Genomic DNA, 125,087 nt, shown 5'->3' with positions numbered 1-125,087 from the left:
ATTCATGCGGCCCCCCCCCCCCCGGTTGTACTTTATAAGTAAAATGCCACTCAATATCGCTGCCATCTTTAGGTGGGGAAATCCAGCTACCCACCGTTGCACCTTTTACTTTATCCAGTCGTTCTTTGTGTGACAGGGGAATTTCATGATATGACTGCGCGTCAGTGATATAATCAGACTTTTTTGGTTCTGGTGGTATCGGTGGTGTCGGTGGTGGATTTTCAGGCCATCCTAATACTGTTCTGATTGAACTGTTATAAATGTCTACGGCATAACCCGGTGAAGCGACTTCGATGATCGTTGACAACGTTGGCTCGTGGGCGGTTATTTATATTTTTGCTTCTTTTCCGGTGATACGCTTCATTTGACGCTGTATTTCTTTGTTGATTTCTTCTATCTGATAAGACCCTGTTGGTAAATGAATGACGTTCCAATCTGGAGTACCATCAGTGCTATTCTGATACGAAAATACAAATGAATTATTTGGCAACTGTCTGTGAAATGATGTCGACCTGATGTTGGGCCAACTGTTATATACTCGTAATTGTGCCAAAGCGATTTCTTTTGCTGGAATTGCAGTTGAAAAATTAATATTAAACTCTGGTTGCGTTGAAGATATTGTTATCATTGATGTTTTTACCGGAGCTGTGTTTGCGGCTATGTCGAGTAAAGCTCGATGCTGAAGTGGTTCTGTCATTATTTATCAGTGATGTTTTTAAATCCTCATATATCTTGGTGAGCTCGGTGAACTCCGCCGTGGATATATTGCTGTCAGCGACGGATTCCGATAACGCGTTAGAAAGTTTTGAATAACCCCGCTGAGTAAGTTCTAATTTAGTTGTGTATTCACGGAGTTTGTTACTTGCGCAAGATGATATTTTTTTCGCGATGATACTAGCGACTTGTCGCTGAGACAGCAATGGTAACAGCGACTGCTGCTGTAACCGGAGTCAACGCTGATAATACTACTCCGGTTGATGCAACAACCGCAGAAACAGAATACACTAACACATCTAACACCGTTACTCGACGTTTATATTTTTTTACACTCGTTGATGATATTTTTTAACTCTGACTGGTATTCACGTACTTGATCGTATCTGTATTGTTGAGTGTTTAATGACTCTGTCATTTTATTATTTTACGCGGTAACCAATTGAGGCGTTTCAGCTACAAATTCCAAACACCACCAGTAAGATGTTGCGGTTAATTTCTTGTCTGCGGCTTCCAGTATAAATGTTTCTTCGGTTTCCTTGTTTAATATGATAGTCACAACCTCCGAATACTTATCGGTGGAATGTCTCCAGGGATATGTTGTGAAGATTTCAAATTTTGCAGCACTAAACACAGACAGTCTATACACGCCAGTGGCTGTTGCTGTATATTTGATAGTATTATTTTGTCGGGACCATGTTGCGAATCCCGATGATACCGTGTATACGATGTTGGTGATATGCCCCGGGGTAACTCCAGTGGGGACTTTAATCAAACTGGTTTTGTTAACGATCTCAGGAATTCCCGATACGATATCTTGCTGTGTTTGTTTGATTGTGTCAATGCTATTTTGCATCAACGCGATTTGATCTGAAAAACTTCTTTCTGTTTTGACTACACCTAACAGGGTATTAATCTTATTGATATCGTTGGCGTTATTAGTAAGATTTGGTATGATTTCAGAAAGTTTCATGTCGATGACTGGAGGAGTCCCAAAGAACTTATCCACGGCCTCATCAGTTTTTGCGAAGTTTCTTCGAAGTCTTGTAAACGCGCCCACGTGAACATCATCCTCTGCCCGCAACGTGGTTAGTTTACTGTCAACGGCGCTAGTGCTTGTGTGGACACTCGTGTCTACATATTGTTTGTTTGCGGCATCTTCCGGGGATGTTGGAATCGCTAACGCGGTTATTTTGTTGTTGCCGAGATTGAGTTCACCTGTCATTGTATCACCGGTCTTCGCTACACGTTCCCCTGCGACTTTTCGTGTGTCATCTCGAAGCATCGCAATTGATATCGACGAATCTCTGATTCTGCCGCTGTCAGTGAATACAACGATGTTGTCCGTGGTAGCTCCAATAACCCTGCGAATTATGTCATTCCACTTAATGTTACTGGTTTTTAGCTTGCCATGTCGATCTTGAAAAATTACAACCTCATCTGGGTCTATCCCGGTCAGACTTAAAAGATTATCAATTTCATCTTTGGTCGCATACTTCGATAAATCGATATCTTTTTTTTTCTTCCTTTGTTCTGCTTGATCTTCCGTAAATATCAACCATTATTAGTTATGGGGTTGTTTAAATTTGGAAATCACATCTGTGATTTCAACGTGTATTCATGCACGACTTTGTGAGGAGAACTCGCTGATTTCGAGATTGCATCAAGAACATTTAATACTTCACGGCCACATATCGGAGGATCGGTCAGTGTTTGTGTTGGTAACGTTGAATACCAAACTTTCGCCCCTGTCAGGGGGATGTTTTTTGTATATCGAAGAAATTCAACTGCTGGTGCTAACCCGTACAAATCAAAATAGATAATTCCACGTGGATCGATCGCGTAAGCAACCCATTGAGTTCCTGGACCGTTGCTGTTATCAAGATTAATAATTCCGGTTTCTGGATTATTTGGTCGTGCTGGTAATTGATCTCGCATAAAGACTCCTCTGAAGTTCTTTATACGCAATTGTTTAACAGCATCAAGCAAATCAAAATTTGACATCCTAGGAGTCTTAGCCCGGATCCGCGGGTTCCCTTTTTTTTTGTATCCTTTTCCTGTGGCTTTCTTTAGTGCCATTCCAGCAGCGGTTCCAACAGCTCCTAACGCTGCAGCTTTTGCTACTGCGGGAGCAGCAGCAGCTATCAGTGCTGGTATCGCGGCGAGAAGAGGAAATATACCTCCTGTTTTAATCATATCTTTGACCGCGGCTGGAGAGAAATCAAGTTGAGTTCCAGTCGTTGCTTGCTTTGCTTTATTGAAATGTTTTAGTTGGGTTTTAGTTAATGACAGTTTGTTTGGACCGCCCATTAGCTGATCGTGTTTTAGTGTTATTGCTGTCCCACATGTGCTCGCGTTTTTCGATTGTAATTTCTTCACCTGACCAGGAGTCAGAGTGACATTAACATGACTGTATGACATTTATTTAATACGAGATTGATCTAATTGTTACACATTGCTAGCAGCGATGTTACATATTTTTGAAAATTACATATTTTCCACCGGGGCATCGATGACTCTCATTCGTCCACCAACACCTTCAAGTAGCATTGCTTTATCGGAGAGTATGACAGCGATCGCTCTAAAACCAGCAGGAACTACAGGTGGACCTGCAACACCAGCGGGAAACTCACCCACGGTAGCCTTGAAGTGTATATCAACGACAGATTGTCTGGTTAAATCAAGATGTTCCAGCGAAAAGTAATAAATCGGATACAGCGTTGTGAAATCCAACTGTGATATCTGCAACCCGGTATCAATATTTTGATCACGTCCCATAAATGTCATCAGACGATGATACGCACGTGCGACTTGATTGTTTTCAAAACTTATCAATATGTCTTCAGATGGTTCTTGATGCCCGTTTATTCGCAGCGAAACTTCAGAGACATTAAGTTTGTCAAATATCATATGACTTCGTAATTGTGAATTTACTCTCGTATTAGCCTGGAGTGCAACGAAAATATGTCGTGGTGCTGACACTCTTTGCTATGATGCTATGTGCCACATGAATTGCCCGGCACCGGCGCCCTGAATGGAATCTGTAGATGTTGTTAACCATGATATCAGTGATTTACCACCTGTGCCCATGAAAGAGAGTAGCCGTTGCTCTTCAGTGATCGATGGGGACATTACTGGCATCCACAACGCAAGCTTGAATAATATTACTTTACCGGCAGCAACGCCGTCTTCTCGCCAGATAGCGTCGTTATCATCACCTTTTCGGTGAAGTACAAGTGTATGCTTGGCTCCAAAAATAACCTTTCTGACACTTCTGCAAAATCCAATTATGTGATACAGTGGAATTGCACATGAAAATTTTCTACGATTACCCGATAACATTAATTTACGTGTAGCAAAACCAAGATTGTAATTAGGGTTGGGAAATGCTAAATCTTCTGCTGTATTAATAGCAACAGGAGGAGCAGCACAGTCTGTTGGTTGTCTCACAATGCTAGATCTACCATCCGGATGATCAGCATTATCCTTAGCAAACATCATAGTCGGACCAGCTGATCTAGTGTAATCATCTGAGTATCATGCTAACCCGATAATTGTTGTAGCAACGTCAACATTATCCTGAATTATCTCAATTTCCTTTCCATCGATGTTGTATGAAGCACTTCTGAATAGTGCCATGACGCCATTATTAACAAAACCAACTCGGACATTAGCTCCGTATTCTGTATTAGCGACAACATCTATTACAAGTTCCCCCGTGACTTCAAGGAATGCTTCAGCGGGTAAGAAATATCTACTTGTATCATGAACTCGTAATTCAATTCGTCCGCGTTGATTGGGTGTTGTTGCTTCATAAGAATAATACTGATAATCGCGCACAGACTCATCTTTGAATACTGGTGCATCCATATCGAACGCTGGATCTGATACACGTTTGAACATTTTATATAAATTATCGTAGTCTAAAACGAAGACCACTTCCTGATATCAGACTCGTATTTATTTGCTCGGGTATTCCCTGGTTTACCAAGTCTGCTAGTTTTTGATTTGCGGCTTGATTTATTACTTTACTGACATCCGCGGGCATATCTGCGGTGGCTGGTAATTTTACTGGCGGAAGTGGACCTTTTTTGGTTTTGCGTATTAATCGTGCTAGTCTATCCTTGACTGATTGAAATGCTTTTCCGGCGAGGTCACCAGCGGTTCCAACAGCTTTATCTTTAATAACATCAATAGCTTTCATCGACAATTGTTTTGCGATCAGTATTGCTTTAGGTGCCATCCTCGCAAACAAACCTCGAACAACATCGCCAAGTCCATTTCCATAAGTCATCCTGTATACGGGTACTCGTGAATTTACAACCCTGACCATGACTGGTCTACGATGAGAATTGTGTACAATCATTTTATTTAATTGTTATTTCTCTAATCAATGTCCGTGAGTTCATCAATAAGTTCCCGATAGATGCTAGTATCCATAATGCCGCCGCGAAATAATCGCTGACAAATATCAGCCGCTTCATTAATGATTTCCGGAGAGTTATTTCCAGCTCGTTTTCCTCCGATGAGAACTTCTAACCGTGACACATCATTGATGATACTATCAGGACAAATATTTAAACCCTTTCCAGTTTTTGGTTGTTGTCCTGCAATTCTTGGGGTTAAAATATCTTGCGGTAAACTTTCAGGAGATGTTGTTAAACCAATTATCGGCGACCTAGTTGGCTCGGATTTTTGACGACTTGTACTTTGTTCAGATGCAACCTCATATTCATCTAACGGGACTTGATCAGTATCTATTATCCTCCACCGTTGTTGTTGTAAAGGTGTAGAAGGTTTCTGCTGGGAGGATTCTAGTTGTTTTGCATATTCGTTATAAACTCTTTTTACTTCTTCAAGGAGACCTCTGTATTCTAAATCATCGTCTCTAGCTCGTTTTTTGTTTTTATATATACGATATATCCATTTAATAAAATTATCATCATTTACGTTTTCAAAACCGGGTTTTAAGATACTAGATTTATTAAACATACCAATTAATATTTTTCTGGGCAATTCTTCTCTTGTAGTATTTTTAATATCTTCAGCAAAACCCTCCCTAAATTTTGCAATCAGTCCAATATTTCCCTTTATTGGTTTGGACGCGAGTTCAGTACGAATTTGCCCAATACCTTCAAGTATTTCTTCGCCGACAGGTGGAGGTTGAGCCGCAGCTATATCAGTTGGAAGATCTTGTAAAATCTTTTTTGTTTGTTTGGTTCTTCTAGCAATCTTTTCAGTTTGTGCTACGGTTTGTTTTAGCACTGGAAGAATACTCTTTTCATCCCCCAATAAAGCTCTTTCTGTGATCTCCGCAGCTTTGTCAGTAGCTGTTGTAACGGGTTTAAATAATTCTTCTGCACCTGTTGCAAATTCAACTTGTGCTTGCTGCCGTGCTTGTAATTTTTGTCTTACACTATCTCGTACAGGAAGAAATTTTTTTATTGCTTCTAGTCGCTCTCGAGCTAGTCTAGCGGAATGTGCTTCTCCAATGTTGGCCATTATTGTTAACTTAAATTTTTAATTCACAACAGCAGAGAGAGGGAGCGGGGACATGGACATAAATAAATTCAGAAATTTCTTTAGTCGTGCTCAGGCAAAACCACACGGATTTGTGACGATAAATTTACATGATCCTCGGACACGGTATCGAGTTGGGTTAGATACAATTTTTAGTTAGAAATCCTGAAGGATTAAAAATATTTACATTAAAAATGCTTGCATTTTGAGCAGCAGAGAGACTAGGCCACCAAGTGTTTCGTCTAAACCCCCGCCCAGAGTCAAGAAGTATTTTTATAGTTAGTTATTTTTCATGAAATAACTCTTCTAGTCAGCAGAGAAGGCTTATTTATCATAGTTTTCTGAATAGAGGGTTTATTTTGTGAAATAAAACCCTCTATCAAGAGTGTTCTCGATAGAGGGTTCTGTTGGACGGAATAGTTGGTGGGCTCAGTCTCTCTGCTGCTCATGTCGCTGATTTGTTGTGGAAAATTGAACAAGATGTGAGAATTGTTTTTACTGGGGACAGTTGTACTGATAAGACAGCTAAGTGGAGCAGAGGTAAGAAAAGAAATGTTGAACCGATACCCCTTGCAAATATTAATTATTTTAAAAAAATTTGACAGCCCCATTAAAGATGACAGAATTAGTGCATGTTGCCCGAAACACGCCATTTTATTTGACAAAGGCAGAGCTTAAAACCGCTGTTGTCAGTTCACCATTTAAAGCTTTACTTCACGTTAAAGGAACAACGATGAACAAAAGTTTCACAAGTGAACCTTCGAATTGTGCAGGTGATACATCACTTCATGATCATATAAGTCATGAAAGCTTATCTTCTTGTGGGAAATGTTGAACATTTTTTCAAACGTATGTATGCCTGGATGCACATCATATTAATAAACTGTAAAATGAAACTGTCAGTCAGTGTAAATGAATGTCCTTTGTGGAGAGACTCTCCAAAATTGAGAATTACAGCTAGCAGTGCACACAACCTACCCATTAAAGAGACAAATGATTGCATCAATTTTAAAAGGGGTCATTTACATTCCAAATGTATTGGCAGCAAATTTATAAATCATGGGCAGGACAGCGAGGTTAAAGCAAAAGAATTTTAAATATAAATGGATATACTGTAAGTGACTGTTGATTGTACACGTCAGTGGAGGAGAAATGGTTTTGTGCAAGTCCTGATAAGATCTTAAATTGAGATAATCTTCTCGAACTTAAAAGTCCATTTCCTAATCCTAAATAGACCGTGGTAATACAGCTCTTTGCTAGTTTCAAATATGAGGTAAAGAGTGAAAATGAAAATATAATAAAAGTTAAAGGAGGCAGAGGATTTTATTTACAAGTTCTATTAACTGTTTCGCACAGGATTGAGAAAGTGAAAACCTTTTACCTGGCATAATACAGATGATCACAAGTTTGTAGATGTTCAGTACGACCATCACTTTGTGAAAATTCAGGTAATGTGTCTTCGTGATTTTTATTACAGGAAAATGCTAAACTAAACACGCACATTCATTGTGGATTATTTTGTAAGTTTCATACAAGGATTATTTCTATATATTTATTTTTCTTGAGTTGTTTGTACATCCATTGACTGCACATTAAGTTTCAATACCTGTTTTATACTTTGCTTTTATATCAATCATAAAAACATCAAGAAAGACAAAAATGTAAACACAAAGCAGCAGAAACTGCGACAGACAAATTCGCACTAGTGTAATGGCTGTTTACCACGTGACAGAAAATGGTAGCACCCATGAAAATTGGCTCATTGTAAGATAAACCTGTCTATAGCATCAGTACAATTTAGGCAACCTTAAGTTTCATAGATGTTAAAAACGTTAAAATTAAAATAAAAAATCGTAAAAAAACGCATTTTGTTTCTCAATAAATAAAAAACGAAAAAAAAAACGTTCCAGTAGTTTTTAGGCAACACAAAAATCAATATTTTGCTTATTTACACGCTACATACCAGTTTTAAAGTTTCAGTGAAACAAACATGAAAAAATGTCAAAAGTTTTAAACCGTAGTCCAGATAACATTGAAATTTTTTTTCACTCCATGTCGTTATCACCATCTGACTGATCTGACCACTCTATGGTTTCCTCCATATAATAACCTGTATGGCTGATGATTAAAACAAATGGAAGTACCAAATATAAAAAACGTCAAAAAACGCGTTTTTCGAGGTAAAATAAAAAACGAAAAATACGTTTTTATCATCTATGACCTTAACCACATGGCCAATGTAGTATGAGGTAAAAGTGATGGTTTCCATATGCATGTAGCCTCCAGGCAGCATTGAGTGTATTAATGGGAGATAGTTGTGAGAAGTCTCCATATTCTGCAACGGCTAGAAGCAAGCCTAACCTCTACAAATAGGAATAAATGATTAAAATAGTAAAGTAGTCTCTGCATACAGGAGTAAACGATTCTGAAACGCTCTGAAGAAAACAATACTTTGTAACTTAAAAATAACTTGATAAACGTTCACATGAATTCATAAAGCCAAAGCAGAAAAATTAAGAAATAGTATGTCCATTGAGAGTAAAAGGGGTCTGCTAGGACTGCTTCTCGAGGACTTAGATGGAGATTGCACAAATTATTACTTGATAGCTGGCATAGTTGTTGTTATAGTATGTGGGGGATTGTTATGGTTGGGGTGGGGTGCTCCCAATATTTTGTTATAACTATTGTAGAAGTCCCGATTTTGGTTGTAAGTTAAATTAATGAAAGACATGTAAAACTCCGAGCATTGCCAACAGTTAAATGGTTAAATATATAAAAGGTTGAAATTCAATGAATAACAATTTAATAACAATTCAATGATCAAATGCTTAAAAATTCAAGTTATATTCCTTCTGCTCAACCCTTTAATAGCCTATTGCATCACTTGATTAGCAATGTGAGCTCGATTTCCACCTGTCCTTGTATTCTACTCATCGGTGGTATTCTTCTCTCTCCTATTTCTCCCAATTTCATCTCCTCTTACTCCCCGACTTTCTCCAAATTCCTTCTCCTCCTCCTCAACTTATCTATACTCCTTCTCATCCTCGACTTCTCTATACTCCTTCTCTTTCTCCACTTTCTACTCCAAACTCCTTTTCCTCCTCCACCTTAATGGATTCGATATTTACTTATTCATTATAATTTTGTATACCTCCTTTGAATGTTGTTTACTTAAATTCACAGATATCTAACCTCCATGTTGATTTTCAAGAAAAGAATGTTCTGCAAGAGCCATTAGAAATTTCGAATCCTTGATTAGGTATCATTGTTAGAAATTCAAGAGTCTAGTTTAGGATCAATTATTGATATAGCTGTATTGGTTTGGATTTTGCCATTTCATTAGATTCAGTTAAATTGATGATCAGTCCATGTTAGCACTGTTGATATTCATTTCTGTCTGCTCATTCTTCTTTAGGACTATTGCAAATATTTTAGAATGAAAGACAGAAGAATGAGTTGTAAAATATTTTGATGTTTACTGGAAAAATAATATGACAGCTGTTAGCTTGTATGTTATGATTATGTCAGTTCTTTTTCTTTCATCTTACTTGTGACTGGGGTACCTTTTTATTGCTTATAAATTTATTTTATTTGAAAATATTAGTTATTTTGTATAGTGGTCATATTTAATAATGTCATTTTTTTTGCTTATATTGTTTTCATACTTAATCAAAATAAAAGTCAATATGTCTTTTGTGATTTTAAGTATATCGCCCAGGTGAAAGTTTACTTTTTATTTATAGCAAGTTTCTATCTGACCGGAGACAGTAAATATTTTATTTACAGTAAGTTTCTGTGTGATAGTAGACATATTATTTAGTCAGTAAATAAAAGATGAGTGCAGACATTTTATTGGTCTGCAGGTAACAGTACACAGTAGACATTTTATTTACAGTAAGTTTCTAGGTGATAGTAGACATGTTATTTAGTCAGTTAAATGGTGAGAGCAGACATTTGATTGGTATGTAGGTAGCAGTAGACATTTTATTTACAGTTAGATTATAGATCTTAAATTTAAATATCTTTTTACCTACTTCTTTGTTTTGTTGATTTATGTATTGTCCAATTTATAAAATTAGTGTGTGTCATCTGTTTTGAACTCCTCAATGATATACTTATGTACCAAATAGCTACTCCCACATTTTACTTTGGACTGCATTTTGATGTGTGACAAATCTATCATTTAATAAATATCACTTCATCTTCCGTTGTATCTTTCTCATCTTCAGGGTTATCTTGTTTATCATCAGGATTATCATTCTGTTGATAAGAACCACCATGCCACAATTTTTACTTTTATTTTAATTCCCATGCCCCTCTTCTCTTCCTCGCAAACTATCCCACAATGTTAAATTCCCATTTGCCCCCCACAATTATTCCATAATGTTAAATTCTCATTTTTTTGCCCAGAATGACCCACAGTGTTAAATTTCCCTTGTACCCATATTGGCTCACAATGTTAAACTTATAGATGTTGTGAACATTAACTCTGCATTGTGGACAAAATGCCTAACTCCATGTTAATCACTGAACCTTTATTTTTTTTAAATAAAAAAAAATGAAATTCCCCTTGTGGACGAAGGGTCATAGGGTAGTTTCAAAATGGCATCATAATATTTGTCTGGTGTCCATAGGGTAATTTGTTGCCATATTGTCCCTTGATACTACTGACATTAATTAACATTGCTAGCTTCAATATATTCATGATTTCTCTCAAGTTTCCCTAATAGATTATTTTGTGTAAGACACTCTCAACGTTTGGTAAATTATATTCCTGTTCTGCACTCTTTGTCACTTAGATGATTGCAGACTAAAAAGAATCATACGAAAGTAAAGTTAAAAATGATAGTACATGTATTATTTGGATTTTCCTAGGAACAACAGAGCAGTGGTTACTTAAGTCAGATGTTTGTTGCTATATTGTTAGCGAAGATTGGAATGTGACAAAGCAATTGAAGAGAAACTGTGTGGATCTTTACATATATTTGGTAGAGGCCCACTAGCAACCTTCCATAAACGTTTCCCTTGAAATATAGACTAAGTTTGAAGATTTTTCGTATTGTTACACTTATGCACATGTAATACAGCTTTTAAATCAATGCTTCTTTTTGTAGTATCTAAATTTGACTTGAGTACATGCATTTTACTATACGTTATTTGAGTTCTGAAAGATATATAAATGTTCAGCTTTTGCATTCAGATTAACAATAGAGCTGTAACAAAGATATATTAATATTCAGCTTTTGTGAAATCAGGTTAATAAAGGTAACTTTATTAAATTCATTTCTGTCATATATTTGATATTATTGATGGCTTCTTTATACTATCTTTTTTTTGTATTCCACGATCCATATATTCCAAGTACAAGAATAGAGCCTTTATCCTTTGTATGCGAGCACAGCAAAATGTTCCCTACTGAACAGTGCTCAACAGGAGTGGTATGCCTGTCCTGTTTTCATCATATAGTTACAATGATAAATATATTTTCATCGACATATTTATTATTTGCATCTTACTGTGTCTCAAACCCTACATAATATTATTGCTTGTTTGTCTCAGATAACGATATATGTACCATGGCAAATTACGTTTATTTCAGACGTTCTCTAATTGTCCAGAAGGTCTGATCTGAATGCGTACATGCGAGACAGCATATTGAGTTATACTCGATCTAGAGTGCAGATTGACCAAGTTTTCGCAAAGTCGATCTGATCAGAAAGAATTTCTATTAAAACAATACTGATCATGAAACAAATAAGAAAACATTTATGTATGCCTACGACTTTTATATCTTTCAAAATTACTATGTAAAATAATGTCCAGTAGATTATTTGTGTAAATCTACTATATTTTAATATACGGAAATATTCTGAAATCGTGTCAGTTAAAAAGCTGTATAGTACGGCTAATTAATTATCACATCTTTGTCATTTTAAGATTTAATCTGTTTATAGTAATTCTTTTGATTGTTTATATTGACTATTAGCATTGTGTGATGTTGCTGTTTGGTTTAATGCCATTTTTAAGCACATGATAGGCTATACATGGTAGCCAGTACATTTGATGGAGGAAGAAACCAGAGAAATGCTGTTGAAAAACCACCGACACTAGGGAAACTACTGACAAGCATTCTCACGTATCCATGCTGGCAGAGCCTGAGGTTCAAACCCATGCAGACTGAGGTGAGATGTTGGTGTATCTGTACAGCCAAATGCATTAGACCATTCGGAAATCTGGGGCCCAAATATTATATTAAATGAATATTTAGCTTATGGTGTCCCAGTATATACGGTATATACAGTACCAGTTTTAAGAATTCCGGTCAAGTCTTGATATTTCTTGCTGGAACCTGCTGGTCATTCTATACTCAAGGTGTGTGCTTAAATATTCAAAGGTTATTAATGCAGTTACTGCCACAATTCTACTATGTTACAGCCAGTAAGCATGCAGACGTGGATGGCCAAGAATATACAAGTGCATAAAACATTCAAGCTTAACATTTTGACAGAATGCAAATTTATATATACTTGCTTGTAAGTTGAGACCAACTGCAAATTGCAGAGACACATATCTGGGTCTATGCAGATTGTTATTAGTAATCAGAATAACAAACAACACACATCCTGTATCACTTCTGCATTGTGCAATGGCAGATCAGATTCTATGTCCTCTCCATTTGGACTTGGCTTGTGAGCAAATACATGCAGTATTTGTTACACATATTGTTCCTATGCAAGGTATATACATGAAACAAAAATTCACAAACTAATTTCCACATTAATTTTTATCTAATGTTGCATGTCTATTGTCTGCATCTAAATTAGCCATTATTCTTTGTCTAACATACAAATTAGATCTTCAATCTAAAAAAAACTTTCCTTGCTATAAAAAACCGAAACAAATACATTCACAAAAGTAAGCAGTTCATCAGCAAACATAAAATAAATATGCTGTAATACACAACACAGTTGCATTCATTGATGCTACAAATTCCACACAAATGAATTAACCCATCAGAAAATGACAAATACAGATCTGCAGTGACAGCCCTGTGTTCCTGAGGGAGAGAACAGGAAAGATAATGATGACATAGCAATTTTCCTCATTTTCTCAATTTTGTTTAAATGTTATTTAATTTAATTAGACCACAATTTTAAAATCATCATTTTATGGTTGTTTTTCTTTTCTATATCCATTTTGATATTTTTTTCATAAGTCAAACATAATGTCCACAAAAAAAATATATTTTGTCTAATTCATACATAACATCCTCATCCAATTTTTTTAATGTTCCGAGCTGATGACTTTTTAATATTTCATATTGCCAGAAATATATTTTGTGAGAGATAAACTGCAGACTCCACAATGTTAAGACTGTGTTTAAACATGAAATGTAAGTATTATTTCAATAAAAAATCAAGTCTTTTGTTTGAGTAACATCCAAAAAAGAACAAGTCTTGACCTAATTTTTTTAATCTTGATATGTATTACTGACTTGTTTTGTTCCTAATAGCTTAGACACAATTTTAAAAATAAGCTTCTTTTTCAAATGGAGAGTGAATCATGGCTGGCATTATAAATCTAAAAATAGTTCAACACTGAAAAGGGTGTAAATCCAAATGAAAATATTTTAAGACTGCATTGTGCAAATTTCCAGTGTGTACTGGAATGCTAATGTCTTCATTTCAGTTTTAGGTAGGGTAAAGGAATCGTTCATAAAACCATACGCTGATGAGCTTCAAATATCTTTTCCTGTTTTGTTGGGGGAAAAAAAAGAAGAGGTATAAAAACCTGAACTTTTTCATTACTTATTTGACAAAATATATGGTTGCTTTAAAAAATATGAGTAGATTTATGTGACTGTTGAACATCTTAAAGATAAAAAGTAGACAATTTTCATAAAAACTGAGGTCAGTTTTGTCTTTGAATACATGTCATTTTGAAATAATTTGGTGAGGTGTTCATCAGAAATTACCACTTGTGTGTCCCTGTTTAGCACTTGAATAATGGAATGTTCCATATGTGGTAGCTGAATAATGGAATGTTCCATGTATGGCAGCTGAATAATGGAATCTTCTGTCTACAACACTTGAATAATGGAATGTTCCTAGAAAACTGCGTAACATGCATCATGCTATTTTCAATTTCACAACTGCTGAAATTCTCTGAATTGTTTCCTGTACTGATTTTAAACAATGAATTACTGAAAACATGACTATTGTACTTGAAAAAAGTGGTAATCAAAAATATGTTCCTGACAAATTCCCCTACTTAGATATTTTCTAAAAACATAACTCGCAAAAGATGAGAGTGTATCTCAAAAAATTCCTAAAAGAGAAGCTTCCATATTTCAAATCAATAACACACAACCATGAAGTTACCTTTTGTCAAAATCATACTCTAAAATCTACTTCATTGCTTATTTCAAGCTATGAACATAACTTTAGACAAGTTCAAGGTACTTAATAAGGTGAAATTTATATCAATAATTTTGACACACAGCAAAATAAAATAGTCAGATCTAACTTTTCTTTGTTAGTTATGCTCATGACAATTTTCATGATGCTTTGCAGATGTCTTCTAGCCTGAATTTTCCTTCTGCCCTGTCATGCTATTGATATCATCTGTGACTTCTGTTTTAGTGATCCTGTAAGAGACAGATACAGAAACAGATCAGTTAACTTCCTCCTTGCAGAACCTATGTGATGTGTCTATTGAAATTGAGTAATGTCAACAGAGTGGCCACTTAAGTTCATGCAAACTGAAAGACAAAAAGATGGAAAGACAAATCAATAGTAGATATTATAAATGCTGCATTTTTGCTGTTGTTGTTGTTGTTTTTGTAGGGTTTTACGCCATTTTTCAGCACATGATAGGCTACACATGGCGGCCAGTATTAATGGTGGAGGAAGAACCCAGGAAAACCCCGGAAAGGACCACCTACCCACGAGAAGCTGCATTTTTGTTGGAACATTTGCCATTAGTGAGACAAAATAGAGTACAACCTGTCTTGATGACTGCCACTTGTGCCAAAAATGTATGGCCTCACAAGACAGGTGGTCTCTCATAACACGTTACAGTACTATATAATCAATAAATCTGTACATTGAGAATAATATGATCTCTCAAGACAGGTGTTCTCACATAGCAGTGGTCTTTCAAGACAGGTTTTGCTGAACATAATTCCACTTCAATGATGATTAGTTAATCTGATGGTGACATGGTAATACAAATATTTCCTTCAGTATCATGGTAAATACTGCCACTGAAAGGATGGCCATAGGATGAGATTGTTTACCTCCTCATCTTACAGTTCTATAAATATGTTGTGGGCAAAAAGGAGAATTACATGTGTGCATTTATGGAAGATAAATAACTTACACTTCATCCCTTTTGATATCATCACTCTCCTGCGGCACCTGAAGATAGAGGTTATATAGGGCAGGACGGAACCCGTATCCCGTCAGAACAAAACACACTACTGTCGCGATCTCTTTAAGGAGGTCAGTTAACCACTCATAACAGAATGGTGCTCCCCACTGTAAAGAAAAATATCGGTATGTATTCAAAAGAAACAAAATATCAAAATAAGATGACAGATTTTGATTAAGGGATCTCAGTTCCTAATGCAGTCAGTAATATTTTGAGCATTCTTAAAACTCCAATCCTTGTATGAATGTACTGTATATACTTGCTTGTAAGATTGAGTCAAACTGCAAGCTGCACAGACCCAGATCTAGGTCTATGCAGTTAATATAGGAGCAAAAGTGTGTGTGTGTGTGTGTGTGTGTGTGCGATTTAGATTTTTAATGTAGCTTTAAAAAAAAGCTGTTTGTAGTGTTGCAGTTTATAGTGATGTCACTGATTGCACTGGGGCATCATACCGCAGACATGCAGCCTAATGTCCCATCCAGTCACATTATCCTAAAAACTTCACAAATCATTGTATCACATTACTACAGCAAGGTTCATAAACCCAGTTAGTATTTTGCAAATTTATATACATAATTCATTATAACATAACAATTTATAACATCACCATCTTGATCCATCAGTAAGCAACTACTTACAGAATAGAAAATCACCCCCACCCCCAACCCTTCTTAAAGTAATGTATTGATACAAATGAATACAAAATGAAAACGACTCAGGAGATATTAACTAGAAAAGAGTGTAATGGACAGATGGACAAACTCAGTTTGTCATAAAACTATAATAGTATCAATTTATCAATCTGTCATAAAACTATAATAGTATCAATTTATCATAAAACTATAATAGTATCAATCTATCATAAAACTATAATAGTATCAATCTATCATAAAACTATAATAGTATCAATCTACCAATCTGTCATAAAGCTACAAAAGTATCAATCTATCAATCTGTCATAAAACTATAATAGTATCAATCTATCAATCTGTCATAAAACTACAATAGTATCAATCTATCAATGTCATAAAACTATAATAGTATCAATCTATCATAAAACTATAACAGTACCAATCCCTCATTATGTCATAAAACTTTAACAGTACCAATCTATCAATCTGTCATATAACTATAACAGTACCAATCTATCAAGGGGCCCCGAGTGGCCGAGTGGTCTAAAGCGCTCTCCGTTACGGATCACTGCCATCTCACCTCTATCTGCGTAGGTTCGAGTCTCGGATTCGGCCAATGTGGGTATGTGAGAAAGCTTGCCAGTAGCTTTTCATGGGTCGGTGGTTCTTTCCGGGGATTACCCGGGTTCCTCCTCCACCATTAATACTGGCCACCACATGTAGCCTATCGTGTGCTGAAAAATGGCATTAAACCCAACAACAAACAAACAAACAAACAAACACCAATCTATCAATCTGTCATAAAACTATAACAGTACCAATCTATCAATCTGTCATAAAACTGTAACAGTACCAATCCCTCAGTATGTCATAAAATTATAACAGTACAAATCTATCAATCTGTCATAAAACTGTAACAGTACCTATCTATCAGTCTGTCATAAAACTATAACAGTACCAAACTGTCATAAAACTATAACAGTACCAATCTATCAATCTGTCATAATCTATAACAGTACCAATCCCTCATTATGTCATAAAACTTTAACAGTACCAATCTATCAATCTGTCATAAAACTATAACAGTACCAATCTATCAATCTGTCATAAAACTTTAACAGTACCAATCCCTCAGTATGTCATAAAACTGTAACAGTACCAATCCCTCAGTATGTCATAAAACTATAACAGTACCAATCTATCAATCTGTCATAAAACTACAACAGTACCAATCTATCAATCTGTCATAAAACTTTAACAGTACCAATCTATCAATCTGTCATAAAATTTAAGCAGTACCAATCTATCATAAAACTTTAACAGTACCAATCTATCAATCTGTCATAAAATTATAACAGTACCATGATGCTATTACACGCAAAGGCAAAATGTATAGGCATTTGTATTTATATCCAAGTCAATTCATCAATGTTTCAAAGTTTTATCGAATAAAATCAGTAATTTGTATCATGCAATAACTACAAATCTTATATAATACTTTATGAATTGCTAGCAAAGGATAGACTTCACTTAACAAGTTTCATTAATTTCATTTGAAGCAATTTTCTAAGATCCTTTGTCTACATTATTGATGCTGGGCTAGTGTACATGTCATGCTGATAGGAAAGTGTTCTTTGCACAATGTCCTACACAGAATTCAAAAGATGATAATGGTAGCCCCCACCCCTTCCACTTCTCAACCTACATGATATAATTATTCCGAGTCTTTGACTTAAAACCATCATAAGTTAGGACAAATTAAATTACTGAGAATAATCACGACTTTGACAATTCAAGTGATACCATTTACTAAAGATCTGACAGTCTCATTCAATCAGACCTCTTGCACACATCCATGAAACCCCTTCAAAAATGGTTCTCATAATAAAAAAAAGTTTTCAGGTTCAGGGTATCCATTTCAAGATTAAAAACAAATAACTACAATTAAAAATGTTAAGTAAACATTACACTCCCATCAGTATGTCTACAGCAGTGTCAATCTTCATGCATCTTTTGCCTTAACGAAATATTGGTAGATAATAATATCTGATGATGGAGGATCAGCAAGATAACAATAGCTGATGATGGAGGATCAGCAAGATAACAATAGCTGATGATGGAGGATCAGCAAGATAACAATAGCTGATGATACAGGATAAGCAAGATAACAATAGCTGATGATAGAGGATCAGCAAAATAACAATAGCTGATGATGGAGGATCAGCAAGATAACAATAGCTGATGATGGAGGATCAGCAAGGTAACAATATGTCCATATCAAATTTGAGTGTGTGTGTGTATGATCTGGATTTTTAACGTAGCTTTAACATTTTTTCAGTCATCTTGCTATAATGTCTGCAGTGTGGCAGTTTATAGTGATGCTGAGCACTGGGGCATCATGCCGCAGACATGTAGCATGATGTCTCACCCAGTCACATTATCCAGACACCAAGCCGACCAGTCCTAACACTAACCTCTTAATGCTGAGCACCAAGCGAGGCAGCTGTTAGTACCATTTTTGTAAGTCTTTTGGTATGACTCGGCCGTGGATCAAACCCACGATCCCCATAGCCGAGGCGGACGTTCTAACCACAAGGCCATCAAATTTGAGATTGTGAGGAATATCTTTTTAGTGTTGCTCGTTCAAAGTTTAACCAAGCGCTTTCTGTCACTAACAATGATCAATTATAGATTTGATCAGATTCTTGTATGGTGGAAACTTCATGAAGCCTTTCAAGAGTCAGAATCAACAAGACTAAAAATGAAATGGATGAATATAGCTCCAGTGTGATTGCTTTTCATGGTCAATTGTCAAGACTAACAGCATACTGCTCCATATAATTTGCATAACACACTTTTCAGAATTTTCTTTATAAAACAGCAGAAAATTTACATTAACATCTGAAACATTATCAGATAAGTTATGACTGTGATATCCTTTTAAAAGAATTTGTCATTACAGTGTGACCGCGCTATAGCACACTCCATCATAACAGGAATTCAAATATAAACAGTTGTAGTGTGGCCCCCAAAATTTCATATACATGCATTTTTCTCATACCCCCCAAAAATCATTTCTTTCTTAAAAGTAAAAAAAAAAACAAAAAAAAGTGCATTATCATGAGGAAGAGATCATGTATGAAAAATACAAGCTGATCGTGTGGCCTCCTGAAATTTTATGTATTTTTCTCGTACACAAAAAATAACATGTAAAAAGTTTATTCTGGATCACAGAGCTTAGCTGAAAATTGTGATTTTTTCTCTTGTTGGTGGCAAAAAATACCCTTTGGCAAAAAAAATTTATTGGCGAGATAGCTGACTGTTTAAACTTGTGTATATAACCATTGGTTTGGAGTTGAAAAATTCAGAGGCCCTATGAAAGGAAGCCACAAACCTGATATAACATGCACTGAAATTTATCTATTGTTACATAAACAAATTCTTTGTCCATACTGACTAACCATCTTAACAGTGCATTGTTATATCATAATCCGTTTATGTTGACATCTGGCATGAGTAATGTATATTGTAAGATATCTGCTTTTTTTTTACATTTCTGGCAGCAGAGATCAACCAGACGAGGCATTATCTCATAATCTATCTTTTGTCTGATTTTTGGCCACTCACTAGTAATTAATATATTTATATAGACTGACATTTGTATGTGTATGGCAAGTAAAATTCCTCTTCTTTTCAGTCAGAATTTAAATCCTTTTCTGTAGTAATCCCTGTCATCAGACCAGAACACCTGCGTCTATCATCCATTGACCCTTTTTTAAATTTCTGATGCATGCAATTGGAAGGCAGCATCACTTTGCTACCACAAATGTATAAAAAACACATCAACAATCTTACTTGTTGCACTATTCAATTGGCAGGGAGGAACAGTATCTGCAACTGATTAAACGACAGCCAATTCCTTTTTTAAAAATGTACCTAGATAAAATCGTTTGCTGAAATTTCAATGAAAACAGATTTTCTTTGAAGCACCAATTGTTAAAAAAAAAACTTAGTAAGCAAATGGATAAAAATCAGACTCAATCATACAATTATTTGATGTTGCCACAAAAATAAGAAACAGGCATTTGTGTGGTTCTCCAAAGCTGTCCTTTAGCGGTGACTTCAATAACACATACACCCGTTATCAAAGAAAGCTGACATGATCTCCAATAAAAACAAAGAACCTTTCTTCCAAGGATTCAGTACCAAACATAAACAAAAGTAATGGAATCTGATGGATTGTTTAATTTCCAACATGACTGGAACATGTTCACTGTGCCATGAAAGTTTCCTTTTAGCAGTAAAAAAAGTTTATGCTTACAAACGCTACCAACGGCTGCTTTAAACGCAAACTAACTTTAATTCACTTGGGACATACTGAAAAGTAAACGTGCTACATCATTCATTATGTGATTGTGCTATCTTTTCCCCAGCGAATTCAGACCTTTATGACCTGTGACAAAATTATTTAGTATTTTAATTCTGTGTGCATGCATATTTTCGAAGGAATTACTTGTATTGTGGATTCAATATATGTGATGAGATTCGTGGGTGAGTACAGGGTGTTGATACTCTGTTCATGCTATACATTAGACATGTATATATAAACAGTACACACGTATATTTACCAATGTGTTGTTCTCTGAATAAAGTAAATTTTATATATGCCTTCTGTTTTCACTATGGATGTATTTCTCTCTTAATATGCATCAATTTAAGATGGTAACTGTGCCAATGAAGCACCTATTTATTACCTACCCCCCTCCCGCAAATGTTTTGGGGTACATGCATCATTTTCTTCAGCTAACTGACCTAGTTGCTTATAATACGGTTTGGTCTATAACATAGTTGGGTTCTATGGCTCCCAACTACCGTGTTATAGCGGGGATCACACAGTATTTGTTTCCTTGTAATGCCAGTGGAACAACATCCAGTGGGGAAAACTACTATCAGGTCAAATCATTTACCAAACTTTGAATTGTCTCCCTTGATCTACTGACCTGAAAAGCCAGTGGATCCATACCTTACATGTTAGTAAGACAGTAAAGTTTGTAACCAGTAGAAGCAAACCATACTGTATTTGTGAATGGACACAATGACATGCAAGCCAAGGTTTGTTCTGTTCATCAGTATAAAAAAAATGCTTACCTTCAGGAGGATAACTATGATCCTTGTAAACTATACATAACAAAGTATCTGAAAAATAAAATATTTATTAACTTTTTTGGCATTTAATGTATATATAAAAAGGTAAAATATCATACTATATTAAGCGTATAATTAATCTGATACAACCCTTTCCCCACAAAATACCTCTTAAGCTAGGCAGAAGTTTATCAAGAGTTTGCCAATGTCCTGACCATATTTTTGTAATCTGTGAAGTAGTCATAATGATAAAAATTCAACACTTTTGTAATGCCTCCAAGAGTGCCTCTGTGACTATTGCCAGCATAGCTTATCCACTTCAGCAAAAATCTGCTCAGTTCTGCTAATGGAACATTACAATACGTAGTTAAAAATTTGCTTATTTATCAAGACTACATGATTTTTCACAGAGAATCTCATGACACCCAATGCTGGATTTTCCATGTTCATAGTGCATTAAGACTCAGACCTCATGGGCTTCAAATTATTAACAGTAATGGTCATGATCATCAATATGGTCATCTAGAGACATTAATTTAGTGCAGTGTAAAGCACTTCAGTGATAAAATAATGGTTGGGTAAAACTCGGGCATGCTACATCATTGCAAAAATGAGGCTGTCCATATTTTAATGGAATTTTTCATAGTAAAAATGGTGAAAATGTAGAAGTTGTCTCAAAATCATAAGTTTTGATAGTTTATGGCATCATTAGATGATAGTCAGGACCAACATGTAGTTGATCACATGACTCCAGTCCAGAAGTCATTCCTCTGAAAAAGGCTTTGTGATAATGTCAAAAGCTAAGGAGTCCTCACCTATTATGCTACAAAAAGGTATCTATTCCTAGCTTCACTGACTGCAAATGGCTGTAGCAGGTAACAATATTCATTCTAGGATGTAAAATGAAGGTCACAGAGACCTACATTTTATATCATAGTTCAGTATTCCTCAGGATACATGCACATATCAAGTTCATACAAGAACAAGCAACAATTTTCAATAACTCATCTAAACGTAAAAGAAGGGGGAAACCTTTGGGCGATTTATTGCTAGAATCAATAATTACTTACAACGTTGGATTGAATGTTATAAGCTGAACAAAACTTTTGAGGGTTTAGTGGATTTCTTGCTCAGAGATCAGTTATTAAGTACAGTAGGGTGGGATTTGAACCAATTTCTTAAGGAAAAAGCATTCACAGATGTTCAAGACATGGCTAAGCAAGCAGATAATTTTGCTAAAGCACACAGTTAAATTCAAAATGCGGTTCTGAAAGATAAGTCTGGGAATCAGTCTAGGGATTTGATGCCCAGAGAGCCAGCGAAACCAACTGAGATAGGTAAATATGGTAGAGAAACAAGACATCAGTGTGTACAATGCTATGCATGTAACGAATGGGGCCATGTAAAAGCAAATTGTCCTAAAAGAAAAGGTCCCATACATAAGGCAGCTGTATCAATACATAACAAGAATGGTTATGATAGATCTAATCATGAAAATATTCATTTATTCGGTACGTGTATGTTCCCGGAAGCACGGGTACCAACAGCGAATTGTACTGTTAACAATCAGAGGGTCACATTTTTACATGATACTGGTTGCATAGGTGTGGTTATCAAAGGTAGTCTTGTGAAGAATAACAAAATGCTGGTGATAGAGACTGCCTGCATACTACTCGATCAGACGATCGATCACGTACCTGTTGCAAGAGTCAGGATTGAACCTACTTTCTTGACCAGAACAGTTGATGTGTTCTGTATGGATAATCCTATTTATGACTTGACAATCGGCAATGTTGAAAGTTCTCATCTTCCAACTACGGAATATTTAAAAACACCCCTAGCTCTAGCCATTGAGAGCCAAGCTGAAACCCACTGGGAGCAATGAGCATTTTGGAAGTTAATTGTCCCTGAATCAAAGGAATCTCGCATGACAAATTCCTCCGGACGCAAGAGCGCAACACATCCATGAGATCGTTTAATGAGAAAATCATGTCTAACTACAATAAAGGAGGGGTAGTTCAAAATTTGTCAAAAGAAGTGGGTTATTTCAAAGGGAGCTTACCACACAAGCGAGAAAGAAATACTGGCAATTAGTAGTACCTCAAAAATGACAGTCTCGTGTATTGAGGGTAGCCCATGAATCTAGCATAGCAGGTCATCTGGGTATGGAAAAGACTACCAGCAGAGTACTGGTCAAGTTCTACTGGCCTGGTGTAAATAGTGATGTTAATAGGTTTTGTCAGTCTTGTGATGTATGAATAAATTCCTAGGAGCTTTTTGATCTGTTTACATTGACTTTGGGTAACTCTGCACTTACATTCACCTAATCTATCCCTTCTCTTTCACTATGCAAAAGATATTCCAGTGGAGTATCTATCTCAGGTTCTCCCATCACTGTGTTATCTTCGATAACCGCTGAACACACTACATTCAGTACCCCTTTTTCAAACGCGTCCTCACTTTTGAAAGGTGGGTCGATCAAGGGCATTTGGCTAGCGGAACACATGAAACTCTCCCCTTAGACACAGTTTTCTGACTGATGTTTTCATTGACAGACCAGGATGTACAACCTTAGTAGAGCTATAAAAAAACTGTACTTCTGATCCAATTAGGATTAAGGGTTACCCAGTTCCATTTAATGCGTGAGAAACAGAGGATGAAGAGATTAGAAAAATGCCAGACTTGGGGGTGGTTGAACTGTCTAACTCACCATATTAATCTCCCATTGTCCTTGTCAGAAAAAAGATGGCACTAATTGCTTCTGTATACACTTTCGTCAATTAAACTAGGTGACGGTGTTTGATTCCGAACCAATGCCGGACATGGAGAATCTTCTTGCAAAATTATCAGCTCACCAATATATTTAGAAATTTGATTTGTCAAAAGGGCATTGGCAGGTACCAACTGTTGAAGAGTCCTGCCAATTGACGGCATTTGCTACACAAAAGGGGCCGTACAATGCCATTCAGATTGGTAGGAGCCAGTACCACATGTTGTCACTTGATGCGCAGATTACTAAAGGGCTTGGTATGCATTGATGGCTTTGTGGACGACATTTTTGTGTACACGGATACTTGGGAGGAACATCTATCTGCTTTGTCTGAACTTTTCAGAAGACTGTGAAGCCATCCTCACGATGCGACCTACCATATGCAGTATTGGCTATGCTGATTTAGAGTGCCTGGGTCATATGGTCTGCTCAGTCAGGCATTTAAAACCTCACTCCAAGCATGTAGAAGTGGCCATGAAATCACCTCAACCAAAAAACAAATTGAAGGTTTGATCTTTTCTATGTTTGGTAGGTTTCTACAGGAAATTTATTCCTAATTTTGCTGCCATTGCTAGCCCATTATCAGATCTAACAATGAAGGGGCAACCAAATAAAGTGGTATGGGGACCATCTCAGGAGAAAGCATTCAATGCATTGAAGGAAACATTTACTAGTGCACCTATTTTAAAGCTACCTGATATCAGAAAACCTTTTATCATAAGAACTGATGCTTCCGATACTGGGTTGGGAGCAGTTTTGTTGCAGGAGCAAGACTTGATAAAAATACCTGTAGCCTATGCCAGTAGGAAGTTACTGCCTAGTAAACAAAAATACTCAGTGACTGAGAAAGAATGCTTAGCTGTAGTATGGGGGATTGGTAAGTTTCATGATTATCTTTTTGGGAGAGATTTTGTTCTCGAAACAGACCATCAACCATTGTGGTATTTAAACAAAGATAAGGTTGCTAATGCTCGGTTGATGCATTGGGCACTAACACTTCAACCCTATCGTTTTTGAGTTGAGGCAATCTGAGGAGTCGAAATCCTAAGTCCAGATTATTTGAGTAGGATGGAAATAGAAAATCCGGATTACTGTATAACCAGTTTAGATATTATAAAGCAACATCAGTAGTTATTTTCTTTTATTCTGTGAAAGCTAAAAAAAATTTGTACATTTTTTTCTTGGCAAGAGGTATTGTCACAGAATAAGGCAAGAAATAAATTGGTTTCGCCTTAGAATGATTTGATCATTTTTCATCATACATGTGTACAATGTTACCTAGGGTGGATCATGTTTTTTTTTTAGTTAAGTGACTGAACTAGCATGTATCTCATCATAGATCACTTGCGGCGAGAGACACAAAAGTACGGTATGCACGGGTATTTTACCCTTACTAATACTCATTCTCCTGTAGATTTAAGGCAAGTTTCTTTTCAAATTGACACATTGTTCTTTTGGGATCATGTCAAGATATGTACATTCTCCATTTTGTTCTACAGCCATAGGGGTAAGTGTTACATTTTTATTTTATTTGATATGTGAAGCATATTCAGTTTTAATGTCATAGCGTGAATTTTTGCCTTTACCACTAAGTGGATTTGAAATGTTGTGAACTTTTGAACTGTTACAAGTTGCTATTAAGAGTTTAATTTAGTAGCATGTGTTTTAATTCCGTACCTGTTATTATGACAAGTTTGGTTTTGTTTTAACTGTCTGTGTGTGTGTGTGGGTGTATCAGGCTGTCTGTCTAACTGTCTGTATGTCTGTATGGGGATGGAAGCAGGTGTGACCATCAAGGCCATCCAAGGACGGAAGTGCTGATTTGTAAAATTGTGCGCATGGTGGATCCATGAAGGGGGTGTGTGGCCAATACAAGTGTGGGCCAACCCAAGAATTCAGGAGAACTGTGTGGTTTGACAATGGACATATGAACCAGGTCAGAATGTTTCATTTGCAAGTTTATACAAGTATTTATATAAGTCATACATGGTTATTAATCATACGGACTGTACAAATGACTATGAGTCAGGAGTCATGTTTGGTACAATTGTTATGTTGATTACATTTGATCATGTTTGTTTCAATTGTTTATGTTGTTTCAATTGAGTACATGAAACGTATGGTGTGTTTCAATTAAGTACAATTGAGTTACCTTCATTACATGAGATCATGTGAATCTTACTTTCTTTAAATGAGACTATATGAATCTTACTTTCTTTAAATGAGACATAATATGAATCTTAATTTCTTTAAATGAGATTATATGAATCTTTCTTTCTTTAAATGAGACTATATGAATCTTGTCTTCATTACATGAGAATATATGAATCACATTTTTGTTTTCCCATTTGTGAATGTTTGTGTGAAGTAATTGAATGAGTCGTGTGTTTAGAGCTTGAAAGAATCACACTGTATTTCTAGAGGATATACATATTTGTATTAATTCATTTCATAAACTTCCATCTTTCGTCACATTGTGTTGCATTGTCATTTAATCCAAGCATCCATTGACATGAAAATTTAAATTAACCAAATCATGAATATCAACCCAACTGTAGAACAAGGATATAACAAATTTACTGTTGACTTACATGTTAAGTTCACGAGTGTTCATTGGTGGTGCATGGAGAAATAAGAAGACTCGTTACCAGGATTGTGAGATGCCTATCTAATCCTCGTCCCTAGATTGGCAAGCAAAACTATACATCTTATTCCTACAGAGACGGAATGATAACATAGTTAAAGGGGATAGTATTGATTTAATTCCTGTCCCCAGAAAATTGCTCAACACCCAATCCACAAAACCCCTTACATTTTAGCAAAAAGAGACACAAACAAAAGAAATAATGAAAGTGATGGGTAGAAAATTACTCAAAAAACACAAAAAGGATATGTTTTGCCAAAAAACAGTTCAAGACACCAATGAAGGCCAAGTTTGTTTTGCATCCTGTCATATGTGTACTCAATAGTTTAAGGAAAAAGAGAAAAATATTCTGTATGTTGAATATAACTAAGGAATCTGACTGGGATCATGTTCTTTTTATTCTGAACGTTCAATTACTAAATGGAGGAGAGAACATTTTGCTTGGACTGGGGACTATGTGTCCCAGAAAAAGGAACCAATGCAACAGCAGGGCTCAAAATTAACTCTAACCTACTATCCCATGGTTAATTAATGATTTTGCTGCTGGATCACAAAAAGCCATGGCAACACTTGTCCACTGAAGCAGTGAAAATTACTGCTGATCACTATCATGACAGTTAAAAACTGGTCACGAGTCAGCATTTCCTTAATTGTTAATTGATCTGTTTATTGTGTTAACTGAGTGCCTACTGACATCCTGCACTTTTTGAGATACAACAAATGCTCTCAGCACAAATGGGCAAGTGTTAAATCACTCATTATTGTCAAAACAGTTTATGTGCATGTGGAAATAGCCTGGTGTACTGCCCATAAGCACTTATTTCATTATAGACGATAACAAAGTTCAATGGGTATCATGCTAAAAGATACCAACAGGTACCCGGATACTCCAGTATCCACCCATTAATAATAACCCGGGTAATAAAATGAAGAACTGGGAACCTGTTTAAAAAAAAAAGTATTTCAAGTTCCGATTGAGACACAGAATAAAGATTACAGTTCGAGGCCCATGTCATTACTCATCATCACAGGTGCTCATAAGGTTGCTTACAATTTATTTGTCATATAATACGAGGGAGGACAGGTCTCTCCTTTCTTACACAACCTATTTAAGAATCAATGCTGATACTGAAAGCTAGACAACCCTAACTTCATGCCTGTCCATGGTCTGTACGCCATTTTTCTTGCAACTTAAACATGCTTGTTTTGAGATCCTGATGACCTTAACTAGGTCAATACCTTTCGTTGACAGCGACAATAAGTACTAATTAAAAATTACTCGATGAAATAAAATTTAAATATGTACTACAATTTGAATAAAAGAAGTCAATATAGATGCCGAGTTTAACTAATGCCTTTTCTGTCTCAAGTCTGTGGCCGTGGAGTGAGTATTAGCTGTTCAGGTCAGGGCTGATGTTCACATGTTTATTTACTGGATTCTTTTTTTTTATTAGCAGCAAACAGAATCAGATATTTTTTTTATGGCAAAGGCAACACAAAAACTTGGTTACTGCAACATGCACTTCTTATTCCATGTTAGAAAAATATGAACGAAATGGACAAATATAAAGAATGAAATTTTTCACTGAAATATTTAAATATAAGGGAAATCTTTATTATTTAATAACAATGAAAAGAAACTAATAAAAATTAACCACATGTGTAAATATGGTAATTTTTGCATTAATTTTACATGAAACAGTTCCAAGAGAACAGACGGGATTCAGGAATGTGAAGCCACTTGTCATAGATTCATTCTATTTTGATACTACATACGTAGCGGACCAGTCTAAATTGAAAATAAATGGAGCCAGATATCACTAAAAAAAACAGTCTGTATCAATGTGACTATTGGATGTTATATGACTAAAAATGTTAGAGGAGAGGGATTTTGTTAAACTTAAAAACATGGTGCACCTGACCATCATTAAGGAACAAACCATGAGAGGTCGAGGATAATACAACAGTCATCATTTGTGGACTTTACGACTATTTGCCAAAGTTACTGTAGACATGTAGACTAGTTAAATTGAGTGTTATGCATAAATAATTTATCAATTTCTCCTGTGTCAATACTTTTGTACTAACTACTTATCTACGTGGACAGCCGATTTGTGACAAAAATTTTAACTGCAGATCTTGGCAAGTAGGAAAAATAAATGTACCTTAAATAAAAAAAATGTGTAAGTTTCTCATACAGTTTTCTGTAATTATGGCATGTAATATATAGACTGCTCTTTTTAATACCTCTCTTAGGGGTTGGCATATGTGAACCTACAACAAAGCAGTTCAGGTTCACAATTAATACAATTTGCCTTTGAAAGTGGCGCTATTTTTTACTGACTAGCAAAAGTTGCTGTGACAAATATTTTTAGAGCAAATTTTTTATTTTTCATTGATATGAGTAACTCGGGCCACTTAATACCTGTTTTCACTATCTGTGGCAGTCAGTGGATCATGTTAGTAGATGATAAGTCATTACTTGAACATGATTGCAGCTAAATGCAAGCTGTCAGTCGGTTATGAGAATCAAATAATTGTGATTTAGTAGGAAATAAGGAATGACTGGGGGATATACTCTATTGTTGAACAGGTCATCAAAATATTGTGTCATTTGCACATGTTGTTAATTTATGTTTATTGCAAACTGTGAGTGTGAGACAATTGGGAGTGCTCAATGTTTTAGGTATTATTTACTTGGATAAATTGTGGTCTGAACTTAACTGAATAACAGAGGATGCCACTACAAGGATGCCAGTCATCGACAGTGAAGGGCCTAAGTCACTTATATCAATGAAAAATTAAAAATGTACTTTATAAAGCAAGTCTGTATCAAGCACAAAGAATATGGCTAATCTAGCTCTGAAAAGTAAAGATTTATATCCAGCTGCATCTGAGGCAGACTGTGAGAGGTGGTTCAGTCACCAGAGTCTAATCAAATAAACTTAAGAAATTCTATAAGTATATCTACTCTGAAAAAGTTAATGAGAATTTCTATTGATGTGCCCATTGTTGAGATTACTGATTTCCGGAAGGCATTTAAGAAATGGTCTTGGGAAAAAAATGAGACAGATATTGATGAAGTGTCAGTGACATTGTTCATAAAGACAAAGCAGTATTTTGTATCATCAGTTATAAAGAAACATTCTTTTTCATATTTGCTTTTCATATGCCATACACTGAACTTCACGTATATATGACGGTATTTTTATATTTAATAATAATTATTCTTGTGCTTTGAAATGTAATAAAAACATGTAAAAACTGTTTTATTGTCATGTTTATATAGATTAAAAATTGGGCTAATATAATAATGCACATATCTTTAAGTCCCTGCATCATGGCATAAAATGGCTCATTTAGCTGAAAAGTAGCTCCAAATTGATAAATTTGGCAAATTTCATGGTGCAAAGAAAAATATTTCCAGATGTATACATATACTTACCATAAGGCAAAACTGTCTAAATATCTTTGTTGTGCTGGAATCCTGTTTACAGACTCGTACTGACCTGGGTGAATATATATATATATATATATATATATATATATATATATATATATATATATATATATATATATATATATATACACATAATAATACATAATAGTTATGTATATTTAATTTGTTTGTTTGTTAGTTAAAAAAAAATTTTATTCCATGTTATTGTAATGCAACATTTTTTGCTGGACTTGACCTTGTCCTAAATGAGTTCATTTCTGCTTGACCTGACTGACTTCTTTAAAAAAAAAATTAAAATTTCATTTCTGTAAGCAACTAACAACAGCTTCATTATTCTCTATGTGTATGAGCTTATTATTCAGGAAAACAAGAAGGACTAAATATGCTGATGAGGGTTAGGCTTTTATAGATTCCTAAGTGAATTTTGTAGGCTATTGTGTTGCAAATAAACAAGGCTCATTAGATCATTCTAGAAGGTTATTTTCCATTAGGTAATGGTTGTTTAAAGAAGATGCTAATTGTGAACTGTGGTCAAGCAGAGAACTATAATATCTTGTGACTGGAAGGATTTTACTAGTTGTGCTTTAACATCTAGCACTCTAAGTTGTGTTATGTTGTGACCAGTTTGGGTTGAATTTTATTTTCTTCAAATTATTGAATTCAAGTGATTATTTTCTCTGGAAATATAAAAGAGCTCGGACAAAATTATTGGATAAAGGCATTCACTGGAATTTAAACTGAATTCAAACCTGGAATAACATTTCTGTGATTCAACAAGAGACTGTTGACACATCAGCACTTTGCAGGCCATAACAGACACATCATCAACTTCCGTTTTAAACCTATTCAGGACTTGAACTGAGTTTTATTCAGGACTTTTATTACTAGGACTTACTTCTTTAATTCTTGGATTATTTTTGGGTTTAATTCACAATACTGTAAGTTCCTTTTTCTCATTTTTCACTTTGTATTCATAAATTATTTGTTAAGTTTTACAAAGCTTGTTGACTTCACTCTTTTCTGTTACTTATTGAAGAACATAGACTCGTAACATTATATATATATGTATATATATATATATATATATATATATATATATATATATATATATATATATATATATAAAGTGAACAACTGTTAAAACATTTCATTAAATAAAATGGAAACAATGTGGTTCATTCATAAATTCTAGTAATGGTTACTTTTATAATTCTGATTAGTACAAAACTGTTTTGGTGGAATGAAAACAAACCATGTAAGGGACCTGGGTTAAATAAATCTGGAACTTTGACTAATTTTGTCAAAATTAAAGTGTGTATAAACTCTGCCTTCTTTAATATGGTGCTTGGTCCACACACTGATGAAAAATATAGCAAGAAGGAATTGAATAATTTTTAATGGGACAATATATTTTAACTAAAGAATGCAGCACCCTTGTTTCAGAGATAACAAACTGAATTTCCAATAATTATTCCCATGAAATGGAAAACTCACCACACTAGAGGACAGAGAATGGCTGTCCAACAAAAGAAGTCCACCAAGAGAGCAATCAAACTCCACATTTCATAATACGATTGTCCTTCTTCACTGTCCTCCACTAAAACCAAGGCTAAGGAATCCAGCACCTGGTCAGAAAAGAATTGAAAAACATTTTTTTTTTCTCTTAATTCACATCTGTATTTTGGACCACTGAAATTTTCTTAGCTGATGTTACCTTTTTAAATGACTTAATTCAGACTAACTCAAGATGTGGTGTCTAATAATCATACGGCAGCTTCCAGAATTTGGAGGAGTACAGTTAAGCTCCATGTAATTTACCATTTATCTCAAACACTGCAAGTACACTTTCAGCAACACTAAACAAAGATGGACGTGAGGTGAGAGTCAAGATTAAATCTAAAGGAGTAATTCAACCAGAAGATAAACTATCAACACATTTCATTAATGAAAAGCAAATTTTAACCCTCACTCTTGTATCATCTTTGCAATAAATTTTGTCTTTTACTTGGATTAAGTTTAAACATGCTGTGGGGAAAAGAGACCCATTAAATAATTAAAGACAAAATGTGAAAAAATACTATGCTTTTGGTATCTTTTCATTCAAGATCATTATTTTTTAGAACAATCTGAAAATCCCAATCTGTGATTTAGAAAATAGTGAGAAAAAGAACTGAAATATGCCATCCAGTATTATAATAGGAATATGACAATGCATTTACGCTCAATCATCCTGTGAGTAGCCAAATTATTTTTAAAAAAGCTTCTGTACTTACGAACACCAATAAAAAGCAAATATCCATAAAAATCCATGCAAGTTGCATCCATTAAAATTAACTTCAAGTTTTCACCAATATAATTATTAACATAAACCCCATTAAACTGAAAATTACAAGGATTCAAGGTCAACAACCACCTGCATGTTTCCTGTTGACACTTTGTTCTGTTCCATTGTTCTGTGCTTCAGTAATCACTTACATCAACATGAGCAAAGTAACAAAAATCCAAAAATATCCAGGTGAAATCTCCATTCAAGCTCTGAGTTTTTTCTCAATACATGGTCTATTTTTGACATACCTGATGAATACAAGATGTATGCAACATGAATACCTTCACAGTAAGTGGGTCCATGTAACAGTGGGAGACAAAGAACATCAACCACCCATATTTTGACAAAAGGAGGTAGAGCCTGAAATTTTCCCTGACAAATAACGCTGCATAGGCATTATCTAATTTAACCCAACTGTGGTGTGGTCTATTCCCAATCTTTATCACTTGTCTCCATGAGAAAGTACTCTCTCTATCTTTACTGCCATCCTGACACCAACCAACACCCAAGATCATGTCTATTGTCAAAGACAAACATAATTTTTACCACCCAACACCCAAGATCATGTCTATTATCAAAGACAAACATAATTTTTACCACCCAACACCAAAGATCACGTCTATTGTTAAAGACAAACATAATTTTTACCACCCAACACCCAAGATCATGTCTATTGTCAAAGACAAACAATTTTTACCACCCAACACCCAAGATCATGTCTATTGTCAAAGACAAACAATTTTTACCACCCAACATCCAAGATCATGTCTATTGTCAAAGACAAACAATTTTTACCACTCAACACCCAAGATCATGTCTATTGTCAAAGACAAACATAATTTGTACCACCCAACACCCAAGATCATGTCTATTGTCAAAGACAAACATAATCTGTACCACCCAACACCCAAGATCATGTATATTGTCAAAGACAAACATAATTTTTACCACCCAACACCCAAGATCATGTATATTGTCAAAGACAAACATAATTTTTACCTATCTTTTGTTGACTGAAGGCATTGAATGCACTAAGAGTATCAATACAGTAACATATTCACAGTTAATTATGCCATAACATATTCACAGTTAATTATGCCATAACATATTCACAGTTAATTATGCCATAACATATTCACAGTTAATTATGCCATAACATATTCACAGTTAATTATGCCATGTTTCTAAGATAGAAAAGCTTTGCAAACTGTAGAACCTCAACCAATCATTTCAGCAAGGAATTTTGTTTGATATAAGCTATAAAATATGTGAGAGCATCAATATTCAAAGTTTGCCAAAATATTGCTCACTTCCATACAAAAAATGTGTGAAGATGTGTATGACAGGCATATATTGCAAAGATATTTTACATTGGGTATTTAAATTTATTGCCTGCATCTACCATTGAAATCCACAAAATTTGCTACCATACAAATTAAAAAAAAGTTATACTATTGGAATTTCTCACTAAATTTGGTACCCCACAAAATTTGGTACCTCACAAAATAAAGTCAGTTAAACTATTACAATTTCTCACAAAATGTGGTGCCCCACAAATCAAAGTAAGTTATATTAATAAATTTTCTCACAAAATTAGAATAAAGTGTAAAAGCATCTAAGGTAATGAACAACTGATGAAGCATAAGCCTGTGATAAAGCATTTGCTTGCAAGCTATGGTATCCTGGGTATGTTGAAATTTGCTTTCAGTTGTATTATGCAGTAATCAACATCTTTGATAATTTCCTTGTTACTCTCAACTCTGACATCGCAAGGTCCAATTGTGCCTCCAAGAATTCCTACAGGTTGCTTGACTTTGCTTTTTCGCACACACACAAACACACAAAGTAGGTCTCCTGTAACTTATAATAAGATCTTGCCTGATGACCCCCATCCAACACTGTTACATACATCTTTGGCAAATCTCTTTTCAAGAAAGATTTATTCCATAACTAGCCCAACTTCACCATTTGTCAAGGACTTTTCCAGGCAAGATTCTCCATGCCCAAGTAGCACTAATTGGCAAAGTCCAAACACCTGCTTGCACCATGACAAATGAAAATCCACCAACTGTCAGCCATTACAATGCATTCCTCAACATGTATATATGTTTCTCATGAAAGGAAGGAGAAACTGTGTACATAAAGTATTTGCATTAAAAATATTTCTCAGGTCTCTTAATCCATTTCTTTTCACACCCACGCATCCTCCAACAGTGAGTGGAAATTCAGCAAAACTAAATGTTTTCAATCTTTTTACAGATGAAGACAAATTGCAAAACCCAAATAATTATATAAAAAAGCAAATAAGAGTGGACTATGAATGGATAATTTTCCATTAAACTACTTACTCTGAGAATTCTAATCAGGTGTCCTCATCATCATCATCATCATCATCAGGCGTCCACACAGAGTTAATTCCCTTGGTACAGCTGCTCAGAAGAACTGTGACCTTTGAACTTAATCTCAGACCTAAATGGCATAGTTTTTCTGCATGAAACTGAGTTTCAACAAGACATACCATATGACATACTTTCTTGAGACCTTTGCTAATAATGATGAAGATACTGTGGGATAATGTATCCACACCTCTAGTATTAAAAATTTATTCCATGGCCAATCATGTGAAGCTATTTTACACGTACAAGAAGTAATATGAACCACTTACTTGTATAGGTATGACAATGGCAAACAATATCTTCTCCTTGCAGGATAGAACATGCTTAATGAACCCAATGCCAATGCCTAACAGTAGTATGGTGATGAAAAACAGGGTTCTTTGAAACCTGGAAGGCAAACACATGCAAACAATCAACAAAATTTGATAATTAATGGGCATCATATGTATAAATTTGAAACTTCATGGCAGAAAGCTCTCAGCTAAATTTGGTTGAAACTTGTGCAGTTATGTTTGAAAATATGAGAATGGCAAATGTTGATGGTCACCATACAACACAGGCTGAACACAGGACCATGACGTTATAAACCTGACCTGGCCTTATGGACTGTGATGCATCATACAGAAAATTCTATGAATAGGCAGACTATAAAAAAGAAATGGCACATTTTTTATTGCAAAAAAATACCAAAAATACAGCATTCCTGAGTTTGTCTCTGATAAGGAATAAAGTAGATATTCACCCCCTAATAATCATCAGTCACTATATACAGTATGTTGTTGTTGTTGTTGTTGTAGGGTTTAATGCCATTTTTCAGCACACGATAGGCTATACATGGCGGCCAGTATTAATGGTGGAGGAAGAACCCAGGAAAGCCCCCAGAAAGAACCAACAACCATCTATATGCAGTGTGTGTAGGTCTACTTGACCATGAAGTAGTGGTCACTGGTTGCATTGAACAGGTGGCCTTTACAAGCTGATGGTCACAATATGCAGGTGGCTGCCACACAGGTTTAAATGTATTTAAAGGCTTTGACAAAAAACATTAACATAATTGGTGATGATGACAATAATGGTCATCGGAAAAGTGCCTACTGAGGAGAGGATACACTGTCTGTGCCAGGACTGGTCTCAGGTTTAGAACCTACTATTAAACCTGAGTTAATAGGGGAAAATTTTAGAACAGAGAACTGGAAGATGCCTTCTCAGTGTTATTTTCTAGACAAAATTGGTTAAAATTAGGAAAACATCAGTAAACTAAGAACAAAAGCACTTACAAGGTTGCAATGTAGTACAGGACTGTCCAAGCTTCCTTATGTAGGCCTTCCTTTCCAATATAATACATGTTCACCTGTTGAAAAAATTATAGCAAGATTATTGGAAAAAGAAATTTTATTCATATACAAATAATCTGAAAAATAAGCAAAATCCACAACCTCCTTTGCTTGATGAAGAGAACTGCCTAAATTGTTTTGCAAACTTTTTCTCCAAAAATACTTACCTAATTATATTATCATTAGGAAATAAACTCCACTACCTCTTGAATCCAGCCCTCCTAGAAAGTCAAAGGGAATATACTCTTCCAAGAATTAACTCCGCTTTCCAATACTAGTTGCTACCATTATCCTAAATGTTTGCCAATTTACACTTGAGTGAAACATCAATGATGATGGTCACACTGCAGGGTGGTGTGAAAGGACTTAACAGAAATGTAATTGGGTAAGTATTTTTGGAGAAACATATTTTCTCTGCTTAATCATTTCCCAATCACATTAACTTTAGAATTGGTAACATGAGAAGGAAGTGCATTAACATCCAACCACTACCATGGATATCCTTCAAACGAAATTTGGCTAGAGTCCCTACACGAAGGATAAACCACTCTCCTAACATCACCAGTGGTAGAATGTGTGTTTGTTTTTAGACTTTTAATATAGCTATAACAATCTTAGTCACATGGCTACAATGTCTGCAGTGTGACACTTTATAGTGATATCTAGCATTGGGGCATCAAGCCGCAAACATCGAACATCGTGTCCCCCCTGGTCACTTTATCCTGACATCAGTCTTAACCTCTTAATGCTGAGCGCCATGCAAGGCAGCAGCTAGTACCATTTTTATAAGTCTTTGGTGTGATGTGGCTGGGGTTCAAACCATCTGAGGCAGAGGCTCTAAACACTTAGGCCACTGGAGTGGTCTCGATGGTGGCATAACATGTTATGTCAATACAATGAAAAACAAATTACAGTTTCTTAACAAGAAAAGATTCAGGTGAATCCAGAAAAGCACTAAACCCATACCTGTGAGGAGGCAATACCTGTGAGGAGGCCATTTGCACATGGGTCTGCTGCTCATCTTAGCTGCTGCAACTGGACCCACTGAATTAAATTCTTATCTTTGTGATGCTAAATCTGACAGAAACTCAAAAAGGTTGACTGCCACGTAGCTGACGGCTTCAATATTGTCTCATATCAAACTTCAGTATATTTGTGTTTTAACATGAGGCTTCAATATTGTCTCATATCAAATTTCAGTATATTTGTGTTTTAACAGGAGACTCACAGGAGACTCACACAGTCTACTCCAAACTGATAGAGAGCTGATGACCACCTTCTGCTTGCCCACAAAGTTCTGGCTATGAAACCTGGTTCTTTCATTAGGGCCAAGAAACAATCTGATCTGCCAATAATTTGGGTCCATCAAAAGGGTAAGCAACCATGCTGAACACAAAGATATCAAAAAGCATGTTCTGCAAAATAGTAGCTTCAGTAGTGTTCTGGTAAAGGCTCAAACTAATGTCTGAGCTAAAAATAATGTCAAATTCCACTTTGGGAAACCTTGTGTGTGATCTGGGCCTAATCAAGACAAAAGTTGGCTATCAAGTCTGAAACTCTTTGTAGGGGCCTATATCTCCTCCACCATGATACCTGAATGTGTCATAAATGATGAACCTGTAGTTCTTGAAAGTAAGAGTAACTAACCTTTTCTCCTAAAACAAAACACAAAGAAAGTTAGCCAGATCAAGGCATTCAAGGAGAATGTTGTTGCATCAGCACCAATCCATGAAAACAAGTCTCCCTTATAAGACTTTAATGCAGGACCCTTCTAGCTCAAAAGATTCTCTCCACAACTGACTGTCCAAATTTCATTCAATACAGGTCCCTCCTAGCAGGAGCAAGGCATGGATGAAACACTGACTGGGTTTGTTTAAGCAGCCAAGGTCTCAGTGGGATTTTTCTGAGGACATATATCCCTGGGCCTTAGTGGGATTTTCCTGAGGACATATATCCCTAGGCCTTAGTGGGATTTTCCTGAGGACATATATCCCTAGGCTTTAGTGGGATTTTCCTGAGAACATATATTGCTAGGCCTTAGTGGGATTTTCCTGAGTACATATATCCCTAGGCTTTAGTGGGATTTTCCTGAGGACATATATCCCTAGGTCAAACAGACTGCTCACCCAGGACTTGTCCCATCTAAGAGAGATGATATGAACCACTCTGCAGGTCTGGTCCATTATTATTTGAATTATTAGTGGGATCAGAAGAGTGGGGGAGAAAAGGCATAGACCCAAATCCATCTGAACTGACTCCCGGAGTGTCCCAGAGTGTCTATGACCCAAGTCTTTGGATACTGGACTGAAAAGGTGGACAGTGTGTGGTTCCTCATCACTGCAAAAAGATCACTGGATGCTCCTAAAGTGTGCAGATCCAGTGAAAGATAAACAGATAAAGAGACCATGTGGAAAGAAGAGTCTGGCCCCTTTACAACAATGAATCAACAAGACCACATAGTCTGCAAGGAATACACATGGGCCATACACTCATGCTAGGAGAACTAGCACAGAAATTCCCACATAAGGAGACATAGGTTTGGTGACTTTGTCTCCTCCCAAAGGACTGATATTCATTGTAGCCTTCTCTCAACTCTATCCATCACCGACTATGGTGAAGCAGTCCTAACGCTAACCTCTTATTGCTGAACACCAAGCAAAACAACTGCTTGTACCATTTTTACAAGTCTCTGGTATAAATTGGCTGGGGTTCAAACCCGCGACCTCCCACCTCCAATGCGGATGCTCTAACCACTATGCCACCAGAGTGGTGGTTCTGAGTTTAATGGTGGCTTTCAGCATCATAAAAAACCTTGAATAAAACCCCAGTTTGTTTGGTTTATGAATTCTCTTTACTGTCTGCATGCAGAGTAAAGAATTCGGCTCCTTATGTAAAATGTCTACTTTCCCAGGATTTGCTAGAATCTCAGTTATGGATCCTGAACATAACAGGGAAGGGATTCAATCAACAAAAACTGAAGCTCTCCAAAACAACTTGGGATTACCCACTTTTTATGCAGGAAATTTTGATCCAATATTGCCAAAAATGTAGACCTCTGGCACTTAAACTGGGAGGTGGTCAGCATATCAAGTCATCAGCAAGTGTTGGAAGGGCTGGGGAAGGATAACTTGATTTTCTTTCCACTTTATTATATTGCCTCAAAGATTGAGGAGTCTGATGCCCTCTGAGATTGTGTTGCAGTCAAGACTGCTGCTACTGATTTGGATTAAGCCATCTAGGATCAGTTCTCCATTATGGTATTGAAACTGAAATGTGGAAAATGCAGAAGGGATATGGAGAGTTTAAGGGGAAGTTCTTGTGTTGCTTGCTTCCACACATTCTCTCTACAGCAGTGATGAACCAAAAAGCAGTGATTGGAGGGTCAACTTGATAAAGGAGTCCCGTTGCAACAACAAAAAAGTTTGCAAAATGCTATAAGGCAGTTGGGCAATGATGAGCTGCTGTAATAATCAGCATGGTGATGCAGTCTGTCGACTCCCAAGCATGCTCATTTCCCAATTATTCTGTTAGGTGAAAAATTGCTAATAATGTAAATCAAGCAGCTATGACCTGGCTACCATATTCCACACCAACTTGAAATTACATGTTTACCACTGATATGTTTACCACTGACATGGGGCCCCCGAGTGGCCAAGTGGTCTCCATTACGGATCATTGCCATCTCACCTCTGTCTGTGCTGGTTCAAGTCTCGGATTCAGCCAATGTGGGTATGTGAGAAAGCTTGCCAGTAGCTTCTCATGGGTCCGTAGTTCTTTCTGGGGTTTTCCTGGGTTCTTCCTCCACCATTAATACTGGCCACCATGTATAGTTTATCGTGTGCTGAAAAATGGCGTTAAACCCCACAACAACAACAACCACTGACATGTTTAGAGAGACTGGTTGATAACTACCATGAGACACTGTAATCTGTTACAGCAACTACACCATGCCCAGTTGCATAACATGTACTATATTCAATAATTATTTTATGGATAGTACAATTCTAAGACTTTCACTTGCTGCTTGATTACAGTCTCTTACAAGACATCTGTATCCAACATGAAATTATTAATAAACAAAACGCTTGATTACAGTCAGTCTCTTACAAGACTAAATTATTAATAAACAAAATAATCAACAGTATTAGACGTCTATTATAGGCCTTGGGACTGTTTCTTTTGTACAGCAAATTTTTTAAACAATCCAATTATTTTGCCTTGTAGGACTCTTAATCATGAATTTTGAAGTCCTTTCAGTATTGTCTTGAAGTACTACAAAGTTATTATTAGTGTCACAATAAATAAGAGGTTGATTCAATAAGTGAGCATGATGTATTGTATGCTTGAAGTAAAAAATGTCTTATCACTTGAGCATGATGTATTGTATGCTTGAAGTAAAAAATGTCTTATCACTTGAGCATGATGTGTTGTATGCTTGAAGTAAAAAATGTCTTATCACTTGAGCATGATGTGTTGTATTCTTGAAGTAAAAAATGTCTTATCACTTGAGCATGATGTGTTGTATTCTTGAAGTAAAAAATGTCTTATCACTTGAGCATGATGTATTGTATTCTTGAAGTAAAAAATGTCTTATCACTTGAGCATGATGTATTGTATTCTTGAAGTAAAAAATGTCTTATCACTTGAGCAAAATGTGTTGTATTCTTGAAGTAAAAAATGTCTTATCACTTGAGCAAAATGTGTTGTATTCTTGAAGGAAAAAATGTCTTATCACTTGAGCAAAATGTGTTGTATTCTTGAAGGAAAAAATGTCTTATCACTTGAGCAAAATGTGTTGTATTCTTGAAGGAAAAAATGTCTTATCACTTGAGCATGATGTGTTGTATTCTTGAAGTAAAAAATGTCTTATCACTTGAGCATGATGTGTTGTATTCTTGAAGGAAAAAATGTCTTATCACTTGAGCAAAATGTGTTGTATTCTTGAAGGAAAAAATGTCTTATCACTTGAGCAAAATGTGTTGTATTCTTGAAGGAAAAAATGTCTTATCACTTGAGCATGATGTGTTGTATTCTTGAAGTAAAAAATGTCTTATCACTTGAGCAAAATGTGTTGTATTCTTGAAGGAAAAAATGTCTTATCACTTGAGCAAAATGTGTTGTATTCTTGAAGTAAAAAATGTCTTATCACTTGAGCAAAATGTGTTGTATCCTTGAAGTAAAAAATGTCTTATCACTTGAGCAAAATGTGTTGTATTCTTGAAGGAAAATGTGTCTCATCACTGTGTCTTTCATTACATGAATTTAGTGTCTCATCACTGTGTCTTTCATTACATGAATTTAGTGTCTCATCACTGTGTCTTTCACTGCATGAATTTATTGTCTCATCACTGTGTCTTTCATTACATGAATTTAGTGTCTCATCACTGTGTCTTTCATTACATGAATTTAGTGTCTCATCACTGTGTCTTTCAGTACATGAATTTAGTGTCTCATCACTGTCTTTCATTACATGAATTTAGTGTCTCATCACTGTGTCTTTCATTACATGAATTTAGTGTCTTAACACTGCATCTTTCTGTACATGAATAATGTGTCTTATAAGTGTGTCTTGCTGTATATGAACACAATGTCTTGTCACTTCATCTTCTCGTATATGAATAATGACATTAAAAGTTTCAATTGTGAATGTTCATTTCAATTGTGTCAATAGTCAATCACTGAACTGATTGTCGCTTATTTCTGAATGCTATCAGGTTTTTATAAAGCTGATTGTTAACCTAATTGTTACTGAACCATCAACAATACCACCATCAAGTCCCCTTTGTCTTTGATTCATTATCAATTTTTGTATTAAAAGAAGAAACCTAGTGATTAAATGCCAATCAACAGTTTCATTTCCAACAAAAGTGTTTAATGAAGATCTTAAAATAACATTGTGATCTTTTCTTTTTCACAGAGCATTTTGCTTATACAGATTTATGCTGACTTTTCCATAGTATTATAATACTGTAGCTATTTGTCATTGTTGTTCTTTTCCTTATAATATTTACAATCCACTCTTCCAACAGAAATGAGCATTACTGCAAGTTGCATCGGACTTTTCACAGAATGCCTTGCTTACCATGATCTTGATCCCCTATCTAATATTATGCACTATACACTGATAGAAATTGTTGAATAGGGCAAGTTTAAATATCTAAAGCAAACTCATGTAAAAATTACTTTTTCTAGTAACCTTTTTTTATCTATATATTTATCAGTGCATCCTACATTGCCCCCAAAAAGTGGATGATTTACATCGAGTACTTACCCCAACAATAGATTTTTAAGCATATTGTGGCTTTGTTCAAATTCTAAAATAAATTGTGTTTCTCCTAGAATACTAATCCAATCACATTAATGTTAGGGATTTAAGCTTGCTACCTCCCAAATCCAGCCCTACTAAAAGGTTGAAAATTAATTTTTTCTGTCCATCTCAGATAGATAATTGGCAATACATCCTGCCTATTACTTCCCCAGCCCATCACCAGGTGTCACTAGCATTTAAGCTGAGCAATATACCAATGAGTATGTTCACATGGCAGGGTTGTTGGGAGGATTTTCAAGTAATGTGATCGGGTAAGTAATATCGAAGAAACATAATTGACTTTAAAATGTGCTTCCTCCTTGAAATATATTCAACAATTACATTAACATTAGGAGAATAGGTAATAGGAGGAGGCAATCCCACCTATACAATGTGTATCCTTCTAGGGAAAAATGACTGGATTCCCTGTGTGAATGATAACCTGATCTCCTACTTAAAGCAATATAGAATACGGTTATGTTTGCTTAAGAAGATGATTACTGAAATCTTCTCACTGTCAAAATTTAATGGATCTGGTGGTCATCTGAACTGGTGGTCATCTGGTGGATCTGATGGTCATCTGGAATGCAGCTATGGGACCCACCAGGTTCAAGTTTTTTCTCTGCAATTAGCTAAATCCCGCTGATAAAAACTCAAGAAGGTTGATGCTATCACCAGCTATGATCTCTCAGGTTGAAATGTTGCATTCAAACACAAGGATCAGAGATCACTCTAATTTCATCAGGTGAAATTCTCATTAGGTAACTCTGATCTTTTGAAATGTCAGAAAATCCTAATCGTATAACCCACTGAAGCCATGAATATGATGTTTGGCAGGTGATTTTGTACTTTCTAGCCTTCTTTGTACTTGCCATGACTTGTCTTTGTGCGCTTCATGTGGTATTGGAATAATAATAATAATAATAATGATAATAATAATAATAATAATTAATAATAATAATAATAATTAATAATAATAATAATAATAATTAGGAACTTTGTATAGCGCATAATCTTTAGAAGCTCTAAGCGCTTTACAACATTAGACAACACCTATAAGATAAAAAACATATAATGATACGATTACAAAAACATACACCATGAAATGAGAAAACATAAAAAAACAGGCTGAGAATATTTAAGGTAGGAAACATTATTAGGTCTTTAAGTTTGTTCTTGCAGTCGAAATAAGTGAGTTTTGAGAGCACTCTTGAATGGGATCACTGTGTCTTTGTGTATTTGAGGGCACAAACAGGATCTTGCAGGGCCACTGTTCTTGATTTATCTATAAATGATGGGGCGCTTATGATCACTCTGAGTTTCCAATTATACTGGTTCTTGGTTACCAAGCCTGGTTGTGTCACAACGAACACCGAAACATCTGATCTCAAAGGAAGACAGCTTGGTTAGACGAAAAAGTCATGCAAAGTCATTCATCCTGCATGCCATGATTAAAGCTATCAGGAAACAGGTTAGTATGGTAACAGCTTCAGTAAGGTCCAGACCTATGACTCCAATTTTTCTGAATAAAACCATGATAAGATCCAGGACAGATTATAGTTTTGAAACAGGTGAAGAACTTTGGCCAGTTCAAATCAAATTCAGCTAGCGGTTCTGATAGACAGGTGAGGGTCTTTGGCCATAGCCCATCTCAACTGATTGACAGTGCATCCACAGCTCAAGCTTTTGAGTCCACAGCCCATGAAACAATGGTGGCCTATTTGTGGTTTCACCTTTTTGCAAAAGGTCAATCATGGGACACCCACAAAGGTCAATCATGGGACACCCCCAAAGTGTACAAATATGATTCAGTATGGACAATCTGACCCTTTCTGGGAAGAATGTCAGCCAGGACACTGGGTCTGCCAGGAATGTTTCGATTTATATTTTGATCTTAAGTTGGCAACACTGATATAGACACTACCAAACCAGCATGCATAGGTCAGACAATTTGGTACCTTCCTGTTTGCAGAGTCAAGTTGCCACTATGGAGTTGCCTGACATAATCATGACTGACTTCTCACATAGTCAGTCAATCCAGAACTGAAAGGCATTTATGATAACTTTTATATTGAGGTTGATGTGAAGATTCAGTTCCCCCAATCCCTATTTGCTGTTGACCATATTCAAAGTCCAGTCACAAGTGGGCTCCCCAGCAGTATAATTCGAAGTCCAGCCACAAGTGGGCTCCCCAGCAGTATATACTGACATCCGTACCTACTTTCTCTTTCAATTGGGGATTCTCCAGAGGAATTCCTGTCTTGAGCCAGGTGTGGTTGTACCACTGATATAGGAATGATCATACCTCATTTCTAACAATGACTCTTTTTTAGAATCGACTGGAAAAGAGCGCCATTGAGGTAGCAAAGTCATTTGTAACTGGCGTATTTAAAGGCAGCCCATTGGGATCCAATCTGCTGCTACATTGAATAACTCAAAGAATTGCGAAAACTCTAAATGAAATCCCTATTCTGCTGGAAATGACTGTGCAAGTTCAACAATACTTATGACAAAGACAAGAAGGAGATGTACAAGACTGAAATGGGTTATAAACTCCATACCCTGAAGATCAATACATTGTGATGGGTGAAGGTAGAATTTTACCCTATTCACAAGAAACCTTAGATGATTCAAAAGGGGCATGTGATCACATCTGACCCTGAGAACAGAATGTTGTTTTTGGAGAAGATTGCCAAGATATACCACCATTCCCATAGAGAGAGTCAAACAGAACAGGGTGATGATGCAATCCATAATTCGGTATACACCTAGAAGTTAATATTTAAACTGAAAATTGGTAAACTATGTCACAGTAAGCAAACTGAAGAAACATTCATCATGCCAGGTGAATAGGGACATGAAAGTAACAAGCTGTAAGAAACATTCATGATGCCAGGTGAATAGGGACATGAAAGTAACAAGCTGTAAGAAACATTCATGATGCCAGGTGAATAGGGACATGAAAGTAACAAGCTGTCAGAAACATTCATGATGCCAGGTGAATAGGGACATGAAAGTAGCCAGCTGTCAGAAACATTCATGATGCCTGGTGAATAGGGACATGAAAGCAGCCAGCTGTCAGAAACATTCATGATGCCAGGTGAATAGGGACATGAAAGTAGCCACCTGTCAGATCAATATTCATGATGCCAGGTGAATAGGGACATGAAAGTAGCCAGCTGTCAGAAACATTCATGATGCCAGGTGAATAGGGACATGAAAGTAGCCAGCTGTCAGAAACATTCATGATGCCAGGTGAATAGGGACATGAAAGTAGCCAGCTGTCAGAAACATTCATGATGCCAGGTGAACAGGGACATGAAAGTAACCACCTGTCAGATCAACATTCATGGTGCCAGGTGAATAGGGACATGAAAGTAGCCACCTGTCAAATCAAGATTGATGGCATACACATCCATTTGGATGGAGATTTATAGATCTTGCTGTCTCTCAGTGGAAGAATGAATTCAGTGAGGGAACTTAAATCAGCCTCAACTTGCTTTTGGAATCATAGATTGTGGTATTCATAAATCTCCACCACCTGTTTGTTGATGAGTATCTGTATCTCCTTCTAAAGAATTTCATCCTTCTCCAAACTGGATGGCATATCCTTTAGAAAGGTAGTGGATGACGATGAGGGGGGGTGGGGTGGATAAACAAAATCAGAAGCCCCACCAAAATGACTTGGATCACCAATTCATAATGAGGCAATAGTTTGAACCAATGTGATCAGAATTTGCAGGAGTCTGGTGCCCTCTGGTGGACTGTCTGCAGGATGGGCGGTTTTGAGTGGGAAACAGGAGGCTTGGGGCTGGCATAAGGCTGAGATCTGAATGGTACTCTGGACACAAAAGATCCTGTTACCTGACTTGTCCATCTTCCGTCTTCTCTAGTAAGATGCTTGTGTGGTGATTCTGCTGCATGCTTGGTGCTAGCCTGGCTTCAATCTTATGGACAATATTCTAAAATATATATCTGAATGAATGACTAAAACCTTGGGGTTAGTGATACCCTTATCAATGTCCACACCAGGCAGACATGGTAATGGTGATGAGGCTGGAAATAACATGCAAGTTGGCATTGCTTACCTTTTGGATACAGTAAATCAATTAACAGGTGCAAGTTAACTGGCTTTGTTACACATAAGTTGCATTTTGGAAGGATTGGGATGACAGGTGTTTATTATCTGGGCATATAAGTACAAAATATGGAAGTCTCTAGGTTATCCAGGGGTAGAAGTCTTATAATGTATAATATACCACCACATTTGTTAACAGAATCCCTGACTGTAACTCTTTCTTTTTCCTAATATGTAAATAAAACTTTTGGTACTGAGGGAGGAGATAGGAAATGCCATTCTGTGTATCAAGTCATCTTGTGCCATTGCTATTAGAGTTTAAACTGTTCAAAAGGAATAGAAAAAACAAAACAGCACATATTTTTTTGAGAAAATATAAACACAGAAAAGTTCTATAAATACTTTGTCGTTTATATGGTTATTGGACAAAAACTTTAACACAATCCATCTGCTGAACTGTCTAGCCAGGTACCAGTTTTCTTTTTAGTTTTCTTGTTCACTTGAACTTCTCTCAAAAAAAAATAATCTTGAGATTACCATGAAGGTTCAGGGTGCAAAGTAGGAATTATCTTTGGTCTTTATCATATGCAGCTGGAACAAGTTAAACATGAAATCAGTCATTTTTCTCTCGGTTGAGCAAAAATATTATTCTAAAAACTGAAATTCTTTTACTTCTTGACCACCCAAATTTAATTATTCTAAATAAGATCAAAGTCAAGGATGGTTAGAAAGCAAGTAAATAATGCAAATTTTGATAAACCAAAAATATTAATTCCTCTCACGTCTATAAAGGACCATAAAAACAGCCATCAAAAGAATGGGTTATGCCCCTTACTAACTGTAGCAATTCCAAATATAAAATTAACATAATTTTGCAGTTTGAAGCTGAAGAGACCTTGATATTTATCAATCAAAGACTCAACAGAGTTGTCCTTGCTGGTGTGTAATGCAATGAGGTTGATAAAAATGGGGTGTGGCAAACTTGTGACATGTAGACTTATTACGCAGAATAAATTTAAATTTTAGCTCCAGTGACCTTGATCCAAGAATCAATAGGGAGGTGTTTGGACTTATCAAGAGGAAACAAAGCAAAGCTACCAATTTGGCTATGGTGACCTTCACCTTTCACCTCTATGCCCCAGTATCAGCAGAAAGCTGAAAATTAAACCCAGGAAACTTGACATATCATGTAACAAGGTAAATCTCATTTACAGTTCCAGTTACCTTGACCTTGGACTCAGCAGTCCCAAAATCATCAGGCTTCTGCCTCTATCATAGGCAAGGTATATATGAGTTTGTGGAAAAATAAGGACCAATGTGAACTAAAGTTGTTATCGAAACCACCTTGATGGTACAGGTAGAGCGACACAGACATCACTATATCCCCCTCCCACACTAAAAATTAGCGAACCATATTGTTTTTACTGTTAGCATTAGGGGCATAAAAAATTACTTAAGACATGCAGCACTTGAAAATTTCCACCTGCCCCCTGGACCAAAACCAGTTAAAATCAAAAAAAGTTGACATATCTGAAAAGTTTTGGGTCATATGGACCACCAAATTCTTTACTTTGCAACCATCATGTTTATTATTTCTTGAGAAATTGAACTGGTCTTCATTTGTTTCATCCAACATATTCAGAGCACCTGAAATGCTGTTACTGAAGAATAAACATACAAAGATATCGAATTGATTATGAACAACTACTCATAGGTTACTTTATTTACTGACAAGTCATTGTTGGTTTAGACCCTTATTTACTTATGATCAATTAAGCATTCATGTGATCCTAAAGAAAAGATTTTTCAAGAAGTGGTGATTTTTTGGCGCAATTTCATATGTGTTTCAAATGTAAACCCAACAGTTAAATTTACATAATTTTGTGAATTGATTAATTTTGGCATTATGAAATCATGGAAACAAATTTTTGCAGTAAAATATTTTCTTCAGTAATACTTAGGAGCAGATGCACCACCTCACTCAAACAAGCCTAAAGAGGCAATGAATATTCTGGTGGCTTTTGTAAGTAACAGATGTCTTCCTAATGTGTGAAGAAGGAGTAATATATCTGATGAAGAAGAAGGAAAATCTAGGGTCAACAAGTCAGGCCAAATTCTTTGGGATGTTACTGGTCTTGCCGCCAGTAAGTTTTTCAGTTAGTTTTGAACACCAAAACCATGTGATTTTACCGGTCAATACTGAATGAAAATTTGTTTCTATTTGCAGGCCATAAATGTATAGGAGTGGCTATAAAATATGATTTTAGATCCACAGTATTATTATTCATTAAGGTAACGAATTTCTTATTAGCTTACACGTATACATCTGATAAAGTCAAAGGTCATTTTCTGTAACAAAGACTTTAGAAAATTGATAGCAAAGTTCACTATAGTCTGAGTCTGTATACATATAAATGATGCATTTAGTTATAAAGAAATGGTACACAGACCAAATAATGTTACATATAACTCACAGCATGGAAAAAGCAAGCCAGGGCTGTAAATACCACCACTAATAACATCAGGTAGTGAATCTTCAACACATCTTTCCTGTGAAAATAATAAATAATTGTGATCCTTGCTTCATTCACTGCTGAAATTTACAACCGATGAAATTATTTTCTCAATTTATGAACCATTATGGTGTTAAGTAAACTAAAAGAACAATAAATATAGCTATCCCTACTTAAGAGTATAGGAAAGATCTACAAGATTTACTCATTCCACTAAAAATGGACAAACTTTCCAGTTGTTGCTGAGATTTTTTTGTCCCATGCCCAGATAAGCCAATGCTGTTAAGGTGACATATACAGTGTGACCCCGCTATAAGGTGCTCCGTTATAACACGAATTCGGATATAATGCGGTCATGGCATGGCTCCCAAAATTTCATAGACATGTATTTTTCTTGTGCAGAAAAAAAATTCTTAAAAAGTACGAAGAAAAAAGACGTAAAAAGTTGCTTCTCATTTTGGGGAAGAGATCGCGTATGAATAATACAAGACGATCTTGCCTTGGCTCCTGAAATTTTTTATGTATTTTTCTTGTACACGAAAAAGATTTTTTTTTCTTCTTAAAAGTAAGAAGAAAAAATGCATAAAAAGTTTATTCTGGGATCGCGTAGGTCTTCACCAATGTCGCAAACTTGGATTGTTTTTCCTTATTGGCTGCAAAACATACCATGTGGCTTTTATTTTTGTTGGCGACATTGTTGGCTGTTTAAACCTTTATATACAACCATTGGTTTGGAAATTCAGAGGCCCCATGAAAGGAAGCCGCATACTGGATATAAAATGCACTGAAATTTATCAATTGTTACATAAACATATTCTTTGTCTATTCTGACAAACCATCTAAACAGTGCACTGTTATATCATAATCCACTTATCCTGACATCTAGCATGAGTTCTGTATGTTGTGAAATATCTGATTTTTTGTTGTTGACATTTCTGGTAATGGAGATCAACCGGACGAGGCATTGTCTCGTAATCTATCTTTCATCAGATTTTTGGCCGCTTGCTAGTAATTAATATATTTACAAAGACTGACATTTGTATGTGGATGGTAAGTAAAATTCTTCTTCATTTCACTCAGAATTAAATTCTTCAGAACGCTCACGTTTTCTGTAATAATCCCTGTCATCACAACACCTGCGTCTCTATCGTCCATTGACCCTTTGTTAATTTTCAGATGGATGCGTGGAAGGCAGCATCACGCTGCTACCACAAAGGAAAAAAAAATACATCTTACTTATTGGTTTATTCAGTAGGCATGGATGGACAGTAACTAGAATAGTCTAAATGATGGCCAATTCCTTTTTACAAATGTACCCAGATAAAATAGTTTGCTGAAATTTCAAAGGAAACAGATTACCTTTGAAGCACTGACTGTTATGAAAACGTGCTCAGCAAATGGACAAAATACCAGTCTCAATTATTTGATGTTGCCACCACAATAAGAAATGGGGCATTTGTTTGGTTCTCCAAAGCTGTCCTTTAGCGGTGACTTCAACGACGCATGCACCCTTCATCAAAGAAAGCCGTCTACAATCTTTCAATAACAGCCAAGAACTTTTCTTCAAAGGAAGTCAGTACCAAACTTAAATAAAAGTGATGGAATCTGATGGATTTTTGCATTTTCCAACGTGACTGGAACATGTTAACTGTGCTGTGAAAGTTTCCTTTTTGTAGGGAAAAAGTTTATGCCAACGGCGGCTTAAAATGCAAACTAACTTTTACCGACTTGGAACGTACTTTAAAGTAAATGTGCTTCATCATTTGTTATGTGATTGTGCTATGTTTTTCCACTAAATTCAGACCAATATGACCTGTTACAAAATTAATGAGTATTTTAAAGCTGTGTGTGCATATTTTCGATGGAATCACTTGTATTGTGGATTCAATGTATATGATGAGGTTCGCAGGTGAGTACACGGTCTTGATACTATTCATGCTATACATTAGACATTTATAAATAAACGGGATTCAAGTATATGTACCAATTCATGGTTCTCTAAATAAAGTAAACTATTATATTATGTCTTCTCTGTTTTCACTACAGGTGTATTTCTCATTTAATATGCATCAATTCAAGATGGTAAATGTGCCGACGAAGCACATATTTTACCGCCCGCATTTATTATCCCCCCCCCCAATTTTTTTTTTTTTGGGGGGGTTACATTTTCTTCAGCTAACTGACTTGGTTGCATATAACATGGTTCAGCATATAACGCAGTCTGGTTTTATGGCTCCCAAATACCGTGTTATAGCAAGTCACACTGTACCATTTAATAATAATTTATAAATGTGATTTTGCCACAATTTAAAGAAGACCATATAAATGACTTATATCTAAAAAATGTACCATTAAGTGTGGAAATCATATAGCATAATGCCTTTAGCAAAAATTAAACACAATTTCTAAAAAATGCTACATCATACCTGCTCTGCCATGACATAATCCAAAAACCTTGCATCATGATTAAAGCATAGAAAAGTAGGTCACGGTGACCTTAACAAGGTCAGTAAGGTGATTAATTTTCCCAAAATGAATGCACATCAAATTTCAGGACTATACTGGTGGATAAGATTCTCCATAATAAATATAACCATCATGTTTCATGGCTATATACAAGGGTATCAGAATAAATAAGCAAAATGCCAAAGCTTAATTACTGAAACATGAAAACTAAGTAAATATGACCTACTTATGGCCCAGTAAGTAGTAACCTACAAAATGAATATTTTGGTCAAGTGTTATGATAGTTTTGTACAGACAACAGCATCAGAGAAACATTGCAAAAAAGCTTTAATTTAAATACGGAGTGACAAAAATAAGTCACTGTGACATACTTTTGCTCATGGTGAGTAGTACCCTCCGATATGAATACACCTATAAAACTTCATGACTGTATACACAATGGTGTCAAAGAAACTGAGCTAAATGCAAAAATGTTACAGTGATGAATGCAACATCAACAGTAATGAATACAACATCAACAGTGATGAATACAACAATATCAACAGTGATGAATACAACATCAACATCAACAGTGATTAATACAACATCATCATCAACAATGATGAATGCAACATCAACAGTGATGAATAGAACATCATCATCAACAGTGATGAATACAAGAATCAACATCAACAGTGATGAATACAACATCAACATCAACAGTCATGAATACAACATCAACAAATGTCAATGAAAAAGAGGTCTGTATGTCTTGCCTATGCAATGCTGGTGACAGAAAAAACTAGAAAGTGTTCATGTAACACATATGCCCCACCACAAAACCTGAAATTACTGACCACAAATTTAACTAAGATGGACAGGAAAAAAATAAACAAGGGTACCATCATATGCCACCTTTGTGGTTTGGGCATAAAAAACACTGTCAAACAACACAATCTTGCATTAAAATGGATGGGGGTAATGAAAAACAAGGGTACCATAATATGCCACCACAAAACCTGAAATTACTGACCACAAATTTAACTAAGATGGACAGGAAAAAAATAAACAAGGGTACCATCATATGCCACCTTTGTGGTTTGGGCATAGAAAACACTGTCAAACAACACTATCTTGCATTAAAATGGATGGGGGTAATGAAAAACAAGGGTACCATGAACATAACAGTATACATCCACCCCATATTTAATAATTCAGTATAAAAGAAATACTAGGATTTGGTCAAATTATACAATGTTGAACTAAACTTACTTCAGAGATACCATTATTTTTTTATTCAGAATTATGAACATAAGCTTGGACCTTTACAACCGAATGCGAATCACAAACTCTGTTCACAGAACTTGCTCTAGAACAAAATCTGCTAAAAGTTGCAATAACCTTGATCTTTAACTTTTGATCCCAACATCATAAGGTAACTTCCATACCCTAAGTGCAAGACATCCACAATCATTGGTGAAGGTACATGAGTTGAAAACTGAAATATTTGTGAAGAAGCCATTTTTTATTCTTCAGCCACAGGTATCCTAACATTTGACCTTTGGAATTTGAAATCAACTGGTTTTATTTTACTTCAAATGCATGCAGCCATAAGTTTAGTCCTGAATTGTGATGCAAAACTAAATTTACTGTAAAGAAAGGAAACTTGTAGTAAATTATGTTCCTCCAAGAATACTTACCCAATCATATCAACATTAGGTAACACCCTCTCAAAACCTACCCTTACAGAATACTTCCCTTGCCTCACTAGGAGGCCACCCAAAGAATTGTTCCCAGGATTTTATCATGAAGGGACATTCCCCTCCTTGTCACAAGAATAAGGGGCAAGTAGAACAAAAATGAGGGGAGAAGGAAATGGCCAATATTTACATAACACTTAAATATCCATCTCTCTCTTTCTTTCTGATTCAAGAAATGAAAAGTGCACTTAATTTTTAAATTGTCTGTATCTTAATTTGGTCTCTTCGTCTGCCTTTTCAACATTTATTTTCAAAATACCTCTGAAATGAGGGGTTGGCGAGCATGCCGACTGTTTTTGTCCATCCATCATGTACAGTGAACTCATATTGAACGCCATTTTGGTTGACAATCAATGGTATATCCATTAACAATTTCCCAGCTCCTATAATCTGATATACTTTCTAACTTAAAAAATAAATTGCTTTCATTACAATAATAGGCCAGAATTTGTCATACTAAATCATCATCTAAAGATGAACAATGCTGTAAACTGACCATTTTGGGTCTTCTAGATAGCCCATATTATAAACGAGTATTTGTAAAACTTCCTTGATGCAAAGTTCAAACTTCAATACAAATCTTTTTATAAGGGCCCAATGTACCAAACACATTTAGTTAAAAGCCATTCATGTCAAGCCAAACAAATCAGATGCAGATGTGTAAATTATGAAAATTAAACGTTGCTGCAACAAGCACTACAGTATTTCTACCATTTTTACAAGACTTTAAGGGTTAATGTTAGAATAAAGTTGTATACTGCACAGAGTACATTGTCATATGCATAACTTGAAATTAATTTGCTGGAGTTCTAAGTCGATCACCACTTTCCAAGTGCGTGAATTCATACAAATTTTGTGTGGATCACATGATCGCGCACCTTGGAAGAATTTCTGCACCCATATCCCAGATGTTTACTAATTCAAGCTTTATTTGAAAGACTATTAACATTGCCTCCATAATGGAGTGGAATGTTTCAAACAGAAAACATTTTCAGTGGTTTAGTAAGACGAATAAACCATTTTCCTTCTTTCAGTCAGTGACCTTGACCTTCGACCTTTTCACCCAAGAATCAACTGTTCCTTACCACAAGTGCAAGATACCCACAAAGAATGATACAAATTTATTATGCAAAACTAACATTATTATGCAGAAAGTAAATACTTGTCTGATTACATTAACATTAGAAATAAACTCAACATGTCAAATTTGGCCCTCCTCAGGACAGATGAAAAATACTGTCTTTCCCATCACATAACATTTAGATACACCTCCCCCACCACCCCGCCAACTTATGAGATAGCTGCATTCCCATAAGTGGTCACATATCTTGAAATTGCATAACTGGAAATTGTTTGTTTTACAGCCTTTCACTTTCAATAAAAAACATCTTATTCATTAACTCTAATACCATTCTTTTCGGCCATTTAATAATCCTAATTTTTGTTTTAGACACATAATTCTATTATTTTTTAGTCTTCACTACAAAGTTTTTATATTACGTTCATGCAATATTTGCTTAAATCGAAACTGCATATATTGGGAAGTCCCTGTAAAGACAAAGCAGGAAACTTCTAAATTACCTCCCCTTTCCCACCTATATACCAGATGTTTACCAGTTTAAGCTTCAGCAATACAACAACAAGGATGATCACATGCTAGGGAGGTGGGGGAGAGCTTAACTGCAATGTGTTCAGGTAAGTTTTCTCAGAAAAACATGTTTTACTAAAACATTAACTTTCTCTGTTGAATATATTTCCCAATCACATTACCAATACGAGAATAGGTAATAGATAGAGAAACATTAGGAAAAATGTAATATGAGAATAGGTAACAGGTGAAGAAACATCATGAGAATAGGTGATAGATAGCAAAACATTAGGAGAAATGTAATAGGAGAATAGGTAATCTTTATGTCCTTGAAAGTAATGGGTGCTAACCTTTCCTCTTCTGGGGGCCCCGAGTGGCCGAGTGGTCTAAAGCGCTCTCTGCTATGGATCACTGCCATCTCACCTCTGTCTGCATGGGTTCGAGTCTCGGATTCATCCAATGTGGGTATGTGAGAAAGCTTGCCAGTAGCTTTTCGTGGGTCGGTGGTTCTTTCCGGGGTTTTCCCGGGTTCTTCCTCCACCATTAATACTGGCTGCCATTTATAGCCTATCATGTGCTGAAAAATGGCGTTAAACCCTACAACAACAACAACAACCTTTCCTCCTCCAAAAACCAGACATAATAGTTTGCAAGCTAAAATATCGGAGCAATCAAAGAGATGAACTTTTTGGCTCTGTACCAGCCCCTGATGACAACTCACTTTCTTTTGTAAGCCTTTAAAGTGGAGGGACTTCTAGCTCATGTGATTCTCTCAGTGACTGAAGGTAAATTTTTCACAAGGCTCCCTAACAAGAGCAAGGCATGAGGGAGAAGCCTGTCCAGCAGGGATGAAACACACTGATTGGGGTTGTTTAAAAAGGCTGGGCCTCACTGGTATTTTTCAGGGGACATCTATCACTAGGTCAAGTAGATCATTCACCCAGGACCTGTCCCATCTGAGGTGGAGGTCTGATTCCATATTTAATTAGTTTGGGGATCAAAATGATTGGAGGTAAGTTGCAACCCAAGACTGCAAGAGTACCAATGGTGTCTGCCTCTGTGTCTGAGATTGGAGAGATGAAGGCTGGCAATTTGTGGATCTGCCTCATCACAAAGAGATCCCTGGAAACCCCCAAAGTGTTAAAAAAAGTAATGAAAGAATAAAGGATGAAGGGACACCTTAGCATGAAGAGTCTGTCCCCTTCCTGACACTGAACTGGCCAAAACATTGACTCTGCCAGGAATGTCTTGGCAAATGTCTTGGCAAAGAAAGTTTCAGAGGTGGGGCGATTTGCTCACACACAAGTACCTCACCCACACCCACCCCAATTTGAGGTGGTAGGTGACATCCACAGAATTGTAAGAAATTACTTGGCCACATAGCTGATCATTCCAAAAGTAAAAGGCTTTCATTATAGTCTTTGTATCTTCATCTCTAGACTTCTGCTGTCACTGACATTCCTGAAACATTGAAACAAGTGCATCACCCAAATGAATGAGCTGGCATCTGTACAAAAAGTATGTGATGGTCAGATTGCAACTGATCCCTTCTGATGGAAAGCCAGACTGACTAAGATGTTTCCATCCCTTCCAATGGAAAGCTGTACTGACTGTGATGTTTCCATCACCTTTCTGATGGAAAAACATACTAACTGTGATGTTTTAATCCCTTCTGATGGAAAGCCATACTGACAATGACGTTTCCATCCCTTCTGATGGAAAGTCATACTGACAATGACATTTCCATCCCTTCTGATGGAAAGCCATACTGACAATGATGTTTCCATTCCTTCTGATGGAAAGCCATACTGACAATGATGTTTCCATCTTGAACTCTGGTGCAGTTATGTATTTGTAGAGTCCGCTAAGATCTATCACTGTTCTGAGTTTGCCATTTGCTTTTGGCACCATAAAAAGAATGAAAAAAATACTGGCGAGTTTTTGATTTTCAAACTATCTCTACCACATGTTCAGAAAGTAAAAAACTTATCCCCTTCAGTAATATTTCTGCCTTCCCAAGATCAGCCACAATCTCCATCCTGAAGAGTTACAAGAGAGGGAGGGATGAGTGGAGAAACAATACCCAAAGCCCCTCCAAAACAACTTGGATTGTGTTCATTTGCAGAAAAAAAGGTTGATCCAAGACATAAAAATGTAGAAATCATGTGTCAGCAGGTAGATTTTCAGAAGGCAGGTCAGGGTTATAAGTTCCTGGCAATTTTGTTAGGAGGCTTGGTGAAGGAGAAACAATGGTTTCCCGTCCCTTTATTATTTTGCATCCAAGACTTTTAAGTCTGTTGTCATCTGAAATTGGGCTGCCATTGAGTACTATTTGGCCATCTCTCCAACTGCCTACAATTTGATCTCTATTGTGGCAGATATTGAAGTGGGTGAAAAGCCAAAAGAGGGGCTAATTAGGGATCGAGGAGCAGTTATTGCACTGCCTGCTGCTGCACATCCTCTATTCAGCAGTTAGTGAAAAAGGCAATGAGAGTTGGGCTAAATAATGATATGGCTTCAGTGATGATGAGCAGAGAAAGGCGTCTCAAATCAAAGTTATAAGAAACTTCATGGAAACTTCTCAGTGAGGCAGTGAATAAGAAAATATCAAGTACTGGCATTGTCGACTTCGACAAAATGTATTTGACATGTTCAGAAGTGTGATCTGAGACTGATAACAGCAAAGGCCAACATAAAGTTCAACTAAAAATTTCATAAAATAAATTTAGATCTTATTGATCTTTAGTTCAGTTGCAAAAACTGCACTTCCAAATTCCATGAGGTCAAAGGCTTATTACTGGATCTCTCAAATCAATGGAACCTTTGAGTTTTTTAATTTCATGTGGCAGCAGCAATCATCCCTCCCATTATAAGCAATACTCAGATCTACGCATGATGTCAGAACTGAAAAAAATCAGATATTGTAGCATGACACCCTGGGATCGCCTAAATTTAGATCTGGCATTCCCATATTCTAATCGAATTGCCACCGGGCCTGTCACAAAAAGTAATCATAAGCCAGTCAACAAAATGTGGAAGTTTCATTTTGATATTTTTGAAAGACATAAGTACATTATCATTCTATACCCTGCTGGGGCTCCTTTTGCAGGTCCCTTGACCTTATGAAGATCATCTGCCTAATTGTAACAAAAGCAAGAAAGCATATCACCAATGAATGGAAAACAGTATTGTTTCTGTTCTCCATATTTCAGTGGTTATTTATACTTAACACACACTTGTCCTGTAGTGAAAAATAATGAGCTATCTATTGCTCATGCTGATTTGGTAATGCATCACTAGTTGAATACTGTATTTACCTCATATATTGGGACACAATAAAATAACTTATTTTTCCTTTTCCCAGAACATATGGTGAAATGTTTTCACACCTATGTCATATATCCCAAGACTTAAGAAACAAAATAAATTTTTGTTGAATTTGTGCCCCCCAGCATGTTACAATAAAATAGATCAACAAAACGCTCATATGATAATAAAATGAAAGAAACTAACCTTCTATTGTTATCATTTATTCGTCTTTTTTTCATCATGAGCATAAAAGAAAAAAATATATATCCACGAACTCCGTATATGTATCATACAGTAAACATCCATACTATAGCCTGTATAGCTTATGTCAGACACAAATCATGTTTGGTTTTACTCAAAGGTTTGAATATGTTATCCGACTGAAAACTGGATCCAACAAAATTGCAAAAATGAGCGTGAAATAATTAACCAAATGCTTGAAGGCATCTCCATTCACATATGATAAAATCATTATTTGAAAATACATTCACTAGAGTGCAAATGACAATCTTTTTGCTAGCATGGGTTACAAGTAGTATTATTAATCAAGTTATTGCTGTGTATACTATTTACCCACAAACATCAATGCCCATTTGTATTAATTATGAATACACATACCAAGCAAACAGAACCCCATGTGGTGAATAAACACAACTGGCAGCAAGCATTAAGCTAAGTGTTGGAACTTACTGACAGGATATCAAAGACAAATTTTACTTTTATTACAAAGCAAGATGACCACGGAAGTTAACCATGGATACTTTTAAGCCAATCTTTTTAAAGGATAACAATACAAAGGTTATTTTATTACAAAGCAAGCCAACCTCAGAAGCCACAGAAATTCATTAACAACCCCATAGTAATTCATTAACATCACCACAGTAATTCATTAACATCCCCACAGTAATTCATTAACAACCCCACAGTAATTCATTAACAACCCCATAGTAATTCATTAACATCCATACAATAATTTATTAATATCACCACAGTAATTCATTAACATCACCACAGTAATTCATTAACATCCCCACAATAATTCATTAACATCCACACAATAATTCATTAACATACCCACAATAATGTATTAACATACCCACAGTAATTCATTAACATCCACACAATAATTCATTAACATACCCTCAATAATTCAGTAACATACCCACAATAATTTATTAACATCACCACAGTAATTCATTAACATCCACACAATAATTCATTACCATCACCACAGTAATTCATTAACATCATTACAATAATTCATTAACATATGCACAGTAATTCATTAACATCCCCACAATAATTCATAAATATCACCTGAGGAATTCATTAACATAAACACAGTAATTCATTAACATCACCACGATAATTCATTAACATCACCACAGTAATTCCTTAACATATGCACAGTAATTCATTAACATACCCACAGTAATTCATTAACATCCACAAAATAATTTTATTAACATTACCACAGTAATTCATTAACATCACCACAGTAATTCATTACTATCCCCATGATAATTCATTAACATCCCCACAGTAATTCTTTAACATCACCACAGTAATTCATTAATATCCCAACGATAATTCATTAACATCCACACAATAATTCATTAATATCCCCACGATAATTCATTAACATCACCACAGTAATTAACATATGCACAGTAATTCATTAACATACCCACAGTAATTCATGAACATCCACAAAATAATTTATTAACATCACCACAGTAATTCTTTAACATCACCACAGTAATTCATTACTATCGACACAATAATTCATTATCATCCCCACAGTAATTCATTAAATTATGCACAGTAATTCGTTAACATCACCACAGTAATTCATTACTATCCCCACAATAATTCATTAACATTCCCACAGTAATTCATTAAGATCCCCACATTCATTCATTAACATCCCCACATTCATTCATTAACATCCACACAATAATTAATTAACATCACCACAATAATTCATTAACATCACCACAGTAATTAACATACACACAGTAATTCATTAACATACCCACAGTAATTCATTAACATCCCCAAAATAATTTATTAACATCACCTCAGTAATTCATTAACATCACTACAGTAATTCACCACAGTAATTCATTAACATCCACACAATAATTCATTAACATCACCACATAAATTCATTAACAACCCCATAGTAATTCATTAACATCCCCACATTCATTCATTAACATCCCCACAATAATTCATTAACATCCCCACAGTAATTCATTAAGATCCCCACATTCATTCATTAACATCCCCACATTCATTAACATCCACACAATAATTAATTAACATCACCACAATAATTCATTAACATCACCACAGTAATTAACATACACACAGTAATTCATTAACATACCCACAGTAATTCATTAACATCCCCAAAATAATTTATTAACATCACCTCAGTAATTCATTAACATCACCACAGTAATCCACTATCCCCATGCTAATTCATCAACATCCCCACAGTAATTCACCACAGTAATTCATTAACATCCACACAATAATTCATTAACATCACCACAGAAATTCATTAACATCCCCATAGTAATTCATTAACATCCCCAAAATAATTTATTAACATCACCACAGTAATTCATTAACATCACCACAGTAATTCATTAACATCACCACAGTAATTCATTACTATCCCCACAATAATTCATTAACATCACCACAGTATTTCTGGAATAACAAATTGCATGTGACTGCCTATGGAGGAATAAATATATGGTACAAGGTGTGTAAAAAATACCCAGACTCTCCTAGTCTTTGACCAGTAAAGCAAATCAGTGTTGTATCATGTCACTTCAGTACTTACTTGTATATGTGAAGCACAGCTGCCCATAGTAATGCAGCTGCCAAATAAACAGCTGCTGAGACAAAGAAAAGCAAAGGGATGGGTATCTCTCCTGCAGAAAGGAAATTTCCAACATTGTGCTCAACAAGATTCACCTGGAACAAAGCACAGAGAAGTGAAACTATATCAGTTAGGTTGATCCTTGATCCATTACAAATTACCTGTATTTAATGACTCAGAACGATGAATAACATTCTTGGAGCATTTTCATACCATCAATAATTACTCAACAGCTTGATAAAATGTGATAAGACAGTTGGTCTAAACTGTAGGGTATTCCTGTAATAGGAGATTAAGGGTGGGTTGATGATTATATCAAATATGTAACAGTTGGTCTAAACTGAATGGTATTCCTGTAATAGGAGATTAAGGGTGGGTTGATGATTATATCAAATATGTAATAGTTGGTCTAAACTGAATGGTATTCCTGTAATAGGAGATTAAGGGTGGGTTGATGATTATATCAAATATGTAATAGTTGGTCTAAACTGAATGGTATTCCTGTAATAGGAGATTAAGTGTGGGTTGATGATTATATCAAATATGTAACAGTTGGTCTAAACTGTAGGGTATTCCTGTAATAGGAGATTAAGGGTGGGTTGATGTTTATATCAAATATGTAATAGTTGGTCTAAACTGAATGGTATTCCTGTAATAGGAGATTAAGGGTGGGTTGATGATTATATCAAATATGTAACAGTTGGTCTAAACTGTAGGGTATTCCTGTAATAGGGGATTAAGGGTGGGTTGATGATTATATCAAATATGTAACAGTTGGTCTAAACTGAACGGTATTCCTGTAATAGGAGATTATGGGTGGGTTGATGATTATATCAAATATGTAATAGTTAGAAATACATGAAAATTAAACAGCTGAGGTCATCCTTCCACAGGTGCAAAGACACATAGTGACCATCCATGCATGAAGTTATCTTGTAATTGTAAAACAAGTATAATCCATAAACAATAATTTATCAACATCAAGATCGAAATGCTAACGGGGGAAAATATTAGAGACTGCACTTCAAGGACTTAAAGGTCCTTATGGAATTATTTGCCAAGTTTTATATAAATTTTATTTGAAATTACCAAAACTGTAAGATCATATTTACTACATGATGTTAAATACTGATTTACTTGATAAATCCATAGAAATAGAGTGGTAAAAACACTTTGAAATACATTTAGAATGATGTTCTGCCTGATATGATCTTCTGTTACTTGTTATGTCATATTAAAAAATATTATATGTTTATATTAACCAAAATAAAATGTTAGTCATGTGATAAAAATGAATTTCCTCCTTGATTTTTGAAGCCCACCAATTATCAACACTACAAATGAAATGAAAGTCATGTTAAATATACCCTGAATAAAATACACAAATGAAGAATACATACTGTTAGGTCAATACTTGATGACTCCACTGTTCCATTCAGCCCATGACAATTTAGAAAATAAAGCTTGTACACACCTTCTTCTGCATCCCTCATCATATGAACCAGAAACTGAAATAAATATTTGTAAAAAATTTCAACTCTGTTATCTAGAGTGCAATGACTGTCACTCTTTTCGATGACTTGGGCATTTGACCTTAGACCATGTGACTGTCACTCTTTTAGATGACTTGAGCATTTGACCTTAGACCATGTGACTGTCACTCTTTTAGATGACTTGAGCATTTGACCTTAGACCATGTGACTGTCACTCTTTTCGATGACTTGGGCATTTGACCTTAGACCATGTGACTGTCACTCTTTTAGCTGATTTAGGCATTTGACCTTAGACCATGTGACTGTCACTCTTTTAGCTGATTTGGGCATTTGACCTTAGACCATGTACTCTTTTAGATGACCTGGGCATTTGACCTTAGACCATGTGACTGTCACTCTTTTCGATGACTTGGGCATTTGACCTTAGACCATGTGACTGTCACTCATTTAGATGATTTGAGCATTTGACCTTAGACCATGTGACTGTCACTCATTTAGATGATTTGAGCATTTGACCTTAGACCATGTGACTGTCACTCTTTTCGATGACTTGGGCATTTGGCCTTAGACCATGTGACTGTCACTCTTTTAGATGACTTGGGCATTTGACCTTAGACCATGTGCCACTCCCAATCTTCCTATAAATCTGATACCCCACAAGAAATAACTGGAGCAACTGATGTGCAATCATTTATTTCCTATCTGCCCTTTAACTATGCCGTGCCTTTTTTAACATACAAAACATGTCAAAAAAATTTGAAACCATATCTCTGCTTTATAATTAAGTTCCAGAAAAGTCTTAATGGACAGAGAAAGTATGAAAATATGATTCTGTCACAGAATAAAAATCATTGCAGAAATGACAAATTTTCCTTCGCAAGATAAAGATTTTAATACATGTGATGATGTAAGACACTAATTACTGCTGTAAACCTGTGATATCTTAATAAAATTTTGCATCTAATAATAAAAGTAATATAACAACAAATAAATAAGTGGTAAGGTTAAAAATATCATAAGAATTCAACAGAATACAATATCCTGTCACGACATAACCCAAAACCTTTGCGAAGTCATTAGAACTTATAATTAGATAAGGCTACTATGATCTACTTTTGTGTTGGCAGGAAGTATGATATTAATACAGTGCAACCTCGCAAAATGTGCCCTGCTATAATGCGAATTCTGATATAACGCGCTTGTGGCGTGGTTCCTGAAATTTTGTATATTCATTCGCACATGAAAAAATATTTTTTGTTCAAAGTACATGAAATAGTGAATAAAAAATTTTGTATCATTATGGGGAAGAGATCACATATGAATTTTAATTTAATATGATCGCGGCGTGGTTCCTGAAATTTTAAATACATGTATGTGTATATTTCTCGTACCGGGAAAAATTATATTGTTTAAGTATGAGAAATAGTGTGTAAAATGTTTATTATCATTTTAGGGAAGAGTTCGCATGTGAATTTTAAAATAATACGATCGTGGCATAGCTTCTAAAATTGAACAATATCACTAGGTTCTTGAAGTGTTATGCCAAAATTATCGGACATGTTACCAGTAAATAATGTCCGCTTTATTAGCTGGAAATTGAAATGATATGAAGTTGTATATGCATTCAGCTTTTAAATTTTGTTTTTTATAAAAGTGACTCGTGACCACTGCAGGCTTACTGCACTTAGTTCTTGGGTTTTACATTTGTATGGGGTTTACTTATGAACTCGGTATTGATTTCCTATTTTTTTATAAAAATATTTTACCATTATGGTAACGCAAGTTCACAAATGCAATTTGTTCTCTGCACTTTGAACCAAAAAAAATTTATTATCATTTTGGGGAAGAGATCGTGTATGAATTCGAGTATAATACGATATATAAATATGATCGTGGCGTTTTTCCTGAAATTTTAAAGACATGTACATGTATTTTTCTCATACCCATAAAAATACTTTTTATAAGTATGAGAAATAGTGTGTAAAATGATTATTATCATTTTAGGGAAGAGTTCGAGTATGAATTCGAATATAATATGATCGTGGCTTGGCTTTTGAAATTTAACAATTTCACCAGATTCTTGAAGTGTTATGCCAAAATAAACATTATCGGAAATGTTACCTATTACTGATCCATGAGTAAAGCCAGTAAGTCGGCTTAGTGATTGTCTTCAATTAATTCTGTATACCATCACTGCTCAAACAATAGCTGACATGTGTTTCTTTAACTGCATACACTAACAAGCAGCAGACAATGCGGTGGTTGATAAAAGATTCTCACAATTTAATAAACATAAAAAAAATGAAAGCCACCAACATGTTTGCTGGGCTTGGCGGTGTTATTAGACGCAATCAGTTGACCAGTAAATAATGTCTGCTTTAATAGCTGGAAATTGAAAGGGTATGAAATTGTACATGCATTCATCTTTACATTTTTTTTAAAAAGTGACTCATGACAATTGCAGGCCTACTGCACTTAGTTCTCGGGTATTATATGGGTATGGTGTTTGTTTATGAACTTGTTATTAATATCCTATATTTTAAACAAAAATAATTTACCATTATGGAAAAGCAAGTTCACAAATGCAAATCATTCTTTGCACTTTGCACCATGATTAGTATAGTAGTTTTCACACGTTTCTTTTGATATTCACAAAATCTGAAGTAAAAGTTATATGCATGCTGAAAGCATGTGTTGATTGGTAATTATTTTTGTTGTAGTCGTTCAACCGAATAGGCACACAAGCATTAATTATTGGAAATTTTCAATGGACAAGTGAACATGGAAACACATATGAGAAAATTTTAGCAGTATGAAATTTGTACAGACACCGTTCATAGACCTTGGAACATAATGAACCGTACACATGCTTTGTCTTTCTTAACCTAATTTTGCTGTTAATTTTTCCCACTGAATTCAGACACATAATGATGTGTGACAAAATTATTTAATAGTTTAAATATGTATGCAATTTTTGCGATGGAATTACATATTTTGTTGATTAATTTAAGCCCAGATGGTACGATATCAGACGGCAAGTAAACGGTGTTGATACTCTGTTCATGCTATATATTAAATGTTGAATTCAGATGCAATGATCAGGGAAAAAATACTTAATACTGTAAAGCTGTGTGCAATTTTTCAATGGAATTACATGCATTATATATGAACTGAATGCCACGACGGCACGATAGTAAACGGTGTTGATACCCTATTCATCATATCCATTAGACATACATGAATACACGTATATTTGCCAATGAGCTGTTCTCTCAAAAAAGTAAAATACTCTAAAACCCCACATTAGCGCGACCCTGATATGAACACAATCCAATTTTGTGGACCCCAATTATCGCGTTATAGCGGGGTTCCACTGTACACTCGTAAATCTTTATTATTGTATGTACAAAAGTGTAACAGAAAAGTGTAAATGCAAACACTTAACCACTAAAATGTGAAAAGTAGATCATTGCTTGTGACGATCAGACCCCTCACAAGCTAATTGGCCACCAGCGGCAACAACGCTGTCAGAAAAGTGATGCCTATTGTCTTGCCTACTTCTCATGGCCATTCTCACTGGTCTGTAAAAAAGATAATATACTTGGAATTTGATCCCATCATTCAAGAATTGTAATGTATGGGATGGTTCAAAAGCTCTAGATTTACTAAAATTTATGTATATACATCGAATACAATATACAGTATTCTTGGCAGTGGAGAAATTTAGCAATCTGGTGGTCTCAAAATGACTTCATGAAAATAAATCCTGCCAAAATGTGTCACCTTAAATATTCTGACCTAACAAAAACTGCAATCACTGTATTATAACTTGTTAAATTTAAAATATGCCTTTCAGGATGAAATCAAAAGATTTTAAATCCATAAAAAATGACATTATTTGGTGGACACTCTAGTCTCATATTAATCTTACTTCTCCTTAACTAAAAAATGATCTAAGATGGAATGAGATAATAATCATCAAAGCTGAACAATTTATTTTAAATCAACCCAGTTAGCCAAGAACTATTTTAGTGTATTATATTTCTCCAAGAACATCTACATGATCACATCAAGAAAATAAACCTCACAACCTCCTAAATCCAACCCTCCCAAAATAGACTCAAAAAAGGGAGTAACTCTTTCAATTTACCTCCAATACTCTCACTAGATGGCCAACTATCTACCAGATGTTTATCAGTTTAAGCTTGAGCAAATCCAACAATAGGATGCTTTTAATGAGGGGAAGGGTGGGAGGATTTTTAAAAAAATGTCTTTGGCATGACTCCATTGGGGTTAAAACCCGTGACCTTTTGCATCCATGACTGACACGTCTCTAACCACTTAGACCACTAGAGCAGTCGCAATATCTTTTCTCCAAAAATGTCTGAAAATGTCAAAATTCATGGAATGATACCCTCTGAAATTGATAGGACCCAACATCAGGAAAAAGAAAAGAGTTAACCAACTGAGGAAGTGAAACTATAGTTGTAACATCATTGTCCTGACACAAGGCAATGAAAATATGCAACTTCTACAGGTATGCATTTAAAGTGGAGTACCTTCTATCTGTCAAGATTTTCAAAATGACTTCAGTGTTGAACCTTTTTTCATGCAAGACTACCCTAAGGAATTTGTTTGGACATTCATGGAATACCAATCTCGGCTGCTTTAGCAAAGTGGGTGTCACCATAATCTTCCTGTTAATGTCTGTCATGAGATCGAGTAGTCCATTGACCCAGGATTTGTCCCATCAAAGAGAAGCATCAAAGCTAGTCTGCCAGTCTGGCCCCTCATCTTCTGAACTAACTTTGGGATCAGAACTACTGGAGAGAAGGCCTGCATCCCCTCCCATCCGATCAATGAGACACTGACATAGCAGGCCTATGGATCTGGAAATAGAGGGATGAGGGTGGATAGTTGGCAGTTCCACCTTGCTGCAAATAGGTCTATTATCAGGTAGTTCCATACCCAATAAAAGACAGACAGATGGAAGGGACACTATGTCTGAAGCCTCTCCTTGGTAAGTTATTGTTGTTGTTGTGGGGTTCAACGCCATTTTTCAGGACACAATAGGCTATGCATGGTGGCCAGCATTAATGGTGGAGGAAGAACCCGGGAAAACCCTGGGAAAAACCACCAACCCATGAGAAGCTACTGTCAAGTTTTCTCACATACCCACATTGGCTGAGTCCTAGACTCAAACCCACACAGACAGAGGTGAGATGGCAGTGATCCATAACGGAGAACATTTTAGACCACCCGGCCACTCAAGGCCCTTGGTAAGTGAAGCCCACCCAAAATGTGCTGATCCTGAAAAGAGAACATGGTATCCAGTGGAGGAACGTGCATACCATTACCACAATAGAGTTCTGGTTATGTCATCCCATCTCGTTTGAAGCAATTCATCATCTAGTTGTCTCACATAGTTTGACATGCATCTGATCTCGCGAAGCACCACAACTGTTGAGAACAGATTTAATTTCTAAGAGACTGATATAAGGTGGTCTTGTACCATCCACAGACCACTGATGAGAAGCAAAGCAGCAAGTGGACCCCTTATCCTGGCAAACTGGTATCTGTGCAGATTGTGACTTTTGGTTTGGGGCTTCCAGGAGTATTCCCACTGCTAACCAGTCCTTAGGCTGCCATGCAAGCAGAAATTGACTGATTTCAAATGAGATATAATCTTATGATCAAAACCTCTGAGGAAAGGGCACCTCTATGCCAGGACAGCTACCTGCATATAGCGCTATGCCGCTACTTCGTGTATCCTCCAATCAGCTGATTTTAGTTATAACACGCTGTTGTATTGGAGTTTAGCTATTTTGAGATATCCCCTTGTACATCAAAATGCTCATTACCCATTCATGTATTTTGTACAACCAGATATTCAAATTAAATTACCTGCATAAAAGTTTGAAGATGAGAATAATATATTCAGGTAGGTTTGTTATGACTGATTATATTGTCTAATATTATGATTTTAAGAATTAAAACACGGAATTGTATGTATTACTGTCGTTAGGTCATGTTCCGTCAGCATGGTCGATTTGGACTGGCCGATCAAATGTAATACTCAACAATCCTTGCTTTGTTTACCAGAATGCTTACACAAGCCAAACTTGTATATAAGCAGCATCGTTGTTCCAAGTTGGAGACAGAGTGGTAGGAAGATAAAGGGGCAAATGGAAAACGAATAGAGGTAATGACTGGTCAAAATTAAGCCCTAGAATAAAGATTTGAGAATTTTTTTGACTAAATCAGGAAAAATGAGAGGCAATTTTTGAAAAAGAAGAATTCATGTATGAAATTTTGAAGAATAATTTGGAACTTAGACTTTAAACTACAAATTTTCTACACATGAATTTCAGAACCTAAATTTTTATTCCGGAATTAAAAACTTATTTCAAACAACATTAATTGCCCACATTATATTTTTAACAATCTGGCCTCGTTTTAGTAAATTATGAACTTGTTTAGATAATCGAGATATATCAACTATGGTTCTATCTACTGGTATATTTCGTACATAAAATTTGAATCTGTAAACTGGTAAAAGGGTGTAGTTTTTTATACAGATGAGAAATTATTGATTAAATCTGTCCTGAATTTTTTAATCATTCTTTACTGTTGTTTTATCTCTATTGCTAGAGTCAGTCGAACCCTCGTAGCTTCAAGGTCTGAAAAAGAATGCTAAAATCCTGAGTAATTTTCCAGACTCTTGAGGTTACAATACATAGATGGCTAAGACAAAGCAAGTCTGCTACTGCATTGAAAAGGCAGAAGAGCTTAAGAAACTCTTACCAAAATAGCAGTTCGGGCAAAAATTTACTAAAACACAATGGCAATTCAATTGATGTGCATGGGTGGAAGTCAAATAAAGATTGATACTAGTAAGAAATCCAATACTGAGATGAACAAAATGCTGCAAAAGGAAAAGATCCAACTTGTCCCCGTTTCCAGTCCACGGTGGTTCATATTCTGAACTAGAATGAAACGTACACTTACCAAACATTTCTGCAAACTGTCATGTGCGAGATCATGTAGTCAAATGTTCAAGCCAAAAGGAAGGATTCAGAATCGGTACAGTGACCTATAGTAGCTGAAAAGAAACTTTCCAGACACTAGATGTATGGGAATATGGAAGCATGCTTCAGTCATATTGAGACTGTCACGCTGATAGTCATACCAACTTTGCTGTTTCCACTCTGAAATTTAAAGCAGCAACAAAATGATGTGCTCACTCATGTCTATAACAGACTTCAATTTCCCACATGCTTTTGGGACCAGAAAGAGTCTGGAGTAAGAGTCCAGGAAGTCTGATTTCTTAACATGAAAACAAATGCTCAATCTTCTTTGTAAAATGTCGTTAAAGGGGTTGATTATGAGATCCATAGCGCTTGTTATCTATATTTATTTTATGTACCGACTTTTGTCCATGATTGAGGATAGAGTTTTTTTAAGTACCTGGTTTTTGTCTCGTGAGCAGGCTGTAAATGAGTTGTTAATCTGGGTCTGAGTTCAAAACCCAGACTTGATTATTACCTCAGAAGATTCCTGAAACAAATTTGTTTACAGTTTGGGATATTTTTCCATTAGGATGACTGATTTTTTTAGAAAAGGTTATTATTACACAGATAAATGAGATTATTCATTCTCATCTTAACATCAACCTTTGTAGAATGAACTTCAGGTGTGTTCAGTTATAATTTTAGAATTATTTATTTAAATTATATATTGGAATTACAAAGTTCTCATTGACATTTTGGACTAAAACACTATTTTGGGATTATTGTAAATTTATTCAGGACATTCTGGATTATATCACTGTGATACATCAATACTGCTGGTACATCAAACTATTCAAGGCTGTTAGTACATCATCACATCCAAGACTATTGCAATCCATTCAGAACTCTCTATACATTTGGGACTGTGATAGAACTGTTAGGAATGTTTGACATTTAATTCACAATAATGTAAGTTCCTCTTAAAGTTTAACTTAAAAAATTAGAGAATTATATCATTTGGTGAATTTTATGAAACTTGTTGGGTTTTTATTTCTGTTACTTAGTGTATGACCACATAATCATAACACCCCTCTCAAAAGACTTGGATCAACCAATCATTGTGTGGGAAGGGGTTAATCCAAGTCTACCTGAAACAGAAGTTTGGAACCCACTGGAATGTCACCAGTGGAATGCAGGGACATGGAATCATTATAGAGTAAAGGAAGGTTTCAGAGCAAATAAACTAATAGTTCTCCCAGCCCCCACCTGCCAGCACAGATGAGGTACCAGTAGCTGCCCACAATTTTATAAAGGCAGTGAAATTAAGCTGTAACCCTTACTGGTACACAGTCCATTTGCAAGGTAAGATCTTTTCCCCCATGTTCTCTGGTTTGTCTGTAGAAAGGCAGGCTGACAACCTTGAAGCAAACTCACCAGGACCCAGCATTCTGAATGCTGCATGTTCAATTAGTCAGTGCATTGGAGACTCCAACAATAAGTAAGCGGGGTCCAAAATAGCAGCTTCCATGGGGTCTAAAGTAACTTTACCAATCAGCTCTCTGGCACAGGGGAGGGGGTGGTCTTCACAGGGGCTGGGGCTGCCATCATGGGATTCCACATGACTCTTCTTATCAATGCCACATTTATGTGAAGGCTAAGAATGTGTAAGTCTAAAGACTAGATCCCTTCTCCCTGCTCTTGAGCTGTTTTCTGAAAATGTTATACCACACCCTTTGGGACACGTACTGAAGGCACTGCATGGAGTGGAAGAAAAACACTCATGGGTGTTGTCACTGACTGCATTTGGATGCCAAATTCACTTAAAAAGAGAGAGAGAGAGAGAGAGAGCAAAGATGCAATAAATAAATACAAGCTAGATGAAACTCACAAGAAACATCCAGGAGATGAATGAATTAATTACACTGTCTAATACTTTATATCAGAAGTACTCAGGCAAACATGGCTGACATGTGCAACTTATTGTCAAAAAGCCAACTTATGCCAAATATCAAGAATTCTGAAGAAAAAACAAATTATGTTAGCACTAAGTGTAATAAAACTAACACTGAGTAAAACACAAATGTTGGATGGCCAGAAAAAGTTAACAAATTTCGACAGATTTAGGAAGTCACATCGAAAAGTGTTACCAATTTTAAGCGAAACCTTAAACTGGTAAACAGGTGGCCACCTAGCAGGGAAAGAGGAGGTAATTTTTAAGTGTTCCTTCCCTTTGTCTTAGCCTGGTAACCTGGCCTCTCATGAAACTATGCACATGAGGCCAGGCATGCACCAATGAAAGACTGATACCAATGGAGAAATTCAAGTTGGATGAAATAAATCAAAAATGCATTGGCAATAAAGAAATAGTAAATAATTATTTCCAGATGGGTTGCCACCAGCTTTATTGTGGCATTTGTCACAACTATGTCAATTTCGAAATCTCTCACTGTACCTATTCCCCCCATCTACTGATTGCTGAAAATGACAGTACTGCATAGCAACATTTTAAACAATTTAACACTCAGTACTTTTTTAATTAACATAGTTGTGACTAAAACAATCTGATGGCAACACAGCTGGAAATAAATGATTTCATGCATTTCTTTATTGCCAACACATTTTGTATTACTTCTGCGATCTTGAATTTCTACATCAGTACTGGCCATTCAAATGCCTAGCCTCGTGTATGAAACATTATGGGAGACTAGAGAACCAGTCTACCTTGTGTCTCTACAATATCAAGACAAAAGGACTCAGTTTTCATCTTTTAGGAAGAATGGTCGCAGGTGGTAGCAAGGTGTTCAATTGAGAAATGATAGCAATGGCTTTGTGCTGGATTAAAGATTCACTTAATTTTGTTTATGTAAATGCCCACTTTGACTTGCCTAAAATTTTTATCTCTTATATGTTTCAGATTCCTATATCATTATTATCTGTCCAACCCTGAATTTAGAGAAAAAAATGTTTTAAGTAAACAGGTAAATAGTTTAAATGGCTCATCTGGTAAATAGTGTAAATGATACAGTTAACTGATCATTCACCACCATTTTGAAAATTCTAAGAAATCAGTACTGTTAACAGTTTAGTCTTACATGAGCACTATAGAAGCCATTGTTATTCTGCAGAGGTAGGGTAGTCAAGACATCCTCTGTTTCAGTGTTCTTTGGTACCTGTGATTTACCACTACCAGATAGATTTGTGATTATGAGGTTCTTTACAGCCTTCTCTCTTCTTTCAATACGAATCCTGAAATTTGTGAAAATAATTTTGCATTTTCTATTTAACATTAACTCTCCCTTACATAGCAGCATGAGTCAAGCTTCAAATTTTGCCTGACAAGAAAAAAAATTACAACTTGCTCAGAATTGTACATGAATATGAATGAAAAGTACTTCTACCTGATATAGATAATTAAAAGTTATCCACATTGTTTATGAAATAGTAACTTGAAAACTACAGTGGAGCCATTGGCACTACAGTGTTTTTCATTTAACTACATAAAATTAGCAAACAGTAAGGAAGATGTGTCTGACACTGTAATCGTTTCTTTGCTATTGGTATACAGCAACAAATGGACACTGTACCAAGAATAAGCAAGGTCACACCAAAGCAGCCATCTTGGCTGATTTGATGGTATGACTCAAACTTGCCCCCTTCTGATTTCGAGTTTGGTACGCTGGACAAACTACTGTAAAGAATATGCATAACAATCCATCATGAAGAGCTGTATCATTAAACAATGTGGAAACTAGTATTAATTAAATTAACAATTATTCAGGCATAACCCTTTACCTCATAGAGCATAGTGACAAAGTGCAGCACGCTATAAACAGAACACCTGTTACCTAGCAGACCGCATCTGCATAGGCATGCCTGTGAATTGTTAAGCAATGTAGTGGTGTTAACGTTTAACAGCAGTTTTAACCATTTTACGTTTTAGGTAGACATCTATTATATATGGAAAAATTGAAGAGTAAAGTCCGATTGTTATAGCTGTGTACATATTTTTCACGGAAGAATATTCTATGTGCTTCAAAATCATGAGAGAACTCATTCACCGTCATGTCCGTGAGGCCGCGTGACCGACCGTAGCTGCCATTTCCCATACTCGAAATTTACATGTTTTTCGTCTGCGTCTACATCACTAAGTCATCTGAATTTGATAATCAATAAAAACTAATTGCTGCTTACATAAATATCAGAGCCTTTACCTTAGTTACTGAATCTTTCGTGGTTGTGATTCTACTCGTGAAAACTTCATAAGTACTGAATGAAATCCTGCCTGTGAACTGTTAAGCAATTTTGTGTATGTTACGTTTAACAACAATTTTAACCATTTTACATTTTTGGTACACATATATTATATGTGGACAAATTTAAGAGTAATGTCTGATTGTTATAGCTGTGTAATTATTTTCCACAGAAGAATTTTTTTATGTGCTTCAAAATCTTGAGAGAACTCGTTCACCGTCATGTCCGTGAGGCCGCGTGACCAACCGTAGCTGCCATTTCCGATACTCAAAATTTACAAGGTTTTCGTGTGCGTCTATATCACTAAGTCATCTGAATTTGATAATTTATAAAAACTAATTGCTGCCTACATTAATATCAGAGCCTTTACCTAATTTATTGAATCTTTCGTGGTTGTTATTCTAATCGTGAAAACTTCGTACGTACTGAATGAAATCCGCGGCTGCCTTTTTGGAGAGTGGATATTACAACCCAGTTACTTTAAATAGCAGATATCGACCAGTGCATGAATAGTGACCACGTGATCTGACGTAATTGTCATTCGCAGAAATGAATGTAGTATGTAATAGGGGGGTTTTCCCCGAAGGTGGCGCTACGAAAACTAGCTCAAAATGGCTGATGTTTACAGCAGGCGTCAAAAGGCGCTTCTATGCAAATCTTGCAGAGGCGTCAAAAGGCGCTTCCATGCGAATGGAGTAGAGGCGTCCAAAGATGCTTGTATGAGGTAAAGGGTTAACTGAGCTTATAATGTTTACTACATGTATCTTTGTTAATAAATATTTATTTCTTGAAAATTCAGTGAATTTATTTATTTGCGTGTATCAATTTGTGTGTCTTTGCAAACAAATTTTGTCTGTACTTAAATTCATGGATTGAGGATCGCCCCTCCCCCCCCCCCGGGATCCTGTTGCCTCACAGATGATAACTGTTTGTTGGGTTTTAATTTAATTACCTATAGCCACCACAAAATTTACAAACATTGGTACTCAACAAAACTCTCTAACAGCAAATTTGCAATATGCCTGATAAGGTGTTCAATTTAGAAAATAGCATTAAAAGAACAAATTTTGCCTTTAAAAAATACCATTTGCAGCACAGGGCATCCTAATGTAATAGTTTTGTTGAAGACCACCCCTCTTATTTTAAATCCAAGTGAAAATGACTTTCAATGTACTGATCACCAGATCAATCATTTTTATGATATATGCACATATTTATAAATGACAGTGAGCTCTTTGCTGGTTTGATGGGAGCGTACCAAAAACCATAAACTGTGCCAAAAATATCATACCAGAACTTGCCTAAAGAGTTGACTTCAATGACTTTTTAAAAGTATTTCATAAATAAATTATTGTTGATGATATGAGGAGAAAGATCAAGCATGAAATCCCATTGGATAGCAGGATTTGTGTAAAATCATGTCCAATACTTTAGTTACTACTGGCTCTAACTGTCAGAAGGCAGTAAAGGTATGCCCTGATAATGATTGGTTGAACAAATGATTGTTCAGAAAAAGATATTTTACAAAAAAATGGTTATTTTTACAAAATATGTAACCCCATCAGAATAAATTGGGGGCATCGTTACAGACAGAAAGGTGGAGGGAGTTACATGCCCCTGACCCTGAAGACTCAATCCCCTAATGTACATTAAGCAGCTTCATATCTCATGAGACAAATGGGGTAGAGTTTGCAAATAGATATGCCAGGACATGGATTGAACAGAAAATTACCTAACATAAACATGCATACAAATCAAGCAGACGTCAAGTAACTGTGTCAATGTGAAGCTGCTGAAAAGACCTGGGTTCGAGTCTTGGATGTGGGCATGTTGTTTTGCTGCATAAGGTCCCACCAAATTAAGATGAGTCTTTTGAGATGAAAGGTCTCTGAGGTAAAAGCTTGGTAAAGTCATCTCTACCCTCCATCTCACCACTTGGATGTCAGTTGGGGAACAGTTTACAATCAACAGAGCTTATTAACCTTTCATTCATTCAAAGGTAAAAATAAATGAGATATCTTTCTTTCCACTTCAAAGCCATTATGAGGTTTTGTAGATGCCCTTGAGGCTACAAGTCCAACACAGAAAGAGGTTTGGCAACAAATGAGAGCTTGGTCTAAGCAATTAATGCAGGTACTGTCATAATTGGAATTCACTGGAACTGCAGATAGTTCAGACCAGGGTATCTCAATGATCTCAATCTACTGTATGACTTGGAAGCAGGTTGTATACTAGAAGTGAGTCAAGAAGGTTCTCGACATCTGTTCAAAAGGTAAATTATTCAACCATGTCAGAACCCAGAGACAAAGGGCTAAAGCCTTCAGTCAGGACAAATCAAAGTTCACAATAAGGTTGGAGGTCTTTGTTTTGGACCAATACCTTCCCTTTCATGACAACAAAATGTTTCTGAGATTGTGGAATGGTAGCTTTTTTTAGGAATTGATGGTAACTTCTCCTCTCCAAACACCCAAAGAGAAAATCAGCGATTTGTGGTACATGTACTGAGGTTTCAAATCAGTAATAGAGTGACATCTTTCCACTTGAACTACTGATAGAAAACTATCTTCTCCCTTCATAAGCTTTCAAAGAGGTAGGCCTTCTTGCCTGAGTGATACTGTTCACTTGCTCTGAAAAATGTTTTCTCCAGAGAGCTTGCCAATGATATGAGCCTAGCAGGCAGGTTCAACAATTCATCATTTGGATCAAACACCTGCATTTCCAGTTGCATGCGCAAACAAGGACAGACCATACTTTTCATGGGAATTTCCACTGCTAAATTCAATAGATCATCTAGCCATGACTTTGTCCACCTGAAGGAAGCCATCAGGACCAGACAGCACTCTAAATTCCTTATTTTCTGCGAGATTTTATGGATGATAGCGGTTGAAGGGATCCAGACTGTTCAAGTTTATAGAAAGGTGCTGTCAAGTTTTTTTAAATCTGTAACAAGACATATTGTTGCAAATAGATCCAAAAGTGGTTAACAGCAGGTGCATCTTGACCATTAAGTCTGAATTAGCCATTGGACTTTTGTATCAAAAACAGACTCAAATAAAACACCAGTAAGTTTACATTTTGAATAGCCTCTACTACCCTTTTTGTGAGGGGGCCTCTGAACAGGGGACTTAACTCTGCTGGAAATGTCTGGTATCTATCCACAGTGATTTCCGGAGGCCAGTACTGTTTAGAGGCCATTTGTTCTATCATGTCAGTACCTGAAATGCAGGAAGTCTGAGTCAGAGCTGGTGGTGGGAATGGCAATGTATCTCTTTCAAGAAGTAAACAAAAAACTGCAACCAGTAAAAAAAAACACAGGTGTATTGTGTGGCTCTGTTGAAGCTTGCTACCTGTAACCAATAAATATCTAATGCCCAAATATGGTAGTGGTTATCCCGAAACAGAATATGTTGGTCCAGACAAGGCACCAAACAAAGATGATTCTGACCCAAAATGTATGAGAAGACTTGTTCCTGTTATGCAGGCTGGGATACAAAAAGAGTCTGCATCTTAACTGCTGTATTTCCTTCATTCTCTCATGTGCCCGATTAATTTGTTTGATTTTGACAATTGTTCACATAATTTCTGACTATCATGTGCATGTTATAATTACATTATCTGAACTGCACCCTATACAACAGAGACAGGTAAGATGGTTATCATCTGCCAGCCTAGAATATTTTAACCTATGCACTAATTCTGCCAATGGTGTTGACACCTGTAATAACAGAGAGAAAACCAATTGTATTACAGGTGAAACCTATCAAACATCATGTGACCTTACTATGAAGAGAATTATAAAGACAAACACAAATGTCTAAAATAATGAGACAAACAACCTTCCAACACTAGACAATTACTTGACAGAATCTATATATCCGGTCAATACTGAGATGAAAGAAAATACTGCAGACCTTAAAGCTCTCAGTGAAAAGATACAGGTGGACTTTGGTCTTGTGAGGTCTCCAACATGCTGCCTAGCACAAGTCGTAGTAGTGACTGAATAATGGGTGAGATTTGGCACAACTTCCTCTGTTCAGTGGGGGGAATATCACTCATGCTCGACTTCCTCGTAGGTGGGAATATGACTTTTAGCATTTGTGTTTAATTATAACAATTGGTGGGGGGGTGAGGCTGGACTTACAAGCTTATGAGATAGCAGATGTACTATCAATGTATTAGGATGCTATGATCAGAAAACATATCCAAATAGGAAAGGTGTTTACAGGGTGTTGTTCATTATTGTTATTCAAACACTTTTTATTGGCCTAAAGCCTAATAAAATAAATAAGTATGTTACAATTTGCAGAACCATGCCAAGAACTGGTTACTGATGTCAACTTGTATGACACCAGTAGAACTTGATTTATTAGGCAGAAAACATACTGGATAGATGCCAAATTACCATAAATTCCTATCTTGACTTTTACAGGTATAAAAAAAAGAAAACTATAAAACATGAAGCTGCCAAAGCGAGCATATGTCAAGGTGGGCTTGACAACTGGTACATTACAAAACAATAAACAGGACTGCTGGTCATCTTACAAATTTTCTTGGAAGTCAAATCGGAAGGTAACCACGGAAAACACATTGTATATGCCATCAAAAACGCAGGTCTCAGCAGAAGTCTCCTACAAATAACAAGAATACTGTTAACAGTAAATGAAATGCATTCCCCATGATGAGTACTGTGAACAGCACATTATATACCTTCCCCATGATGAGTACTGTGAACAGCACATTAGATACCTTCCCCATGATGAGTACTGTGAACAGCACATTATATACCTTCCCCATGATGAGTACTGTGAACAGCACATTAGATACCTTCCCCATGATGAGTACTGTGAACAGCACATTATATGCCTGCCCCACCCAGTCACGTTATCCTGATACCAGGCCGACCAGTCCTAACACTAACCTCTTAATGTTGAGTGCCAAGCAAGGCAGCTGTTAGTACCATTTTTGTAAGTCTTTGGTATGACTTGGCTGGGATCGAACCCACAATCTTCCGCATCTGAGGCAGACATTCTAACCAGTAGGCCACTGGAGCGGTCCCCATGAAAAATAGTGAACAACACATTGTATGCCTTCCCCATGAAAAGTAATGTACAACACATCATATGCCTGCCCCATGATGAGTACTGCCCCTGGCTGAGTCATGCCAAAGACTTAAAAAACTGGTATTAACAGCTGACTCGCTAGGTGTTCAGCATATATGGTTAGTGTTAGGACTGGTCGGCCTGGTGTCTGGGTAATGTGACTGGGTGGGACATGATACTACATGTCTGCGGCATGATTCCCCCAGTGACAGACATCACTATTGCTACCACACTGCAGACATCATAGCAATATGATTGAAAAATTGTTAAAGCTATGTTAAAAATCCGAAACACACACACACTCTCTCTCTCTCTCTCTCTCTCTCTCTCTCTATATATATATATATATATATATATATATATATATATATAGAACATTATACTGTGTACTGTACACAAAATATATGTGAATTTATAACACAACAGTAAAGTACAAGGCGTATCACATACTTACCACATGTTTAATTGTTCTCTATGTAGTTATCTGAAATTTTTGCCCAGAATCCATTTTTCTTCATTCAGTCAGTGACCCTGACCTTTTGCCACCTGACTCCAAAATTTACTGCCTTTTACACTGCCCAAAGTGCAAGTCATCCACAAAGTTTGGTCTATGTTATTGTTGAGAAATAATTTTCTTCTTTCAGTTAATGACTTTGTCTTTGAGCCTTTGTTCCCAAAATCAATAGGCTTCCTCTATACCACAAGCGCAATCCAGCCACAAATGGTAGGACAAGTTATGTCATGTAATATTAATGTTATTGTACTGCAACCAATATGTACTTTCAAATCAGTAACCTTGACCTTTCACTCCAAAATCAATATAGTTCTTCATTGCAGCAAGTGTAAGCCATCCACAACATTTAGTAATCACATATGAAGGAGAGCAGCAGAGGGGGCGAATCCGACATTTTGTCCAATCGTTATTTGGCTTAATTAATACCTTCTGCAACTCAACGATCTAGTGTCGTCAGCGCCTGGTAAAAAAAAAACGACGTCGTCGTTGGGGGATCGTCCAATCGTCATTTGGTTTAATTAACACCTTCTGCGCGCCGATCCCCAGCGTCATCAGCATCCGGTAAGCACATCAACGACCGCGTCGATGTCATTGCCCCCTCTGCTGCTTACAATGAAGATCTTTATGATCTTACAAACAGAGTGATCACTAACTCCTCCTCTTGTAGATCAATTAGGTTATTTGACTGATCGGTAAGTCTAAAATTAATTCTCGTTAAAAACCGATCATGGCATCGCATATAGACCGGATTAATCGGACTCTCAACGATTAAAAATCCAGGAGGGGCTGTTGGTGAAAATGAATAAAGGATATACCCCTGTTGAGCCTGATTTGATTGCTTGGTATCTACCTGGTAACTTCCTTCGATAGCATCACACACTAGATTAATTGCTATCACCGATGCGATATTTACGTTGTACGGGGCAATATGCCTACCATCATCTCCGTTATCATGTCTGAGGATATGAGTTGATGGACTGAGAAAATCATTAAGAGACTTTCTTAGTTCTGGCGCGTTGTATCCTGGAAACTTGAAATCGGGTAAATCGGCTTCTGTGATATTATACTCGGTTAGGAATTTTTGTTTATTATTATCTCTGCTATCGGATATTGTTTTAATGATTCGTTCATTGATATATTCCATGTCTGATATAAGTTGATTTAACACCTCAACGTGTTTTTGTGTTTTTGTTTCCCGTAGCTGTTCTAGTTGTAATTGGTAATAATGATTAATCTCGGCAAACATATCAGTGATACCCTTTAAACTAATTACGAATGTGACGCGCGATTCAGGGGGTTCCCCATACTGAAAATGCCACTGTATGTCATTTCTGTCTTGAAATGTAAATATACTGGGTAATAACGCTTTTTTTATAGTGAACAAACTATCTCGATATCGGGGGGTAATCTCATGATACGATTGCGCATTCGTGTATGAGTCCGCGTCGATTCCATGAGGTGGATTCTCAGGCCATCCTAGTATGGTTCTTATTGAACTGTTATGGATATCAACCATATACCCCGGTGTGCTTATTTCAATCGTCGACGATAACGTCGGTTCATGAACCGTAATAGCGATTTTTCATTCCTTTCCTGTGATCGATTTTATCCTGCGTTGAAATTCTTTATTGATTTGTTCTATTTGGTATGACCCAGTTGGTATTGTAACCTCCTTCCAGTCTGGGGTCCCATCGGGTTTAATTGTCCGTGCAAAAACCAGCGAGTTATTAGGTTGTTGTCCGTTAAATGCGTCCGCTCGGATATTAGGCCAACTGTGATATATTCGCAATTTTGCCAGCGCTATTTCCTTTACTGGAACCGGCGATGGGAAGTTCACACTGAATTCGGGTTTTGTTGACGTTATCGATATCATATTTGTTTGTACCGGAGTGGTGTTCTCCGCGATCCGCTGAAGTAATTGAAACCCTTCGGGGTTCAGCGACATTATTATTATTCATTGTCTTTAGTGTCTAATTTCAACAACCAGAGTCCATTAAAGTGGTTCCGGCTTCCAGTTGAAAATCCTCGATTTTTGACATCGCGGAGCTATACAACTGGACCATCGTGGAGAATTCAACATCGGATATGAACAAATTATCAATCGACAACGAGATCAACCCGGATAATTTTGAGTACGCGTCGGATACTATTTGATGTTTTACTGTATACTCGTTGAGTTTTTTCTGAAAACACGATGATATCTTCCTAGTGATTGCGTTGGCGACTCCAGCAATTGTTGTCATTGCGGAGATAGCGATTGGAACAGCGATCGGGGCTATCGTGGTCACCGTGGATAAAATAACACCGGTACCGGCTACCATACCTGACACCGAGTACACGACCGCGTCGATGGCGGTTATTTTTCGGCGGTATTTTTTTATTTTTGCACGGTATTGTTCGGAAAGCGTTTTCAAGTTCGCGGAGAATTCTTTTGCGGTATCGAATCGATATTGATGTGACGTTGGTGATACCTCCGATTCAATTACCTTGGTGGTCATTTTATTTTAAAACAGCTAGTGTTTTTAATTACTTAAATTCGCTACAAATTCCACATACCATGTGATGTTTGCCCCGGCTAGATTTCTATCAACGGCATAAATCGTAAACAGTTCAGTTGCGTTCTTGTCTATAATTGTTGATATTGTATTGTTAAACCCGGATGAACTCGACGATAATATATTAAACTGCATCATTGAAACCAGTGTCAATCGATAAATGCCCTTAACAGTTGCGGTAATATTTACTGTATTCTGTGTAGGAGTCCAATCAAATGATCCATGCCGAATTGTGTATACTGTGTTGATGATGTTCTCATGAGGGTTTTTTATTTTTTCGAATTGCTCTGCTACTCTCGGTAGTCCGTCTTTAATCGCTTCAACATCAGTTTTGATTGTTCTTATTTCCTGTGCATACCCGTCTATATTAATCTTGTTCACTGTAATATCAGTTTTGATTGTTTCTATTTCCCGTGTATTCTCGGTCATACTTTTTTTGTTCGCTGCAACATCAAGTTTGATTGTCCCTATTTCATATGTATGCACGTCTATACCTTTTTTGTTCGCTGCAACATCAGTTTTGATTAATCCTATTCCCCGCCAATACGCGTCTACATTTTTTTTGTTCGCTTCAATATCAGTTTTGATTGTTCCTATTTCCTGTGTGTGCGCGTCTACATTATTTATGATCGTTGTAACATCAGTTTTGATTGTTTCTATTTTCCGTCCATGCGAGTCTACATTATTTATGATCGTTGCAACATTAGCGCCGATTATTCCTATTTCCCGTTCATGCACGTCTACATTCCCTTTGCTCGTTGCAACATTAGTTTTGATTGTTTCTATTTCCTGTCTATACGCAGTGATATCATTTATAGTTATTGTGATCTCATCCAGCTTGGTATTTTTTTTACCAAAGAATTTATCAAAGTTGTCATCGATCCTGTTAACATTTTTTCGTAACGTGTAAAATTGGCCCGACAGCGTTGTAAACTCCGAAATAGTATTTTTTATTGTTGCAAGATTCGGTTCGGTTACCGTCGGGGTCCCAAAAAAACTAGCGGTAGTGAGTTGTATATCGGTGATAGATTTTTTCACCTGCGCGTCGAATTCGATTATAGACATATTCAACAATGTAAGTCCGTCTCGAACGGATGTTATCTCATTCATCACCTCCGATATATGTTTACCCGGTTTGAGTCGTCCGTCGCCGGTATACAACGCGATAGTGCCATTGGCGACATTACGATGTCGTGTTAAAACGTCATCCAGCGACACATTACTGGATTTCAATTTACCCTGGCGGTCTTGAAATACAACTATTTCGCCCGGGTCAACACTTGTTAGATTCAACGTATCGGCGATTTCATCCTCGATTAGTTTTTTTATGTCATCGGCGGCGGGCGTTTCCGTGGATTCTTTCAGTGCCGAAATAGGTCGTCCCCAAATATCAATCATCGTTATTGTAAAAAAAAACGATGTTTTTAATTAACCCGCCGGGCCTCTACGACCCCACTAGTGTATTCGTTTACAACCACATCAGGTGGTTTTCGCGATAATGAAATCGCCGCGAGTACGTTCAATACCTCACGGCCACATATCGGTGGGTCGCTTAATCGCTGTGTTGGCAGCGTGGAATAAAAAACCGGGGCTGAACACGCCCGGGCTGAACACGCCCGGATATACCGCATGAACTCGTTCGGCGGGGCTAACCCGTATGAATCAAAATAGACGATTGCACGCGGATCAATCGCGTACGCAACCCAATGAGTTCCCGCTCCGGAGGACCCATCGAGGTTAATTATGCCGGTTTCAATATTTCTTGGTGCCGCCGGTAATTGATCCCTCATAAAAACACCTCTGAAGTTTTTTATCGCTAACGCGTTTGCGGCGTCTATTAAATCAAAATTAGACATGGGAGTCATTGACTCCTGCGTTAATAAACGGTCCCCGGTAGTCTTAGACCCTTTCCCGAATACCATGAATACGGGGTTCCCGATAGTCTTAGACCCTTTCCGGCTACGGGTCGTTTTTTTTTTGTAGCCTTTCCCGGTTGCCTTCTTCAATGCCATTCCCGCCGCGGTACCAACGGCCCCCAACGCCGCCACCTTAGCCACTGCTGGTGCGGCCGCGGCAATCAACGCTGGAATCGCAGCTAACAGCGGAAATATCCCACCGGTCTTTTCCATGTTTTTAATCGCTGCGGCTGAAAAATCTATTTGAACGCCCTTTTTATTCTTCATCGCATCATTGAAATGTTTTATTTGACGCGCCGTCAACGATATCTTATGATTACCACCCGCCATCTGTGACGGCTTCAGCGTTATTGTGGTCCCGCATTGTTTAGCCGACTTTGATCGTAATTTCTTGACTTGACCATCAGTCAACTCTACACTGACGACACTATACGACATTTTATTGTAAACGCGTTTTGTGCTTTCAATTACATGTTTTCCACTGGCGCATCAACGATTCTCATTCGTCCACCAACACCTTCTAGCAGCATTGATTTATCGCTGAGAATGACAGCAACCGCTCTGTAATTAACACCACCTGGGGCTATACGAGCTCGGAAGTGTATATCAACGACGGATTGTCTCGTTAAATCAAGATGCTCCAACGAAAAATAATAAATCGGATACAGGTTTTTAAAATCAAGTTGTGATATTTGCAAACCAGTGTCGACGTTTTGATCACGACCCATATATGACAGCAATCGATGGTACACACGTGCGATATGGTTGTCGCCGTAATTAAGCTGTATATCCTCGGATGGTTCCTGTTGTCCGTTTATTCTCAGCGAAACATCCCTGACTCCTAATTGATCAAATATCATATGGCTGCGTTCTTGATTACCCAATCGTTCCCTATTCTGTAGCGCTATAAAAATATGACGCGGGGCTGAAACACCCTGTTTTGACGCCAAGTGCCATGTAAACGTATCGGCGACGTTATCCTCTTTAGCATCAGTTGTTACCGCTAGCCAACTCAACAACGATTTTCCTCCCTGTTCCATAAATGCTAACAATCGTGCTTCCGTGGTAACTGATGGAGTCAGCACCGGCATCCACAATGCCATTTTAGTTAAAACAACCTTACCGGCAGCGACGCCAGCAGCACGCCATATTGCATTGTTATCATCGCCCCTTCGCGTTAGCGCGATTGTATGCTTAGCCCCATAGATAACCTTCCTGACATTTCTGCAAAATCCGAATATGTGATGGAGTGGAATCACGCATGAAAACTGTCGGCGTGGTCTTTGCAACATTCCTACTCGTGCTGCGAATCCAATATTGTAATCATTGTTGATACTCTTTATAATATTGAAATTAGCGCCTGGTCTTGCTCTGCGGTCTGGATTAGCTGCTTCAGCCTGTGGGTCAACTGCGGTATCTCTTTCCGCCAGCACGTTGATGTACTGAAGATGATCAGCGTTATAAGTGGCATCCTTCGCAAACATCATAGATGGGCCCGCCGATCTTGTATAATCATCCGAGTATCTCGCTAACCCAATTATCGTCGTTGCAACATCAACCTCGCGTTCTATTGATTCAATTTCTCGCCCGTCAATAAGATATCTGGCGCTCTCAAATAACGCCATGATACCGTTGTTAACGAAGCCAACTCGAACACGATCGTCATCTGCGTATGGTGCATTATCGGCAGCATTTGTCACGAGTTCTCCCTCAATTTCGATAAACGCTTCACACGGCAAAAAATATTTACTGGTATCTTGGACTTGAAGTTCAATTCGCGATCGTAGGTCAGGTTGCGCTGCATAATAAGAATAAAATTGATAATCACGGACAGAATCATCCCTGCGCACTGGGGCATCCATATCAAACGCGGGATCAGCGGTTCGCGCAAACATTTTATTATTATTCATGTCGGTGTTTTCAATTGAAATCCATCAACGTCGTTTTCGTCGTAGACCACTTCCCGCTATCGCGTTCATGAGCGCGTTGGTTGCCGCATCGGCGGGTGGCGAAGTCGCCATTGGCGGAGTCGTCGCCGCCAACGACTCTAGTTTTTCTTCCACGGCGTTATTTATTACTTTACTGACATTTGCAGGCATCACTGTCGTTGATGGCATCTGTTTTCGTTTTCTCACCAACGACATTAGTTTGTCCCGCGCGGCTGAAAGCGCCTTTCCGGCAACATCTCCAATAGCGCTGATTCCCTTATCACGAATAACATCAATAGCCTTCATTCCTAATTGTTTGGCTAACGGCGCTACTTTTGGAGCCATTCTTGTAAATAACCCCGCAATGGTGCTACCGAGACCATCTCCATAGTACGCGCGGTAAACAGGCAATCGCGAGTTTACCACGTAGACGAGTACTGGTTTATCATGGTTGTAGTGTATGATCATCCTTATTAAAAACACCAGTTTTCAAATTAATCATCCACTAACTCGTCTATGAGCGTTCGATATGCATTAATGTCCATGATACCGCCTGCAAATAAACGCTTGCAAATATCAGCGGCCTCATTGATTATTTCCGGAGAGTTATTTCCGGCTCGTTTTCCTCCGATTAGTACTTCCAGCCGTGATATATCACTGAGAACACTACCAGGACAGGTAACGCCGTAGGATTCTTTACCAACAGAGTATCCTTTTCCTTTTTTTGGTGTTCTATCCTTAACTTCCTTGTGGAATGCGTCGTAATCGGAATTACCACGATGTGGTAATGCATCTTTATGTTTACTTGCTAAATACACTATTCTTGCCCAATCCTTTAACGACTTTATATTTTTCTCGTAACCGCTATTGATATGCTTCTTATCTCGTATGCTCTTAGCAAAATTGTTGGCAGCAAAATTAATTAATTCTTCCCTGTTGCTGAAGCCTCTAATTTGATCTATTGTGCTCTTCTTGAGTATAATACGGGGTGTATTCCCCTCTTTTTCTTCCGGTATTTCTTCTTCTGGTATTTCTTCTTCTGGTATTTCTTCTTCTGGTTCTTTCGCAGTAGCACCTGGTTCTTCCTCGTCGGCCATTGTAACATAAGGTTCTTGTGGTTCGGTTATAGCGAGTGGTGGTGGCCTCCGTGTTGTAGCAGCCGCTATTTTTGCAGGGAGTGTTTCTAAAGACCTTTTTGTTTGTTTTGTCTCTGCCGCTATCTTTTCAAGCGCACCAAGAACGGGTACAGTTGCCGCCGTAACATCCTTAGTCGCTTTAGTTACCGGGGCAAATAACTGTTCGCTTCCAACAGCAAAATCAGTTTGCTTTTGTTGTCGCGTTTGAAGTTTCTCTCTCACTCTGTCTCGTAACGGTATAAACTTTCTAAGCGCTGCTAGCCGCTCTCTGGCTAGCCGAGTGGTAAGTGATTCGCCTACCATTATTGCAATTGCTCCGCAATTTCTAATTTCCCGCCCAGTGTGTCATCGGAGGCTCCGTCTATAATCCTTCTAATGTTTTTGATCTTACTAGAAATCTCCCGGCGTCGTTCATAAACACGTCCAAGTTTTTTTCGTATTATTTCAACGGCAATAAATAGTCCAATGAATGCATTTGCGTCATTGTGGTACAAGTTTTCATTAATAGTATGTTGTAATCGTTTTATAAAAAAGTACTCGCGGGCCAGGGTGAAACGCCCCCGTTTCGATTGTTCGTTAATAATCTCATAATCGGATAATATTTTTTCGCTGTCGAGACCATCAGATAATTCAATTCCTTGATTTTTTAATTTTGAAATCTCGGCTAATATATTATTGATGTCTTCGATATTCATTATTCTTATAAAACATCTTATTTTTAAATAAAAAAAAATTATTTTACAAAATGAACCCCGCGCATCAATCCCGAGGTGTGTTAACCGTAGAATAATTCATTTTCTTCCGGAACAGACGCGTTCGCACTGTCATGGCGACTTCGTCAGCGCCATAGGCGCCGGTGGCCTTGTCACGGTGACTTCGTCACTCGCTAATTTCTGTTATATATGAAAATCGAATTCTGTGCCCAGTCTTTTTTGAGATCGCTGAATTCTGTATTCCTTCTGCAACAAATCGTACTGCGGGCATACAAATATCAAAATATCTACTGGCTTCATTCATCGACTGAAAAGTTTTTTCTTCGTGCGTTGTTGTATCAAATGACTTTACGGGTTTTGCTTTCTTTGGGTATTTACCAGTTTGGCCTTTTTTACTGTTTTCACTCGAGAGATAGCTTGTAGGTTTATAAGAGAATTATCAGTCTTATTATTATTAATATGATCAATCACAAGCCCATTCTCGATTAATCCGTTAAATGCTTCAAATACCATCCTATGAACATAATAATTCTTCTTTCCGGCACCAAACATCAAATACCCCTGATTATTTACGGTACCAACCGGCTTCTTCAGTCTGCGGTTTCTAACAATGCCGTCGCGAGATGCCTCGTAATTGACGAGCAGGGGATGCGGCTGAAATTCTTGGTCCATTTATATAATAATACTATTTGTCTAATTTATTATTTGGTTTAATTATAAATCTTTCAAAGTAGTCTTGGGGGGTTTTGATGACGAAGTCGGCGGTGGGGTCAATGACGGCGTTTTTAATTCGCTTGTCGTAATAACGTTTTAACTCTCTGTATCGCTTTCCGCCACAATTAATACACAACTGCGATTTTCCTCTTACACCAACGCGGCAAACCAAGCACGGGAGGGGGCCAAGAGAACCATTACGAACGCTTTGTAAATGATACGCGCAGAATTCACCTCTACATGATTTATTGCACGGGGTTGTCGACCCAATCATCAACCATTTGCAGTGATTCATTATACTATATTCTTTTATTTAAATACTTGTTTTAATTATATGGATGAGTTTGAGAGATTAGCGGCAATTAAGCCCTGGAAAAATATTAAATTCAATCTCGATAGAGTCCTCAAGGACGTACCAAAAGCGTTAATAAACGATAAAACCCTGTTGAGTAAAATACGCGATTGTATCGATGAATTCAAGCGTGATGGTGCATCTCATAGTTGGTCAACATTTCGAATTGATGGCGTTGTTGATGCTACCATGAACGACAACCGCGCAGCAACGATAATATCACAACTTGGCTCCAGCAAGTATTTCTTTAGAGTAAAATTCATTGTCCGGGTGGAATCAGGTAATTGGATCATACGTGATAAATTTGAACCAGTTCTCAGCGACAAGAAAACAGTCATTGTCAGCCGCGACTCCAAGCCGGGGCTGTTAACCGGAATTGACAAACCATACTATGAACGAGCGTATCCTGAAACAGCAGTTGTTTATGGAATATACCCGTTAAATAAGAAACCTGATATCGGAAAACTGAAACCAATGAGACAGTCAACGGGGATAAATTGTGTAGCAGAACGAGTAATAGAGCATTTTACAAATGCATGTCGAGGAAACAAATTGACTGATTTACGACGTAGCAAAATCAACCAGTGGGAACTAACCGTAAAAGAGCGTGGAGCAACCATCAGCGACATAGCGAGATTAGAAACGTCGTTGAGATTTCCAATAACCGTTACAACGATAACCGGTGAAGTATTATACGAATCGAAGTATAAATCAAATGGGGCTCCAATCAAAATTATTGATCATAACGAACACGCGTGGACGCCCGCGATCACAGTGTTTCCACGGGATAGAACAGTAAAGTATATACCTGAAGAATTCCTGGGAGAGGATGGTTTTCTCGCGGAGAGGAAACTATTTGATGCTATTGCTTGTTTGTGTAAAAACGACCCTGTATCAGTGTGGTTACTTCGCAGCGCTGAAAACGATGCGGATACCTTTGATCAGTTTGTAAGACCAAACGGTGAATTATATCGCACTGAAGCATTTCACAACAGGATGAAAAAAACCGCCATGGAATTTGAGGAGCATGATGAACAACTGCTAACAAATTGTTTTACGATTCCATCGGTTGTAGCTCATGTTGCAGCAAGGAAAAATGCGTGGAGACCAACGCGCAAGGAATTTCTACCAGATGTACAATCCAGTTGTTTGGAATACTATCACGGTGGACTATGGAACACTGAATACAACCGCGACGCTATGATCTCGGTTGATATGGTTGCCTGTTATCCAGCGAGTTTTCTCGGGTATGGATCCGCCGCTGAGTATTTCAAACGATTTGGACACCCCAGACATGAAATGACTCGTGTTGCTATTAATGGACCACTGCCTGATTTTGATTTAACCGGATTCGCTCGCATAGTATCATTTGAATTCGCAGCAGGACTTCATCGCTGTTGCTATATTTGGATCGGTAGACACATGGCTGAAAAGAAATGGCTGCCAATAGCGCTGCTACGGTATATGATTGATTGTGAAATGCTGGTTTCGTTGATTGTCAGTGACGCGATTGTATCATACCGGGCGCAGACTGAAGTCTGGTTACCAGAACCAGAGCGTCTAGATAGCATAATTGACGAGTCCAGAAAAAACATTGATGCCGACGAGGAATATATCGTCGAATGGTCCAGGAGGATATTCAACCAACGAAACCGCGAGGCAAAAGATCTCGGTAGAAGAATAATCGGTAAGTTTAAACAAGGTGGAAAAAACTGCGACTACAAACGATATTGCTCACGGCTGATTATAGATGACGCAGAATATGATTTCGTAATCAAGGACGCAGTGGCGAAAAATAAATACGTGAACTGTAAAACAGCTTTCTTGTCCAATGGAACAAGGTTGGGTACAGTTGTTACCTACAGCGACGGAGACAGCCCGGCATACCCGCATTTGAGGGCGTCTATGCTGGGTTACGCCGCTATCAATTTATTCTCGATGATAAATAGATTTCCCGACACCGCGGTTAGAGTAGCCGTTGATTCATTTTATATTGACGCGAAGTATAGGGGAAACATAGCCGAGTTTACTAGTCCGGACGAGAGTTGGGGTACATGGAGAATTAAAAATGAAATACGACGCGATTATTCCCCGTCAGCGGATGTCACCGTTGAGAACGACTACTTACGCGGTGATAAATTGTCAGAATGGTCTAATGCACCACCGTGTTCTGATCCAATTTGTAGACACAAGACGGTTTATTTAAGCGGCTGTGGCGGGTCAGGAAAGACGACTCGGGCAATTGAATTATTCCGAACGCGGGCAAGTATGATCGTGCTTACACCGACCCATAGACTAGCGCGAGAGATAAAACAACGAAATGTTGACGCCGTTACTTATCACAGCTTTTTTCGATACAGCGGCGGTGAGTGGACTCCTGATCGAATGGTGGAAAAATTTATTCCTGAGGTTATCATCTGGGATGAGATATGTACTGTTTCGTTAGATGTTTTACAAATGTTTCTTGAGTGGTTACTGCTCGGAATACAGCGGTAATCATGTGTGGGGATCATGGCCAACCACCACCATTTGTCGGCGAGGGTCCACATGATTGGTTAAGGGGTTTTGTGGACTATTATGAAGAAACCGATACTGATTACCGAGCACTTGATGAACAACTGCGCGAGGTTAAAAAATTAATCAGATTACAGCCGGATAGAATTCAATGTGAAATAATCCGAGAGGTGATTCCGGAAACGCCGTTAAATGAATTCTGGGAAACATGGAAACCAAACGATTTAATTGTAGCGAGCAGAAAGATAGTCAGAGACTCACTTCAGCGGAAGTTGTTTACGTTGCATAAGGAAAAGTTTCCAACGCGCCCAGTGCCGTTATGTTATAGACCCGCGGATACACGGCGACAGAACATTGAAGTTGAAATCCCGGGCCCGACAGCGTCAGGGACAAAAAAACAAATTCTCGTGCTGAATGATATCGTGCTCGTTGATATCAGCGTCGTCGAGGGCGCGCTACGTGCTGATAAATCCCCGTGGACGCTAGGATACGCAACGACAATACATTCCTCACAGGGATTAACCATCACGGACACAATTGTTTGGATGGTTGATAATCGCATCGAATGGTCAAATCTAGTCTATCTTGCAGTGTCCCGAGTACGGAGGATAAATCAGCTTCGAAGAATTGTTATTGACGAAGCCAGTGACAACGATGACATCATCGATGCAAGCGTCATTGATAGAAAACTCTCGGGTTACCGCCAACAGGATAAAAAAAAACAGCGGCGTTTTGATATTGATGCCGAATTAATAATTGCGTTACGACAACAACAGAATAATCACTGCGCGAGTTGCAATTGTGTAATGCGCTGGCGTTATTCGGATAAAGACGCTCGCCAATTTACCGTGGACAGGATCGATAACAGTCTCGGTCATGTCAAAAACAATGTGAGGTTGACCTGTCTTGAGTGCAATAGACGCAACGGCGCTAGTTAAGACCACGTGGGGGCAATTGAGTATCGTTAGGTATCACTTGTAGTTGCTCGCGTGTAAATCCGCGCTGAGGAGCAGTTGAATCCAGTCTATAGATCGGTGGTCTACCAGTTGATCGTGTTATCGTTGATATGTTATGTATGGTAACACTCCAAATAGGATCAGTAGCTCTTTTTTTACCGCCTTCAAGCTCTCCTGGTTCATATAGATATCTCACGGCGACATCGCCAAGAATCGGCTTGGAAACGCTATTTATTTTTGATCTTCCGGGTATATACTCGTATTTAATCGCGTCGCTGGGCTTCATGTTGATTGCTCGGGTAATCTCGTTATTTAACGCGGCAATTACGCCTGGCAACCTTTTGACCCATTCACGAGATCGTTTTTCTTGGATGAATTCCTTCGCGTATTGATATCCAAATAACCGTTCAGCAAGAGTCCGATTGAATCGTTCAACAATTGCCTGATCACGATGTAGCGCAGTATGACCTCGTCGTACCGCGACGCTATGATGTTTCAGCGTTGATAAAACAGCGCCGCGAAATTCACTACCAGGATCAACTTGTAATAGATTTGGCCAGCGCAGAGGACCTCTTCGATAAATTCTTTCAAACGCAGCGGCTACTTCAGTTGCTGACTTTGTTTTTAACGGCTCCGCTTGTTTGTATCGACTCGCAACATCAACTACGGTTAGCGCGTATTTGTAACCGTTGTCATGCGGCAAAAATAGTATATCAGCCTGATGAACTTCATTAGGTACGCTGACATCAAAGCGCGAGAAGTTGATTTGTTTAGGCGGTGGTAGATAGATTTGCCATATAGCCTGTTTGGATAACCAATTAGCCGCAGTGGCCTTTGTTACCTTTTCAGCGCTTGCAAGCTTACCAATTGCGGCCTTCCCCTTCCAGTATCCTCTCGGAGAATAATAGATGGATTCCATATTGTTATTAATTACCAGCGCCCATCATTAATTTACCTTTCATAGCCGATTTTACCAACCATGAGGCCAATTTTTCTTTGACGGATTTATCAGGAATAGCATTTAACGCGTGAATTAATTTCACGTCCGCGATATGACGCTGTTGCAGATCGCTACTTTTGTAAGCAACTTCATGAGCATGACACGCCTTATCGATAGCGTTTATTGGATACTCACCGGGTTTGGGCTGATTTTGATCATCGAGTCTGATATCTAATCGTGTTCCGGGGCCACAGTAGCTATATCCTGGGAGGTGTTTTTCCCCTGGATACTTTGCCCACGGGGTTCCGGGGAGTTTTGATAACCTGGCTGCAATATCACCTCCTCGCTTTTTTTTAAAACATCCCCGGGTTTAATAGAAATAAATCTAAATTTCTTTGTACCGCATTGTACACACTTACCAGTAAGGGCCGATCTGTTATTTCTTGTTGTAGCGGTTGTCATATCATTTGTGCCAGTACGCACTCTACACTTTACACAATATAGATCCATAATTTATGTATAGAGATATGAATATAATTGATTTTTCGGCGACTAAAACAAGAGAACCAGTTAAGCATGTTGCAGCGTTACCAAACTCGATCCGGATGATTATCATCGGACCATCTGGATCGGGCAAGACGCAATTGTTACTTAATTTAATAATGAGATGGATGAAGTGGGATAAGTTGTATTTGGTTGCTCCTAGCGTAGATGATCAACGATGCTACGAGGTGTTGAAAGATTTCAACGAGAATGCATCAGCGATCGCTAAAAAAAATGTTATTGAGTTTATTACAGATATCAATGATGCACCAGGTATTGATGATATTGATGGCGACGTTAACAATCTAGTCGTGTACGATGATGTTATGTTAGACAATCAAAAAAACCCAGCTAGGATATTTTCCAGAGGCAGGCATAAAAACACTGACGTGATGTATGTCACTCAACGGTATACTCAGATTCCAAAAGTAATCAGAGATAACTGTAATATTCTTGCTGTATTCAACGGCGTTGATACACACACGCTACGAAATATTTGGCAGACATGGTGCGGCGGTGACATGGACTTTAATGTTTTTCGAAACTTTTTTAGTCATGCTCAGTCGACCCCACATGGATTCGTAACGATAAATTTACATGATCCTCGGACACGATATCGTATCGGACTTGACCAAATATTCGGTTAGTTGTAAATAGCCACTTAGCAGCAGAGGGGGCAATGACATCGACGCGGTCGTCGATGTGCTTACCGGACGCTGACGACGCTGGGGATCGACGCGCAGAAGGTGTTAATTAAACCAAATGACGATTGGACGATCCCCCAACGACGTCGTCGTTTTTTTTTACCAGGCGCTGACGACACTAGATCGTTGAGTTGCAGAAGGTATTAATTAAGCCAAATAACGATTGGACAAAATGTCGGATTCGCCCCCTCTGTTGCTAGGAGAACTTGTTACTGTACATAAATCACTTTTCTTTTTTCAGAGTGACATTCACCTTTGATTTTGTGAGCCCAAGTCAGTATGGTTCTTTCCTACCATAAGTGCTAGCCATTCATAAAACATGGTAACTGTAGAGAGTAGAGAACTTGAGGAATTGTGCAAAAAACATTTTCCTTCTTTCAGTTACAGTGGTCTTGACTTTGGACCTTGTGACTCTGAAATCAATAGGGCTCTTTAACCCTGATCAACACACTTACAAACTTGAATGATCAATTAAACCCTGATCAACATGCTTACAAACTTAAGTGATCAATTAAACCCTGATCAACACACTTATAAACTTAAATGATCAATTAAACCCTGATCAACACACTTATAAACTTAAATGATCAATTAAAACTGAATCAACACATCTATGGACCTAAATGATCAATTAAACCCTGATCAACACATTTACAAACTTAAATGATCAATTAAACCCTGATCAATGCACTTACAACTTAAATGATCAATTAAACCCTGATCAACACACTTACAAACTTAAACACACTTACATACTTATCAACACACTTATAAATTTAAATGATCAATTAAACCCTGATGAACACACTTACAAACTTAAATGATCAATTAAGCCCTGATCAACATACATTCTTAAATGATCAAATAAACCCTGATCAACACACTTACATATTTAAATGATCAATTAAACCCTGATCAATACACTTACAAACTTAAATGATCAGTTGCAACCTGATCAACACACTTACAAACTTAAATGATCAATTAAACCCTGATCAATACACTTACATGTTAGTATGTAATCATTAAAGGTTTCAAGAGAACCAATAACTAAGCTTTAAACTGAAAGCCAAATAATACAAAACTCTTGAAACATTAAATACTGCTTTCTGTATGCCATCAGCTGGTATATAGAACCAGGGAATATAGTGTTTGGATATCAATGCATCAGTGGTAAATCTTTGGTCAAGTTAAAAGTTAAACCTTGAGTAAATACTTTGATTTTACTTTCTTCTCAACAGGCTGAGTGTTGTCATGTGTCCTCTTTGCCAAGTCATAACTGGTCCTGCACCCTTTCTAACCAACAAGTGTTTCTTCTCTTGTTCAATCATTATTTGACTATCTTTTAGTAAGTGTATCTCTTTACTTAAAAATTCAGAAATCATTGTAGCCTTTTCAATCATCATTTGTGCTACACCTGTCCCCTTTATTTTTCTTTTCCAAGTGGAATTTTAGCTTAATGTTCCCTGTTTAGGTAATTCCTCTATGCTTAAGAATTTTGTACCATGCATCCTCATGTAATGATCACTGTATAGAAACAAATGGGAAAAAGAACCCTGTCACAAACTGTCCATTGTTATGTATATTTGATTTAATTTATATCTAATTTAATTTAATTGTTCGTTTGTTAGTTTTAAAATTATTTTTTCCATTACATGGTATAGTAATGTAATTTTTGTTTACTGGAATTTGACATTTTCCAGAAATTAGTTTGACCTGACTGTTCTTTCATAGACACCTAATAATAGAACTTTGTATCTAAAAGCTGACCTAGTTCCTGGCCTAGACTGAGAATCAAGTAAACAACTTTTTATTATTATTCATTCGTAATGTGGGATTGATAAGAGTGAAATCAAGGCTGGCTGGGAGTACGTGATTTTAAGCATCTGAAGCTTCGATCTGTTTCTAGATAGTGATCATGTGACCCTTATACTGGAATCTGTTTTGCATCTCAAGTTAGTGTATAACCTTTTTCTATAGAGAATTTAGTCAGTCGTGCTTCTAAACATTTAGATATCAAGTTGTTTGTTCTGTTGTGACCAGTTGGAGTTACATTTTAATTTTTCTTCAAATTATTGGATTCTAAAAGATTAATTCTTTTCCCTGAATATTTAAATGCTCATACAGAATTCTTAGACAAAGACATTTACTGAAATTTTATTTGGAAATTCAAACACTGGAACATTATATTCTGTGGTACAACAATGAACTGTAGACATATCAGTCTTATGCAGGTTACAGTATACATCATCGCCTTTCATTTTGGATTTTTGTCGGGACTCGAACTTGAATTTAGTAGAACGTTTAATTACTAAGACTTCTAATTTTTAATTCTTGGATTATTCTTGGTATATTTTTGGATTTGATTTTTAAAGCCATAAGTTCTCTTTTCCATTTTGCCTTGTTTTTCTAGGAAATAAATTATGTTAAAGTTTACAAAGCTTGTTGTCTTCACTCTTTTAATGTTACTGTTTATTAGAGCCTAAATACGTAATACCGTAATATAATGAGTATTTAAAAATTCACCAAATTTGCAATTAACAATCAAAGGTTCCTCTTATCAAACATATAAAGGTGAGTTTGTCAGTATTACACAGATAACTGAAATCACATAGGTTTTTCAAAAACAGAAAGCCTGTGCAGACAATTTATGTCATGCAATAAATTGCTCAGGATTTTCCAAGGTCTCGTACACTTTTCATACATTTTGTCATTTCATTAATATTCCTGCTATCACTATCATTCAAATATCATATACATTTTTCTTATTCTTTCAGACAGAACTTGCAACCACGATATTTTATTTTCAATCTCTTCCAGCATTCAAAGTGCCATGATACACATAAATATCAAATCAAATCAAAACTGCATTTAGTAATGATCATATTATATCAATGCTGTTATTTTTATGTAATGATCATATCATATCAATGCTGTCATTATGTAATTATCATATATCAAAGCTGTCATTGTGTAATTATCATATATCAAAGCTGTCATTATGTAACTATCATATCAGAGCTGTCATTATGTAATTATCATATCATATCAAACCTGTCATTATGTAATTATCATATCAGAGCTGTCACTATGTAATTATCATATCATATCAATGCTGTCATTATGTAATTATCATATCAGAGCTGTCATTATGTAATTATCATTTCATATCAAAGCTGTCATTATGAAATGATCATATCATATCAATGCTGTTATTATGTAATGATCATATTATATCAATGCTGTTATTATGTAATGATCATATTATATCAATGCTGTTATTATGTAAAAATTATTTCATATCAAAGCTGTCATTATGTAATTATCATATCATATCAAAGCTGTCATTATGTAATTATCATATCATATCAGAGCTGTCATTATGTAATTATCATATGATATCAAAGCTGTCATTATGTAATTATCATATAATATCAAAGATGTCAGTATGTAATGATGATATCCTATCAATATGATCATATCATATTGATGCTGTAATCACGTAATGATCATATCATTTCAAGTTGCACAGTAAGCACTAATTCTGCAAATTTAAGCAGACATCCATCAACATAAAAGAGAGATTCAGTACTTTGATGGATACTGCAATAGGTAAAGTGGTACAAATATCTCACTATATCCTAAAACAGTCAAAACAATTACCAATCAGTACAGTCCCATTTAAATGTAGACCCTAAAACTCTGGACTATGAAGCTTGTTTACTTCACATGTACATAATTTGTTCATATCAAGTCACAGAAAAACAGCTACCTTTTTAGGGAGGAGAAAAAACAGTTTCAGTGATCAACTGGAATCATCACTTTGTCTTCACATTATCAATGAAATAACTGACACTGTTTGGATTGTTTTTTATTTTTTTCTGGCAGAATTTTGACAGAGAACAAATATATTTTTCATAACTTAGCAAATATTCCCAGATAACTTAATAGCTTGCTAACTGAAGCTCATTTACCCTCCAATAGGAGTGGACACAAATAAATATATACATGTTGGCAATTCTAACTGACATTTCAAATGAATGAAAACAATGAATGAAAACAAAACATTACATATCAGAGTACATTTCTGAGATGATGAAATGATGGTTAAAACTCATTCAGATACCTTCCAATGTATACCACTTATGTTTGTTCTGTAGTATTTTCATACAGTATTTCTCTGATCACAACCCCAAGAAGCCCACCTTGAAAATGTTTTAAAACGTGTAGTATGGTCGTATCCTCAGAAAAAGCCTTATTAAAAAGATGTCAATTGTTTTTTTTTTTTTCATACTTGGAAGGTATAGGTTTATGGGTTGGGGAGAGGGGTGCATATCAACAAGCATCGGTTACTGTATGTAAAGCTGTCTACTCTTACCATCATATCAGCTACATGTCTATCACCAGACTTTGCAATTTTCAGCAGCATAAATCCAAACTGCAAAAAAGGAAAAACATTTAAAACATTTAGATTCGTCTGCTAATATTACAGACTGACCATCATAACTAACCACTCCAGTTGCCTAGTGGTTAGAGTGTCTGCTTTAGGTGCGGGAGGTTGCAGATTCAAACCCCAGGGAAGTCATACCAAAGACTTATACAAATGCTACTAACAGCTGCCTCTCCAGGCGCTAAGGTTAGTGTTAGGAGTGGTCAGCCTGGTGTCAGGATAATGTGGCTGGGTAGGACAACATGCTACTGTCTGCAGCATGATGCCCCAGTGCTAGACATCACTACAAACTGCTACACTGCAGATATCATATCGATATGACTGAAAAATTGTTACATCTATGTTAAAAATCCAAATCACACACACACACACGCACACACACACAATTATAAATAGGGTAAATCCCGATGTATTTCATTAAACATTCCCCCACCTCTATTTTTGACTATGCTGAGGGTCCTTTTGTGCCAAAGGGTATTTTGCAATTTTTACCCAAACCCAATTTAAAAACTGTTTTATAATTAACTATAATCTGCTTAGTTACTGCTAGTCAAAATAGTAAGATTATACCTTAAACTTTGAAGAAAAACAACATTATGTGGAAAGGGTACGTTGTTGTTCAATTATTAGGAATAATCAACAGAATCTTGTAATTTTTTGTACAATCTTCTTGGAAAAAAAAAAGACACCAACTTAAGCAGAATTTCCAAAGAGAGTACCATACATATAAGACAGGTCCAACTGAAAACAATACCCTGATCTGCTGCCACAAAATGAGCTGATAGATTAGTTTCTATGTTTTTTGTTCTGCTAATTACTCCTAACAAACTGCAATTATCCAGATCTGTTCACACATCCTGCATGGCAGATCCAGGTCTGTGAAGCCCGCAGCTGGATCAGACCGACACATGAATATATAAGGTACAACATCAGAAAACAGCTTAGACCGTAAATCACATCTCACGAATTCCACAAGATAGCATTGTCCCATACGTTTCTGACCTACATAATTTGCATTTTAAAGTTAAATCTTTAATAAAAGAATACCTTGGCTTTGCTTTCAATGATCTGTATATTTTTCTGAAAATATTTGCACAATGATTTACAAAAAAAGACAATCTAATAAACTGGTACATCCCAGACTTAGCGAAGTCCGCCATTATTTCCCATTAGGCCTACTGCTTCACTTAGAGTTTCGAACTAATTTTATGACAAAATAGTGTACAAGACGCAGTTAATATATATCCAGATCACCGATTCTGATCTTAAAACACATGTTTGTATGTTTTATCATCAAAGGGTATCATGCAGGAAATTGATAGTTGCTACCTTACTTGAAAAAGGGTTAATGGTCAATCAGCTATCAAAACATATGATTGTGAATGGGCAAGAGTTTGTTTGTCAACGTAATTTTTATCAAAACTAGGCCTAGCTACTGGTGTATTGATGAATACATTTCGCTACGTAACACTAAAACTAACTGGGCTAAGGCGAGCTGCATTTTTAAAAAAGGTATGGTCAGTCAATGTACCTCTTAAATAGCTCTTGTTCGTCCATCAGAGTGATACTGAATTTTGTCAATCCAAGTAAGGACTTATTCCAAACACTAAGCTAGGCATCACACACTTTCTTACACTTAGCTACTGTCCTATCAAAACTATCAATTCTAGCACTCTTCTGAATCTTGTTACAATCTTCATAAGTTTGCTCTTTAACCCCAAAATACTTATCCAAATTTATGAATGTCATTTTGTCCAAGTCTTAACATGTCTTGATTCTCATGCACTACTTATTCCGATACATTCGGAAATGAACACAATAACGAAAGCTAAAGTTGTTTATTTGATGTACTTCTATAAATGACCACATGTACATCTCTGGGTCTTTCTGACTCTGAATTCAATCACTGTAAATATCAGTACATTTTCGCATCCTGCTGCCAGTCAAAGCCTTTGAACTTGCCGCCCAGCTATTGCATCATGTTCTTTATTATGTACTCTTATAATGGCAACATGTATGTACATCAAGGGGTCTTTCAGTCACTGAATTCTGTCATTGTAAATATCAGCACAGCTAACTGATTAACACATTTTCCCACAAAGCAGGTGGCTGAAGCTGGACTGGCAAGTCTTTGAATTTTGCCACACACCTATTACGTGCGTACGGTGGACTCCCGCCTCAGTGATTTTCTGCATCCCAGATCAAAAATTGGCATCCAAATACGCGTAATTAAGCGTTTCCGAGATATCTGTATTTATGGCAATACATCATACATAACATTCACAACAATGTTTTATTTTATTTTCAATGTTTGTGGCTTTTTCAATATTGTATAATAAAAAAAATGTTTTGTGTGAGATCCACTGTAGATTTTACACTGTTGAGAGTGTTTAACTTGAAATATATTATTTGCATTAAAAGTAAACTTAAATCCTTTGCTTCAGTAACATCTGAAACAGAACAAGTTTTGGAATATATTTTTAACTGTGATTAATTTGGTTCCAAATAGATTTAACTCAATAATAAAATAAAATAAAGTTTCTTTATCATTTCAATTATTTATCTTTTAATAATCATATTACAATTAAATTCAGTCAATGTCACATTTACAACAACCACTTAAAACACAAAGCTGAAATTAAATGTATTAAGTCAAAGTATATCCTCCCATAATAATAAATCATGCAGTACCTATTTCCCAATTCTCAGTAAAGTATATATGGGATTTTTTTCTTCACATATTATCCAACAGTTTTAAGATTATAATATAGGTTGATAAGACGTTTTTAAAAATCTGCTGATATCATTTTTTTCAAGAAAGGACTCTTTTGACAGGTCATAGGTCATATTTTCTGCTCTTAAGGACAATACAAATTCCAGGCAGTGCCTGACATTCATTTGGATGAAAGTATCAGATATAGTTCTTATCTATTTAGAAAAACATACATAATTTTTCCTATAGACTTCAGAAGATGGCTTGGCAGTGACAGAAAACTTGGTCATGTTCAACTTGGTCATGTTCACCTCCCATGTTCCTTCCTTCAGAAACCCATAGGTACCCAATGCAATGTAAGTTCTATCATCATGCTGAAATAGAAAAGCAAAATATGGTGAAGTTCATTTTTTAAAAGTTTTACATGTAAATACACGGACACACACAAACACACACACACACAAAGACAAACACACTAACAACACAATTAGGGATCCACAAATTCTAATGGCTCTTGCTGGACATTTTTTCTTCAAAATTTAATGTGTGGTGGCCAGATTTTTGTTTAATTAAAAACAAAAACATTCAAAGGGTGGGGTATAAAAAATTCTACTAAAAAAGATAACACTGACATACCTAATTATTAGATGTGCCAGAAAATTTGTCATTTTCAGTTCTGAATTTGCTGTTGCTTCATTTTTCCTATTATCCTTCTTTGCTTCACTTGTTTTCTCTCAAAAACTGTTTATTTATAAAAAAATAATTGTTTTTTTGTACATCAAGCCCTTTGAAAGCAAACAGAGCAATAAATGTCCAGTGGGATGCAGGAGTAATGGTCAATGACCAGTTCTTGCTATGTACTAATTGTAACCATGGATGCTGATATCTTGTGAAGAGACACTGAATGTTACTTCTTATGGATACAGCAAAGAGTACCTTATAAAACGGGGGCCCCCAAGTGGCCGAATGGTCTAAAGTGCTCTCCGTTACAGATCACTGATATCTCACCTCTGTCTGTGTGGGTTCGAGTCTCGGATTTGGCCAATATGGGTATGTGAGAAAGCTTGCCAGTAGCTTCTCATGGGTCAGTGGTTCTTTCCGGGGTTTTCCCAGGTTCTTCCTCCACCATTAATACTGGCCGCCATATATAGCCTATCATGTGCTGAAAAATGGCGTTAAACCCTATGACAACAACCTTATAAAACGACCTTTAGTAACAAGCTTCAATGTTAATGATTTTAATTAATAATTAAATATCCTTCAATGCAACCCTTAGGCAAACATTTACATTGGGTGTATGGGTGGGGTGGATTACATGGTCATCTTCAGTCATGCCAATTAAGTGCTTAAATGTCACTATAACACATTGTCATCTGTCATCTCTCTAAGCTGATGCCTTTTTTTGGAATGTGGGATCAAATTACATTCATTATTGAAAACATGGAATTGTTTTCTACCACATGGTACCAGTAGATGGTTTAAACGGTCAAGCACAATGAACACTATTCTCTTATTTGCTTATTCTTAATTTCAGACACATGAAAAATCCAAACAGTCTACAGCATGCATTTTTTTTAACACTGATGAACTCATTTGTTTGATTCGTTTTTGATTGTAGAGGGATTAGGTGAAGTCACAATAAATAGATTTTGGTAGATAACGAAATTAAAACACTTTTTAATTAACTGTAAGTGCTTTGTCATCGTCTTGATCAACAGACTAATTACATGAATGTGTTCTGACACCTCACTTCAATAAGCATTTTTCACACACCTGAATCCATACATCCATCCATGATTTCTGAAACACCTGCATCTTACCATGTACCATGTTCAAAAAAACAGTGCCAAGATTCTGGGACTTTTTGGTATTCTTCCCCAAAACATAACTGATTACTTAGATTCTCAGGGTAATAAAACGGACAATACAATAATATGCCATATGCAGGTATACTTCGATAATGAAAGCATATTTGCAAATTGCACCAAAGTAACAGTTGATCTGACAACTATTCCTTGGATGATCTTATTTCTAAGAACAATAAAATCAATTACATTACAGGAAGAATATTGAGAAGTCCCATTATCTTGACACAATGTTTTTTTAAATATGGTGTTATGTATACATGTATTTAATTTGCATTTGTTTGTTTTTCTCCATGTTTATGTATCATTGCATTTTGGACATGACCTTGTCCAAAATCTAGTTCATGTTGATGTTGTTCTTGTTTTGGTAAACATATATACATAGTCAATATCTTTATAAGAGTGTGGATTAAATGTAAGATCATTATCTTGATCTGAGTTAAAGACATTATGTTTACCATGTTCTTCATTATAACTGTAGTAACAGAAATTGTCTTCTTATAACTTGGATAGTTCTAGAAATGAATTTTTGTCCTGGTTCTTCTTTTGTGTCTTAATCTTTATATAATTAAGTTTTTGGAAAAATTATTCATTCCTGCCATAACATATGAAGCAGAAATCTTTTTTTTGTGTTTATTATTTGATTTTTGGTGAAATTTATTTATTCAATGTATTTATTCACTTGAAATACAAAGTGCTCTATAAAATTTATTTATTCACTTGAAATACAAAGTGCTCTATAAAATTTATTTATTCACTTGAAATAAAAGGTGCTCTGATATTCTTGGTCAGAAACATTAATCTGAAATTATAGTGAATTCAAACAAAGACATTTTGGATTCTATTATTATGATTAACTGGGAGACTGTTAGCACATTAACATACTTCAGGGCACTAGTATATTAGTACATTCAAGACTACAGGCTCATCGACGCCTTCAGTGCTGGATCTTATATCAAGTACCACTGGAATTTAATTAGAACTTTAATTAGAACTTTATTCACTTGGACTGGTGATAGAACTTTTTGGACTTTTGGGGATTTAATTTGCAATACTGTAAGTTCTTTTTAAATTTTCACTTTGTATTATAGGGACATAAATTATTTCTTGAATTTTACAAAACTTGTTGCTTTTCACTCCTTTCAATTACTTAGTTTAAGACCAAAGAGTCGTAATAATGATATAAAATGACATGTGAGAGTTCCAAACATTGTAGAAGGGTTTTAAGTACAATGCAGTATGATTGTTATTGAAGCAACAATTCAAAACACACATATAGTTAGTCAACTAAGCAAAACTATGAAAAGTCACCAACAATAAATGGGGTTTAATTGTTATCTACTAAGGTCTGGCCTGTGCAACTTCACCTAATCTTCTTATAATCACTTGGACTCATCTCATATACTGGCAATTGTTACAAGTCTATATTCAATTATTCTCTGAATACGGACACCTGAAAATATGTTCCATCTTCAATTTCAATAATCAACTCTTTGCAATTAATAAGCTCCTCCGTGTCGGCACGTTTTGACTCTTCAGGATTCCTGCTCTCGTACACATTATTACTGTGTTTGGCGAAGTATTTTGTGCTTTTTATTTTTATTTTCATTTATAAGATAGTTTTCTTTGCATAATTTTGTCATCTTCACTCCAGGATATGGCTGACGGTGTTACTTGCCCATCATTTATGAATACACCAATTAAAGAAATTGATTCTGTACTTTTTAAAAGCAGCTATGTTTTCTGGAAACATTGCTCTTCCATTTTCATTCCTTTTGATCCCTCCTTAAGTGCAAGATTTAATTGGCCAAGTTACAAAGTTACTTGTTGCTATAAATAGATTGTATGTCATTTGCTCCCAAAACCTTGAGTGCGGTATCATAATGCTTTCAGACAAACAGAACAATGCTGGAGTGTACACAATGTAAAATTTACACCACATTGTATCTGCCGTGAACTGTGTTGTAACTGTGTTGTTATGATTATATAAATGCATTCACATGGATAGAACAAAAAACATATTTAGTTGATTAAAGAAATAAAGACTTGTTTTATTGTCTTCAAGCTCATTAGTGATTCATCAGCTGTTTTACTGATCTGTTAATGCTAAATAAGACTCCCATCCAAAAGTAACTTGCATTCGTTATTGTAATTTGCACATTGTATTTCTCATCCTGGTTTCACTCTAATTAGAATGTCCATTTGCAAAACATTATGGTCCATTATTATCCTCTAGTTAATTCTCATGCATGTGTAAATGACAGATTTCCCAATTTTGATTGTCTCTCTTACAACATGTATTATTCATTCATTCATTTTTTTATCCCTATGTCTACTCTTTCACTTACCAGACCACTCCTGTGGCCCAGTGGTTAGAGCATCTGCCTCAGATGTGGGAGGCTGCAGGTTCAAACCCCAGCCTAGTCATACCAAAGACTTATAAAAGTGGTTCTAACAGCTGCCTCTCAAATGCTCAGCATTAAGAGGTTAGTGTTAGGACTGGTCAGCTTGGTGTCAGAATAATGTGACCAGGTGGGACATCATTTTAGATGTATGTGGCACGATGCCCCAGTGCTAGACATTGCTTTAAACTGTCATACCGCAGACATCTATTGATATGACTGAAATGTTTTTAAAGGTACGTTAAAAATCCAAATCACACACACACACTTTCACTTGCCAACTCTTATGCACCTACCTCTAAGTTCATTCACTTCATTGTGCATTCCTTTCAATTATATTCAAATATGAAATTGAAAAATACTTGATCATCTCAACAATAATTATTTGGAAGGAAAAAAAATCATCAAAAAAATCTCAAGTCACATTAACTGATAAAGCCTTCATAATGGAATTGATTGAGACTAAAAAATTTCAGCAAAAAATGTTTGTGCCATCAAAACTCTTCATTTATTAATTATTTCATCTAGTAAAAAGACTGCATGTGCCAAAATTGGCATGAGAAGCAAATCAGTCAACAAAATCAATTCATTTTAAGGACTAAAAGTAATTACTGAATGTTGAGAAATATCTCTGTATAGAAATAACTTTTATCATTCCTCTAAACTCTTTTATATTTAGATGTTCTGTCCAATTACTTAACACTGGGGCATGTAGATATGAAACTGACACGGAGTATTCTTGTAACTTTTGTTTCAGAACAATTTACTATTAGTCGATCACAGATATCATCCATTTTTCTGGGCAAATCTGCCAAGATATCAGAGAAAAAATATTAACATAAACATTCATTTGCACATCTAATTTTTGAAAAATTCTAAAGCATGATGTCATCTTCAAGTCTCTAGTCTGCAGGCAGTTTAACGTCAGACAGTTATATGATAAAAGTGTACTGCACTCCAACGTGTTGAGCTTTCCTGCAATACATTACAGGATTGTAGCCGAATTACTCAAATAAATAAGACCACTCCAGTGACCTAGTGGTTAGAACATCTGCTTCGGAAGCGGAGGTTGCGGGTTTGAACCACGACCGAGTCATACCAAAGACTTATAAAAATGGTACTAACAGCTGCCTCGCTAGGCGATCAGCATTAAGGTGTCAGTGTTAGGACTGGTCGGCCTGGTGTCAAGATAATGTGACTGGGTGGGACATCATGCTACATGTCTGCGGCATGATGCCCCAGTGCTAGACATCACTATCAATTGCCACACCGCAGACATCATAGCAATATGACAGAAGAATTGTTAAAGCTACATTAAAAACCAAATCACACACACACACTTAAAGAAAGAATAAAACTTTTCATCCATTTCTACCTGTTGCGATATGATATTGCAACCACCACTTCAGCTGTATAACACAATGACTTTTTATTAAACTGAATGATAACTTTATCTACAAGAACATTGTCTTCTTTGACAGCTTGTCCTTATTACACATGGGCTATTTTTAGGTATTATGAAATTATGCACGGGGTCACAGCCTCCTGATTCATTACCATCCCTATTGCTGTAATCTATTCACATGAATTACTGATATAATTTCATTGATATATTTGCATAGCATTAATCATATCAATAGAAATAGTCATAAATCACATCAATAGAAATAGCCCATCAATAGAAAGTCATAAATCATATCAATAGAAATAGTCATAAATCATATAAACAGAAATATTAATTAATCATATCAATAAAAAGTCATAAATCATATCAATAAAAAGTCATAAATCATATCAATAGAAATATTCATTAATCATATCAACAGAAATAGTCATAAATCATAACAATAGAAATAGTCATAAATCAAATCAATAGAAAGTTATAAATCATATCAACAGAAAGTCATAAATCATATCAATAGAAATAGTCATTAATCATATTAATATAGTCAAAAATCATATCAATAGAAATAGTCATAAATGGCTGAAATATTCCAGGACAATGTCAAGTTTTCAATAAAATGACCCCATATTGTCTACCACATTTTTGGCAGAGTGAATGATAAATAAGGTCAAGCATGTGTCTAGGCTTATATCATTGTAAATATCATCAACTGTTATTCTGCATTGGGGTGAGATTCGGTTTTCAGCACGAGATCTAGGAGACGTATCATTGGATAAGAGAGGGGTAGGTAAAGAGAAAGTAGATGTTTGACAAATTTTCTACTTACTCATGATTTTCATGGTAATTCTCAGAAAAGTAAACCATTGTTGAAAGACTTTGTTATTAGTTAATCAAAATCAAACACATTTCCTAATAATAAAACTACCATTATAAATGACTGGCAGATGTTGTGAAGATTTGTTTAGAATGGAAATAATACCGAGAGATCTGGCAACCTGCTGCATGGTAAGGATGGTAATTCTGACCAGTCTTATCGAGTCCAAATTAATGGCTGATTCTTACTAGTCTTACTGAGTCCAAATTAAAGGCTGATTCTGACCAGTCTTATAGAGTCCGAATTAAAGGCTGATTCTGACCAGGATTATCGAGTCCAAATTAAAGGCTGATTCTGACCAGTCTTATAGAGTCCAAATTAAATGCCGAATCTGACCAGGATTACCGAGTACAAATTAAAGGCCGATTCAGACCAAATGCCAGGCTGACTCAGACGATGTGAAATAATAACAAGATTCGTCCTAATTTAAAAGTGACATTTACATTTTGTTTAAAATATGATGTTTTTCATTATTTCCCATGTATTTAAGCAGTTCAAATATTCATTTAAGGACAGCACCAATTTTACATGAGAAAATGGTGTTATATAAAACGAAATGTTTTCTTGCATCGACAATTTAATAATAAAATATTTTCAAAGTATCTAATTCACATTTGTGCAAAATTTAAGTAGTTTACTTTTCAAAAAAATAATAAAATTACTAAGACTAAGAAAATCTTGAAAATAGGGTTCAAACAGTAACATTATTCTGATTTAAACATATCTGTGTTAATTTAGAATTTATCTTTATCCTGTGCATTGTACAATAGACTATTAGTGTTAAATAGTAACTAAAAAATTAAACTGGGGTCCAGTCAAATTTATGATTTAATTCCATGTAATATCAGATGTCATTATTATACATCTATATTCTGCTCATCTTGTGGACCTTTTAATAAATAAAATAAAATGATAACATAATGAAAATGGTTGTTATCTCTGATGAACATGAAATATATTTCACAAATCTTTTTTAAAGCACAGTATTTTATTTGTTTTCTATGAATTCATATTGAACCATGTCCCATGCAGTAGCATTTGTTCATATACTGTATATATATATATATATATATATATATATATATATATATATATATATATATATATATATATATATAATATGGGGGGGTGTCTTGTCTACACATTCTGGGTCTGGGTATATTACTGCCTTTGCCAGATTTATGTAGAATTTGATATATATTGTACATGTATTTTATACCATATACTAATAGTACTAAATAAAATTGCTATACTAAAAAAAAAGTGGGGTCCTCTATAATTTAGTTCAATACATCATTATATATATATATATATATATATATACTCCTAATGTGATTGAACTTGTAAGATGGAATATATTTTAAAAATCTTTATGAACAGCACTATATATTAATTTTTGTTCTCTGAATTTATATTGTATCTTTTAATGTTCTGTAAATTACTAACACTGAAAAAAATTAAGAAAACAGTGGCCATACATTTAATATATATATATATATATATATATATATATATATATATATATATATATATATATATGTCTGCAAATTGGAATTCAAAGTTGTCCCACGCAATTTCTCGAGAAATGGCCTATTCCAAATTGGATCAAAAGCATTATAATTAAAGCACTTTTGATATCATTTGCGGACATAAAATATAATTCTAACTTGAAATAAAGGTGTGCTCCTTGATTACATGGATGTGTTGTTACATTATATAGTAGTATAATAAATTATATATTAAAGAATCAATAATAGATTGAAAATGTGCTTTAGATGAAATATTTTCAAATGTTTCAAAGGTTAAATACAAAATAAGTTAGTTTACTGGTTCAAGGTTTTGCTTAAAATAAAAAAAGAAAGAAAAAAAAGGTGGAGAACAATTTGCTGGTCTAATTGAATGATGCAAGCTGTTATGCCCGCTCATCTTGGAAGTTTATAGAATGTATTGTTTTGATCGTTACAGAATTCACAGGACAATGGATTTTTTACCTCAACTGTCAAACCGTGTATTTTCGAATATACACAACTTTCTGCCAAAATGGAGATAATAAAGAGTGAAATAGCCATACAATTTCTACTCCGTCGATTCGTCATTATTACTCACGTTCCCTGCTTGACGTAAGGGCGTACTTGGTTTAACGTTCAGTTGTTGAGTTTTGTAGTTAATAATGATGGTGATGACGATGATGGAAGTGATGATGTCGATGATGATAATGATGAATGTGCATGTATTTTAATTATAGCAATAAGCAGATGTCCGCTTCCCTCCTCCTCCCCCCACCCACGCACCCCCCTCCCCCAGACATTACAGGCAGCGGACACCCACAAGCACTTGATTCTGTAGACACTATAAATGATGTAAACACTTTATATGGTGAGTGTACACATTAGTTTCCACAGAATCAAGTGCAAGTGGATTACCCTACTCCTAATGTTTTAATTAGAACAGGATTTTTGTCAACTTTGGACCTGAGACTAGACTGGAATACGAAGTACAGTGTTTTACGATCTGACGTTCCGTATGGATCTTTAAAGATTCAGCTATCCTGGAACATACCGGAGGCTGTCCACACGGTCCTTACCTTTCTATGGTCTTTCCACCAACACTACTAGGTTACATTGTAACGGTACCTTAGAGAAGGTAGTACTGTTCTCCAGGAAGATAAAAAAAAAATAGAAGACTTCCATGACCAGGTTATCATTTTCATCGATACTCTAGAGGAGAACATTCGTAGGTTGCCTGTGGAGCTGAGAGAACGCATTTTACAGAGAGTTTGTCTAGATACAAGTGAAACGCAAAGAACAATTGCACCCATTACGATATAAACGTTTTAACCAATTTCATCTGATAAAAGTATAAAAACGCTGATTACACTGAAATATTCAAATGGTCAGACGTTGGTCAACATTTACCTTCCTCATCAAAGAGCTTGGATACCAAGACATCTACCTACAATATGTCGGTGACACCAAATTCCATGGAACAAATTGCAAGAAAAGGTGAAAAACTTAAAGAAATAAAAAAATAATTTTTTTTTAAAAAAAAAGCATTGACAAGAAGTATCGCATCAAGACAAAACTACTCTGCGACGTGTGATGTGCGGTGAAATAGAGACTGAAACAAAATTCCTTTGATATCCTTTGCCACCAGATTCTGTTTGGCAAGTGTGTGAATATTTCATCCAAGAGAAAGATATTCCTGTGAAATAACTAGTTTAGAAGAGTGGAATCAGAAATTGTCTTTGGAACTGCAGGACTGGATTTACAAAGAGTTTGCCAAATCCAAAATGATTTCTCGATTTTTAAACTAATCCTGTTTCCATGCTAGACGAGAAGTGATTCTCCGGAGACTCTGTGACCGACACAAAACGAAACGCGAGTATAAAAGCTTACCATTTGACGGTTTTTATCAGTAGCATTGCAACAGATTACATGGAAGGAAGTCAGTGACCGTATTTAGACCTTGGAGGATTACCAAAACTTTTTACATTTGTTTCCATTGAATTTGGGAAGCAATGTGGTGTGCCTGTTAGTGACTGCATTTCTGGGTTTTCGTTTGCAGCAATTTCACTGTGGACTATTTACGAACAGTATTTGCAAAGACATCATAACCACAACAACTTTAAATATGAATGAGACACTTCTTTTGTTATAAGTTTTGCGCTTTCTGATCGATACTTTTCTACCTCTGTGTGGAAAAATTTTGGTAATGCTTTATAGAATTTTCATGATTACGAAGAAATGTGTAGCTTGTTACGTGAACACTGGAAATATGTATATACGTAATTGGAAACGTTTTGGCTTCGATGTTTGGACGCAAAAAGTGGCTAACTCTGTGAAAGATATTTATGAATGGAATTGATACCAGCAAACGAAAGTGGACTTAGAACCCAAAGTGAATGTGACCTTGACACATGTTAGAAACAGTGCTCGAAGAACCTGACGCAGAGGAAACCCAAGTTCAGGACAGTACCGTCGTCCACATCGAAATAAATGAAAAGCCCTTCTTGGAGGTAAAAATGAGAGACTGTGAGTGGTGTAGAGACTAACAGAGCGTATCTATAGAATTCCTGAGACACCCTTTGATGGACAATGTTGTACACATACTTGTTTATATATAGCTTTGGCCATTTTGACTTGTGCCTTATTGAAGTATTTAGTCATTTATCTCATAGCTGTTTTCGTATTTTAAATTTGTTTGAAAACATTAAACGTGTATGAAAAGTATAAAATACCTTGTGTCGTCGATGTAAGTACAAGACAGAACAGGTGTGCTACTAATTTTACTGGATTTATCCAAACAACAACTGTCAGTCCCCCATCTCTATTTATGTTTGTGATAATGGCTTGCATTACGTAACGTTTGCCAAAGTCGAAAGTTCTACGAGACAAGAGAAAACTATGTCACTTTAGTTTTGAAACTTGCACAGACTCTCCACTTTGCATGTGTCATGAGAAAAATTTATATCCGATTTCTGCCAATTTTCAATACACGCATACTTGCAACTTTGCACGAAATCTTCACTTAATTCAAACCCCCATATTCACTAGTTTAAAAAAAATATGTAGCCATTCTCTCTCTCTCTCTCTCTCTCTGAATGTGTATGTCAAAATGACTAAATAAGAAAATTGCTTTTATCAATTTCAGAACGCGAACCAGTAATGTTACAATACAGTTCAGTATTCAGTGTGTAAAGAAAAATGGCATAGCATACAACACAGGATTGCAAATTCACGCTCTAGCCTGTCTGCACTGCAATTGTATAAAACAGAGCATAGACATTACTTTGCCCTGTTACACCAAAATCCATGGAAGAAAGTCAATTATACTATTCGGGACTTAGACTATATTCAAGTACTGTTAAAAGAATCGATTATACAGTATGAGACGATTCCTTTGAATTTTGGACGCCATATCATACGTGTGCGTTAGCATTCGTTTACCAACATATTCTTTGTGGAAAATGTATTAACAAAACTTGCAAAGACATGACAACCAGTGGGACTTGAACTGTTTAAATTCAACGACTAAATGCAGATATGACAAAATCTTCAGTAGCTATAGAATAAGTTTCTTTCTTGGCACATCTTGGCTAGTGTCTCAAATGTGATAATAATTTTCGGGACGGGATGAATTTATTTTGGCGTGAATCTGGACTCTCTTGGTTTTGTGGCTAACGTGGAGAGCATTGATTCAGGCTCACTAATGTTGTCATCGAAATCTCTGGCGTGGATTTTAACTAACACTTCCGCTTGTGTATTAGGCGGTGTATTAGGCGATGCATCACGTCATTTCCTCTTACGTTCTTCTAGTTTCTCACTGGAATCGTTTCATCATGATTGCAGAATTTCATTGGACTCAGTTTTACACGCAGCGGGTCCCTGAAGATAGAGCGAGTGTCTTAGAGTCAGAGTATTAATTCAAACCTCAAACGATCAAGGTGAAAGAGTCAACACAGCTTGTTTTTCTGGTTAGGGATTTAGCACAACAGACCGCTGATGCCATCAGAAATTTATACAGAGTCATTCGAAAGTTTACTTCATTTGAAAGTTTACTTCAGAGAAGACGACGGACTACTCCTTCTCACCAGATAGAATTCAAGATACTTGCTATATCCGTCAGGAGATGGGACATTGGTCACCAGAATGTCCACAATGTCAAAGCAAAGTAATGATAGTAGAAAAGAGAGACAAACGCCGAGATAGTTCTTATATTTGTTTGGAGAGAGACACTAATTTTCAGAGTGCTCTAACATAAACGAAAGCAAACAAAAGAAGCTAGAGGAGGAAGAGCAAAGGTTCTCAGGAGATGAAGAACATATCCCCATCAAGAAATCTAAGAAATCCAGTCTACGAGAAGTAAATGACATCAAGGAAGAACATGTGTCACTGAATAAATTCAAAAAAAAAAAAAAAAAAAAAAGAATGACAAAAGAAGAAATTGAACTTTAATGCTGCGTTGTGAAATTTCATTGTGATTTTCTAAAAAGAATATACCAAATAAAAGTAAGTGTCTTGATTTTGTGTAGTATGGATAATCACACACACACACATGCACACCTTCCCATCATGATGGGATAAAGGCATTTTGGATATTGTGTATGGGGTATTGGTTAGTGTAGATGGTTGATGGATATTATGTTTGTGGGATTTCATCTTTTCGCTTTTACGCGGTACACTGGATAGTATATTTGTGAGAATGCATTCCTTTCTTTTAAATTCTATGCAAACACAAGGCGTTTTGGATTGTGTGTATGGTGTGTTAGATTGTACAATTGGTGTGGTGGATAGTATGTTTGTGAGATTTCATCTCCTTTTTCCACATAATATCCAAAACTTCTGATAGTTGGTGTTTAATTTTAGACCTGACAAAGAGCGCTTTTGGATTTTGTTTATGGGTTTTTGGATAGTATAGAAATGTGTGTGTGTGTGTGTGTGTGTCACTTGCAACACTGTTTCCATGTGTCCTCAGTGTACAGTACCGTGCCGTCATCCATGTTAATTTCCCATTTGAGTCTCAAGTGACGTTTCCATGTTAAACCTAAAGGCCCATTTAACATAGCATTTCCCGTTTGGATCTCAAGTGGAATTTTAGTCTCAAGTGGCACATATAACTACTGGTAAACATTTTACATTTCATCGAAAAACGTTTTTAATTAAATTGGACGTAAAACAAATTTTTTTTTTGTAAATGCTTTATCAGCAAAGTCATTGCCAGGCAGCATAATACTTGGAGCGACATATATGAGTAAATTTATTCCAATCGATAATTTAACAATTTAGGACCAGGATGACCTCTATCTGTGTGGAGTAAAACTTGAATAGAATTTACGCACATCCATGTTAAGGAGAGTAAGAAAGAAAGAGAGAGAGAGTTTTACACGGACAGAGAAACGACGAGATTTACTGAAATGATTCCTTAATCAATGCCTACTTGATGTTTTATAACGCATGCGTTTTATGCAGTAACATTTATAGTAACTCATGCAATGGTTTCTATATAGAATGTTATTAATTTGTACGTAGAAAAAATCAAACATAAAATGAAGTTGAAACAACGTGTGCTAGATAGAAAGTTAGTAAACAAAAGAAGAGAAATTCAAGCAAAAGTCAAAAGAACTTTATCAAGATTGTAAGTTATTAAGAGATCAAGTTATCAAACATTTTAGTAAGCACATCATCTGTGTAACTAAGCAAAGTTTTAGTTCGCCAGTAGGCTAGTGTTGAGTTCAAGATGAAGTGAGCAAAGTAAAGTTATTTTGTTAGTCCAGACTTATTTACAAATAGTCTTGACTTACTTGCAACCAATATAAAATAATAATTTTTAAATTGCACATTTTTGTCTTCTAAATTAATTGGTTGACAGTGGAGAAAAAAAAATTCTAAGGAAAGTGAGGCAAGCGAGCATGCTGCTAGTTCACAAGTTCATACGTTTAACTTCAGAAAGAAGAAATAACAAAAAGTGGAACTTGGAAGAAAACTTGGAAAACATTCTCAAGAATTTAAAAAAAGCAAAAGTAGAAAAGTGTTTTATAAAAAAAGCCCAAGAAAGTAAAACTAGTGTTCAGAAACGTTAAAACAAAATGAATATTCTACAAAATTGTCTGGAATAATTTGTGTTCTTGGAATAGTTTATCCGATTTATATAAAGATTTAGTTTAAGACTTATATAAACATGAAAGGTTTTGTGGGTGAGAGAGAGAGAGAGAGAGAGAGAGAGAGAGAACTAAGTGATAAAGAGAAAGAAGTGATCATATCTGTAGTGAAGAAGTCTTTAGTTTAGAGGACAATGTAAATGCATGCCCACAAATGTTGTGAACAAAGCAAGAGTAAGGCAAACATGTTCAGTAAGTTCTTTTAAATGAAAATGCTACACAAACTTAACAATTCGCTCTCTACACCGTTTACTTCAAGTTTTACAATTTGATTTTAAAGAGGATATTTAAAAAGATAATATATTAGCTATTAAATTTGGGTTTCAAAAAGATAATATAGTTGACATTTCCAGTTCCTTAAGTCAGTATACGGTTCATATTTTGATGACACAGGGTTTACTACCACATAAAATAATAACGTAAATAAATTAATAAAAGTGGGGACCACAAAGGAATAAAGTAGTATTGCTAAAAATCAAGGGAAGAATTACATAGTCCTCGAGTTCTAGTGAGCATAGTCAATGCGTTTTAGAGTAGTCTTTATAATGTATTTAAATGGTATTGATGCATGTCTTATCTTACAAACCCAATTAATAAAAGAATTGGTAAATTGTGGATTTCATTATGGAGAAGAGATTCTGAAATGAGTAATTAAGATTTTTTTAAATGATCCAAAATGGCGTATTATATTTCCTTATCGACAAGACTGAAACAATAACTGTTTTAATTCCAGATGGATCTTGAAATGAATATGAAGAGAGAAAAAATCAAATAAATTAACGACGAACTGACTTTTAATAAATATAATGAAAAAGTTCTGATAATGAGTACTTGAACGCAATTAAAAACTTTTGGTAACTGGAGAAATAATTAAATATAATAAACTACAATTATAAATTATTTGGATTTAATAATTAAAGATCTTTGCAGACAACTATTCTAACTGATGCCCATTTTTGGGCTTGTTAAATATATATATATATATATATATATATATATATATATATATATATTCCGTATGAAATCAATAGCACTCAAAATTACTTCATTGGGAGTCATTCACTCATTATAGACTGCCTACCTGATCAAAAATGTTTTCATTGGCTACTTTATCAGCTACAGAGATGAAGATGAAGACTAGAAAGTGATATTTTTTAAGGTACCTGTAGCGTAATATTTTCTCATTAAGTAAGTAGTGTACGCGATTTCTTGCAATGGCTGGAGATATATCTATCTTAAAGAGGTCATGCTGAATTTGGTACGTCCCTAGATCAATCAGTAAACAATGAAGAACACTTAATCAAGAATTGCATAAACAATTTGCTGATTTTGTAAAATTAACTGATGCGGCATATCTTATGTTTCCGCAAGAACCGACTGGACCCACAGATACGGAAGACTTTAGAGTCTAATAATTTCAAATATATCAAAACATGGAGAGAACAACTTGAAAATAAATTACCAGTTATAGATCAAAATATAACAGAAAATTCAACCAAACTCGCAGAATTTCAGCAACAAATAGATGATAAGAAGAAGGCTTCAGATGTTCGGGATTTATTTAGTTCTTACTGATCTCTATCTATCAATGTGCATTGGTAAAAAATTTTACTCTATTAAATACCATTTTAAATAATACATATTTCTGGACCAAATGTTGCGCGTAAAATATCAACCATCTTTTCAATAAGGCAATATGTGATTTCAATTTATGTTAATATTTCCAATTATATGACGAAAAATTTCAGAATATTGTCATTATATTATTCACGCATTATAAATGTAATAACAAAGTTGAGTTACACAGTTACAGAAAAAAGGCAATTAGCTTTGAACTAATTATTTTCCTTTTAATTTGTTCAACGTCACCTAAAAACATAATCATATCCTGATTACGTTCGCCATTAAATCTGTCTTCGTTTATCTTAAGGATTCTTCCACTCTTTCCGCTACAGGTCTTCTTTTATTTTTGCAAATAATTACATCAATTCTTGCAGGAAGCTTAATCAATGGAGGCAATAATATACGTTTTTGTCCGCTTTTGAATTTTGCTTTGTAATAGAAAAGCCTATTATTTACAAAATATTTTTTTTCTTCGATTAAACTTTTTATATAATACACTATTTCAAAATATTGTTTTCAATGCTACTTTTATATGGATCTTTGTACCTTTATGAAAGTGATATTGTTAGTTCCAGATGTAAATTTTTTTTAACAAGACCCTTCCGTTGAACTAAAATATGTTTTACCATTTATAATATTAAGCGTTAACGAATTATTTTCAATCTTAAATATTCAATCTTCTCAAGGGTAAAGAGGGAATTCTTCTTCATACAGCGTTCACTTCATTTTTTCAACATCTATATTTTTTGCTTCCAGATGTAAATTTTTGTATGTTTATGTTTTTTCTTCTGAAAATGTTGAAAGGTAGTCAGCATCTTCCTTTTTAAGAATGTCTCTTCTAACATAGCTGTTACTGAATTTTCTTCCACCATCAAATTGCAAGTTATCCGGTTTTCTTTCTTTCTTTTGTCTTGTTGTATTTAAGAATCTCGTATTTCTTCATCTTCGTGTTATGTCGTTGTTTCAATCTGCGTTGCAAGTGGATAATTCTCTCTCTCTCTCTCTCTCTCTCTCTCTCTCTCTCTCTCTATATATATATATATATATATATATATATATATATATATATATATATATATATATATATATATATCATATGGTAAATAACAATCCTTTCAAGTGCATTGGATCCAGAAAGGGATAACGTGTGGTCAGGGATTGATTAAGATAAATGCAATAAACTGACAACGAACAGTGCGAAACTAGTATCTAGCTAGCATGAGCACTTTAGACTCTTTAATGAGTCTTTTTCAAAGGCAAATACAAAACATAGACACGACAAACAAATAAAAAAGAAAAAAAAAACGGTTATGTTTGCTAAACTTTAAGTAGCTGATTCTGCAGGAATTCAACCTTTTAGCTCTATTATTTGTGAACTAGTTTATTTCAGCTTGTTGCTGATACTGGAAAATATTTGAATTGACATAGAAATTGATGAACCATAACGACATCTGTTATTTTATGTAAATTTATGTGAGCGCAGATTTTATCCCGGATATTTGATTGTTATAGTAGTCATAGGCCATTAAGCAAATTAAGAGAATTATTTAATAGAAAATGTGTCGGCTGCAAAAGATAATTGTATTCGTGCATGATTGTCTTTTTCTAGTCTTCTTGGTTTAAACCGCTTGCTTTCAGTGTCCTAAGGCGGCGTATCCAGTATGATTCCTTTTCTTTCCTGGTTTGGGTATTCCAGTTGGGGTTGTGTGCGATTGCAATAAGTGTTATATCACTGAAAGTGTGGCCAGAGAAGATGTGTTCTGCCACCGGGCTTCTGTACAGCTTCTTTTTCATCCAATCAGATCTATGAAGGTTGATCCTTTTGTGTAGCTTTTCAGTTTCTCACACATACTGATGGCTACAGATTTTACATGTGATGAGATAAATGACATTCTCTGTTTTGCACGTTTTGTTTGGACCATTATGTTTAATTTTTCTCTAGTCACTGTGCTAGAAAATGTCCTAGTCTCTGTCATATGTTGACAGGTTTTGTACCTTTTATTGCCACAGGGGCCAGATTGACTAGGGTGGTCTTTATTAGTGATTGGCGTTAGCGACTACAGGTTTGTTAGGGAGGATTAACTTTAGTGCGTCCGACGATTCCACCATGAGCCAGTGTTTCCCGATGATTTTACCTACTTTGTGGTTGTCTGGATGGTAGGTCAGGATAAATGGTATCCTATCAGCCTTTTCCTTCTTTCCATATTTTAGTAGGTCGTCGCGGTTTGTTTGTTTAGCCCTTTGGGTTGCCTCTGTAATCAGGTCTTTGTCGTAGCCTTTGTAAATTCAGTAGTTAGAAAGCCCTTCAGACCTTTTTAGGAATGTTTCATCGTCGGAGCAAATTCTGCGTATCCTCTGTGCCTGGCTATATGGAATGTTCCTAATGCAGTGTTTTGGATGACAGCTCCTTGGGAGGAGATACTGATGTTTGTCGGTTGGTTTGGAGTAGATGTCTCTATGGAGTTTGTTTTCTACCAGTCTGGTTGTTGTGTCCAGGAAGACATGGTTTGAGTTGGAGATTTCTGCCGTGAATGTTATTGAGGGATGGAAGTTGTTTGCCTTTGATATGAAATCATCCAGACTTTCTCTTCCATGTTGCCACTTCATTTCTATATCATCGATAAAGCGTACCCACTGGTATAGTGTAAGTTCAATCGATGCTAAAAGTTGACCCTCCAGTTTTCCCATAAAAGTACTGGCATACGAAGGGGCCATTTTTGTACCGATTGCGGTTCCATTAATGTGGATGTAGTTTTCTTCATTAAATTCAAAGTTATTAAGTTTTAGGACAAACTGCAGGAGTTGGACTAGGAAGTGCGTGGGTAGATTGTCTACAGTTCTAGTTTCCCATACTTCTCTTCATGCCTGTATCCCTTCGTTGTGCGGTATGTTAGTATACAAAGATGTGACGTCTAACGAAACAAGCAATGTATCTGGCAGTAATGGTTCGCTTGCTTTGCTTTTTAAGAGGTAATCTGTCGTGTCCTGAAGTTATGATGGTAATAGGTGGGCATGTGGTCTCTTAAAATGATCCAAATAGTCTGATATCCTTTCTATGGGATGCCCGTTACCGGAGATTATAGGTCTGCCCGGTTTTCCTTGTTTGTGGATTTTAGCTAGAAGATAAAATCTACCTGCCGTTATATTTTTCTTGGCTTAAGTAGTTTCTCGTTTGCTGTCTATGCGCCCAATTCGGTACTCCTTATCAATAAAATTAGTGATGGTTTTTGCATATTCCAGTGTTGGATCATGGTCTAGTTTTTGGTAGAACCTATCGTCACTTAGTTGTCTATTTGCTTCACTGATGTAGTCTTCCCTGTTCATAACGACCACAGCGGAACCCTTATCTACAGGCTTAATTATGATGTCTGTTCTGCTTTTCAGTGAGTTTAGGGCATTGGTTTCTTCCTTTGTCAAATCACAGTATCTGTTAGTATGGTTGACGTGTCTCGAAGTATCGTTTTCAACTGAGTTGATAAACGCTTCTAGATTTGGAATTGAACTTTTTGGTGAGGTCCAATTACTTTTCTTTCCGAATATGGGATGGTCGCAGCTAATATTTTCCTCTGATTTATTTATTGGCAGCAAGGCAAAATGAGCCTTGAGTCTTAATCGGCGTCTAAACTCTTCGGTGTCATTTTTCAGCTTCATTGTGTCATATGTCTTTAGAAGGGGACAGAAACTTAAACCCTTCGATAAAAGTTTTATTTCTGCTTCTGTAACTTCTAACTTTGAGATACTGACCACTGAGTTAGTAACAGTTGAATTAGTTTTTGCTATAGAGTGCTTACTATTCTTCCTTTTACGGAGATGTTTCTTCTTACGTTAGTAGTGAATGGGGTCACTTTAGCCTCAATGGGAATTAGCATTAAAAACACCCCTGGGTCACTTTAGCCTCAATGGGAAATTTAACATTACGAAAACACCTGGGTCACTTTAGCCTCAAGGGGAATTTAACATGGGAAAAAATTTTGTGTCTGTTGAGCCTCAAGGGGAATTGAACATGGGAAAAAAATTTGTGTCTGTTGAGCCTCAAGGGGAATTGAACATGGAAAATAATCTTGGGTCTGTTGAGCCTCAGGGGGAATTGAACATAGGGAATAAATCATGGGACTGTCTAGGGACAAGGGGAATTGAACAGGGGATTTTAAAAAAATAAAATAAAAAAGGGGTAGGCAATTGAAAGTCTATCTCTTTTCGAGAGATGTGGGTGGCCCTGAAAAGGGCCTTTGGGTTTCTTCTTCTACTTCTAACTCCTCCACTTCTTCCACCAAGTCCTCACTTTTTCCATTATTCCTTTCTTCTTCCTCTTTTCAATTTCTGTTATCCAGTCAGGATGACCCATATCTCTGAATTTCTGTTGGATCTTCATCCAGTTGTTATTCAATCTTTCAAACTCTAATTTCTTCTTCTTATTCTCTTCTTCCTTTCTCTCTTTGCTCCATTTTTCTTTTATCTTCATCACTTCTACTTTCATTACCTCTCTAATTAGTTCTTCTGCTTTTATCAACTGGTTAAAACCCCACTTTACGTACCACCAGTCAGTCCAATTAAAGCTATTTTCCAGGAAGCTCCTGACTTCTATGACATGATCCAAGGCTTCCTTTAAAGTACCTACTCTCAGTTAAGGTGGGTCAATGAATCCTCTGATTCTTTCTACTTCTTCCTCAATCATTCCCCCTATTAGATCTTTTGCTACTCCAAGACTCTTTACATTGTTCAGGCTACCTTGAAATCTTCCTTCCTTATTCAATCTTTCTACTACATAAGTCCCATCCATTATCCAAAAATAGCTATGTCTCAAATCGTTAAATAATTTTGTCACCTCCATCTTCTTTGTTTATTCCTTAGAATGGTGGGAACGACTAACACTGTGGGTTCTTATACGAAAAGCGCGGACGTGAAGGAAGACATCCCCTACTTTTCTCATCTCATATTATATACTGTTCTCATACGTCAAACAGCAATAAACTAACCCCAAATCTACTATCCACACACGCAAAGCATTAAAATGAAATCCTGATCTACTATCACACAAACCAACTTAAGCTCTTACATAACCCAATAATCTACTATCCACACAAACGTACGTGATCGCTTACAAACACACACACACACACACACACACACACACACAAATAAACAAGAGTCAGTGTTTATATTCACACTACTCTGCATACACGCATTGGCAAATCGATTACTATTTCTTTTCTAAAGGTTTGGGTAGCCCTGAAAAGGGCTGTTCGTTTTTGAACTCCATGGCACCTGGTTAATGATGGCACCTTCCAGGCCTGGCACCACACACACATCTTCTTCCCCAGTCTCTTTTCACTCTTTTTGGTGGGAGAGCAGAGGTGGGATAAGTGGCTTCAGAATCCCAATCTTCTGTCTCTGGGATTCTGAAATTTCCTTCTTGTGGGTTTGGTATAGCCATCCCTCTCTCCTTTTCCTCCTCTTCTTTTTTTCTTCTCTCCTCCTCTTCTTTCTTTCTTCTCTCCTCCTCTTCTTTCTTTCTTCTCTCCTCCTCTTTTATCCTTCCCTCTTCTACGAGGGCCTCCGCGGCCAGTTCATTTAAAATGAGTCTGGCATATTCCAGATGCACATGAAGTTCCAACAGTTTCGCTAGCCTTCTGCTCATTCTGGTGTTGATCAATCAACAAGGGTAGCTGGACTGCCAAGTGAGTTTCAATTTATACTAAAAGCGCGGACGTGATGGAAAACATCCCCTATAACAAAATTGATCTTACCTAGATCACAACCGAACAACACGCGGACCTAAAAGAAACACTCACTCACTTTTTTATACTACCCATCACTATTTTAAAAAAATTTTATTAAACCAATAATATACTATTCACATACGCAAAGCAATCAAATCAAACCCCAAATCTACTCTCCCCACACGTCAAACAGCAAAAAAAAAAACAAAAAAAAAAACATGATCATGATCTACTATCCACACAAACTTACGTGATCACTTACAAACACACAATCATATACACAAACACATACACTCACACTATAAAAAAGAGTCAGTGTTTATATTCACACTACTCTACATACACACATTGGTAAATCAATTGTTATTTCTTTTCTAGAGTATTGGGTAGCCCTGAAAAGGGCTGTTGTTTTTTTTTTTTTTTTTTTTGCTATGGCAATCTTTTAGTTTCTAAGAATGCGATGTCCTCTGACGATAGACTTTCTGACGATAGGTCTGCTTCTTCGGAAAGAGAAGAAGAACTCTTTGGTGTCGATACGACAATCGACAAAGCCTCTGTCAGGTTCAGATTGCTGCTGCTGTTGCTGCTGTTGCTGCTCTCTCTCTGCTGTTTCTGAAATCTGTACTTCTCTGTCCATTCTTCTTTCTCCCTGTTCACTTCTTCTCTGAAGGGCTCTTCTATCAGGTCTTCAGTGACTTTTAACATTCTGACATTCTCTATCTCTTCTGGCTTCGGTATCAGACTGTGTCTGACCCTATGCAAATTCACGTAGGCTTCGTTTAGCTTAGCTAGTTTGGAGCACATCTTCGTAGGAGGATGAGTCGACAATGGATGGTTAGACTGGAGGCTACCCCCGGCTTTAAAGTCAAAGCGTGGACGTGAAGGAAAACATCCCTCCACGGTTTTCGAGCCGCAACGTTCAATGAGTGTCATGAGAGGGATAGTAAGAAGTCAAAGAGCATGAATCAAGATTCCTATAGTCAAACAAACCACAAAGGCATTTTTTCTTCAAAACACAAAATTTTTTATTCAAAATCACTAACAAACAACTCTAACATTTTTAACAATAATCCAACAATATAACATCAAACATTTTTTTCAAATCACAAACATTTTTTCAACTAACACTCTACTTTAAACAGAGCTGACAACGTTGTGAATGAAATTATGATTTCCATTGCTGGAAGTCATTAGGCCATTGATGAACACTACGTTTCCTAGCTTGAGACAAAAGATAAGCATAATGGTCACAAAACCATCGATCTACTTTCACATCATTTCTAGAAGAAGAAAGAAGATCAAAATGAGTCACTAAATGTTCTAAGGAATAGCCCAGGCTGCGATGATGCAGAAAATACACACAGTACTGTCCACACACCAAGGAATCTGTGCCTTGTAATTTCACATTATTGAATCGGGTGGTTTGAGCATTTCTTCTCATAAAGTCGATGATATCGTCTTCCAAAGGGGGCAATCCATACGAGTCGAAATATTCCACACATCCTTCTTGAGGAAAGTAGACGGCTACCCAGTGGGTTCCTGGGAGATGACTGTCGTCCGTGTTGATCACGTAAGCTTGATGGTCTTGAGGTTTGCGATGAGGGAGTTCATCTTTAGCACAGACGACAGGATTCCAAGAAGCCGTGTACGAGCTGTGGTTCAAAAGGTAATAAAGTTCCCAGGTATCTATGTTTTGTGTGGGTTTTTTTCTTCTTCTTCACAGGTAATGATAAGTGATCAATTCGATCCTGACTTTTTGCTTGAAAATGTC

At 36.3% G+C, this 125,087-nt stretch overlaps 1 protein-coding gene across 4 annotated transcripts; it reads right to left on the bottom strand.

Annotated features, from left to right (window-relative positions):
• Positions 1-7,538: 7,538 nt before the first annotated feature.
• LOC149777811 (protein GPR107-like) lies at positions 7,539-110,954 on the bottom strand. Of its 4 annotated transcripts, none has more exons than XM_089938873.1 (15): positions 110,901-110,954; positions 102,004-102,144; positions 98,986-99,045; positions 78,566-78,651; positions 72,865-73,018; positions 62,670-62,777; positions 61,231-61,364; positions 49,233-49,308; positions 36,317-36,390; positions 35,309-35,426; positions 31,812-31,942; positions 30,303-30,366; positions 21,447-21,494; positions 15,616-15,773; positions 7,539-14,881 (listed from the first exon to the last, which is right to left on the bottom strand). In XM_089938873.1, exons 2-13 carry the CDS (start codon positions 102,073-102,075, stop codon positions 21,477-21,479), a joined length of 1,095 nt encoding a protein of 364 aa, XP_089794999.1. In that variant the 5' UTR covers positions 102,076-102,144; positions 110,901-110,954; the 3' UTR covers positions 7,539-14,881; positions 15,616-15,773; positions 21,447-21,476. The 4 variants fall into 4 exon arrangements, with proteins under 4 accessions (XP_089794999.1, XP_089794997.1, XP_089794998.1 ...); XM_089938871.1 differs by lacking the exon at positions 110,901-110,954 and adding an exon at positions 110,308-110,574; XM_089938872.1 differs by lacking the exon at positions 110,901-110,954 and adding an exon at positions 110,423-110,574.
• Between the last annotated feature and the right edge of the window lie 14,133 nt (positions 110,955-125,087).

This window comes from Sinohyriopsis cumingii, chromosome 17 (assembly GCF_028554795.1).
Source record: "Sinohyriopsis cumingii isolate HCF-2022 chromosome 17, ASM2855479v2, whole genome shotgun sequence".
Taxonomy (NCBI): domain Eukaryota; kingdom Metazoa; phylum Mollusca; class Bivalvia; order Unionida; family Unionidae; genus Sinohyriopsis; species Sinohyriopsis cumingii.
Note: the sequence above shows the minus strand (reverse complement) of the source record. Positions and strands in the feature narration are given on the sequence as shown.

What these genes read in the sequence shown, in the direction of transcription:
- LOC149777811 (XM_089938871.1), bottom strand. Translation starts at nt 110,412, where the DNA reads ATGACGAATCGACGGAGTAGAAATTGTATGGCTATTTCACTCTTTATT. An exon ending in AAGTCTATAGGAAAAATTAT is followed by an intron (nt 99,046 to 102,003) that starts GTATGTTTTTCT and finishes CCTTTTTTGCAG; the next exon opens with TTTGGATTTATGCTGCTGAA. An exon ending in GCTGTGCTTCACATATACAA is followed by an intron (nt 49,309 to 61,230) that starts GTAAGTACTGAA and finishes TTATTTTCACAG; the next exon opens with GAAAGATGTGTTGAAGATTC.